The 136,757-nt window shown below is 40.4% G+C and overlaps 12 protein-coding genes and 2 long non-coding RNA genes across 25 annotated transcripts; 8 read left to right on the forward strand and 6 right to left on the reverse strand.

Annotated features, from left to right (window-relative positions):
- The first annotated feature begins 8,165 nt into the window (after nt 1–8,165).
- Nucleotides 8,166–13,994, forward strand: cyp27b1 (cytochrome P450, family 27, subfamily B, polypeptide 1). The gene is made up of 9 exons (XM_026168185.2): nt 8,166–8,517; nt 9,066–9,256; nt 9,541–9,731; nt 10,295–10,495; nt 11,210–11,373; nt 11,464–11,630; nt 11,736–11,817; nt 11,918–12,115; nt 12,789–13,994. The coding sequence occupies exons 1-9, from the start codon at nt 8,290–8,292 to the stop codon at nt 12,900–12,902; spliced, it is 1,536 nt and encodes a 511-aa protein (XP_026023970.2). The 5' UTR covers nt 8,166–8,289; the 3' UTR covers nt 12,903–13,994.
- A 1,074-nt stretch (nt 13,995–15,068) lies between these two features.
- On the forward strand, nt 15,069–23,409 carry mcrs1 (microspherule protein 1). 2 transcript variants are annotated; one of them, XM_026168187.2, is made up of 14 exons: nt 15,069–15,288; nt 15,925–16,079; nt 16,265–16,403; nt 16,524–16,688; nt 16,838–16,947; nt 17,087–17,195; nt 17,393–17,531; nt 17,874–17,949; nt 18,113–18,141; nt 19,661–19,753; nt 19,870–19,952; nt 20,113–20,200; nt 22,754–22,881; nt 22,976–23,409. In XM_026168187.2, the coding sequence occupies exons 2-14, from the start codon at nt 15,925–15,927 to the stop codon at nt 23,060–23,062; spliced, it is 1,401 nt and encodes a 466-aa protein (XP_026023972.2). In that variant the 5' UTR covers nt 15,069–15,288; the 3' UTR covers nt 23,063–23,409. The 2 variants fall into 2 exon arrangements, with proteins under 2 accessions (XP_026023972.2, XP_080158035.1); XM_080301909.1 differs by lacking the exons at nt 15,069–15,288; nt 15,925–16,079 and having other exon boundaries at nt 16,266–16,402; nt 16,522–16,688.
- Nucleotides 23,410–26,156: 2,747 nt separating this feature from the next.
- Nucleotides 26,157–39,395, forward strand: suox (sulfite oxidase). Of its 5 annotated transcripts, XM_026168188.2 has the most exons (6): nt 26,157–26,284; nt 29,001–29,133; nt 34,577–34,647; nt 35,462–35,627; nt 36,274–36,516; nt 37,283–39,395. In XM_026168188.2, exons 3-6 carry the CDS (start codon nt 34,589–34,591, stop codon nt 38,501–38,503), a joined length of 1,689 nt encoding a protein of 562 aa, XP_026023973.1. In that variant the 5' UTR covers nt 26,157–26,284; nt 29,001–29,133; nt 34,577–34,588; the 3' UTR covers nt 38,504–39,395. The 5 variants fall into 5 exon arrangements, with proteins under 5 accessions (XP_026023973.1, XP_026023974.1, XP_080157452.1 ...); XM_026168189.2 differs by lacking the exon at nt 29,001–29,133 and having other exon boundaries at nt 26,198–26,284; XM_080301326.1 differs by lacking the exon at nt 29,001–29,133 and having other exon boundaries at nt 26,244–26,263.
- A 5,029-nt stretch (nt 39,396–44,424) lies between these two features.
- LOC113022611 (uncharacterized) lies at nt 44,425–47,195 on the forward strand. The gene is made up of 4 exons (XM_080301327.1): nt 44,425–44,456; nt 44,830–44,940; nt 45,387–45,553; nt 45,886–47,195. The coding sequence occupies exons 3-4, from the start codon at nt 45,489–45,491 to the stop codon at nt 46,346–46,348; spliced, it is 528 nt and encodes a 175-aa protein (XP_080157453.1). The 5' UTR covers nt 44,425–44,456; nt 44,830–44,940; nt 45,387–45,488; the 3' UTR covers nt 46,349–47,195.
- Nucleotides 47,196–48,330: 1,135 nt separating this feature from the next.
- Nucleotides 48,331–56,396, reverse strand: LOC113022612 (uncharacterized). 3 transcript variants are annotated; one of them, XM_026168193.2, is made up of 12 exons: nt 56,180–56,396; nt 52,008–52,033; nt 51,613–51,698; nt 51,432–51,464; nt 51,246–51,335; nt 50,763–50,834; nt 50,455–50,557; nt 50,323–50,375; nt 50,137–50,215; nt 49,420–49,915; nt 49,025–49,218; nt 48,331–48,916 (listed from the first exon to the last, which is right to left on the reverse strand). In XM_026168193.2, the coding sequence occupies exons 2-10, from the start codon at nt 52,012–52,014 to the stop codon at nt 49,491–49,493; spliced, it is 948 nt and encodes a 315-aa protein (XP_026023978.2). In that variant the 5' UTR covers nt 52,015–52,033; nt 56,180–56,396; the 3' UTR covers nt 48,331–48,916; nt 49,025–49,218; nt 49,420–49,490. The 3 variants fall into 3 exon arrangements, with proteins under 3 accessions (XP_026023978.2, XP_080157456.1, XP_080157454.1); XM_080301330.1 differs by lacking the exon at nt 49,420–49,915 and having other exon boundaries at nt 56,180–56,380; XM_080301328.1 differs by lacking the exons at nt 52,008–52,033; nt 56,180–56,396 and having other exon boundaries at nt 51,613–52,000.
- LOC145428723 (uncharacterized) lies at nt 48,804–49,385 on the forward strand. Its single transcript, XR_013909033.1, has 2 exons — nt 48,804–48,943; nt 49,088–49,385. It is a non-coding gene; the product is annotated as an uncharacterized LOC145428723 (long non-coding RNA).
- A 2,030-nt stretch (nt 56,397–58,426) lies between the features above and the next one.
- Nucleotides 58,427–62,564, forward strand: mmp19 (matrix metallopeptidase 19). Its single transcript, XM_026168196.2, has 9 exons — nt 58,427–58,679; nt 58,860–58,945; nt 59,103–59,233; nt 59,717–59,929; nt 60,017–60,262; nt 60,431–60,556; nt 60,735–60,899; nt 60,994–61,121; nt 61,218–62,564. Exons 1-9 carry the CDS (start codon nt 58,572–58,574, stop codon nt 61,446–61,448), a joined length of 1,434 nt encoding a protein of 477 aa, XP_026023981.2. The 5' UTR covers nt 58,427–58,571; the 3' UTR covers nt 61,449–62,564.
- On the reverse strand, nt 62,228–75,376 carry LOC113022614 (transmembrane protein 198-like). 4 transcript variants are annotated; one of them, XM_026168198.2, is made up of 5 exons: nt 74,720–75,376; nt 64,681–64,926; nt 63,920–64,495; nt 63,522–63,599; nt 62,228–63,333 (listed from the first exon to the last, which is right to left on the reverse strand). In XM_026168198.2, exons 2-5 carry the CDS (start codon nt 64,826–64,828, stop codon nt 63,281–63,283), a joined length of 855 nt encoding a protein of 284 aa, XP_026023983.1. In that variant the 5' UTR covers nt 64,829–64,926; nt 74,720–75,376; the 3' UTR covers nt 62,228–63,280. The 4 variants fall into 4 exon arrangements, with proteins under 4 accessions (XP_026023983.1, XP_026023982.1, XP_080157457.1 ...); XM_026168197.2 differs by having other exon boundaries at nt 63,451–63,599; nt 74,720–75,360; XM_080301331.1 differs by lacking the exon at nt 74,720–75,376 and adding an exon at nt 71,336–71,419 and having other exon boundaries at nt 63,451–63,599.
- Nucleotides 75,377–75,766: 390 nt separating this feature from the next.
- On the forward strand, nt 75,767–81,660 carry LOC145428927 (uncharacterized). Its single transcript, XR_013909279.1, has 2 exons — nt 75,767–76,548; nt 80,507–81,660. It is a non-coding gene; the product is annotated as an uncharacterized LOC145428927 (long non-coding RNA).
- On the reverse strand, nt 81,043–97,145 carry timeless (timeless circadian clock). 2 transcript variants are annotated; one of them, XM_080301910.1, is made up of 31 exons: nt 96,988–97,128; nt 95,986–96,084; nt 93,512–93,653; nt 93,269–93,422; nt 92,821–92,935; nt 92,616–92,678; nt 92,400–92,501; nt 92,156–92,311; nt 91,916–92,049; nt 91,383–91,470; nt 91,110–91,286; nt 90,686–90,903; nt 90,502–90,605; nt 89,157–89,326; nt 88,778–88,903; nt 88,217–88,368; nt 87,834–87,931; nt 87,629–87,755; nt 87,304–87,505; nt 86,762–86,898; nt 86,396–86,475; nt 85,622–85,745; nt 85,452–85,534; nt 85,148–85,302; nt 84,742–84,970; nt 84,541–84,609; nt 84,253–84,371; nt 83,789–84,026; nt 81,924–81,975; nt 81,767–81,831; nt 81,043–81,659 (listed from the first exon to the last, which is right to left on the reverse strand). In XM_080301910.1, exons 3-31 carry the CDS (start codon nt 93,594–93,596, stop codon nt 81,538–81,540), a joined length of 3,744 nt encoding a protein of 1,247 aa, XP_080158036.1. In that variant the 5' UTR covers nt 93,597–93,653; nt 95,986–96,084; nt 96,988–97,128; the 3' UTR covers nt 81,043–81,537. The 2 variants fall into 2 exon arrangements, with proteins under 2 accessions (XP_080158036.1, XP_026023984.2); XM_026168199.2 differs by lacking the exon at nt 95,986–96,084 and having other exon boundaries at nt 96,988–97,145.
- A 609-nt stretch (nt 97,146–97,754) lies between these two features.
- prph (peripherin) lies at nt 97,755–103,357 on the reverse strand. The gene is made up of 9 exons (XM_026168200.2): nt 102,725–103,357; nt 101,265–101,325; nt 100,863–100,958; nt 100,012–100,176; nt 99,802–99,927; nt 99,456–99,676; nt 99,246–99,292; nt 98,647–98,720; nt 97,755–98,514 (listed from the first exon to the last, which is right to left on the reverse strand). The coding sequence occupies exons 1-9, from the start codon at nt 103,333–103,335 to the stop codon at nt 98,443–98,445; spliced, it is 1,473 nt and encodes a 490-aa protein (XP_026023985.2). The 5' UTR covers nt 103,336–103,357; the 3' UTR covers nt 97,755–98,442.
- A 5,176-nt stretch (nt 103,358–108,533) lies between these two features.
- On the reverse strand, nt 108,534–116,136 carry pmela (premelanosome protein a). Its single transcript, XM_026168201.2, has 12 exons — nt 115,979–116,136; nt 114,727–114,822; nt 114,496–114,642; nt 114,168–114,302; nt 112,649–112,810; nt 112,255–112,539; nt 111,462–112,172; nt 111,200–111,361; nt 110,790–110,892; nt 110,196–110,401; nt 110,011–110,101; nt 108,534–109,122 (listed from the first exon to the last, which is right to left on the reverse strand). The coding sequence occupies exons 1-12, from the start codon at nt 116,031–116,033 to the stop codon at nt 108,972–108,974; spliced, it is 2,304 nt and encodes a 767-aa protein (XP_026023986.2). The 5' UTR covers nt 116,034–116,136; the 3' UTR covers nt 108,534–108,971.
- Nucleotides 116,137–121,417: 5,281 nt separating this feature from the next.
- On the forward strand, nt 121,418–124,955 carry cdk2 (cyclin dependent kinase 2). Its single transcript, XM_026168205.2, has 7 exons — nt 121,418–122,099; nt 122,698–122,775; nt 122,884–123,004; nt 123,115–123,285; nt 123,460–123,561; nt 123,645–123,848; nt 124,090–124,955. The coding sequence occupies exons 1-7, from the start codon at nt 121,984–121,986 to the stop codon at nt 124,192–124,194; spliced, it is 897 nt and encodes a 298-aa protein (XP_026023990.1). The 5' UTR covers nt 121,418–121,983; the 3' UTR covers nt 124,195–124,955.
- Nucleotides 124,956–125,662: 707 nt separating this feature from the next.
- On the reverse strand, nt 125,663–132,585 carry olfml3b (olfactomedin-like 3b). Its single transcript, XM_026168204.2, has 3 exons — nt 132,390–132,585; nt 131,178–131,463; nt 125,663–128,206 (listed from the first exon to the last, which is right to left on the reverse strand). The coding sequence occupies exons 1-3, from the start codon at nt 132,486–132,488 to the stop codon at nt 127,422–127,424; spliced, it is 1,170 nt and encodes a 389-aa protein (XP_026023989.1). The 5' UTR covers nt 132,489–132,585; the 3' UTR covers nt 125,663–127,421.
- Between the last annotated feature and the right edge of the window lie 4,172 nt (nt 132,586–136,757).

Raw genomic sequence — 136,757 nt, forward strand, 5'->3', positions numbered from 1 at the left:
CTCTCTCTCTCTCCTGCTGCTACTTCAATCATGAAACTGCTTAATGATCAGTTGCTCGGCTTTTCTGTTGCGAGTCCGTCTCTCTTCTTTGTTTTTGGCCCACTTTGCACCAGAAAGAGGAAACCAGTGGCTGAATAACAGCAGCACGTTTAAGCTTGATCAGCTGTTGTTAGAATGTATTTAATATTACTTTCTACACCAGGATCCTTTTCTATGCAGCTGACGGCTGGTAACTGTGCAGGAGCGGATCTAGCAAAGTTTAGCCAGGGGGGCCGATAGGGCATTAACAGGGAAAAGGGGGCACAAAGACATACTTTTCTTTCTTATTCTCATTTAAAATGTCGAGCTTTTAATAAATAATTATCTGAATCTTACACCCAAAGTTTTAATCTGATGTAAAATGTATAGAAGTCCATTACTGTATATACACTGAAATGCCACAGATGCCACAAGCAATGAGGGAGCGTGCAATTGGCATGCTGACAGCAGGAATGTCAACCAGATCTGTCGCCCATGCATTGAATGTTCATTTCTCAACCATAAGCCGTCTCCACAGGCGTTTCAGAGAATATGGCAGCACATCCAACCGGCCTCACAACCGCAGACCTCGTGTAACCACACCAGCCCAGGACCTCCACATCCAGCAGGTTCACCTCCAAGATCGTCTGAGACCAGCCACCCAGACAGCTGCTGGAACAATTGGTTTGCACAACCAAACAATTTCTGCACAAACTGTCAGAAACCGTCTCAGGGACGCTCAACTGCATGCCCGTCGTCCTCATCGGGGTCTTGACCTGACTCCAGCTCGTCGCCGTAACAGACTTGTGTGGGCAAATGCTCACATTCGATGGCGTCTGGCACGTTGGAGAGGTGTGCGCTTCACGGATGAATCATGGTTCACATTGTTCAGGGCAGATGGCAGCTGAGAATGTCCCAGTTCTTGCATGGCCAGCATACTCACCGGACATGTCACCCATTGAGCATGTTCGGGATGTGCTTGACCGGCGTATACGACAGCGTGTACCAGTTCCCACGAATATCCAACAACCTCGCACAGCCATTGAAGTGGAGTGGACCAACATTCCAAAGGCCACAATTGACAATCTGATAGACTCCATGCGACGATGTGTTGCACTGCATGAGGCAAATGGTGGTCACACCAGATACTGACCGGTTCTGGGTCCCCAGACCCCCAATAGCGCAAAAAACTGCACATTCCAGGGTGGCCTTTTGTTGTGGGCAGTCTGAGGTACACCTGTGCACTACTCATGATGTCAGATCAGCATCCTGATGTGGCACACCTGTGAGGTGGGATGGATTATCTCAATATAGCAGATGTGCCCACTACCACACATTTGGACTGATTTGTGACCACTGTTTGGGAGGGATGGTTATATTGTGTATCTGGAATGAATTTTAGGTCTCTACGTCCATCCCATGGGGAATGGGAGCAAAAACAAAAGTGTTGCGTTTATATTTTTGTTCAGTGTAGTAACTGTTAAGTCTAATATACCCTAGTAAGCTATACTACTTTTTCCTTTGGGAAGGTACCATCTGTGAATTCTGCAATTCTGTTGAAGAAAGATGTTGAATCTATTTAATTATTCTTGAAAAATAATTTAATTCTGTGCATTTTCTTTTTACACTGCATCAAATTAAAGTTCATTCATTCCATTCCGCTTATCCTTTTCAGGGTCGCGGGGGGCACTGGAGCCTATCCCAGCTGTCATAGGATGAGAGGCAGGTTACACCCTGGACAGGTCGCCAGTCTGTCGCAGGGCCAACACACAGAGACAGACAACCATTCGCACTCACATTCACACCTAGTGGCAATTTGGATTATCCAATTCACCTATCCCCACAAGCTGCATGTCTTTGGACGGTGGGAGGAAGCCGGAATACCCGGGGAGAACAAACTCCACACGGAAAGACCCGGCCTGATGGTGGAATTGAACGCAGGACCTTCTTGCTGTGCGGCAACAGTGCTAACCACCGTGCCACCGTGCTGCCCCAAATTAAAGTTGATTATGTCAATTAAGCATCATGAGGTGGAGGGTGGTTCCCTATTTTTTTTTTTTTTTTTGCTGGGAGTTTGCAACCCTATTAGTTAGGTTGCTTAATATTTCTGCTAAGTACTCTTTAAAATACCAGAATAGGAAGGATGGAGCAGGTTTAAGTTTATTAGATTGATCAGTATTGCTGAACTATGAAATATTTTGGCTGCAGTGTATTTCTTACATACAGGTATAACAGAATAGCTTTAGTGTTATTGTTTATTTAAACTTGAGTATGAACTTATACAAAATGCAGCAAGATATTAAAAAACAGTTTTATTGATTAAAAAACACTATATCGGATTCATATCGGTATCGGCAGATATCCAAATTTATGATATCGGTATCGGACATAAAAAAAGTGGTATCGTGCCATCTCTAGTTCGTATCACTGTCAGATTTGGATGAGATAAATTCATCTACAGCTAGTTACATTGCTCTTTGATTTGTTCAGTTTAAGGTGAATTTTTTTTCTTTCATGCTTGTAGAACTGCAAGGTTGGTAATTTGGTTCAATCGGTCCATCTATTTGACACCTAGATAGGATTTTGGCGGTTTTGTTATTTGCAATATTTCAGCAAATTCCTACTCAAGAAAAATCCCTCCATCCTTCTATTCATCCATCCACCCCATTCTAAATTGGGTAGCCGGAGCCAGTCATACTTAGATCCACAGGTCAATTTAAAACGAACCATCAAACATGTATGTCTTTGGAATCTGGGAGGACTCCAGCCAACAAGCAGGTTTGAGAGCAAACCAATGTCTCTGTGCAGCAACTGTGCAAAACACAAAAAAAAAACCATTATAAACAAAAAAACATTGAGTATAATTTAGTTTCTTACTCATTTGACTTATTTGTTTTTTCTTACTTATTTTATGTATGTCAGGATGGGATCTTACAGATTTTGGAAACTTTTCATAAATAGCATAAATTCATTTTGCACACATGATTTTTATCAATTTAAGGCAGAGTGCAAATTAAATTTGTCCACCTCATTCATAAAGGGATTTCTGAGCAACCATACCTTACTTTGTAAGACAAATTTGTGTTTTAGTGCCACTCCTAAACACATGATACAAATGCAAGGGAAAAGTGATTTGAGTTTTTTCATCCATCCATTGTGCTTTCTAATATTTTATTGAAGAACGAAAAGTTATTGTGGCTCTGAAGACTGTTGCTCAATTGTGTTCAAATTGACAACCACTGATCAATGTATGACACAATAAATTCAATACATAGAGTCAAAAGAGCAAAGTAGAACAAAAAGGAGATGCACTACTCTGAAAATCTAGCAACACACACTGAAAACCTCTTTTAAACACTGCAATGCTGCATGTTGCCTGTTGGAAGCCGACCACAGAACATGTAGATCAAACCTGCAGAGATCCTGCAGATTTCTTATTATATATTATAGTTATTATAGAGAATTCGTTTTTCCCTGTGATCAGTCTTTACATGCAGCCCAGAAACATGTCATTATCCATTGCATGCATGCAGTCACTGTGGTGGACATCCCTCATAACCAGCCAGAGTGAAAAACGTTTTCTCATACCTCAAGCACACCTGGTGCCCAGATGTGCTGTTACTCTGACAGATGCCCTTTATGACACCTTAAACACCTTTTTATTATTCAAGAGTGTGTTTTTCTTAAGTCCACACAGTCTTAATCAGTTACCACGTTACCACATGTATGCCAATAAAAATCATTATTCAGTAATTTTATTGCTATATTTTTAGTCTTCATTACCACATCTTCATATCTGTTGTGCTCTCAAGCAACTGTTGGGCATTTGGCAGACACTCTGAGTCACTCCAAGCACACTTTGACTTTTTTGCAGAGTCAGAGTGTACACTGTGTTGCCCAAGCATGTCGGAAGCAGTATAAATACATACTGAATCTCACACACTGAAGACATTGAGATATGAAAACCATGTGTGAGATATAAGCACACAAATGTGAGCAGCATGTAAAACACGATAAGGTAGTAATAATAGTTTAATAATAATGATCCAGCAAAGAACGGACTAATCACACATTAAGTATGTCCCCTCTCTGTGATATAAAGATCCAAGAATAGAAAAAAACACATCTCTTAAAGTCCCACCACAGCATTTCAATCAGGTTGAGGTCTGGAGTTTGGGACATTATAACACCTTAATTTGTTTCTTTACAGCCATTCTGTTGTAGATTTGATGCCGTGTACTTGGAATCATTTTCCTTTTGTAATGGCAAGAGTTTATACAGTTTGTTAGACAGACGGCCTCGCATTTGACTCTAGAATACTTTGGTATACAGAGGAATTCATGGTCAACTCAACTGCAAGGGTCCCCAGGACCTGTGGCCCAAATCACCACCCCTCCCCCACCTTGTTTGACTGTAAAGTGTTTGTGCTGATATGCTGTATTTGGGTTGCGGCAAACATGGTGGCGTGCATTACCGTCAAACATCTCCACTTTGTAGTCTTGTGTTCTGTTCAGACGCAACTTTGCAAGCCTAACCTGTGCTGCCATGTTCATGTTCTATGGAGAAGAGGCCTTTTTTGTTACCTGATGACTATATTTGAAATAGGGATACATTCAACAAAACAATGAAACACAGCCGACAACAGGTCATGTCTGTCCATGATCATTCAAATATCGAAAGCAGTGGTTTGGTGTCCCCGGGGAGACCCATCACCATATATAAATTATACTAACAGCTTTCAGAGTGAAGAAAAACAGTGAGACACATTCTCATTCATGCACGCTTAGGCACACATACTGGTACATACTTTCAAACACACTGTGTGTGTTTGAAAGTGTGTACAAAGGCACTCTTCTGATGTCACCCAGACAGGCAGACTGCAGATGTGAACTTTGACACACTAGTCTGGGAGTATAACTACCTCCTTTCTGGGCATTTGGCCAATACAATAAGGGAAAATACCTCTGAGGGTACCCCCTCTGTGCTCTATAGCATGATCTACATTTGGGCCACGACACTTTACACCTTACGCCTTACGCCAGCACAAAGAAGCCATTCTTTCTATTAGGTTTTTCATAATCAGTATTAATCCCCTGCTTCTGAGGCGAGCACAGATTAATTGAAATTCGTTCCTTTTGTGGTCTTAAGTTACCAGCCAGCTGAACAAGAAAGGGAGGATGTGCGTCCATTTGACACCAGTGCAAAAATGTGTCCATCTTTCTTACAAAGAGTTAGAATATTTAATTCCATGCAATAAAAATGACATCAGTCTGACATCATCATAGCTTTACATAGCACCAAATGATTGCTGAGATCCAGCGTTGGTTTGGTTTATATGTTGCTGTTGTCTCTCAGGTGGCTGCCTATCCATTGGACAGGGAGCTTCAGCAGACCAGCAAAAAAAATAACACGTTTGCACTGCGTTGTGTAAGACCGAGACTTATCAAGGCACGAGTGGCCATGTCTAATAAGTTATTAGTGTTGATGAAAATTTCAGAGGTCACTCTTTATCTATCACCCTTCAAGATAGCTATGCATCTTCGATTCAGGAAGTCTGGTGTCATTGCCTCATGTCCTGCTCCATGGTGCACTTTTATCTTCGTTAGTCAAAGTTAGTTTGTTTGCAGCTTCTAATTCAGAAGTCACCTCACATGGTCTAGTCAGATGGATGTCAGATGTACGAGGATTGCTGCAATGCGTAAAAATGGTCTCCTGACAATATCCTCCACCTACCCTGAGGAGTTCTTCAATACAATTGGAGCTGTTATCAAATGCCTGCATCGATCCACCATGCAAGCACTTGATTCACTATCATCATTGTGCAATCAAATCTAACTTTATTATGTCACAGTCGTGCTGCTTTTATTTGTAATGTTCGCACTTCCGTCTCCTTGGACCAGCACTACGCTTTGGGAAAATAACTGATTCAGAAGAACTAATCTCCATGTTCAGCTTGACTATCAAGGGTGTATTTTTGATTATACTGAACAGTTTATGTAAGTGTGTGGGGGGAAGGGCCAGAAGCACAGAAAGTGATCCTCATAAGACTGAATCCTCCCCTGAGCCAAAAAAGATAAACAAACAATTAAAAAAAAAAAAATCACACCATATCTGGCCTTTGTAGAGAGATTGGACCATAAAATAAAGACAATTCATCTAAAGGGTTGGGGTGTTCTCCACATTATCCCAAACATCATCTAAGTGCTTAAAGTCTGAATATCTTGCATGATGTCAGCAGGGGTTAAGTAACCCACCAGCAGGCTCACTGGACATGTGATGTTGCAGTGGCAAGGAAAAAAAATTCTCCTAATCACAGTTTTAATCAGCAAAAAACCCCACACTGTTTGCTCATGACAGAGTCCGATCATCTGAGGGTAACAGGCTTTTAACACTGCAATAACTCTAATGAATACTTCTGCATGTATAACATTCATGTCTGTGTCACTCTGTGTTTCACTGCATGAAAAAAAATGTAATATATCATTTCTGAAAGAAGCCTTTGTAGGCAGCAGAGTTAATTTTCTGGTACCAACCCATAATTCTTCCTCCCTTAGGCAGCACATATTTATATATTAAGGTTTGTAATGCTTGGCTGGCATATTATGAGCATAATGTATGATTTAAAAAGATTAAGTCCTGGGTTTGAGGGGAGTATGCAGCTTAAAGAGGGCTTTCTTTTTGATGATCATATAGTACACACACACACACACGCACGCACACACACACACACACACACACACACACACACACACACACACACATATACATATATATATATATATATATATATATATATATATATATATATATATATATATATATATATATATATATATATATATATAACATGTTTGGAATCATGCATGATTTTCGTTCCACTTCTCACGTGTACACCACTTTGTGTTGGTCTTTCATGTGGAATTCCAATAAAATTGATTCATGTTTGTGGCTGTAATGTGACAAAATGTGGGAAAGTTCAAGGGGGCCGAATACTTTTGCAAGCCACTGTATTATTTGTAGACACAACGCAGGTTAACAGTTAAGTACCTTTTTATGCTTGAATGATTCATACATCAGTGTTAAGTGGCTTAAACAAAACTCGTGTTTCTTTGAAAATGGTCAGGTACAAGGGTACAAGGACAGGACTGGAAATGAGTGAAAAAGCAGCCAGGGCCAAACCTTTGAAAGACCTTCAGAAACCCTGGAGAACTATTGCTAAAGAGCAGTTTAATGAGGGGTGTGTGGCACAAGGGTTTTTCACAGTACTATATAATATAGCACTTAGAAATGCTTTCTTCCTGTAGCTCCCTTGGTGTGAAATAACACACTTTGTGCATTTTTCCTGCACTGCAGTGCCAAAAACATGCATGCAAAACATGTTTTCAGGCTTGCCCTGTAAACATTCAACATGTTTGAATGTGCCATAGCGAATATGAAAAACGAAGAAAGCTGCATGAGCTGAGATATTGCACCCTCATCCAACCTTTGGGTGTGTTTCTGCCTGAAAATGCCAGTCATTCCTCTGCGTTTCTGTGAAAGTGGGTGATCTAAGATGGGAGCAAATGTCAAAGCAGATTCTGAGTACAGCCCCAGGGTTGTTACTTCACAGTCCGCACACATGGTGCTTTGGACAGCTTCCAGTATGAAATCAGGTCAGGATTTTCTGCTAGAAAACCCACCAAGTCAGCAAAAGAACTGGCCATAGCTGTATAAACAAAGCTTGGGCAGGACACAGACTAGCTCTACCTATTTTCTCCCTCAGTTTTATTACAGAAATTTGTCTAGTGTTTCTAAAGGTTTTTAGTTATTGGATCAACGGGCTGCCTGTCATGTTTATTTAAGGCGAACCTAACCTTCAGCACTGTTATCACTGTTAAATAGACCTTATCCCCTTTCAGATAATTTGGATTTACCATAGCATTGGCCGTGGGTGGGCGATGGTGGTGGGGGACCAAAGTGCTTCTCGGGACTAGAACCTCAACAGTAACACAAGTATCTTGGGATTCCACGTGTGCCGCCGCTGGGATGGTCTGAGTTCAGCCTTCTGATTGGACACACCTTTTTCTTGGTACACGCCTTCCCCATTTCCATCCATGTGGGGCGGGACCTGAGCTGCCTTTGCACCCATGATTGGCCCAGACTAAGCAAATTTACAGCTTTTGCTCGCCTGGTTCGAGGAGCAGGTCATAAAGACAGTTATAAATAGGACGCTCAACCGGTAAAACAAAATGAGCGTCGACATCCGAGAGGCCCGCGTTCCGTCACCGCTCCATGATCTTAGTGAGAAGGATGTTGCAGCAAGCGCTCAGAGTATCCGGCCGGAGCTCATTCCCGCTGGTCAAATTGATGGAGAGGTGGACTGAGGGTGCAGCAGCCGGTTCGGAGGGCACCAAGATGCAGGGAGTGAAGACGCTGAACGAGATGCCCGGGCCGTCGGTCACCAGCTTCGCCTGGGACTTGTTTGCCAAACGCGGTCTGTCACGCCTGCATGAGTTACAGGTAAGAAGATAAACACGAAAAAAAAAACAAAAAACCTGTATGAGATATTTACAATTATTGCACTTTTACTAAAAATATCCAAAGTGCACGTGTCGTCATTGTAGACTAAAAACGTGAGTGTATTATTCTGTGCAGGTGGTTCTTTTTACATAGAACAATGCAAGAACTTTGACTCCCCTCTCAATGTGACATTTATAAAATATCCTCTTAAATTATTTTGCTTTGTGAGACAGCGAAGTTTCGCTGTCTCACAAAAGCACATCCAGTCTATACCTCCTGCTTCAAGCTGTCTCTCACTTCAGTTTAAAATCTCTGTATCTACTGAGAGCTTTGCACTTCACTCTAAGCTGAATGAACTGTCCTTTGTCAACGTGACAGAGCGTGCCTATGTGAAGTGAATGCATCCTTAAAACAAATAACTAATAACTAGTGCATTAAAACGCCTGCAAGGCAAATACATCTCTGCAGTGAGCTCTAAACTGGAGGGAGGAGGGTGCCTCCAAAGGTGATGATTGCAGTGCCTTTACAACCTTTGTCTCATCTCCTAGCTGGAGGGAGTCCAGCGGTATGGACCTATGTGGAAGGCAAGCTTTGGTCCCATCCTGACAGTTCATGTGGCTGATCCATCGCTCATTGAGCAGATCCTGAGGCAGGAAGGCGAGCATCCAATGCGCTCCGATCTTTCCTCCTGGAAGGACTACAGGAAGCTGAGAGGTCATCACTATGGACTTTTGACAGCGTAAGCTTGCAGGAAAATCTTTCTGCTTTACTTCCTCCTCTTTTCCATTTTGTTTCTCATCAGATGATAAAGCTGAAGTAAATGTAATATTTGGCCATGCTCATTCAGTTCAAAAACTTTATACCACTCTTCTTTCAGCTTTCCTTCACTTACAGATAGAAAGAGCCACAACTTTAGCGTATGCAATCAGTATACAATGCAATACAGCAGTTAACTGAATTGTGTGCACAGCTGGAGCCACTGTATCAGTTTTTACATTAATGTGTGTGCGCGCGTGTGTCTAGTGAGGGGGAGGAGTGGCAGACAGTGAGGAGTCTCCTGGGGAAACACATGCTGCGGCCGAAGGCAGTGGAAGCTTATGATAAAACCCTGAACAGTGTCGTCAGTGATCTCATTGCCAAACTTCGCCTCAGCAGACATCCTCAGGGCCTCGTCACCGACATCGCCAGCGAGTTCTATCGCTTCGGCCTCGAGGGTAAGGTTTCATGCCGTCTTAAGCATCTTCACAGGATGTACCATGCCACGTAAACGCTGTAATCAAATCCATCTGTATGCACAAATATTATGTCACATTGTTAACATTTTAAACACACATTCCTGTGCAGGCATGCCTTAATAACTCATGCTCATGTGCAGTTTACCATTCTGTCATCATTGTTATTGTACAGCTGGAGGGGAAAAAAGCATGTAACCATGTTTTGATGAGAAATGATGCATTGTTGATCTTACGCAATGATATAAATAGCTACACTGAAGCTCTTTTATAGTCACTTTTGCAGGAGTTAAATATAAATGCTGGATACTTGGAGCTGATGAAAGCTGCCAATATTTAAGTTTTCACTTTGCATGCAGACAGTATTATTTATTTAACTGTAACACCTTTAGTTAATAGGCATTTCTGATAAAGAGGCTAAAAACCTGGCAAATAAATGTCATGCATGGTCACCTCGGAAGCTTTCAGTAAAAAAAAAAAAGAAAAAAGCCGCTAGTCATCGTTTCTTGCCTTCGTCATGAGCTTGGTTTTATTTGCTTTGGCAGGCATTTCTTCGGTCTTGTTCGAATCCAGAATTGGTTGCCTGGATCAGGTTGTTCCCGAAGACACAGAGCGTTTCATCCAATCTATCAACACCATGTTTGTGATGACGCTTCTTACCATGGCCATGCCCAGCTGGTTGCACCAGTTGTTCCCCAAACCCTGGAATATCTTTTGCCAGTGCTGGGACTACATGTTTGAGTTTGGTAAGCTATTTCTCACAGCACAACATTTTAAGCTTGGACAGAAAAATGTTTAGAGATGATTGTAGTGGTACTTTAAAATTAAAAGTGATAACAGAAACTACAAGCAGGCTGCAGTCTCCAAAAAAGCACTCGGTAAAATATTATATAAAATGCACAAGTAAAAACTAAATATAAGTCATATACCAGAGATGAGACTACAGGATATTATAAAGATGCTTCTGGCTGTACTCAAGCTGGAGATACGTTACACAAGCTGGCACTGCAATGTGGAACCAAGACAAACATGATGTTTCCACACTTGATGTTATTATTTTCCTTCTGCTCTCCTCTCTTGTCATTGGCTGCCGCCGGTTTCCACTTAGCCCTGGGTTGACATCCCACGCTCTCTCACACAGTACATTAAGACTCATAGAAGATCTGAGACATCAGACATGTTTTGACGTAATCGCACTGGTTCGAGCTAGATCGGCAAGAGGGAGATTAAAGTCTTTAACCTTCACGCACTTCAAGATCATCTGCGCTGAAACACGTGTAAATGTTAGTCATGAAATTGATACGTGGTTCTAGGGATTTTTTTTTTTTTTTTTTTTTTAAGAAGGGGAATTTGACCTCACTTTATTGAACCTGACACTGGAAAGTTAAAGACTTAACGCCCTGTGTCATCATCGCCATCGAGGGATAAATGTGTCATGGCTTATCTCCATGTATCTGCAGCAAAAGGTCACATTGACCAGCGTCTCTCTGCCGAAGCAGATAAGGTTGCCCGAGGAGAGAAAATAGAGGGCCGTTATCTCACCTACTTCCTGTCGCAGATGGGGCTGCCCATGAAGACAGTCTACAGCAACGTCACGGAGCTGCTCCTTGCAGGAGTTGACACAGTGAGAGTGGCTCCTTTGCCGTCTTCCTTTATCAGTTCCTGATTTTAGGCCAGCAAATGGTTAAAACCATCCGTCGCTCTGTTGTTTCAGATCTCCAGCACCATGTCCTGGTCTTTGTACGAGCTGTCCCGTCATCCAGATGTACAGGCCACTCTCCGGGCGGAGGTGTTGACTGTACTTGAAGGTCGAAAGATACCAGAGGCTGCCGATGTAGCTCAAATGCCTTTCCTGAAGGCCATAGTCAAAGAAGTGCTCAGGTATAACTCAAAAGGTTTCAGATATTTGAAGATGTTTTGAGATTTGAAATCAAATTTAGCTTACACTATTGTGTTTTGTTTTGTTTTCCTTATTTTTTTTTTTAGGTTATACCCTGTTATTCCTGCTAATGCAAGGGTCATTCCAGAAAGAGACATCCAGGTTGGAGGCTACCTCATCCCAAAAAATGTGAGTTCACCATCTGACTCTAGCCAGTATCAAGTTGTAATGCTTCAGTTTTTCCATTATAGTCAAAAACCTATCTGACCAAAATAAAATTCCCTTTCAGACTTTGATTACCCTGTGCCACTTTGCAACATCGCGGGATCCAGGAGTGTTTGCAAACCCAAATCATTTCAATCCCTATCGATGGCTGAACAAAGACCAGACTTATCACCCATATGCCTCTGTGCCCTTCGGTGTGGGAAAACGCAGCTGCATAGGTCGCCGTATTGCTGAGCTGGAGCTCTACCTTGCTCTTGCCAGGGTGAGTTACAGCAATTTTTGTCTTTTTCTTGGTTTTTTTCTGTGTGTTTTTTCTTTTTTCATTTGCAATTAAACTCCGACTAAAATAAACAAACAAAAAAACCCTAAAAGCATTCTTAAAGAATATACAACCCCATTTACCCCCAAAATATTAGGAAACTGTAATAAAGACAACATGTCAAATATAGTATTGTAGTATTTCCAGTCCTTTCTGAAAACTTGTTACTTGCATCTGAATTTAAACTGAACATATTATATCACATATTTTAAAATTTTCACATTTGATATTTTGTCTTTGTACTATTTTAATTAATTATGGGGTAGAAAAGCCTTTCAAGTCTTTACTTTATTTTGTTTTTTACTTACATGTTACACTGCATCCCAACTTTTTGGGGGAAATTAGGTTGTACAGTGTATGTCAGCTTTTGGGAATGTATTTAATTAAGAAAAACACATTCTGTTACTTGGTGTTTGAACACAGTTTGTGTTGCAAGTAATTTACACAGCGTAGGATTTTGATAAATGTGTTAGAAGTTGTTCCCGCAAATCTTCTTACTCTATTATTTCTCTGAGTCATGTAAGGAATTGTAGATTTCAGGGTCACTACGCAGCACTTGATTGCTTTTCATTTCAGGCGCCCTGCGCTTAATCTGCTCTGTTTCTGATTTCATTAGATCATTTCAGAGTTCGAGGTGAAGCCGAACACAGAGGGAGCTTCTGTGAAGCCCATGACACGGACACTTCTAGTTCCTGAAAATGTCATCAGCCTGCAGTTTATTGAACGGTGACCTAATCTCCTGGAACTGATCAGTTACGTGCCTGTGAGCGGCAACAAGCAGGACAGAACAAGCAGGCGCCGTTATCGCGGTGTTATATTTCAGAGCGGGCCTTCAGCCTTCATCCCAACTAACCAAAGCCCTTCTCACCTGCAGCCTGCAGGCGGACATGTGGAGAAGGACAGATGGATGAAGGGTAAGGGCTGATGGATTATTACAGAGGCATTATCAACTGGGAGAAGGGTAACGTCCAGTTTTATCAAAAGGTGCTCATTTGTGCAAAGGCCAGACCCAAAGAAGGGATCTTCTGTCTGTCGTCTGTTCCATCTGCTGTGCGGTACAATTCATGCAAACTTTGGGCAAAATCTGGGCCGGTGTGGAAAACGGATTGAGAAAGGAGGAGTGGGGAGAGAGTTGAAAGATAGACAGTAAGGAAATGAAATCTGACATTTGCGCCTCGCCTGACGTGTGTGCCCTCGCTACTCGTCCTTCATTTGATCTTTTTAGTCATTGCCGCATTTCTTGGAATTTGACAGAAATTAGTTTCCCTGAATTTGGTAACCGTCTCTTAAATCTGATTATGAACTGTGATCGTGCACGCTCGTAGATACGTGGTATCTGCAGTTTCCTGCGTGTCCTGATTGTGCAAATATTTCAAGAGTTTCTATGTACGTCCAGAACATCATGAGTCGCAGAGAGTCTTGCACACGGAAGAAAGAAAAATCTACAGAGGTGTCCGTAAACATGATTGTCAGTATGTTGATTGAACTGTGTTTTTAAAGGTGCTTTTATGGTGCAAAAACCTCTAGTGATGGGTTCCTTAAAAAAAGGCAGCTGCTAAGATTATGCTTGTGTATGAATATATAATGCCACTAAAATCCAAAAATAGGCCACTCTGTACTGTTTTAAAATTCTTCAATACTGTCTTTAGTTCACTGGCAAAGCTTATCTATTTTTTTATTTTATTTTTTTATACATCTAAACATGAAAGATATTACATCATTTTGTAAGTAATAAGCTTCATGATCTGAACTTTGTATTTATTCTAATTTATCGCATTTGGAAACTGTCACTGTAAATGTCAATAAACGGTTTCACGATGAATCTCTGCCTACTGTTTACACCATGTGTTTCTTTATGTGATGCCTTTGTGTCTCGTTAAAGAAAATATCTCCCTCCATCATCATCCACAGCACCATCAGACTAGGGCTCAGGTCAACCAAGCATGTTTTACATGGACCAAATGTTTGCATAAAATAATGCTGGGTATCAAAGTTCCTGTGTGACATGACAGTGTAAACTGCTGTGCAGCTGCTGTGACTCAATAGCTTGGACCACATTGCTGCCAAGCACAACCTCAACCACTGCCATGTGTTTTATAGGTATGTGCTTCAGTTATTACAGTTGTGGTCACAGGTTTACTCATCATGGGCATGAGCTGTTCTTTTTCCATAATTCCACCATAATCAAAAATGAATGGGGCTGTACATGTATATTTGAGCGTGCATGTATATTTTTGACCTTGTGGGTATTAGAGAGAATCCAAAATAAATCCAAACTTGTACACAGTGTTCTTGTTTTTAAACAACATGTACGATGATGATTCCACCCAGGAAAAAGAACAATTCAAAGAAATCATTGGCCCCAAATAACCATGACATTCAAGTGTGTTCTTGACCTCAAATCTATATTTTGCTATAGATAAATGGATATGGAAGAATCTGTGTGAATACTGTGATACAGTATCTGTTCTGCCAGGCCATGCAGATGACATAAATGCTGCAACTTATACCCTGTAGTGAGTACATTTTCAAAAGTGCCAGAAATACCATAAAACTCTTCTGGAAACGTTTTAAAGTGTCTGCTGGGAAAAGGACCAATGAGGCGTGGTGTATTAGATACAAAAGTATCAAATTACAATATTAAAACTGCTGGGCTGGTCACTACATTTACCTGGTGGACAAGATGTTTTTTCATGAAGCTGCATAATTACATTCAAATGTGGATTTTATTCACTTTTACACATATGGGGATTCACTTTGCCGGTTACATCTATAATAGAGAAGAAGTTTTAAAAAAAAGTTACGTTTCAAATACTTACGACGTGCATTGTTCTGACAGATGAATATTCAGAGTTAGGCACTGTAATACAATATGTTAAAGATAACGGAGGCCACTGTTACTTTAGCCCGGATGGCGGCGGTGTTGCGAACAGCGGGTGAGCTAGACAGGAAGAAAACAACTGTCTAGCCAAACGGCTATTGCTAACGAGGCAAGCGTCAAGTAAGCGAGTTAGCCATGTAGCCGAAGCAACGAGGGATTTACAAAGAGAAATACTGGACTATAATAACTTAATCTTTTCCTTTAAAGACACAACGAAGGGGGACAGTGTGGGAAGGTGAGTGGCAAAACAGCGTAACTTGTTACTTTAACTCGTTAATAATCAAAGCTAGCAGTTAGCTTAGCTAATGTTAGCTAGCCAACACAAACCAACGGTCATTTAAATCAAATTACGCTTGTTAGCTAAACAGACCTTAGTGTGTTGCTTTCTGAGAGAGAGGTTTGTTATAGATATCAAATTGTTATTTAATATAACGTTCTGAAGGCAGCAATAGATGGCATTTGTTTACATGTCAACAAAGGCCCCTCAAAGCTAGCTAACTTGTTAGTCGTTAATTCCCCTGACTCCTATAAGCAACAACAAAAACAGCAATAATAATATTAGTCAGTTTTATACACAATTGTGAATTTAAACTATTAATAAAACATTTATCCTGTAATCTGTGTGCCCGGAGTAACTTTCGGTTTACGTCTGGAGTTATACTTTTATTGTTATTCCAGTGTTAATAAAATGCTTAATATCATGGCGTTTGAATTTTGTGAAAACCTACCAGAGGAACCCGCAGTTCATCGCAAATGTAAAGAAACCTTTACAGACAACAGCATATTTAAAGTTTAGCGACTCTGTGAAACAAAGTGTTGCTGAGAAACGTTTTAACTCTTTCTTGCTTTGTTTCCTGACGCATTTGAACAGATGCAGGCTGGTGACCCTGTGGTTGGCACCTCGATGGGAGTAGGTGGTGCTCAGAGTCGGTCAGAGGATGAAGAGTCACTTGGAGTAAAAGACCTGAAAAGGACAGCAACACAAGCATTTGGCAGTGGTGTTCCCAAACGCAGAAGTTCATCCAGGTTTGATATCTACTAATGTATATTTCATTATTTCAGTCAGGGTGGTATTCCAGCATAATTAGCAGGAAGAAATGAACCTTCGTTTTCTATGCTGATGGTGTTTCAGTACTGTGCTTTGTTTTGTTTTTTTCCCTGGTTAATCTTTAAATTTTTAAAGAACCACTTTATTATCACAATTTGTTTAGGTCAATAAAGCGAAAAAAGTTTGACGATGAGCTAGTGGAAAGCAGTCTTGTGAAGTCATCCAGTAGAGTCAAAGGTCCACCCGTAATGGAGCCTGTGCGCTGTTCGGGGAGTGAGCCTTCCTCAAGTGAGAAAAAAAAGGTAAATAAGACCAACAAATCCACAGATTATTGAGTGAATTCACATTAAAGATGATAAATATGCACATTTTTTATGATTCTCTCTTTTCTTATTCCCCCCCCCCTTATGATGCTTTTTCAGGTAACAAAATCAGGAGCAACTCTTACACCATCTCTGACAATGGTACTAAACCCTGCACCTTTAACCAAAAGAGTTAAGAAAAGCAAGCAGCCTTTACATATTACTAAAGACTTGGGCCGATGGAAACCCACAGATGATCTGCTGCTTATAAATGCAGTGTTGCAGGTGAGCTACCAAAAAGAAGATTATTGTCAAAAAGGTTGTCCTGAATTAGCTCAAAGGAGCTGCTTTGTTTAATGGCTTTGACTGTCAGTGTATGATCTAATGTGTATTGATTCATGGTATCTTGTGTGGTATTCTGTGTTTGTCTGTAGACCATTGACTTAACTTCTGTTCATCTGGGGGTCAAGTTCAGCTGTCGTTTCACTTTGCGTGAAATTAAAGAGCGGTGGTACGCTTTGCTCTACGATCCCGTCATCTCAAAGTAAGACGCCTAGCATCTGTTGTTGACTCTGACTGGGTTTTTACAGTCTCCCAGTCCTGCATATCTCCATATGCTTTATTACACTTGTGTGTTTGAGTCATCTTTTAAGCACATTCTTGGTTTTGTGTGTCTTATTTAGGCTGGCATGGCAGGCCATGCGGCAGCTTCACCCAGAAGCAATTGCAGCAATCCAAAGCAAAGCTCTCTTCAGTCAGGCTGAGGAGGCACTGCTGGCCAAGATTGGTTCAGTAAGTTATATTGAGTGGGCTATCATGTATATTCTATTATAAGTGCTCCACAGGGAAAATGCATTCCCAGTTAAGGTCACTTTTTAATGGCTCATAATTGTGAGATTTCACCTGGATTGGAATGAAACTCATTATTACTGTACATATTGGACTGTTGTATTCACACACAGTGTTGTGTTATGTTTCTCTCTAAACAGACCAGTCAGCCTAAACTGGACGTGTTTCAGGAGCTTTTAAGTAAGCACCCTAATGTCTTTCACCCATCTCGCAGTCCCAAGAGCCTACTGGTGCACTGGCAGCTGCTCAAGCAGTACTACCTACTGGACGACCAGAGTGGTGAGTTTAGTTTCCCGGAGGATCCATTCAAATTCCTCTTGACAGTTTGAGTATTGAGCAGCTGGAAAACCATACAAGTATAACTCATGTCAACATTGGATGCATTGATCATCTTTGTGGCTTTGTGAGATTTGCAATGTAAACATTTTAATAGAGGAGAGGAGGTTGTTTGGACATAAGATAGCAAGCAGTTACTCAAACAGTGTTTTGAAAGATGAATGTTATAATTTCCTCCCAATAAAACTACTGAGAATTAACTTGACATACCTGGTTGTTCTCTAAAATATGTATGAAAGAAAAAAAAACTGTTAAAAACATCTTACCTGTGACTATGTTTTGCAGTACAGCCCCTCCCGAAAGGTGACCAAGTTCTCAACTTCTCCGACGCCGAGCAGATGGTTGATGATGTAAAATTAAAGTAAGTCAGACATTCACTTCAGCGTTCAGCAAATTTTTACTGCTTGTAACATTTCCGGTCATGCTAAAGGACATTACATGCTATATTTTTCCAAATTTTTAAAAAGCATTGCATTTCCATGACTTCAGGGCACCTATAAGTTGTTCTGTTGCTTTTCACACAGGGACAGCAGAGATGAAGTGTTGGAACATGGTAAGTAATTTGCTTACGACGGAAATTCAGTTAATCTTGCACATCACACATCACCTTTATTCACATTAAAAGAAGAAGAGACAGGAGAGGTCACTGTGGATTACTGTGATTTAGGAAATAGTGGATTTTCTAATGTTCTTCTGGGTTCAAAGTGGTCCATATGTCAGTTTGTCCATGAGATGATACTGAACAGTAGACTGACCCTGATGCACCCATTGAAGTGTGAGTGTGTCTGTGATAGTTGGAAAGCACTGAAAAGCATGAGACAGCAATGTAAATGGGTGTATTTGGGTTGTAATGAAAAGTGCATTGAGTGTTCACTTCAGAAAGAAATGTACTATAAAAGCACCGGTCCATTTAGAATTTACCAACCCATTTAATCTGTGAATGTCAAAAGAAGCTCAGATCACTTATTATCAATGTGAGCTGAAGTCAAATTCCAGATCAGATGCGTTTTGTTCCAGTAGTTCTTTATTGCAGATAATTTGTTTTTCCTTGTTAATTACCTGGAATTAAAATGTCTTAATGTATCCGTCTGTAGATGACATGGACGTAAACCTCTGGTTATATTAATATTTACATGAACGTCCTTTCTCCTGAAACCTGTTAAACCTAAGCAGGTTTAGCAAACACTGATGTCTGATTTGGCAACCAAAGGTTGTGAACAACAATGTCATTGTTAAAGAGCTAGACTAAATATTTATTCAGCTGTAAATTAAGAACAGAGATGGCAATATAGATCAAACTGATAAGACAGATAGGTAATGTGCAGAGGAAAAAAACAGCATCATGTAATTAATTAATCTAAACACACTGCAGAGTTTGAATGGTGTAACTTAAATGCTCTTAAAACTAGATCAATAAAGACTCTGGTTCAAACTACATTTAGTCAAGTATTCAAATGTTCAAAAGTCTTTTTAGCTGCACTAAGCATGCACTAAAACACTAAAAACAGTCAGCCAAAGTCTGAAATATTACATAATCTGAACCATTTACATAATCTTCTTGATATCTAGGACAGGAATGTTCCATCAGTATGCCCTGCCAGAGCATGAGAAATTATCATTCATGTATTTTGCTCTTTTTCATTCAGACTTTTTAATTATTCATTGATTGTGCTGATGTGCAGCAAATGTAAAAAGTTAAGGGGAACTCATTGGCTCATTAGTCAACCTGGCTGTTCACTTAATGCGCTTGGATGCATTGGGGCATTACAAAAGCCATTGTGTAGATTTATTCTGAATCCACAATGTGTATCTTTGAATGTCAGGACATTGCTATGTTCTGACCAGGGATCCTAAAAGCTGCGTCATTACTATGAGTAGGCATTGGATAAGAAACTGATGTCTAAAAGGAACTAAAAGGAATTCTGCTGTTGACATCTGTTTGTTTTAATGTCCTCTGTATGGATGGGGAAGTTCACACTGCTGCGTCAGGGGTTGAGTTTAAGTTCACAGTGACTCACTGGAAACTGACTCAGAGTAATCTCAGTTGCTCACCACACTTTTTTTTCTTTCAGAGCTGATGATTTCAGACCGTCACCAGAAAAGAGAAATCAGACAGCTGGAGCAGGAGTTGCCTCGTTGGCAGGTTCTTGTGGACAGTATCACAGGTTACTTAAGCTTTCATTCATAAAGTGCAAATGAAAGCCTTTATATTTGTTTATGTTCTGAGGAATGCAGAACTTATTTGTGTGCATATGTTTTTATTTTGTTTTCGGGGTTTCAGGGATGAGCATGCCTGACTTTGACAACCAGACACTTGCAGCATTACGTGGAAGAATGGTACGCTACCTTATGAGATCAAGAGAGGTAAGTAATCTTTCAATAATAGAAACAAGGGCTAAAGAGAAAATATGCTTAAGGAAGATGTTTGTTAGAAAATGTCAAGTAACTGTAAAAGAAAATCTTTTTTTTTCTTTTTGTTGGAGTATGATACATTTTTTTTTTTGTTTAACCCTTATTCACACAGATTACATTAGGCAGAGCAACCAAGGACAAACAGATCGATGTAGATCTGTCGCTAGAGGGGCCTGCTTGGAAAATCTCAAGAAAACAAGGTAACTTAGCATTTTCTTGAACAACACCATGTCGTTTCATCATTTTCTTTCTTTTTTTCCTAAGTCCAGTCACGCACACATCACTGTTAGTCCCTTCATTTGGATTTTGGCCAAATGCATGCATAAAGAAAGCAATGACAAGTATAGCTTGTCTTCATGGCTTATCCAGTAACCATTTAGAGACTCTGAAATCGCACCATTCCTTCTTGTTGGAAGTTGTCATGGACAGATTAATAGATAAGGTCAGGCAGGATTTTCCATGGATTATGATGTTTACAGATAACACTGTGATCTGTAGTGGGAGCAGTTGGAAGAGAGCCTGAAAAGGTAGAGGAGAAAAGCAGAATGAAAGTCGGTAGAAACAAAACAGAAAATGTGTGTAAATGACAGGGAGAGAGTTGGAAAGGTGAAGATGCAACGAGTAGAGAGTGCGAAGGTAGATGAGTATAAATACCTGAGGTCAACCATCCAAAGCAACAGACAGTAGGGCTGCTCGATTATGGCAAAAATGATAATCACGATTATTTTCACTGAAATTGAGATCACGATTATTTGACGATATTTATTTAACCCTTTAAGACCTACTATAGAACCAAGTCCACCAGAGCTTATATTATTTTTTTACATGCTGTAGTGCCATTTGTGGGAGCATTTCAAGTTGCTATACATCAATACAACTGTTATAGCCCATATTTTAATAATATGTATGCATTAAGTCCATAGTAATTACATAAATTGCAAAAAAGTGCAATAAACTACAAAAAAAATTGAAAATCGCTTTTGTTTTGTTTACATATATTTCTACTTGGAGAAATTTAAGAGGTTTATCCCTCAAAACTTTAAATACAATAAAGTTGCAAAAAATAGTTTACAACAACAGGAAATTTATTTTGAGTGTCTTCATAGTTTTATTTTGGAGATACAGCAATTTTTATATACTGCAGGAAAAACAAAAAACAATCCTATGATGCAAATTTGCAAAGAAAACAGCATGTGCATCATTTCACTGTGGGAAGTGTTACGAACAGCTGATAGGAACGGCAAAGCGTGTTTCTGGAATATTATGTTTTTGTTCCTGCAAGCGCTTTTTATGCAATTTTTGCAAAGCTATATGTGGAACGAAACCGTGACCGAGGACAAGCTGATGGCATCAGATGTAAGTACAACTCCTCCGGTTTCATATGCAAAACAAATTATTGTGCTAGCTTACACGGTTCAGGTTCTACAGGGATTTAAAAATAGTTACGCAAAACGGAGCGTGCTGCTCTGACCGGCTTTAAAGGGTTAACAATGACTTTAAAAAAATAATATAACATAGTGTGCAACACCACTGAAGTTTTTTTTTTTAAACTCTCTTTTCAACCAACGGCAGTCACTCTCCAAATAACTTCTGCTTAGCTTTCCGAGCTTCCCTCGGGTCCTCTTAATCAGCGGTCTCCAACCTTTTTTGCGCCACGGACCGGTTTATGCCCAACAATATTTTCACGGACCGGCCTTTAAGGTGTCGCAGATAAATTAGGGAGGGGCTAATAATCGGCTCAGTCATTTTTAATGATCGTTGAAAGCCCAGATCGTAATCGTGATTAAAATTCGATTAATTGAGCAGCCCTAACAGACAGTGCAGAAGAGAGTGCAGGCAGAGTGGAATGGGTAGAAACTAGTATCAGGTTATTTGTGACAGATGGATGGCAGCAAGAGTGCAAGGGAAGATTTACATCATGGTACTGAGACCTGTTGGGATGTATGGTAACAGGAGGTCAGTTTGGAGGTGGCAGAGTTGAAGATGTTAAGATTGTTATTCGTCGTGACCATGCTGCTGCTCGGTTCCTCACAGGCACCTGAAAAAGACATCAGGTCTCACCTGTTTTAGCTGCTTGGCAGTAAGGTTCAGAATCTATTTCAGATCATCTTGTTTGCCTACAAAAGCCATAGTGATTTGACTCACTCATTAAATCTCTGACCTCTTACACCCCTGATCAGCTTCCAGGTCATTCTTGTCTGCTGATCCGATGCTTCTGACTGTCCCTTGCTCTGGAGTTAAACTCAGAGGAGACTGTTCTCTGTGCTTCTCTGTGCTGTGGAACAGCATTTCTCTCACAGTCAAATCTGCTCCTGCTCCCTTCCCTCTGTCTGATTGCTCATTGTGTCTCCTGTGCTTTTTACAGCCATGATTATTGATGTTTCTCACCCACATGTATCTATTTATTGGACATGGACATGTGCAGAGGAAGGATTATAGATGTATTGGTCAAAGGATATTGAATATGGAGCTGCCAGGTAGAAGGAAAAGAGGAGGAGCACAAAAGATTCATGGATTTAATGAACTAGGACATGCAGAGGGTTCGTGTGACAGAGAAGGATGTTAGGGAACGGGTGAGATGGAAGCAGATAATATACTTCTGTGACCCTTAAAGGGAGCAGCTGAAAACAGAAGAAGAAGAACTGAATCATTCTTTTGACAAATGGAAGCATCAGTTTGTCTGGTTAAATTTTAGTGTTTCAGCTTGCAGAGGTCGATCAGATGTACTTGATGTTTACTGTTTGTTTTGCCAGGAATTATTAAGTTGAAGAACAATGGAGACTTCTTCATTGCCAATGAGGGCAGGCGGCCTATTTACATAGATGGCAGACCGGTCCTGTCAGGCAACAAGTGGAAATTAAATAATAACTCAGTGGTGGAGGTAATGTCAGAATCTTAACCAAGTTGTTTATTATTCATATTAAACGGCTGTTTAATCTTTTATTCTTGCTTAAATAACCTGTCTGTTTCTTCAGATTGCAGGTCTTCGCTTCGTGTTTCTTATTAATCTGGATCTCATCTCTCTAATAAAAGCTGAAGCAGCCAAGATGACACAACAGTGATCGTCAGCCTTGCAGCTGCAGAATCGGCCTATGGCAGCAGAGCATGTCATATCAGGCAGTCTGCTCAACACTGGTTACAGGTGCTCTTGTGAGGCATTGTAGTGCTTCGAGGGGATAGGACTGACAATGGCCTTCTCACCCCTCAGCCTGAAATGTGATTTTCACACAGGCTTCAGCTAAATCCTGGAGCACGACAGCAACAGGTTTTTACTTGGTGTGTGGATATTTTATGTTGTATGTAATGTAGACATTCTCACAGAGCCTCGCTTTTTCCAGCTTTTCACAATATTGTATTTAAATTCTGTAGTAAAACTTTTTCAAATTAATAAACTTGTATACACAATGAATGTCTGGCTGTTTGAATATTAAATTTTGCATGTTCCCAAAAAAGAAAAAAACTGTTTTGGACGAAACAAACTTGCAAAGAAATCTGTTTGTAAATAAGAAGTTAATAGAAAAACATCTGAAAACACTGAATATTGACTTTACACAAGATGACTCGAGGTATAAGTCCACTATATCTTTTGACTGAGACTCTTTATATGCTTATTTAGCATGCATGCATGCATGATGAAGCATACTGACGGAAAATGAACTCCCTGTTTAACTTAGACACTTTAAGTGCTGAACACCACTAAAGTGTCTGAGAGCACCAGTGATCGCTAGTTCGGCTTTTCAAATTAAAAAGGTAATGCATGTGAGCAAAACTGAGTGTATTACGTTGTTCCTCTTGGGCTGAGTGCCTTTAACTTAAATTTAATCAGTTTTATTCCATCATCTCAACAGTAAGAAAGATTTTACTAAACTATAACAGTGAGGTCAATGCACGGATTGGGAGAATTTGAGGGGAAAATTATTTATGGCCTTTGCTTTTCCTGTGTGATATTAGTCTGTTAGTCTGCAACAGCTTTATTTGTTGTATAAGAGGCGCCCTGCAGGCCTTTGCCCTGTTCTTCTGTTTAACTAAGCTTAATATGCCTTAATTAGGCTAAAATATTGTTTGCTCACAAAACTAATTTCATTCTCTATTATTAATTTATTAATCCTAGAGGAAGTTATCTTGCCTAACATTCAGTTACTGTAGGATGGAGTAGAGTCATTAACTTTTACATTAAACTTTATTTTCACCATAGAGCTTTGTTGAATGACAACGAGTAATGAGGCATGAATAGTCAATGGTCTTCCCAAAATACATACCAAGTGCATTTAAAGGACTGACAAAATAACACATTTCATTAAACTGACAGCATGTCAGTACAGGTTTAACCATCCTGCTCTGATTTGTTCGAGATGAATTTTAAAGAACCAGAAAATCCAGATTCCTCTCAAGTGTCACCCTTTTTGTTACCAAAGTGCTGAAGTATTAAGACACGAGGAGTACATTTGACCAGTAGATGGCACTAGAAAGCCAACCAGTTAACAAAACAACAGGATCACTATTCTAGGTGTTATTATGCACATATGTGACAGAATTTTCCTACAGAGACATAAAAACACTTACACACTCTTCCCACCTCTTTCACTGCTCAGAGAATAAATTCTATAAGCTGTTGAAAATCTATATGAACTCCACAGCAATAAGAACATAATCCATTCAATTTTTTCACCTGAACTGAACCCTACAGGGATCTTTACAACTCTTGTAAATTAGTACATTCCACCGAATTGCAACAACCTACACACCACTGGCAGACTGTTAGTATTACATAAGTAACTCTTAAATATTTATATAAGGTGTGTGTAAAGTTTGAATGTAACCTGGTGGCTCTCTTTCCATGTGGAATCTGTCATTAACCAGGTTTTGTCTGTGAAATGTTAAAATACACAACATGAGTACCTGTTTCACAGGCTACCTAGCAACAACATGAAGAAACAAAAGAAAAGGCAATGTATCACTACTTGGATACGAAAATATATATTTTGATTTACAAGAAGACTATGTGTGCAAATGTAAATGGCCTGTATTTGTATAGCGCTTTACTTAGTCCCTATGGACCCCAAAGCGCTTTACACTATATTCAGTCATCCACCCAATCACACACACATTCACAAATGGACCAGGAGATTGCCAAAATAAAGATAGGGCAGTCCACTAAATCTGCTGTTGACATAGCAACCCTGTCCTCAGACCAGTTTTGACTGGATTACTCAAACATGGCAAAGCTCACATATTGGCCAAGTTTAAACAAAGGAAAGGGGCAACACTCTGACACATCAAACACAAGAGTGGACCAATGTGGGCACACTGCTAAGTTCTTCCAAAATGTGAGTCACTGCAGGGTTTTCCATTTGAATGTGTAAAGGAAAGTGAAACTGCGGGCGTGACCTCAAAATGAAACTGAAAAGATGGGATTAAAAGAGAAAACAGGTTGCCATGCCATCATAAAAAAGGCATTTTGTCTTCATTTTGCAGTTTCATTCACCTCTTCCTGCTGAGATGCACAGAATAAAAACGTTTCTGAGTTCAATTCCATTTCCATTGCACGTTCTCCCTGTGTTTGTGTGGGTTCCCTCCAGGTACTCTGGCTTCCTCCCACCGTCCAAAGACATGCAGTTTGTGGGAATAGGTTAACTGATTAATCCAAATTGCCCAATGGTTGTCTGTCTCTGTGTGTCAGGGCGTATCTCGCCCTGAAAAGGATAAGTGGAAGCGAATGGATAAGGATCTATGTGTCTGGGAGCAATAATGCTCAATCATAATAATATCTGCACTAATTTGAGAAGGTATTGTAACCGTGTTGCCAACCTGTCAGAGCTATCACAACCTCTACAAATATGAATGCAGATGGATAAATGTCATGCTACTGGTCCAAATTTTGGGATTCACTTCAAATTCCTTGCATTTGAAAAGAAAGTACAAGGTCTTTTGTGCTCTCTTCCTCCCCTCACCCCCTCCCTGTGCCCGCTTCTATTAAATGTTTGTTCCTGTTAAAAAGGAGTTTTTCCTTTCCACTGTGATGATTAATCAAACGACCAGATATAAATTTTTAGCAGAACATCTGCAAAAGTGTAGAGTAAGGCGGCAGCCACCATTTCTGCAAGTTTACCATGCATAAAGACTAGTGAGTGTAACAAGTGTCACCTGGCAGTTTGTTGCCTTCTGCCAGGTGATTGGCTGAAGAGCTGAGAAAAGGTAGTGGGTGTGTGGGGTGAAGTCAGCGCTCTTCTGTGGAAAAAACCAGAGGCAATTAATTCACTCAGGTGCGAGTGGGTATACTGTCGGTAAGAGACTTTTGCCATCTTTGTTTGGATCATTTGCTATTGCATGTGTCTATTTTTAATGTGTCATTGGACTTTTTTAGTGTGACCCAGGGGCGGAGCGTGGGGGTGGCTTACTGGGCTTAAGCCCGGGTCTTTTTGTCAGAAGCCCGGGGTCTTTTGGAGTGTAATTTTTTCATAGTTGGATGCCTGGCTGACAACTGTATAAAACAAAAAGTACACACAATATTCGAAGCACATAGTGCACACTGTGGGAATTTACGACTGTGCGTGAATCCCCCCTGATATTGGTATGATTCAAGACACTTCACCCGCTGCCTACTGGTGGTGGTCAGGGGGCCCGGTGGCGCCAGTGTCCGGCAGCCTCGCCTCTGTCAGTGCGCCCCAGGGTGGCTGTGGCTACAATGTAGCTTGCCATCACCAGTGTGTGAATGTGTGTGTGAATGGGTGGATGACTGGATATGTAAAGTGCTTTGGGGTCCTTAGGGACTAGTAAAGCGCAATACAAATACAGGCCATTTATGATCCAAGCTCAGGCACTAAGCGACTGAGCGAGGGGGCAGGGCAGCTGCCGCCTGTGAGTGCGCTGTTGGAGAAACGGAGCCAGCCATACTAGGAGAGCTTAAGTTTGACCAGGTACCAAAGCAAATCATTCGTACCGTACAAATAATGTAAATATGACTGTGCATCACGAAAGATTGATATCAAACTGATCACTTGACCAATATTACATTACTCGCTCTTCAAGTGAATCAACAAATGGCGAAATGAAAAGCCGAACAAATGCTTTTTTTTTTTTTTTTTTTTTTTTTTTAGAGAGTCTTAGCTTACGCGTGTTTATTTCATATTTTCAGTTCTTACCCTCCCCGACTAAATCGGTTTCAGTAATGCACTGAAATATAAGAATGGACATTAGAGGGTTCTTTCAAAGAAAAAACTCAGGTAAATGTTATTTTATATATTATGCTTTGTATGGTGTTCAGTATATTTCTATGCAAAACAAGAGGGATTTCAGTACACAGCAGGATATTCACATTTGTAACCAGATATTTACATACACTTTAGGGAGAAAACGTAAAACATTTTTACTGTACAACATCAATTTAGAGTAAATTTTTGTTTTAGATAAATATTGAAATATATTTTGAATTAGTTAAATGTCAGAATAAAAAGAGACAGAGCTTCTATTTTTATCACTTTCATCAAATTTAGGAGTACATATACACTAAGTTTATTGTTAATTAATAAGAAAACTCCAGACGATTCCATTCTGAGCTGAAGAAGCTTCTGATTGGTTAGTAGAGTCCATGTGAGTAAATTGGTGGCACACCTGTGGATGCATATAAGGCAAAACACAGAGCCTGTTTCTTTGAAATGGGAAAATCAAGAGATGTCAACCAAAACACCAGGAAAAGAATCGTGGAGCTCCATAAGTGTGGCTCAAGTTTGAATACAATTTGGTGCCATTTACAATTAAGAAATACAGATAGTTTCTCTCTTTACTCTTAAAGTTAACAAATATGTTTTTTATATTTATCAATCTAAAAAAATAAACATTTAGTCTGATTTGATGTTACAATTAAAAAAAGTGTTTTGATCTGAAGAGTTCGTAAATATCTGGTTTCAACTGTAGATTTGATGATTGTCAGCACAAAGAGGGAGAGAGAGGAACAGAGAGAGAGAGAGAGAGGGAGAGGAGAAAGGGAACAGAACAGAGATGAACAAGAGCAGGTGAGACACACATGTTAGTCAAATGGTCGTTTACCACAAGTATCACCGTATCATAGGTACTCATGTATCTCGTACCTAGTGTTTCTTTTTAGGTTTGTTATTTTTCAAATTCTGTATTTATTAAGTTATGCAGCTTGTTTGCACAACAAGGCTAAATAATTATATAAACTTTTCTCAATCTAAATATTGTACTTTGGTAGAATTAAAAAAATAAGTGTAGTGCAGGTCTATGATGATTTTTAGTGCTACTATCATCTAGTTCTGATTCTGTCTTGGTTAAGTCCCAAGTAGCCCTGATTTTGAACTGTTGTAGTCCTGTTTTAATTCAGGATCAGTTCTGGGTCTGGTTGAATTGGGGTTTAGTCCTCGTGTCTTGATACAGCCAGACTCTGTTCTGCCTTGCTGCTTAATTAAAAAACTAGTTTAAGGTGTCCTGCACATGTGATATATATTTTTCCCTATATGAAGTCATTCTTTTTTGAACAAAACTCAAAACAAAGCCAATTAATCTTTCAGTCATTTCTAACCCCCCCCCCCCCCCCCAAAAAAAAAAAAAAAAAAATCCCACATGCATACTACCCTTTAGGGCTAAGCCCCGGGTGTTTCAAATGTCTGGCTCCGCCTCTGGTGTGACCACGAATTTTAATAGAAGAATTGATCAAGCCCTAGATCGACTGCGCGCAGGGAAACTGATCAATATTGTAGGTATGTTGAGTGTTTGTTTTAGCTTCATGATTTTGAATGGTTTCATAAAATTTATATTTTATTGGGTAATATTTTAATTGATAATGTTGTTTGTTTTTCAGCTGTGCTGTCTCTGCTGTCCTTTTTTCGTCCTTTTTTCGTTCTTTTGATTGATTTGTAATTTTGTTTTGGTTAGTCCGTCCAGCCGTAAAGGCGGTTATTGATTGAGAGTAAGTTGTGTAAGGGCGGACTAATCCCCCTTTTTGTTTTTTAATTGTTTGTGCCACTTCCCTTTATCTCCCAGATCGCAGGCCATGCATAGCACTGATTCCCAGCTGCGCTGAGACCCGAATTGTTTGCGGTGTGTGCCACGATTGCAGTGTCGCTAAGCGGGGTGTGACGGGTTGCAGTGTTGTTATTTTCGCACAGTTTGTGTGGTAAGTCTCATGTGCTCTGGGATATCAGCAGGATGTGTTGTAAGTCCTGTCTGGAAATGACTGGGAATTTGTATGTCTAACTCATGTAATAAATAAATGATCTATTTATTTCTTTGCCCCGTTTACTCATCCCTTGTCCTCGGTTACATGAGCAAAGCGGAAAACTGCTGTGCTGATTGAAGAAACAATACATTCAGTTAGTCTTGTGTCTGGAACATTAGCAGCTCCTTCAGAGCTTTCTTGTCTCTGTGAAAGTGAGGCTGTTCCCATTCATTATATTTGCTCGTTTTAGCAGCGCATGAAGGCTTTTCGTGGCTTCTACATTTGTGCATTTGTTCAGGGTGTGGTCTCTGTGTTTTCTGTTCTCTTGCTCTATCTCAATTTTTGGTGTGGAGGACAAGCTGTATTCTGCATACCAGTTAGTATTTAACCTGTCAATCAGGTGCGTTCAGGATTATCTGGTCATTTAACTAGAGCTGAGCGTGTTAAAGTCACTGCTGGCACAGTCAATTTAGCAAATTGTTTATAATGCCTGTTATGTAAAATTCTGCCATAGATGTTGATATCACATTAATAACTATATGATAATACGCTAATAAATGTTTTATATTTTGCAGCAAAAAAAATAATAACGAGGTGTACATGGTTAATTAAAGGTATAAAAAGGTGTTTTATTTGTTAGACAGTTAGTAGTGAAGTTGTTTTATTTTTAAGACAGAATATTCAAAATTTAGTTTTATTATTAATTATTTCGGCGGATGAAGCGTGCCCTGTGCTGTCATTACGTGGATGAAGTAGTAGCTTTCTTGAACGTTCCTCGTTCACTGTGTGTGTGTGTGTGTGTGTGGGTAAGTTCAGAGATCCACAGGGTAGCTGTCCTTCGGGCATCTTGAGCAACACAGAACACTGCACACAGAAACACAAGAGAGGTGAGTGCGCTGCGGTTTGGACCAAAAAGCGGGAGAAAACTGATTTCTTCTGTTCATGAAGACTTATTTACAAGTTGGGTGAGGAAGGGCTACAAGAAGCATGCTTGCTAACTGAAATGTTAGCTAGGTTAGCCGTGAGGATGGTGATGAAGCGCAACGCCGGCATGTTTGTTACGTAGACATTGAAGTGCTGCCATTTTTAAAAAAATAAAATAAAATTTAAATTAAAACTGTGCTTGTGTTGAATTCGTTAGGATTATTGCCGCCTTGGTTCGCTGTGGTTAATATAAAATAGTCAGTGAAGATTTTTAATAGATTTTTCCCTCGCTTGTCATCAGAAGCCTCTAACCGGTTTAGCTAATGTGTACTCAGCGTGAACCAGCAGGGACCTGGAGCTTCTGTGCCCTCATACTCCTTTTTTGGTATTATTATTATGATGATGTTGTCCATGCTGGTTGTTTTGCCAGGTTTGACCAAAGTAAAAAGGACATTCCTCTGTATTTTATTTCTGTCTTGGTTGTTTTGAAAGTACATATTGTCCTTTTAGTTTACTTTTTCTGAAATGCAGGATTTTATATTGTTTTCATTTTAGTTTCATACATTTTATATAAGTCTGCTAATACATGTAATTTACTTTATGAAGTGTAACATATGAAGTGTAAGTATGTCCTGTCCATAGTGTTAGTTTTGAGGAACACCATGCAGATACTAGCAGATACTACAGAAACAAGGTGATTTAGCACTTTACAAAAAATGTTGAACCCGACCAAATATGGGATTTTGCAGATTTTGTTGATTTGTAAATTCAGTATTCCAATATATTGGCCAATATTTTTTATTTTTTTTTCTTCGAGGCACATATTTACATAACATTTGTGTGTTGTTATTTACTCCTTTATGCTCTGCCCGACCTTGCTGGGATCAGTTGTTGTTGTTGTTGCTTTCCAAAGATTTTACCAAAGATGGTAAAATCCAAGCCAAGGCTGGACAAATTACGCAATGTTAACACTCATAACATGGGTGATTGGCGTTTATCCTATCCCTTTCTTTTTAAAATTCCATCTACTGGATGATATAAATGCTGATGGTGACTGATTAGATCAGTTGGTAAGGCTGTAACATACATTTATTCATTCGTCCTTTCACCATTCAGAGCTGCGACTGAGCTCTGCCCTTGCAGGCTGTGCTGGGGGAAGTTGTGTCTGTGGTTGTGGTTACTGATTGTGGTTGAATTTCAGAGGTGGGTCGAGTATCCAAAAATTGTACTCAAGCAAGAGTAGCATTACTTTAAAATATTATTACTCAAGTAAAAGTGAAAAGTAGTCTTCAAAAAAGTTACTCGAGTAAGAGTAAAAAAGTACTTGGTGAAAAGACTACGCAAGTAGCGAGTAACTGTTTGAAATGTCTGATTTTTATAAATAAATGCTATCAGACAAACAATAAATAAATATACAAATTTTAGTATTTTCAAAAGGAATATATGTAAAAATCAACAAAATAAGGCACAACAATTCTAATTTCAAGATTTCAGATTTTCACAACATTTTTCAAACAAGCTTTTTTCACCAATACCTACAGTAAATAATATAAATATATAAACAGTGCAAACAATTTCCAGTGACAAGATATGCTGTAAACTTTATATTCATTTTTGCTCCAAATGGCACAGCAGCCTCGGAGAAAACATTAGAACGAGGTATCTTCATCATATGTACATACAAGGCAGCTCAGTTTACCATAAGTTGTATGGGTGTGCATCTATTTCTGCATATTTAGCAAAAATGTGCCATTTCTTCACTCAGTGAGGTGATGGTAAGCTTCAGCAGCAGTTTGCTCTCAAGGTTCTTGCTGTGAAGCTGTCACTGTTTATCAGTGAACAGGAGTCCTGCATGACTGAGAAGTCCTTCACAAGCTCCAGATGCAGGAAGAGCTGTATTGATTTTGATCAACAGCTTCTTGATGTGAGGAACACCATGCAATAGAGCCACACCTCCAGTGAATGGACATGAAAGGTACCTCTCCAGCCCTGCTTCTGGCTTTCCTGACCCCATGGATCCATCATCTTAGTCGGTTAGGCTGCTTTTTGCGCTGGCCTCATCCAGCTCTGTCTAGGCGATGTCTGATGAAGTTGAGACCTGTGGAAAGATGTAAGGTTTTCAAAAGAATTAGCTCTGGTCATTATAGTGCTGTATTCACTGCAAAGCTGTGGATGTTTGGCAAGAAGATTCGATCACACTGGAGATGTTTTTTTACTAACTCTTGTAGAAAAACAAAATCTTGTCATTCATATCCCGCACAAACAGTTTGCAATGAATTCCAGATTAACCCATATGGAAAAGATATATATAAATCTTATAAAGTTTGTATCTGTCTTGTGTGAAACTTGTATGAAAAGCATATAAGAGTGAAAATGGATATAAGATCCCTTGAAAAATTATATAATGAAACTTATATGTTTTGGATACTTACTAAAATGTATGAAAGTAATGAGAAAATGGCCACTTTCATGAGTAAATCATGTAAGCCTTATATAATTTACTCATGAAAGTGGCCACTTTCATGAGTAATCGCATAGGTTTTTACTATTTCTTTTCCATATGGGTTAAGTTTAAAATAAGAATGCGTGCAAGGCTAAGCAGTGCTAGCCAATAGATCCTCCTGTTTGGCTGTTACTCTGGGAAAAGACGAGAAAGACATTGATGGAAGCGTGACTGGAGCTGCGATGTAGCCTATATAATATTTATATTGTACGAACGTGATAATTCTGTATATTGTAATAACGTGATATTATATTGATACGCTTCCGTATCCGAGGCTTTTCAATGTGGCCTCACAAAATTATCACAACTACAACAACCATGAAAAGAGCTGGATGGACATTGCTGCTCAATCACAGCTGCCTGGTCAATGTTTTTCATTAGTAATTTAGCAAAGTTGACGGTGGTGGTGTGTGTGCCTGTGTGAGTGAGTGAAAGACAGAGAGAGGGAGAGCGAGAGACAGATTTTGTATGATAAGCTTCATGTTATGAATGCACAGTTTGAGCACTCAGGTCGTATCAGGCCGTATAGTGTGAGACCCTGCATCGTGGCCTATGAACTTCTACCCAGAAATTCATATGGATATTTCACCATCTATCACCATTCAGACACAAAGAGTCTGTGATACCTTATTTAACAGGATTTTATGCATTTTCTTGTTATTTCAAGCCTTTTGATGAACAAAAATCTGTTTTTCAAGTTGGAGTAAATCAACCCCCGCTTGAACAGGTTTTATGTATTTATTTTCTATATCTATTTATCTTTTTCTTATCGCTGTGGGTGCCAACAAAAACCGCATCATTGTGCTTTTGTCACATGTTAGCATACTTGTAACAATACTGCTGCATGTCGCTCGTCTTACACCCATTCATAAAGTAATATGTTGCCAAGAATCATGATTGCTAGTATACATCCACATTTAAAACCAGAACCACTGTAAAAGCTGTGTCATCTTTTAAATACAGTCTGTCCAAATCAGGTTTGTAGTTGAAATCAACAGTGCAGAATCGTGCAGAGCGTTGTACCAAGTTTGGTCCCAATACTTTATATGATAAAATATAAGGTAAGCTTAACTCTACAGGTTAGACACACACACAGATGTTTTTCTGTAGCACTGTTGTTATTTTACACCAATACAGTTGTGTTTATGGTGATATGCTCAGTTGTAACATCTCCGAAAGGTTAGATTTGGTGATGTTTCTGCTAAAAAGTGAAATTTTCAGTTGTCATTCTGAGTGAGACAGACTGAGGTCATGGCATTACTTCTGTTCAGCTTTGTGAACACATGACTCGGTGGTTGCACAACGCTTTCTGTTAAAAAAAAAAAGAAAGTGGTTAGATTGTAACTGTGCTGCTTCTTTAAAAGCTGTCAGATAAGTCAAAGTAATGTTTATGGCTGTTGTGATAAGATATGTGTAATCACCTGATAAAGCACAGCTATGTCATGTGATATCTTCTGGTTTATCAGTGGTCTGTAAATGCGTTTTTGGTTGGTAGTTCTAGTTTGGTATGGTATTGTTCTCGATTCTCGGGTTAGTCAATCTTCTATTCCTCAGTTTTTATTGTTTGCTGGACAACATACAAGAGTGAATTGAACCCTTGGCCTCCTCGTTCCCCTCCTCCCTGCTCACTCCCCCTCAGCTGGTTGGCTATTTTTTTTTTTGAAGGATGAAGTAACAGCTTGTTGGTCAGTTGATTAGAAATGGAAACATTTTAAAGTTCTGTTTGTCATTTACTCAAAACCCATTGGCTGTAAGTGTACACACAGTTTGGAGTTTCTCGAGGAGTGCAACAACATTGAATTATACAAGTAAAAATTGGGAACTCTGTTGAAATGTTTCACATTACTGACATTTTCAGAAGTACATTTATCTGCTAACAAAGTGTGGATGGAAAAATAATGATCAGCTACCAGATGATGCTCATGTGCTTTTTTTATTTTTATTTTTATTTTTTTATTTCTCTTTCTTTGTCAGAACGTCAATGCAATGCTGCTCCTCAGACGCTGCCACAGGCTGAATCCAATTGGCCCGCTCAGCATTGACAGGTACATTATTATAACAACGTATTTCTAATGTTTATTTCATATAATTTACTTCATTTTTACTTGTGATGTAGCTCAGTAGCTGAGCTCCACTAAGACAACTTTTTCTGGTTAACAGACTGTGTACCTGCAAATTAATTTAGTGTTACGAGTTTTTAGGTTACGTTTTTAGTGTACAATAAATCTAAAAGCTTGCACTTTATTTTGGTGCTACAGTAGCAATTAGCAACATATATTCCAGGTTTTTCCTGGTGAACATTTAAAACTGACAGAAAGCTGACAACTACAGGATGTCTTAGTTTTTTGTTTTTTTTTGTCTTGCATTGTGCACTTCTTCTTTCTGTCACAGGCATAATCTGTAAACAAATGATGGCTGTAGCTTCCAGTGAATAAAAAGTAAAGAAAATGCAGAAGTGCCTTAAACCTGGAAAGTGTCTGATTGACAAGAACATTTTTCAGCTTAACCCAAACACATTGCCAGTGCAGTAAAAGCATGCATCAGTCATGGATTGGCCATCCTGGAGCTCAGACCTCAACTTTACTGACCCAGTGTGGGATCATTATGACAGAGAACCGAACAAAGAGCAGCCATCTTCCAAAGAAGCGCTTTAAATGTCCTTCAAGAAGCCTAGCCTTCTGAAGACTAGTTAATGAAATGACAAGAAAGCTGCCTAAGAGAGTCAGACTGTGTTTAAGAATGAAGGTGGTCATACCAAACATTCACTTTCATTCTCATTAGAATTTTACTAGTAGGTTTTGCTGTGTGTGTGTGTATATATATGTCAAAGTTATATTTCCATTTTTAAAATGTTCTCAGAAATCAGGTGGCACCTGTAGTTGCATCGTGTGCAGTTCGTCTCTGCAGCAGCAGCAATGACCAGAGGTTTCACCAATATGGCTTCAGTGCCAGCTGGAGACACGTCCTGGCAGGACTGCTGGCTGGCACAGGGGCTGTACTAGCATATGGTCTACACCGTCACAAGGTTACAAACGGACAATATCTGTCCATTTTTACTTTCTTTTTAAAGTTTAATGCACTTTTTTTTTTTGCCATAATTTGCTAAATTATGCTAACTACATATGTTTTTAACCACAGCAGCAAATGAAAATTTAAAATTGCACCGTCTCAGCAAAAATCTTTATCAGCAGATTTTGTACCTTCAGAGTTTGTCAAGCAAAAACAGAGCACTGCCCTGCAAAGTCCACGGTCGTTACAGAAACCCTTTCTCAGCAGTACAACCAGATTAACAGCACCGACAGCATAATTTTCTCAAACTGCCAAGTCTGACATTTTCTAACTTTAACAGTTAAATGTCAACTGATGTCTTTCCAGGAATTAGGCTGTACCTAATGAGGCTCGTATGCAAGCAGTCAGTGCTAACTCTCAAGGAGCTGCTTACTGGTTGTTTATCTAGTCAAATAAAAAAGGCCACACGGTTTTATGTTAAGGTAGTAAGCAGCAGTAGCGCTTCAAATTTGAAAAGTTGAAAGCTCATATATTTTCTTCTTTTGACATCCCAGGGAACTTTTTGGTGTTTTTAATATAAGTAGGGAGTATATAGGTCTGTGCATGACCATTAGTTTATTGCTATTTTGATAGAAACTGATGCCTGATGCCTTTCTGTGCAGGCTATAGAGAAGAGCTCCCCGCTTCCTATCATCAGCCAGGAGGAAGTTACAAGGCATCGCTCCCTGAAAGATGGCGTTTGGGTCACCTACCAAGGCGGTGTCTATGACATTACCGAGTTTGTTTCCATACACCCTGGTGGGGAGAAAATCATGATGGCAGCAGGTGGTGCCATTGAGCCCTTCTGGTCGCTTTATGCGGTACACAATCAGGAGCATGTGCTGGAAATCCTCTCTGAGTATAAGGTGAGAAACCCGCTTGTTTCTGTTGATTTAACTAAAGCGCTGTTACATACTAAGGAGTTAAAATGTACTGCACTGGGGTTTGTTATTCAGTATTAAAAGATCAGGTGTAACCACTGAGCTTGGTTAGAGTTTAACATAATCACCCCTGTAGTAAGTTAGCTAAAGGGGAGCGTGGGTGTAAAAGCTTTAGCAACACTGCTATTCATAGAAATTTACCAGGAAAAAAAACTTTCTTATGGGTGGAAATAGTTGTGTCAAACGGGATATTACAAAGTATAGCTGTGTGGAAATTTGCACTTAAACCAAACTGCAGACCTCAACACATGTGTGAGCCTTTCATTTGACATCAACACAGACATACCCACTGCTAAGCTTGCAGAGCTCTTTCTTTTAATAAGGTTCTCACTCAAAAGAAAAGCTGACATAATAATAAAACAGTAGATGCTGTTCATTAGATATTTTTGAAAAATTGCAACAGAGGTTGATGAGCTTTCGCAGCACATCGCTTGAATTTATCCTTAAATTAACTTTTTAAATGTATGCTGTTCATCTTGCCCTTCTGTTCAATGCAGACACATATGAAAAGGTCTGCTACACACTATATACTGAGGAAAACCTCATGGCTGTAAGCTGAATGCTGGCACTCCCTCAAGTGGTCACTGAGGAAAAAATGTGTGGCTGATGTTTTTATTAGCTTCTTGAGCTGAAGAGAAGTTCAGTTGCAGTTTTGGTCTAATAAAATCTTTGTGTTTGTGGTTGATGCAAGATTGGTGAGCTGAAAGCGGAAGACCTGAAGAAGCAATCTACTTTTAAATCATCAGACCCCTACTCTTCTGACCCTGAGCGTCACCCTGCCCTGCGCACCAACAGCCTCAAGCCCTTCAATGCTGAACCTCCGCCTGAAATCCTCGCTGACAGCTACATCACGCCCACTGCTTTCTTCTTCAAAAGAAACCACCTCCCGGTTCCTCAGGTGGACCCCGATTTATATCGCCTACATGTGGAGGGGCTACCCAGAGGAGTGCTCACACTGTCTTTAGAAGAGTTGAAGACTCGATTCCCCAAACACACCATCACAGCTACCCTGCAGTGTGCAGGAAACCGCCGTAGTGAGATGAATAAGACCCGGCAGGTTAAGGGACTGAACTGGGGCTTTGGTGCCATTGGTAATGCGACATGGAGCGGCGCCAAGCTCAGGGATGTCCTGCTGGCTGCAGGTTACGGGCCAGATGTAGCCCAGTGGGCTCGCCACGTTCAGTTTGAAGGACTGGATAAAGAAATAACAGGGAGTGCGTACGGTGCTTCAATCCCTATAAATAAGGCAGTTAGCGAGGAGGGTGATGTGCTGCTGGCCTATGAAATGAACGGCAAGGATATTCCAGCCGACCATGGCTTCCCCATTCGTGTGGTTGTACCAGGTGTAGTGGGCACACGCAACGTGAAGTGGCTGGGTAAAATAGTAGTCAGTGCACAGGAGAGCAGCAGCCACTGGCAGCAGAAAGATTACAAAGGTTTTGCCCCTGGAATAGACTGGGACACAGTGGACTACAAATCTGCTCCAGCCATCCAAGAGCTGCCTGTTCAATCTGCCATTACCACACCTGCAGAAGGCTCCGTGATCGATCGCAGCGAAGAAATGCTGACTGTGAAGGGCTACGCTTGGAGCGGCGGGGGCAGAGAGGTGATACGCGTCGATGTTTCTGTGGACGGAGGGAAGACGTGGAAGGAGGCCAAGTTGAAGAGCAGCGACAAGGAAGGAGATCAAACTTCTCCCCCACTAGGACGAGCTTGGGCATGGAAGCTGTGGGAGATAACGGTTCCTCTTCCTCCAGAGGCCCAAGAGCTGGAGCTCATTTGCAAGGCAGTGGACAACAGTTACAACACGCAGCCGGACACATTCGGTCCGATCTGGAATGTGAGGGGCTTGCTGAGTAACGCCTGGCACAGAGTGAAGGTGAAGATCAGCGAGGATGACGACGAAGAATAGGCTCAGCGGTTGAAGTACAGAAATCAAAAGACTTAGAGCTTAAACAGAGTCATCTCAGAGTGGGCTCTTTTTGTCTTTTTTAATTACATTTGTGTCATGGACTCAGCAAATGTAGGATCAACCAGGAGTAGCACTACATTTTGAAATATTTTTGACAAACAGCCTTAAAAATGTATTCATTTTGTTGCCTGGGAGATTTGCAGTGGTACACACATGGGATGAAGCTCAAGGCTGTGAACAGCCAAATTAAATTGTCTGGTTATCTCCATTTATTAGTCACTGTCTTTTATTCTTAAGCAAAACTGTGGTTCAGTTTGACTCTGAAGCTCTGTGGTTTATAATGATGAAGCATTTATTTTTTATAATCCATATTTATAACACTGAAGATGAACTTAGAGCTATTCAAAGAAAATCTACCTGTAGTAACCATCTCGTTGAAGTAATCGATGTTTGGCTTAGGTTAGCGCATCAGTGGTGGACTGTGGCCTCTGACTAATCATGCTGCTCTTTCAGAGGAGATATGAAATACAAAACTATAGTGTGAAGTTCCAGCTGAAGTCCAGCTGTGTACAGGACAACGCTACAGCGCAGCAGAGGTCCCTGTGTGGTAAGGAGAGGCCAGAAAAAATATACTGTTGAGAAGTGAGTGCTGACTCCTTACACTCAGAGAGAGGACGGGAGAATAATATGTAGGACCAGTAAAATGTAACGGTTAGTCATTTTAGCATTTGTTTGAAGAACTGGAGAAACTGCAGGTTTTATTTTTTTACAACATTATGAAAATATGCCGATGCACTGCTCTTAAGTCTTATTAACAGGTGGATTATATTTGAAAGTGTGAGAATCATGAAATGTATTTAACTGCTTACAATGAATAAAGACTTGGACTTTACACTACTCTCAAATTAATGTACAAGGAATAATTACACCATGATGACAGATGGCTGTTGTTACAGATGGATTTCAGCAACTTTCAGTCCAGCTGGTACACACAACTCCTCCTGTCAGTCACGTAGCTCTGCTCTGTTTGCTTTAGATACTTACGTGTGTGTGTGTGTGTGTGTGTGTGTGTGTGTGTGTGTGTGTGTGTGTGTGTGTGTGTGTGTGTGTGTGTGTGTGTGTGTGTTGTCTTATGATTTCAAAAGCAGCCCGATCCCAAAAAAAGAACACTTTGTACATACTAGTCTTACTCTTCCCTCCTTTTGTTCCTTTTTCCCTTTTAATTACATAACTAACTTTCACAACAATGACAAATGCAAATGGCAGGAAGCACAAAGCTGACGCCTGAGGTTTACTGCAAGGTCAGCAAACACGCAGAACTGTCACATTGATGGTAAATGGTAATATTTTGCCAGTATGAGACATATTAAGAAAAGATGTTTCACCTCTCATTGAAGATGCTTCTTCATTTCTAAAAACAAATAGTGGAGAAAGAACAACGTATTTAAACCCTAGTGGGGTTTTGGAAGTAATCCTGAGGGTCCTCATATGAGCCAAGTTGTGGAAAAAAGGCGTGGGTCATTACCATCACCAGGGGTTAAGGGTGAAACCCCCTGTGAGACCTTGCCCCACTCTGCCATGTGAGGTCACCTAAGGAATAGTGTGAGTGTTCATTGAAGATCCTGGGAAGAGATCTCAAGACTGCATTTTAGGTGGCTAAAGCTGGTGTAAGTCACCGCCTCTGTTCAATGATGGTTGTTCACATTGGACATTGATAACCTCTTTCACTCCTGTTTCACACCATCTGTCTTCTCGGTCATTGATATGATGAGAAAGAGGTTTTTTTTTTTAAGAACTAAAAGAACTGAAGAAGTCCTGTTAACTTTTCAGGCTCTCGCGCCTACCATGAACCTGGACAGCTGAGACATAAGTCATTCTTCTTAGCTTAGTACTACTATGTAAATCAGTGCTAGAACTGAATAATTATGAGCAAAGACACATCACGTTATAAAAGTTATTACTATAACCTAATAAAAAAATGTGGATTCAGACTCCTCTGCTGGTGTAACAGACTGCCTGTGTGGTACCTGTGAGGCTATACGATGCCAACCATGCACTCACATCTTGAGACCAGCTGTTTTACTGCCTTTAATGCTCCTGTACATTTATGCCACTTCAGTACACAGCGCTCTATTCCAATCATATCGCAGACATTTTCAAGAATACACATCAAAATACAATCTCAGCCTTCCATCATCTGCAATTTTTTCATTAGATGCCAAAGCAGGGTTGAACGAAATCAGGAAATCTTCAAAATGAGCTAAGCTCGTCAAAAGGTATGACTTGCTGGACTGGCCATCTGGCATACCGGTTTTGTGCCAAAAAAGTGATTGTCTGCCAAAAACTGATGTTTCTGTGTATTTTTTATGTGTAATATCTTTACGTATGTTCGTAAATAGACTTCGGTGAACAGGGGATACAAAGGGGTTACATAAAGAATTAAAAAATTTTCTTTTTTTTAAGTATCTTTACAACTTGTACTTACATTATAACCAATCCGGTCCTTTATCCTCACTTAAAATATTTTTACAGAACTATTGTAATATTTGCTGCCATTTCTGCTGTCCTGTTGGGCAACTTACTCTTACAAAATCCATTTTTAATGTTAATGAGATTTTTTTTACTGCATAAATAAAGGTTATATAAAAGTCACTGCCAAAAACTGATTGCGGCTTCTATCTTGTTACACGAATGTTGTTTGTGGCTCAAGATGACTTTATGTCATCCATAAGGGATGCATTTGACATATGTTTAACATATTATAGCCCAACAAGTTACTTATAGGGACGATCTGATTTCCTCGTGTCAGCATTGTTCCCACATCATCATAATTAATGTTGTTCCAGGTTCAACATTGCAAGTGACCAATCACCTTCTTGTGACGTCATTCCTTTGCGACTTCGAAATACCCGCCTTCGAGTATTTCGAAATACAAGTGAAGAAGCGAAAAACCGCCGCCTGTCCGCCGAATTTGAAGTCAATTTAGGATACTTTCCTTTAATAAACGGTAAGCATTATACATATGTTCCTCACTTGGCTTGCTGTTTGTTTACTAGCGATAGGCTACTTGACAACAGCATTAGCTAACCAGTGTTCTCTAGACCAGCGTTCCCCAACTTTTTGGGTGTTTCGTGGCCCGGGGGTTGGGTCAGGCAAAATTGCAGTAGCTTCCCTGATCATTTTACAAACATAAGTGAAGAGAATCTGGACTAAAAGGCCTAGACTTATGGTTGTGTGCTGAATCTATGAATCAAACTATCACCTGGAAACATAATTAACTGGTCCATAGCTGTGAAACTGGACATGAGTTCTTGATTCTATGGAGATTAACAGTAATCCAGAAATTTACAAATTTGTCCTGGTACATCGCGTAGATGTTGTCCCTGGGACATCGCGTAGATGTTGTCCCTGGGACATCGCGTAAATGTTGTCCCTGGGACATCGCGTAAATGTTGTCCCTGGGACATCGCGTAAATGTTGTCCCTGGGACATCATGTAGAAGTTGCCCTGGGACATCGTGTAGATGTTGTCCCTGGGACATCATGTTAAAGTTGCCAGAGACATACCATATGAAAGTTTAGCTTCTTTTAGCCCCTGTTTGTTTTATATTATTTTATATATATATATATTTAATATTATATTTAATATTTACATTGTATTGCAAAAAACCCCAAAACAAGTTAAAATGAATTAATGAATATTGACTAATTAAACCTTCGTTATTTTTCCACCAGAAATGGACGACATAATTAGAAGAAGTGTTCTGAATGACGAAAAAAAAAAGAACTGGAAAAGACACACAACTTTGTGTGCATGTGTCACAATGCCAGGAGGACCCATTCAGTGTTGTGTTAGAAAAATTGAACTCATTAACCCTTCATGGACATTATAAATGTTGCCTCAGGTAAAGACAGGAAAAGAGACTATTACAAATTCAACTGCATCAGAGCTGGGGAAAAAAGTCGAAACAGCTACAGAGTAGGGCTGGGCGATATATCGAGTTTTTTAAAAATATACGAGATATAAGATGTGACAATATCGTTTATATCGATATAGTCTATGTTACGTTATAATTATACTTGTGGAGCCGCAGGTTTGCCTCTCTTTCGTCCACTTTTGTCTCTACGCAACGTTACTCGGCCTCGCCTCTCCTGCACTGAACACAACTCCGCCTCCCCCATAGCTTCACCTGCAGGCAATGACAAGATGAAAGCGGAAAATCTCCGTTAGCGAGTTACCGTGCGTGGGGCTGGATGGCGTCAACGTATTAGCGAGCTAACCACGCTAACGACATGCAGCCCAGAGGGGCTGCACGGCCTAAAATCCTTTCCTTTTCTCAAAAATCGACAGTGCGCCTTATGTATGAATTCTGGTTGTGCTTACTGACCGCGAACCGATTTTATGTGGTACACAGCGCTCAGCAATCTGTCAAAAAATGTTTTAATATGACTTTGCTAAGCTACGGAGCTGCACCGCTTGATGGATTGTCGGAGAATTACGGCTACAGAGGAGGAGCCTCGCGGAGTGATACGTACTGTGTGTGTATAAGGACCACAAATGGCACCTGTTCAGAGACGTGGAGCAGCTGTGAAATCTGTCTCTTTGTTATTATGCTCAGCGTCTTTTAGTTTACATTTTGACTGCACAATTGTGAGCTTTTTGTTATGCACAAAAACAACATTATTTTCTTTTATTTATGGACCATGATTATTTAATATATGCTGATAATTTATTTTTGAGTAATATCTACGCTGTATGTAAATAAAAGTGCCCGTGTGACATCTGGGACACAGTGTGACTAAGAACTCTCTTTTTGTTCTTAACTTATGGCTTTAAAAAGAAAAATCGAGATATATATCTTATATCGCCATCCAGCTAAAAAATATCGAGATATGAATTTTGGGTCATATCGCCCAGCCCTACTACAGAGCAGTGGGCTGTAAGGCCTATGTTTCATTTAAAGTACTCAAATGTTGGAAAGACCACACAGTCATCATGCAGCGTACATATGATAAGCATGATGGGCATGATCCTTCGGACCCAAAAGACGCACATTTCAACAATATTTCCAGTGATTTGAGGAGGAAGATTGAGGAACTGCTTTCCCTTGGAACTAAGCCAGCCATCATACTAACCGAATGTCATAAATGGGCCAAAGAACATGGACACAGAGATCTTCACAACAGAGAGCATTTTGTCACACCACGTGACATTGACAGTGTTAGAACCTGCATGATGAGGAAGAAGCACTTTAACTGTGGAGACAGTCAAAGTGTACATACCTTACTTAATGGAAAACATCAAGAACATGTTCTCTTCTATCAACCATACACATCTGACCAAGAACTAATGATTGTTTTGCAGACACCTGTAATGAAATCAAACATGGAGAACTATGCAAAACAGTTAGTATTTGTTGACACCACGCACTGCGTTAACCAGTATTCATTTCCCTTATTCACACTTGTTGTAAGAGATGATCATGGGCATGGAGTCCCTGTGGCCTGTGCTATTGTCAGCAACGAAAGTCAGAAAACCCTGGAAACTGTTCTTGGAATAGTTTGTGAGCATTTCCCAACTTCCCCGAGGTAAATAATACATTGACAGCTATTAATTTTGAAATAATTCCTTTTCAAAAAAGTTATAACATGCCAGAATCTAATGCTATAGCTGCAGCATGGGCTGCAAAAAACTTTCCTTTCCAGTTGTTAAAGTTATTCCTATAGGCTGTATGCAGTATTTTATATATCTACTTGTGAGTTGAAATGTTTAATTTGGCATTGAAGTGGTGCTTTGAGATAGCAAAAACATTTTCATACTGTTTAATCTCATTTAGTGTTTTCTTTTTTTCTGTAGAGCATTTATGGTTGACAAAGACTTTGCGGAAATAAATGCTTTGCAGAAGGTTTTTCCATAGTCAGCTATCCTTCTATGCTGGTACCGTGTCTTGCAGGTAAACCACATTGTTTTCTTTTCACGTTGTCTAAGATGCACCTGAAACACATTTTTACAACAGGGTCCTGTTGTTATGATTTGCCTCATTGTGATATTCACCTACTCAGGTTAATGAATATAAAGGGATAAAATGTTGAGTGACTATGTCCATCCATTTAAGACCACAGTGCACTCATCTTCTGGTGGCTGCTTCCCAAAGCTCTTTTTGACATTTAAAAATATGTTTGCCTGGTTGATTTCTGTAATGCACAGGTCCTCTTGTCCAGTGAGTGACAAAGTTATTTTTGGACGTCAGCTTTCTTTTATGCTTTTTGTACAGCTGCTCCTCTGTCTCTCTCTCCAGATTAACTTTTTTTCTCTTACATTCACAGGCTGTTAATCGATGGCTTTCAAAATCAGAGTCCGGGGTCCATGGGCTTTCTAACACCCAAAAGAGAAATGAAATCATTTCTTTCTTTTGTAAGCTGAAAGCTTGCACATCTGTAAGTGTAATTTGTCTATTTCACATTTTGATTTCTTGATTACACTAAGAGCATAATAACTTTCAGTTGCTAAAAAAAGTTACAGAGATACAAAATAGATTTTTGAAACAATTTCTAAAACTGGCTTCTTATCTTGCTTATCAAAACAAGTACTTAAGCTGTGCAGAACATCATTGTGTCACCCACTGTGCAGGAGAACTTGTGAGTGGGATTCTTTCACAGACAGATGCTGAAACCAAATATGCTTATAGGTTTAGTGTTCCTTCTTAGCCATTGTAAGGGAAGAAATAATTGCTTCTTAATACAAAAACACGACATATTATTAATAACTTAAAATTCTTAATGTTATTCAATAAAAGGAAAAGGGCTTCAATACATAATATTAAAGATTTCAATAGGTCTGTTAAATGGATTGAAATATATTCTGTTGCATCCAATTCTCTTAGGAGGACGACTTTAAAGCCACATCAGCAGAGTTCTGCCAGACATTTAAGCAATACCCTTTGGTGTGCCAGTGTTTTCAGAAGCACTGGGAAGGCATTGGCCACATGTGGTGTGACTACGGCCGTCGCTTCAGTCACGCTCGTTCTGAAACAAACAATGTGATTGAAAGGTATGATTTATTATTTTGACCTCATTCAATTGTATTGCTGAAAAAAAGATATTATGCTTTAATCCAAGAGGCTAAACTGAGTAGGTTCGTCATGTCATTGCCAGAACAGGTTTTAGGCAAATCCTTTAAATTCTAGCAGCGTTTTTTATGTTATCACAACAAAAAACAGAGTAGGTGGATTTGCCTAAATCAGCTAAACCGGCACAGAGCATTCCTTTATAAAAGACGTGTGCAATAGGTATTCCAATTTTTTAAAAAATAATACAGTCTTGATTAAAACTTTAAATTCCTTCAATTACAGTTACTAATCATTTCAAATAACTGTTTTTCAGATTTTTCCACCGCCTGAAATACCAGTTTTTATCTGGCTACAAGAATAGGCGTTTGGATGATCTGATTGAAGTGCTCCTAGGGAAGGCCGACGACTACTTCTCAGTCATAAAAACCCTGCAAGATGTGGGCCGCATGAAAAACAGGTTTGCTGACACCTTGTCTCAAGTTTCAGACTCTGCTTCAAGACTGATGGAAAGTGGTTGGGCTCTTAAAATTACAGTCAAGAACAGCCATGGAGTTAATGCATATCAAGTCCCATCTGAGTCAAGAGAAGACATGGTGTATGATGTCTGCCCTGTTGAGTCCTACTGCAACTGTACATATGGCTTACGAGGACTTCTTTGCAAGCATCTAGCGTTACTTGCAAAATTAGCAGAGGCTGACAATGACATCTATCCAAACATGGAAACAGACCTTGGCAAGAATTGCAGTGAAAGAAAGGCATTACTTTGTACACTGTGAGGACTTGAAAGTGATAAAAATGCCAAGTTTGTTTGGAAATCTGTGTTTTTTTGCATCGGCTGAAACACTTCAGTGCACTTGTTGTACGTTCTCTCACTATAACACATGTGCTTGCCTGAAGGTGGCTTGTAGCCATTTTAAACAAATGAAAAACTCTCTGAAAAGTCCTCTATCAACTTTGAATGACACTCCTGTAGTTGAAAGCACAGACAAAAAATGCACAGAAGATGCAGTTGGAAAACTAAATGCTGTTTTAGACACAGTTAAACAGTGGGCATTCATTCCAGAGGGTATTACTGCAATGATAGATGAACTGCATACAAATGTCTTAAAAACAAAACAAGTAGGCAAAAGTATATGCCAGTACGAAATAAAGACGACAGATAATGCACGCAAAATTAGGCCATTGTATTCTAGCAAGAAACGTTCGGCCAGCATCGACATTCCAACAGTCTGAAAATGAATGTGAACAGTCGATAACCACTGAAAGAGAGACATCCTCTGGAGAAAATGAAAACCTTTTGGAATACAAAACAAAAAAGAGAAGAGTTAAAGCTAAGTATATGTACAAGTAGACTTTTGTGTGACATTTCAAAGGGACTGCATCCATTACTTGTTTATTGAAACCTAAAGCTGAATAGCTGTCTTAACTTTCTGCCAAGGAACAGATGAAAAGAAATTGTTTGGTCTCTCAAGCAGTTGTTATTTATGTGTGTTATTCATTACTTTGGCTTGGTTGCTGTTTTTGATACAAATTCATCTGTGCCCATTGTAATATTTTCATATGTTACTATTTTTATATTGCTATGCATTATAAATAAAGGATTACTTATTACTATTAAAGGTCTGCATTTGTAATTGTTGGTATTATTTATAAAATATGCGCTCTTAAGTTTTTTGCTCCATAAAACGATACCTGTCACTTTTTGGACATAGAGTATCAGCTGTTGAGAATCCTGGCTCATACAAAATAGAAGTAAAAGGTTTCAACATCCAGCCTTTTTATGATTAAATACAAAGTGTAATAACAGAGTTATTGGGGTGTGATTTTGTTAATAGTTAGTCTTAAGTATAAGTTTAATAGTAATGAGTAAGAAAATATAGCCAGAATAATGGAATGAGACTAACACCTGACCTCACACTGAGATTTGGTATGAAGTGGCATGTTTGTGCTAATGCTGACATTGGGGCTCAGAGTTCCTGTGTGTATATATTTGTGAACGTTAACTTGGCTAATGTCCAAGGGTTTGACTGCTTTCCTGTTGGATTGTATCACAAAGAACAGGGATAAGAGCACCAGTGGCCATGCACACCCTCATCTCTCTCCTTCACCCGATCATTAGTGTTGGAAACCGGCATTAGCTCAGAGTAGATTAGACTTCAGTATAGTGCAAGTGATTTGATTTCATGATTATTTGATTCAGTTTTTTCTGTGTTCAAGCTCAATTACTTTAATAAAATATGTTGAATTCAAACAAATAAATAAACAAATAAACTGTGGACATTACCCTTTTAAACCTTTCTGAAACAAGACAGGTAAAAACCAGTGTATAAAAGTTTACATAGGTATAAATAGCTCTAACACTTTACTCCAGCCTGGCGTCCACACATGTGGACATCACATTTTGGGTTATTTAGACCAAAATACTAAATCTTGATCAACAAGTGCCTGATATACAGTTATGAGGACATTATACTGCAACTGTTCTATCGAAATTTCAAATTAATGTCCTCATATGTGGCTCTCATTTTTCTCAGAAACAAAAATTAGGTAAAAAAAACAAAACCTGGTAATTCTTTCTTTTTACATTCATCGGGTTCCAATCGGCCCAAATATCAAAGAGAAATTAAAAATGCATGCCATGGAAGATTTCGGGTCTTAGGGGGTTAAAATGACCAGACCCCTCCGGCCTGTTTTCCAGGCCACTAAATTAAACCCAGTCAATTACCAATTGAACAGAATAAAAACCTACGAGGTCCACTAATAGTCCAAAAGTCCAAATCTTTAATAGAAAAGACAGGCAGAACTCAAACAAACAATAATCCAAACGAGGAGCATATATACACACTGGAAAGTAAATAATTATAAGTTATTAAATCAGACTAATTAAATACAGTAAAACTAATAAGGGAAGACGAACACACGGGAAATAAAAATAACAGTGTAAACATACCAAAACTCAAAATAAAACAGGAAAGCTACTACAAACAGAGTGTGACACAATTACATTCATATTGAAACATATGTGATAATTTTCTTTCTTTGTAGCATTTTTAAGATATGTGTTAGAACAGTCATTATGCTGTTTGGATTAGGAACCAATCATTTTTGCCAAATAGTTAACACAAACTTAGAACAACAATGAACAATTTTCAAGATTCTGATTTACAGAACAAACAAAAGTCACAAAAGGTTTCATTATTTAAGAGACAAGATCAAGTTTTTCACACAGGAATGAAATGACAGAATCCAGTGCAGCGGGGCCAAAGGTGTGTGTCAGCAAACTGAAGGTTGAGGAATCAGTCAGCTCATGTTTAAGATTGTGTTGGATTTTGAGAAGAGTCTGTCTGTTATTAGAAAGTAAGATTAACAATGTTACACCAATAACCCAAATACGGGGAAATGACAAATAATACCAAAAAAGATACAACTTTCATATTGTTTTACTAACTTACTTTGTCATATCAGCACTTGAATGGTCGATGCCTTTACAGACCATGTCTGTTGTGACATCGCAGGCCAATCTTCCGGCAAACCCGAGGGCTAGCTCCCCAGCCTCCTCTTCACTCAGAACACTAAACACTGTTACTTTAGTTTTGGCCTTCTTAGGCCTGTCAAGAATCATTGCGGGCAGTTTGGCTTTACGGCCCTAAAAAAGAAAAAGTGCAAACACCAAAAGAGCAGAGAGAGACACACACACACGCGCACAAAGTTAAATGCTTTTGTTTACATGGTGTAATTGTGTATATGTTGCAGCAAATGCACAATTTCCAGCCACATTGTCACTTCATTGATACGAGTAACCCGGATTTATTTCAGGTGACATCAAAATCACGAAATGTATACCTACCCCAATCAAACCTCTGAAAACATGAACTGACATGTTCTCTGCGTTGATTCTGCGCTTGATCTCGTCTTCTGTTATTGTGTAGGTTTTCTTTTTTGAGCTTGGTACAGATAAGCGACCATGCACTCTGTAAACTGTACTAGTTCCTTCTGAATCAGTTTGGAATTCTGTATCTGCATCGATCCTACAACATCAGCAGCAGCAGCATTATCTGTACTCAGACTTGTGCCGTATACTTCTGCTTCTTTTTCGTTGTCTTCAGTCTGTGTACCTTCATCTCTTTCAGTCTGTGTACCTTCATCTCTGACTGTCAGTCTTCCTATCTCACTGTTACTTGTCGATTTGCTGCAGATGTTCTCTCCCTTAGGAACTTTTCCTTTGTCATTCGCTGCCTGATGCTTTCCCTGATGACATTCTTCACTGGCTACTTCTATTGCTCCTCCTGTATAGCCACCCACTATGCTGCACAACTCCTTTCCCTCTGCTGTGCTGCACTGTGCTGTTACATAAAGAAGAATGATATAAACAGCACTATATCAATTTAATTGTGAAGAGAAATCCCCACAATACGACACAGTTATGTCTAAAATATTTTTGTGTAAAAACTGGATCTTGAAACGTCCACTTTAATTACACAGTCCTGGTGTGCAAAGGCAAAATTACGAAAAAAAATTTCACTTTAAACATTTTTGGACATTGTTTAGTTATATTGTGACTTACTCTCACAGAAGATACAGATGCCACAAACAGACTTTGAACAACGCATGTGCTTGTATGCACCACATTTCTGGCACTGCACCTGTGAATTAAAAAAAAAAAAAGAAGAAGAAATAAACAAACAAAAAACAAATGAACAAAGTCCATTAAATAAACAATCTATATGGCTAAGGACATGTCATAGTGTACCCGGTCTTTGGCTGCAATCACACACCAGCACTGACTGCACTTCCTAGTTCGATCTGCAAAATATAATTTGTTTAAGTACAAGTTACATTTTCCAATGTTAGAGAAAAAGAAGGCAGCTAATTTTATCTTTACCTATTGAGGAAAATAAGTAGTGGCAAAGTCGGGACCTGAGCTTTGTGATTTCAGTGTTGTACTCCTCCACTTGTGTTTTACCGTCAATGAGAGATTGGGCAAACTAATAATTGACGAAGAAGAAAAAAAAAAAGAACAAAAAGAATTAGATTAACAAAGAAATGTTTGTTTGTTTTGGTCCTCTTGGGTATGTCACAAAACTGTTTTGTAAAAAGATGGATATGGTAGGCTTGGGCCTTGAGCTTTCCTAATGAGGGACACTGAAAAGTATCATGCACTAGAGAGAGTGCAAAATCTGTGCAACTTACAAACAAGGTCCAGTGGCTGCCGTTTTCCAGACAGGCTCCAATCAATTTCTCATACATCTGAAAGATGTTTTTCTGGAAATAAAAATAATGTGACAAGTATGTTTTTCTGTCAAGAATGACACTGCAAAACTGCAAAAGCTTGTCAGGTGAGACTTGTAATTAATTCTGCAGATACACAAACATATAGAAAGTGTCATTTTTGGTTTACATTAATTAATTTCTATAGTGTGTACAAAACAAATCAAGACCACAGACTCAACACGCACCACTCAATTTTTGGTGTTCTTTATCAGTTGGCCAAGACAGAAATGTTTTAATCTGTGTGCATTGCTTTTGAGCAAGTCTTTACACAGAAAAGGTTTCAGAAAGGTATTTTTCAGGTTCTTCTGACAAGGCTTCAATTTTGGAAAATGCTGTTTGTTTATAGTGGCAACTTATAAACCCTTTGTGATAAGAACATAGTTACCACAGTCCAAGTCATACCTTCAAAAAGTATGCACTTTGTGCTCTTGTGGACCCATCCAAAATTTTTCCAGTGATTTGGCTTGGTATTGGATAAATGTGAGGGAAATTCTATAAAAATAACATAAATACACCTATGTTTTCAAATACATTACAAAAAACGTAAACATGCTATGTCATTATGATCAAACAAGCTTTTCAACATACCTCACACTGCAAATAGATTAGGCCATCTATTACCTTATAAAACAAATAAATAAATACATATAAATAAAAACAGAACTAAGGAATACGATTCATTAAGTAAATTGTACAATAAAGTGTATTTAAAGCAGAATTTAACATTAGTTTTATGACAACATAAAAGGATTTTTATGTCAAGAGGTACCTCATCTGAAATGTTAGTCTGGTCAAACAGGGATTTCAAACTTGAAATACCAATAGAGTTTGGTCCAGCTACTCCCACAAGGTAATCTGTGAGAAAGCATATGCTGTAGTCAACAGATATCATTTTCTTTTTGCATGCTGCAACCATCATCCATTTCAGTCTTCTAGGAGCTTTGTCTGGTTGTAGTTCTTTTTTCTCCTCCTCTCCCCTCATCTATTAATTAAATTGTTTTCTGACCTTCCTAACTGTTTCCGACCTGTCTTCCCAATGTGATGTTTAAGCAATATATGTATGGTCAGAAGGGGGTGAAATTTTCATTGCAGTTGTACGTGTAACATTGCATGTGATAATAAAAGGCTTGATTGGTTGATTATTCAACATGAGTTGACATTTACCTGACATTGTGAAGGAGTCACAGTTTCTGTAAGGGTGTAAGAACATAACATGTGGATTTGTTACACTTCTTTTTCACAAGTTAATAACAATCAATAATTTTCATTCCATTATTTACAAGCTATCACACGATGTCCCAGGGACAACATTTACACGATGTCCCAGGGACAACATCTACACGATGTCCCAGGGACAACAATTACACGATGTCCCAGGGACAACATTTACGCGATGTCCCTGGGACAACATTTACGCGATGTACCAGGACAAATTTGTAAATTTCTGGATTACTGTTAATCTCCATAGAATCAAGAACTCATGTCCAGTTTCACAGCTATGGACCAGTTAATTATGTTTCCAGGTGATAGTTTGATTCATAGATTCAGCACACAACCATAAGTCTAGGCCTTTTAGTCCAGATTCTCTTCACTTATGTTTGTAAAATGATCAGGGAAGCTACTGCAATTTTGCCTGACCCAACCCCCGGGCCACGAAACACCCAAAAAGTTGGGGAACGCTGGTCTAGAGAACACTGGTTAGCTAATGCTGTCGTCAAGTAGCCTATCGCTAGCAAACAAACAGCAAGCCAAGTGAGGAACATATGTGTATAATGCACTGCGGTCAAGTGAGCCCTCACTTACGAAGTCGCAGTCAAGCTAGCCGCCCCGCCAGCCGCACCGAAAATGTGGTTGCACTACTCTTACGTATATTACGGTATGGGTGAAGACCGGCTTAGAAACGCAGTGTTTTGTGTCCTGACACTATTTTACTTCACAATCCACTCCCATTTTTAGTGTATCTCCACTTTCCCCCCTGTGATCCACAGCCCAAATTACTGTATGATTCAGAGAAAATTAACAATAAAATTTACCCAATTTACTCAACTATACTTTTAATGTCCTCATCTTTGACCTCAGATTACAGGAAAACTGTAAGAGGTGACGCAGATATTTCACTGGATTATGACTCTGGGTGACCCCCACTCTGCACCCTGTGATCCACAGCCAAAATTACTGTACGGATTTTGAGAAAATTCATAGCAAAATCTTCCCATTGTGCTTTACTGTACTCCACATATTAACATCTTTGAGCTCCGATTACAGGAAAATTGTAAGAGGTGACGCAGATATTTCACTGGATTCTGACTCTAGGCTGTCGCCACTCTTCACCCTGTGATCCACAGCCAAAATTACTGTACGGTTTTTGAGAAAATTGATAGTAAACTTTGCACAATTTACTCTACTGTACTTTTAATATCCTCATCTTTAACCTCAGATTACAGGAAAACTGTAAGAGGTGACGCAGATATTTCACTGGATTATGACTCTGGGTGACCCCCACTCTGCACCCTGTGATCCACAGCAAAAATTACTGTACGGATTTTGAGAAAATTGATAGTAAACTTTGCACAATTTACTGTACTATACTCTATATATTCTCATTTTTGAGCTCAGATTACAGGAAAACCATAAGAGGTGACGCAGATATTTCACTGGATTCTGAATCTAGGCTGTCGCCACTCTTCACCCTGTCATCCACAGCCAAAATTACTGTACAGTTTTTGAGAAAATTCATGGTAAAATCTTCCCATTTTGCTTTACTGTACTCTACATATTGACATCTTTGATCTCCGATTACAGGGAAACTGTAAGAGGTGACGCAGATATTTCACTGGATTATGAATCTAGGCCATCTCCACTCTTCACCCTGTGATCCACAGCCAAAATTACTGTACGGATTTTGAGAAAATTGATAGTAAACTTTGCACAATTTACTCTACTGTACTCTATATATTCTCATCTTTGAGCTTAGATTACAGGAAAACTGTAAGAGGTGACACAGATATCTCACTGGATTATGACTCTGGGTGACCCCCACTCTGCACCCTGTGATCCACAGCCAAAATTACTGTACAGTTTTTGAGAAAATTCATGGTAAAATCTTCCCATTTTGCTTTACTGTACTCTACATATTGACATCTTTGAGCTCCGATTACAGGAAAACCATAAGGGGTGACGCAGATATTTCACTGGATTCTGAATCTAGGCTGTCGCCACTCTTCACCCTGTCATCCACAGCCAAAATTACTGTACGGTTTTTGAGAAAATTGATAGTAAAATCTTCCCATTTTGCTTTACTGTACTCTACATATTGACATCTTTGAGCTCAGATTACAGGAAAACTGTAAGAGGTGACGCAGATATCTCACTGGATTATGACTCTGGGTGACCCCCACTCTGCACCCTGTGATCCACAGCCAAAATTACTGTACGGATTTCTGATAAAATTAAATCCTATTCCATTACCAAACAAAATGAGTTCATTGAAGTATTTACTTAACTACAAGAAATGTCTTTCCACACACAATTTAAATTTTTCAAAATGTCATTCACACACCACCTCAAGTATCAACTTCAGTTTTAGACATTATTTATTCAGTGCTTAATCACAACAATAGTCAACTTAAGGCACTTACATAATAAGTTAAACCTTACAATAATACATACAGAGAAAAACCCAACAATCATATGACCCCCTATGAGCAACAGTGGGAAGGAAAAACTCCCTTTTAACAGGAAGAAACCTCCGGCAGAACCAGGCTCAGGGAGGGGCGGCCATCTGCCTCAACCGGTCAGGGTGAGAAATTACATTTCTCAGATTACTGATTTCTCATATTACTACTACACAGTTTAGATACACTCAACAAAAATATAAACGCAACACCTTTGTTACTGCTCCCATTCCCCATGGGATGGACGTAGAGACCGAAAATTCATTCCAGATACACAATATAACCATCCCTCCCAAACAGTGGTCACAAATCAGTCCAAATGTGTGGTAGTGGGCACATCTGCCATATTGAGATAATCCATCCCACCTCACAGGTGTGCCACATCAGGATGCTGATCTGACATCATGAGTAGTGCACAGGTGTACCTCAGACTGCCCACAACAAACAGCGTTTATATTTTTGTTGAGTGTATCTAAACTGTGTAGTAGTAATATGAGAAATCAGTAATCTGAGAAATGTAATTTCTCACCCTGACCGGTTGAGGCAGATGGCCGCCCCTCCCTGAGCCTGGTTCTGCCGGAGGTTTCTTCCTGTTAAAAGGGAGTTTTTCCTTCCCACTGTTGCTCATAGGGGGTCATATGATTGTTGGGTTTTTCTCTGTATGTATTATTGTAACTTATTATGTAAGTGCCTTAAGTTGACTATTGTTGTGATTAAGCACTGAATAAATAATGTCTAAAACTGAAGTTGATACTTGAGGTGGTGTGTGAATGACATTTTGAAAAATTTAAATTGTGTGTGGAAAGACATTTCTTGTAGTTAAGCAAATACTTCAATGAACTCATTTTGTTTGGTAATGGAATAGGATTTAATTTTATCAGAAATCCGTACAGTAATTTTGGCTGTGGATCACAGGGTGCAGAGTGGGGGTCACCCAGAGTCATAATCCAGTGAGATATCTGCGTCACCTCTTACAGTTTTCCTGTAATCTAAGCTCAAAGATGAGAATATATAGAGTACAGTAGAGTAAATTGTGCAAAGTTTACTATCAATTTTCTCAAAATCCGTACAGTAATTTTGGCTGTGGATCACAGGGTGAAGAGTGGAGATGGCCTAGATTCATAATCCAGTGAAATATCTGCGTCACCCCTTACAGTTTTCCTGTAATCGGAGCTCAAAGATGTCAATATGTAGAGTACAGTAAAGCAAAATGGGAAGATTTTACCATGAATTTTCTCAAAAACTGTACAGTAATTTTGGCTGTGGATGACAGGGTGAAGAGTGGCGACAGCCTAGATTCAGAATCCAGTGAAATATCTGCGTCACCTCTTATAGTTTTCCTGTAATCTGAGCTCAAAGATGAGGACATTAAAAGTATAGTTGAGTAAATTGGGTAAATTTTATTGTTAATTTTCTCTGAATCATACAGTAATTTGGGCTGTGGATCACAGGGGTGAAAGTGGAGATTAACCAAAACTGGGAGTGGATTGTGAAGTAAAATAGTGTCAGGACAGAAAACACTGCGTTTCTAAGCCAGTCGGCACCTATACCGTAATATGCGTAAGAGTAGTGCAACAACATTTTAGGTGCGGCTGGCGGGGCGGCTAGCTTGACTGCGACTTCGTAAGTGAGGGCTCACTTGACCGCAGTTATAATGCTTACCGTTTATTAAAGGAAAGTATCCTAAATTGACTTCAAATTCGGCGGACAGGCGGCGGTTTTTCGCTTCTTCACTTGTATTTCGAAATAATCGAAGGCGGGTATTTCGAAGTCGCAAAGGAATGACGTCACAAGAAGGTGATTGGTCACTTGCAATGTTGAACCTGGAACAACATTAATTATGATGATGTGGGAACAATGCTGACACGAGGAAATCAGATCGTCCTACTTATAGCACTTTAAATATGAGCAATCGCTTTTTGGCAAATACCGGAAATCAGTTTTTGGCAGACAATCACTTTTTGGCACAACACCGGCTTCCCGACTTTTGGGAGAGAAATGTTGTCCCATTCACACAGCTGATTTGAATTTTAGCTGCTCGACAGTTCTGAGTCTTCTTGGTCATGGTTTTCATTTCATGGTGCTCCAGATGTTTGCAGTTGATGAAAGGTTTGCACTGCATGCAGGCCAGCACCCAGACTCTACTATTATGAAGCCATACTGTTTTAATAGTAATGCAGTATGTTGTTTAGCATTAGCTTCCTGAAAAAGACATCATATGAATAAATGAGCACATGTTGCTCTAAATCCTGTACATGGCTTTCAGCATTGACGGTGTCTTTCCAGATTTCCAGATGTAATCTGTCAATTCCAAAGGAACTAATGGACCCTTTTACCATCAGAGATGTAGGCTTTTGATGGAGGTCAAGAACCTTGTTATCAGCTAGACAGTCCCTCTTTTTTGAGATGTGTGTCTGCCATCAAATTAAAAATGAGCTCACGTTTTCTTGAAATCATAAATGTCTTATTTTAACCGTTTGATTTGTTTTCTAAGTTCTATTGTAGGTAAAATATGGATTTCTGAGATTTCCAAATCATTGCAATATGTTTTTATTTACATTTTATACACAATCTCAAGTTCTGTAGTTTGAAGTGGAGTTGTACAAAAAAACCTGAAAAAGATACACATGCAGCAGAAGAAATCGAAACCAAAGGCAAAACTAAACATGAGGACTTGATCATGAGGACTGGTTTTTATATCGCACCTTTCTGCCTTACTTGAACACTCAGAGCATTTTATTGTAAATGTCATGGTGCTGAGTCTGTGGACTCAGTGGTTTTGATTATTATCTTATGTTTCAGGTTAATTCTTGTTAGGATTTTCTTGTTCTGACGTTTGATATTTGTTTTGTATTTTTGAGCTCCTTTTGTTCTGTGTCTCTGTGCCTTTGCTGCTCCCACGTCTCTGTGTTCCCTCCCTGTTGCCATGTCTGATGTCTTGTGTTAAGCTCGTGTTTGTTCATACCTGTTGTATTTGCTGTTTTACTTTGATGGTCCCTGTCCTGTGTGTAGTGTGTCTGGTTTTGCTTCCCCTTGTCTTGTCAGTTCTGATTTCTCCCGGCTTTGTTTCCTTCCTGTCTCCCATTCCCTGATTGCTCCTGTGTGTATACAAGCCCTGTGTTTTCTTCTGCTTGTTACTGGTCCGTCTGTTTCCTCCGTGTTTCTTCCTGTGTCGTGTCATCCCGTGTTCCACCCTGTATGTTTTCCTGTCAGTTACGGATTCAGATTTGTTTGTTAGATTGTCCCAGTTTAGGTTTGTTCTTAGTTCCCGTCTGTCCCATCTCTGCTCTGTCTGTATTATCACCTCATGTAAATAAAGCTCACTCATTGCATCGTCAGTGCCCCCGATTGGGTCCCTTTCCCTTCAACCCCACACGACTGCCGCCGCAGCTGTGACAGTATATTTTTTCTTATTTGTGAAATTAAAGACAATAAGGAGAATCGCAAAACAACATTTTTAAAAAATGGGGAAAAAAATAAAATAAAATGCAGGTCCACTAAGAATACTGTTCCACAAATGGAAATACTAAAGCTTTTATCTGTTTGTGTATTAAAGATATCTGTTCCAGGTAATACAGGTGTGGGGGTGACAGGAATGTGAAAACAGAGGGCAGGGCAAATCCTGTGGTTTAGGCCCATACCTGAACTCCAGTCATGTGTTAAGGAATGAACAACTCTGCTGTAATCCTGGATAGTGATATATCAGTGTTGCTATGTTCAGGAAGAAGGCCCTCTCTCCACCAGCTCATAAAAAGACCAAACTAAACCCACACTACTGTAACATTTACTACATCTTATGTGTAGAGCATGCAGGCAGGGGGGGGCTTTCGGTCTTCCCTGACAGCTGTACAATTTAACAGCAGACATGTTGATAGTAGGTCAACTGGCTGCTCTTGTAATCCTCATTCTTCAGAGGTGGATCATCACAGCTGCGGGGCTGACTCATGCGCCGGACGAGTTAAAAACCGCTGGAGCGCCAAGAGAACAAAGAGTCTGCTGTGGGACTCCGCTGAGCACGTCTCCGGAGCACCGGCTGTGAAATCTAAATCTGAGGATGATTATGGAGCACAAAGGACTGCTGCTGGTGCTGCTGCTGCCGGTGTTCAGCCTCAAAGGAGTATTTTGCGCAGTGGTACCATGGACGGAGTTCAGTGAAGCAACGGTAAGATGGCAGGTCGTTTTGTGACTTGTTTGAAAACTTCTCTAAAAGCAGACCTTTTTACTTTATCTAATCAGAGAGTCCTTATGATGTGTTTATAGATGTCTCTTTATTTTCCTGCCAAATTAGTTGATTTATCGTGGTCGCACATGACAGCTTTGTTGTTTTCTCACACATGCACAGGCTTATTTGAGGCAGTACGGCTACCTGAATGAGCCCATCGATACATTGGACCCTCGTTACCTAGAGGAGGTCATTGAAGGCCTCAGGTAAAGTAGATTATTGCTATTTCTACAGAGAACACACTTCCAGTAACATCTGCTGTTAGATCAGGATCTGTTAGAGCGATACTCCCTACACAGGATGTGGGGTGGAGTGTTTTTTTTCCATTACTTTACAGATATTTGATTTCCTTGTATTCATCAGTGTCTTCCAGAGAGTGAATGATCTGCCACCTACTGGAGAGTTAGATGAAGCCACACTGGAAGTGATGAACCAGCCCCGCTGTGGTTTGGAGGATCCTTTCAACAAGAAATTTCACAAGTACAGAGTGATGGGTGAGAAGCAAATTGTGTACATTGGTGGTTTTAACATTTACTTGCAACTGTTATACAAAATACCCAGCCAGTGTCACAATTTCCTGATTATTTTGGTTTGTTTAGTTTTTTTAGTTTCATAAAACCACGAGCAGCAAGACATCAGTGTTTCTAGTATCCTGAGGCTTTACAGTTAAGAATATATGTATATTACACAAGACAAGCTGTCATGACCGGGTATAGTATGATTTAGTACTCGTTTGTTAACTTGTTACAGCTGCAGATTAGCATTAAAAAGCTGGATCTTTAAAGGCAACAGCTATGACGTTAGTTTAAACACACTCCTGAAACAGGCTTTTCCATGCAGTTTCAAATTCATCCACTCTACTTGAGGAGCTGACAAAATGCATTTTCAACCACCCAACTCTCCACGCATAAAGTACATAAAGTCTTGATTTCGGTTTCATTATGATGACTTAGAAACAAAATGTTCTTCTCTTTTAGGCCGCTGGAGGAAAAGGAGCTTAACCTATCGCATCTACAACTACACTCCTGACATGATCAAGTCAGACGTCAGGAACGCCGTCCGTTCTGCCTTCAAGTACTGGAGCGATGTGGCGGCTTTGACCTTCAGAGAGGTCGATTATGGCAGAGCCGACATAAAGATCTCCTTCCATAAGAAAGATGGATTCTGCTCTGTCCCATTTGATGGCCGTGGTAAGTCTTGTTTATAAATGCATGTGTCACTAGGTCGTCTGTGACTGGGTTGCTGGGACTGTGACTGTTTATTTGCTCTGGGTGCAGGTCATGTACTGGCCCATGCTGAGTCACCAGAATCGGGTATTGTCCACTTTGATGAGGATGAGTTCTGGACTGAGGGAACATATTATGGCACTAATCTGCGTATTGTAGCTGCTCATGAAATTGGCCATGCTCTCGGCCTGGGTCACTCTCAGTTCAGAAGCGCTCTGATGGCACCGATCTACTCTGGTTACCGTGTCAACTTCAGGCTGCACTCAGATGACGTGAATGGCATCCAGGCACTATACGGTGAGTGTGTCGAGGGGGTCCTGCAACATGATTGGTGCTGTTACTGGACCTGGGCTGTCGATGTTGCACATATACAACATTTGTCAGTTTAAGGGTGATGATTCTGGGCTCTGATTGCATATAAGAAAACATGCAATCGTCCTAAAATGTTTAACTTATCTGTTTAAGGCAAACGCATCATAAGCACGTTAGCCAGTCCCACAACTCCAGACAGTCTGGTTCCCACAGTGAGCAGCCAGGGGACTGAGAACATCCCTGATCCCTGCACAGCAACACTGGATGCGATTATATTAGGTAAGTTATCGATCAGTGTTTGCTAGACCAGCTAACTTTACATTAGGCCATCGAAATTAGTTTAAAGAATGAAACTTCAATATACCAAGATTACAAAGTCACCATGAGTTAAAAGGGTTAATAGATCTTGTTATTCAGATCGTTTCTCATGAATGGCTGTTATTATTTGTTCAATCAGGTCCCTGGGAGAAAACCTTTGCTTTTAGTGGTGATTATGTGTGGACTATCTCTGACCTGGGACACAACCCACCTATAAGAATTGACAGACTGTGGAGAGGCCTCCCAGGAAACCTAAATGCTGCTGTGTACTCTCAGCGAACCAACAAGACATATTTCTTAAAAGGTAATTTTAGTCCAGTCAAGCTACACTTCAGTTACCCACCGCTCTCTGGGTCGGAATAGTCAGCGTAAAAGGTTTGTGCTCTTTCTGGTCACAGGCAATAAAGTGTGGAGGTATACCAGTTTTGTTCTGGACTACGGCTACCCCAAAGAGCTGAAAAGGATTCCCCCTAATATCGATGCAGCCCTGTATCTGAAGAAGAACAAAAAGCTTGTCTTCATTAAGGTAGCTATGAAGAGAAGCACTTAAACATGCATCTACATCCACACCTTCTATTCCTCATTGCCTCATTTGTTTTTTTATTTCCGTCACCCTGTGTAGGGATCAGAGCACTGGCAGTGGGATGAGCTGAAATACAACGACCTAACTTTCTACCCCAAGCCGCTCAGCATGCTCTTCACTGGAGTGCCACCCGCTCCTCATGCAGCCTTCACCTGGACCAATGGCAAAATATACATATTCAAGGGAGACGACTACTGGCGAGTGAATGAGCAGCTGAAAGCAGAGAGAGGCTATCCACTGAGCAAGAAGAAACGCTGGATGCGATGCTAGTGCTCCACCATCAGGGGGCAGCAGGTACCAAAAGGTGTGAAGCACAGGGCATTTACAAGCCACCCTAACCTCAAGAGCAGCAATTCATCGTAAGTAATCACTGACCACATTAATGGAAAAGCTAGTGTGGGAACCTGTACCCTCGAGAGCAGGTTTGTGTTTGTGTGTCTCTGAATGCAGGATTGTGCAAACTTTTGTATTATATGATCCTTGAGAAAAATCAAAGCTGTTTTGTTTTTTGTTTTTTCCATTTAACATGTGTGTTGGATTAGCTGTCACTATACACTCAGTAAGACGTAATACGATGACGGGAACGTGCACTTTCTGGTCAGTTGTGTTTATGGACTTCATTGCGTTCAATGAGTAACACTGGTCTGCGAGAAAAGCACGAGACACTCACTCGTTCCCTTGTTTAAAGTGAAAATGTATCATTTTCTACGAATAAACAAGACATAACATCAACAATAAAACTGCGTCTCGGATTGCTCACAGCATCTTCACAACAGTTGCTCACACAGCCACATTGAAAGGACAGAAAAAAAATATTTACTGTGATGAAAGGGCGGTCTGTCTCACATTGTGTCTGCAAAGAAAAAAAATCAGAAAACTGTGCGAGCGCCATGGCAACTCCAACCAATTGCAGAGTAGGAAATCCTCCCCATGACCTCTTTATTGCCTATGAGAAATCTGGTGAGTAATGCCGGCAGTGTTGCTAAGAGCCCGGAGAGACAAACAGTCTCAATAACTCCCCCCTGACTCAAGAGACGACTAAAAACTGCTTATTATTAAACACATTTATTAATCTTTGACACTTCTATCAACAGGTATTTACAGATTCGGGCAACACGTGTGTAGTCACTGCAAAAAAAGATCCCAACAACATCTGGATAATTATTTAAAAATCTACAGATCAACAACAAACATGCTTTGTTTTTGTTTAGTTTTTTCTTCTTTTTTTACTTAGCGCTACTAAGGTACTTGAACTTTATATAAATTAAATTATAAAAAGTGGACTCTAAATCACCGCCCATTTTATTCTGATGGGAGCTACATTGCAAAAACAGAAAGATCACAGAATTTGTTAGAGTTCTGCTAGAAGATCCCGCTAAAGGTCCCAGCAAAAGGTTTTTTCCTCTCTCACATCATTTAGTTTTCACTTCACTTTGTCTTACTCCACACAGCCAGGTCCTATACTTCACTTTTTCATCATACTCCATCTGAAGAAATACACAAAATAAAATTTACTGTGATGACAAGACCTCCCCCCCCCCCCCAAAAAAAAATCCTACGACCGGACGGGAAAAGGGTAAAACAGGTAATAACACGACACTTGATTGCGATGACTAACTTCTGAAGTACAGTACATGTAATGTCAAGCATTGCTTTGTGATGTTCACTATCAGAACAGAAACACATCTGTCTTCGAGGCTCATTGGGCTGTTATGTGCTCAGTGAAGAGTGGAAATGGTCGACCTTTATTTTTGTTCGTGTCTGGGGTTTTTCTTGTGTTTCTCTGTGAAACACAGAAGTTGCAGTGGTTTTAGCCTCATCCTCTTACATTCTCCAGCAGCGCTGTGTTTTGCTGAACACCTGCGACCCACTGAGGAGAAAATCAGTTCAAGGGCGACAAACACCCCATGGATAGAAGAGCAGTTATTAACTTCTACTCTACATTAGGAAGACACAGTTGGAGAACCAGAGTGCATTAAGTAGTCCCTTCTTATGTTTGTGCTGCTCAGACCCTGACGACTGGCGTTGTGGCTGTGAGGGGCACCGTGGAGCCAGTGTCGTAGTCCAAGTCGATCGTGGTGTGGTTGGCGGTTCCCACGCTGCTAAGGGAAGTGCCGGTGCCCATCTGTCTGTCCCGCAGACTTTGCAGGTAGCTCTGAGGAGAAGAAGAAGAAGAAAAACAGAGAGATTAGCGAAGCGAACAAAGAGCTAGAAAAAAGTCCAGCGTCTAACGTCTAATCGCTACCGCACGCGGCATGTTTGTCACACTGACCGGTGCCAGTAGATCCCCAGCGTAACGTTTCACTGGGGTGGGTTTACGGCGGTAAGTGCCTTCCTGCCCACCTGCCTGCTGTCGCTTCTTGGCGTCTTTCTCTCGGATCCGCATCAGCTGGACTCTCTTCTGTCTCCGACTGATGACAACTATGAGGTGAAGGGAAAGTTCGAGAGCAACTTTTATCAATTGTGAATCGTGCTTGAAAAATGTGAGTCTATATTTATGAAAGTAATATGAGAAAAAAAATGTTAATTTTGTGAAAGTAAAAGTTTGCTATTTTCACTTCATGCGGGAAACCTAAGCTTGAAAAATTCCAGCAGTTCAGATTTAAATGATTTCACACAAAAAGGTCAGAAGATGTGATGTGATCGCCAGACTTTGCTTTCATACGGAGAGAATACTTTGATGCTAAGTTTAAGCCTTGGCTTGATTTGATTCATCGGAGGAATGAAAGCGCCACGCTTACCCTCTGTGTGTGAGAAGCTGTTGTCCGTCAGTTTCCACTGGACCAGCACTCCTATGAGGCTGAGAGCAGGCCAGATGCCCAGAATGACCCAGCTGTACCAGCAGAGCGCCTGTCCGGGTGTGAGGCGCAGGCATTCATACACGTACATTCCCAAAACCAGCATCTCCACAAAGTAATCGGCACACACTGTCATGATGGCCGCCCCAAACACAGCGGTGGACAGCATGGTGAACATCTTCTGCCACTGCAGTGTCAGCACGGCAAACAGCATGCCCGATCCCAGAAGAGCGCCCAGCGGCACCCACAGTGTGGTAGGTGTGTAGAACTGCTGAGTGACCAGCAGGGCGGCGAGAGCCAGGAGGAAGCCGAGCAGCAGGCCCGTCATGAAGAGGCCGACGCTTCGCACGAGCATAGTGACGAGGCCGCACAGGAGGCCTATACCGAGGCCGATGCCCGCGCTGGCCTCGACGCTCAGCTGCGTGTCCAGCACGTGCTCCTTGTGGCACAGCAAGAAAATGATGACCGAGCCAAACATCAGGCCAGACAGGAACATGACAGCTTTGAAACACCGGTAACCTGGCGGAGGAGGGCACACAGGAGAGACGTGTAGTGAGGAAATTAGAGAATGAAGAACTGGAAGGAAACTAAAAATGAAGTTAGGCCAATATATGACCAGAAGATAAAAACAGCAGACTGCACGTGCGCCTGCAGTCTCATGTTGCCCCAAGTTTCAAATTCTGTAAGCCAGCAGAGATCCTCACCAAAGAAGCAGTAGATGATTCCAAACAGGCAACACATGGAGCAGATGACAGTAGGGATGACATCATACTTCCTCTCTATCTCCAAACTACAGGCATCTGCCATGGCTGACCCTGCCCCCTCAGAGCTCAGTCCAGTGGGATCCGTCATCGTGTTGAACTTTGAGGCTCTGGGACAGGCTGAAAGTCAGGATAAGGAAGGCGGGGACCGCTGTGGGCGTTATCTGAAGTCCATCAGAGCAGGTGTGACTGCAAGAGAAGAGAAAAGTGCCGATAAAACAAGGAAACCTAAGAAAGGGTGACCGTATCCTAGTCAGTGAAGCGTTTTTAATGCTGATTAACACTGAAAATAAAGTAATTCAAAAGTAGGGTGTTAAATCTGTATGTTGCTCTGTATGTGCAACTCTCACTGCAACTCAATAAAACCCTAAATGTTGCAGTCAAACATCTCATTCACTCGCTCTGCTCATATGCAAGCTCAGATCTTCCTGAAAAGGAATTTTTATATGTCAACAAACTCTGGTTTCATGGTAAAGGAATTATGTTTCTTCACCACGTTTTACCGTCTCATGAAAACCACTCTTCTACACCCAATTTTTTTAACACTAACAGATTGTGTTTTTAATTTTCTCTCCCCTGAGTAATTCACCCTTTCCTTAAAATAAATAAATAAATCACCAATCGTTTCGTGGAAAACAAAGGCACAGATTTATCTATGGGCTAAATTGGCCTGAAGTCCACTTTTGTAACTGCAGGCGACTGTTAATATTTCCCCACCACCTTCTCTTCTACTCTGTTATAATCTCTTTTCAGAGGAAGGGCACCAACAAGCACTCTTAAAAGATTATATATGCTATTTAAGCTGGCAGGCCTGCAGATCGCCACAGAGGGCTGCAGTGGGGCTAAAGACTTATGGGTGGACTGCTCTTTCTGAGGCTGCTGGCAGGACTCCTGTATGAGCTCACCGCAGCTGAGATCCGATTACAACTAACTCACGTTTCTACTTGAGACACTCAGGAACATTCGGTGCTGCCTTTTCTCCTTAATAACCAGCTCCTCTCTTTCTGTCCATCTTTACCTCACCGTGTTTCACATCGAAGTTCCCCCACCTTGCAGCTGTTTTCTCTTTAACTCTACACACTTCTTCTATCTGTTCCTCAGACAGAAGAATGACTAATTTGGATGTCCTGCCTAAGAATGACTTTACATGGAAAAAATGAACTGGCCACTGGAAATTTCTCTTTTCTTTTGCAGTCTCTCACAGTTCTTCTGCCTTTTTCCCTCTCTGCCCCTCTTCTTTCTGTCACTGAAACTGCAAAGTCCCAATTGTGGGTCACAGAAGAAAAAATACATGATCAGTGCAAGTCTGCTGGGCTTCCCCTGCATTTTAAAACTGATTAATGACTTAAAGATATGCATATCTTACTTTTCTCATAATAAAAAACCTCATTCTCAGACTATAATGACTCCTATTTGTCAGTTTCTTCATTGGAACAGTAAACCAAAAGGAATAAGCTGTTGTGCAAATAGAAAGATTGCAAAAAAAATGTTTGTTTGTTTTTAAAAAGTAATGAAACCAAGCTGTGCTCTCTGTTGACTACAGCAGGACAAATAATAAAAAGGAGAAAAAAAACTTTTCTAACAAGAATGACTGCTGCGGGCCAGATCTCTGTTTACAATCATGACTATAATCTTCACATCAGCCCTTGCCAGCTTACAATGAAGGCCCATACTCAGCTCTGGGACGCAGCTATGCACAGAGGTCCGGGCAGCATTGGTGGATCAGTGCAAATATGACAGCTGGTGTCTTTCTTCGACATTTTTGCATTCTTTGTATGATTAAGGGTTAATGCTACCTCCTAAAATTCAGAGTAAGCACTAAATTTCGAGCAGATGTTCGCGTCAGTGTGTTGTGAAAGAGGTTTAGAAGGGGAAAAAATCCCTTACTGTTAGAGGCTTTTGTTTACCTCCGGCTGGGGAAGTACTACGGTCACCCTCCTCGTGTTACCAAAGGTGCAGTCATGTGAGAGAAGGGGAAGGTTTTGTATATGCGTGACTCTCTTTAGGTGTCAAATGAATTTGAATGAAGAAAGTTGGCTGATGCACTTTATTTATGAATAGAGCTGACTTTTAGTGTACACTCAACTCAATGTTAAACCCAGCTGGTTTGTGTCAAAGACTCTTTGCATTAGCTGGTGTTATTATGACACCTGGTCAGTGTTGATATGAAACAGCTGCTTCAATTTTGTCTTCTTTTTTTTTAACAGTTTTTACAAGTTTGATGGCTTCTTCATATTCCAGGCATCGTTACTCCTTTAAATTAGTAGAAGACTAAAGTCCTGGGTAGGTAACTGGCTCTAAACAACTACAGCAACACCAACCTGAATAATGTTTACCACGAAGATTTGTGGGCCGTTATTAAATATTATTACTTTTATAGTAATTCCTGTTATTCCACATTAACAATATTCCACATTTACACTCACAGGCCCGACTCTGAATGAACACTTTGTCGTCTTCTAATTAGGTTTAGTTAAACAGCAGGAGGACGGCGGCGGCGCTAACACGAAATAACAACCCAGGCCTCTTCCTTTCTCTCACATATCTGGTTACTGTTGGATCTCATATCTTAACTGCTAAGATAATGACTTAATTCACTCTTAAACTAGAGATCAGCTCATATTTCAGCAGGATTTTAACAGTAATCTGCCTCAGCTTCACACACATATACACCCATGTTTTACTCCCATGCCTCTGCCTCATGCTCCCTTTTCGTCACAATGGTGTCTTATGTGTAGCAGCCTTGGGAGTCATTGCCGCTGTGGGAGAATAGAGCCATTATGGGGCAAAACAAAGACTCTGAGGCCCATGCTGTGACCTCTAGTGGCACTCGGAGGAAACCATGCGAATGAAAAACGAGACCGCATAAAGATGACTGAGCGCAGCAGCAAGGACGCTGCTACATCCCAAGTCGTTTGCTTTAAGAGGGGAGCCAAGTATTTGCCTTCAGACGGCTGGTAAGTGATGAAGGGTGGTCCTAAACTGGAAGACAGAGCTATCAGTCTTAACGCTTGAACTCCCTGGAGCCCCCCCGCCAAAAAAAAAAAACCTTACAATGCAGAATTTTCAACAAGCTGCCTGGCAACAGATTCATTAGAAGTCAACTAGACTTTGAGTCTGCAGCCACACAGGCAGCTCTCCGAGGCTGCACTTTGGCCTGGCAGCGCTTTGAGTCAGAAGGTAGCATCACTGGTTTTCCCCCATGCAGCAAAGTACTGCAAAAAGGTTAATGAATTCAATTCTGACGACTCAGTGGAAATTAAAGTGAAATTCGTTAGTTTTACAGCAGCTATTTGGGAAATTTTCAAAATATGACACCTAGATAAGCTAATAATAGACACCAACACATACACAGGACCACCAGCCAGGGGGAGCTTGGGTGTAGTTGGACAAAAATGGGCCTTTCTAAAAACCTTTCATAAGAAAAGCCTCTTTTTAAATTTTCCTTATTTTATTTATATAAAGACATAAAGAGGTCAAATAAAATTTTACCTTGTCTTCCTATAATGCAAAAAAAACAAACAAATCACCCGTAACCTTAAATCTACATTTAAGGTGAAGTATAACACCTACCCTTCCTCATGGAGGGTCTAACAACAGAGAAACGCATCAGGATTTTAGGGCATTCGTGCCCGTAGCCTGAGCAGAATAAGAATGAGTGAGGACGAGCTATTTACTATCCCCCCGCATGACAGGAAGAGCAAGCGGTGAATGGAAATTATTGCTGTGCTTACACGGTGGAAAACAAGGGCTTTAAGCAACAGGTTAAAAAGCTTGACGTCAGAGGTAGACAACAATTTTCAGTGTAATCATGCGACCGTGGTGTGCAGCGCTACAAGGTTAAGTTACTTTAGTAAGTGTTAAGTACATATTTTATAAGTTTACTTTACTAGATTTTCTGGGGGGGAAAACTACCCAAAGCTACTTCTGTGCTTACATTTGATATTCGCTGTATCACTGGATATAATGCTGCTGCTGCAGCTGCTGCTGGCACCTTGTTTACATACTTTGAATTAGGCCATGCGTCATCAATGAAAGTAACTCATTAGAAAACAAGGCCGGAAAATGCCCTTCATATAAGTATTCTTATAAATGCTTACCATGTGTCTCAAACTGCCACTCAAAAATAGGCCCATGCATCTGTTGCTTCTTAGATAAAACATCCCAAAAACTGCCAGAAGCTCCGCTGTGACAAACCATCAGCTAATCCAAAGTGTTGCAGTGTGAGTACAATGAGGAATTAGCAACACGAATCAGATTTCTGTAGCTTCCCTTCATTAGTTCACACAGTAAAGTCCACAATAGCTTTTAACCCTTTAAAGCACCTCAGAGTGCAGGTTTGTGGTTCCTTCAGTTTTAAAAAGTCTTACTGAGGCAGACAGTGTAGCTCCTTTTATGAACAGGGCTGAAAGTTTCTGTACTGATCACACTTACAGTTATTGCTCAATCAATTTAGTTTTTACTGGAGAATCTCATATCATGAATGCCCTGAGCTTTGCTTCTCTCTGGCTCCATAAATTTCTGCGCCTCTGCTGCATGTCATTATGTCGTCCCTCCCATAATTTTATCTTTTTCCTCTTTGTCTTCTCTCTCTGTTGTAGTCTCTATTGTATTTTCTCTAGTCTCTTCTGTTTTGTCTCCATTGAGCTGGATCGGCCGCTCCCAAGTCTGCTTTTGCTGCAGATTTCTTCCAGCTGAAAACAGAAAATAGTTCCATTTCTCTTTGGGATATTGCACCATTGGAAGGTTTATACTTTACAACATAAAGTGCCCTGAAATTACTGTGAAATGCAGCTTGTACAGTTTAATAACTCTTTTGCACTTCATTTCCCTCCCTTCTTTGTGTCCTGTCTACCTCTGCACTGTTAAAACACAATGAACAAGTAATAATTCAGATCCCTTCTACAAAGCTCACTGAGCTCACACTCAGTATCAGCTGCAGCGCTATTGGAATAACGTGTTGTCCTTGGGTATCCTCCCCTTGAACACACCCAGCGGGGTGCTGTCCTGAACAGCACAGATTTGAGTGCTCAGCTGCTGGAACAGACAAGGCTGACTAAAAGTTCCCCACATAGCTAATGCGGGTGTGTTTAATCAAGGGGGTGGGCGTGCGCGAGCACAGCCAAAGATTCTGGGAGCGTTTCTCCGACTTGACGGCCGGGGCCAGCTGAGAACTGAAAAACCTGCAGAGCTATGGCCTGGCCGTCTGACAGCTTCACTTGGAAGACCCTACCAAGAATGCGAGATGCACTGGGGTCTCAACAGTTGTTGGTATAAATTATGTCTCCTCAAGGTGAAGACCCCAACCAGCTGGAAGACTGAGTCAAGAAAATAAAAATGTGAATAAAGCGAACTAATGTCACAGCTGGGGTCTTTAAATATGATAATACATATTGTGCTAAGCACAAAACTTATCAAAATAACATCTGCTTTAACTCTAAAGCAGACAGAGCAAGACTTCAAATGACCCACTGCTGAGCTTCCTGCCTCGCCGTAGCAGGAAACTGAGGACCACATGAGGAAGTGGAACATCAGGTTTCAGCAGGAACTGACCCCCTGTGTTTGTGACATGGACCAAAAAGGCTATCAAAGAGCTGGATTATCAACACACAAAGCTGAGGAAAAACAACTACCTGGAAGTCAAAAAACTAGCAGTGTCTTTAGAAACCATTTCACCTGAGAAATTTGACCATTAGGAAGTTGCAGGATAGGCAACCTTATGATGCAGCGTTAATAAGCTGGTAATCTGTCTGGCTCATGGGCTAAGCTACACATAACACTTTCAATTATGTCATAATGCCCCAGCTTACGTGATTGTGGCTACTTTCAGAAGGGTTTTTTGCATAGCTACTGCCATGTTTGTATGCTAAGAACTTACATAACGAACAAAGCACCACATGACAGTCAGTTTTCACTTTGACCAGACTTTGAGTCCCTGCGGGCTTTGCATTTCTTCTTCATATGCATCCGTGTATGAAAACAGATTAGTAGCTGTCACAAACTCTTGGCTGTGGTCCTTTTATTTATTCATTCTGATTACTAAGTGCCAAAAAACTAAACACACAATACACACAGAGATTTATAAACTGAGCTATAAAACTAGGGGCAAGCTATTTGGTTCAAAACCTTTAAAAAGCAGCATTTTTCAAAGCTGTTGAGGCGTAGGTAACTCAGGTCTCTCTGTGTTTTTTCACTCCATTGTACATGAATTAACAACAACTTGTTTTTAACAACTTTCCACATATCAATCCAAACTTTCAAGAGCCGTTTTAGGGCCGCATGTGAACTACGACATCAACATAAACCTAATTTTTCACTGCACAAATCTGACCTGCAACTCCCCCCCTCACTTTAAAGTTCTTCATGTGTTCTCTGCCTCGTGGTCCTGATCTATACTAAAGAGATACCTACACACGCAGGGATCCGTACATCTGTCTATAAAGAAATGTCACAAAACTCAGTGCAATCGATGCCTTTAACCAAACAGTTCAGAGGGGATAATAAACTGCCTTGTGACCACAGTCTCTTAAATGCTGAGTTCAAGTTAAACAATTTCTTCTATTTGCCTCCCAAAACTGACCCAGGTCAAAAAACCAACCTCATTTTCCACAGTGGGAGGTCCCTGAATTAGGTCATCACCCTGAGGTATGGAAATGCACATTGGCAGTATTTTCGTGTACTCTGCAAGACAATAAGAGAGCCACTAGTTGAATTTCTAATTCAGTCAAGTTTATATTTTCACTGCAAAATCATTTCCCCTGTAGTCCTGGGTCCCAATTACATCCACTTATGGCTCCCTTTTTTTTATATGAGCAGCAATCTAACTTTTTTCCTGCTCTTTAATCTCTCCATTTCATGCTTGCCTGATTTTCACCTCAATAAAAGAGATCCTTAGAGAGCTATTCATAAAGAGGCATAAAAAAATCTGATATACAATGAGCAGCCTTTTGAAGAGAGTCACATGTCAGTGGTGCATGAGTGTATACTGTACCTCAGAGAAAAAGGTCATTAACACAGTGAAAATATACTAACGTGTAATGTACATTCATCAACTCTGCTGTGGTAAGTTACCACTGTGAGTGCACCGTATGTGCTGTAAGGAGGGGCGGGTTCACAAACGCTCTATTAACGTCTGTGGTGGGGGAGCAGCGTTTAGCAGGCTGTGTGGTGGAGTCTGATGTCCATATGTTAGCGCCAGCGTGGCAGTGTATGAGATAATATAAGCGGCTGATGAACAATGACATCCAGGCCGGAGTCTAAATATAACCTCCAATCATGAAACTTTGAAAAAAGGCCACTCACTGAAATGTAAAGAAAGCCCAGTACAGAGGAAGGGACGTCAGAGCGTAACACAGCAGTGGTTCGGACCTCTAGTGCTGTGTCTATATACAGTACGTCTGCAGCACTTCCAATGCAGCTCTGTCATTTAGAGCAGGCCTTTAACCCTCTCTGTATAATTCCAGCCTGCAATAATTGTACCCCCTACAGCGCCGTCACAAGCCGAAAATATCACACGTCCTTCATTTCCCCCCCAACCCAGCACCACCCTCATGTCACAGCTATAGCACAGAGTACTTTAAATAGTTTTTGGATGTTAGAGAATTCAGTTCAATTCAATTCAAACTATACAGCTCCGAGTTACAATAATGGCTGCCTCAAGGCACTTTATATTAAAAGATAGAGACCCTACGATACGATAATACAGGGAAAACCCCAACCATCCAATGAGCACCTATGAGCAAGCACTTGAAGACTGTGGGAAAGAAAATCTCCTTTTTAACAGGAAGAAGAACCCCCTTCAAAATTATGGTCTTTACTTCTTTAAAATCTACATGTAACACTCAGTTTAGCTTCGTATCAGTACAAAGGACAACGGTTAGAGTGAAAGAAAATTGATGAAAACGTGATGAAATGCAGTTTTTTTTTCTGCACTGTAGCAAAGACAATATATACCGAGCCCTGGGTTGCCCCTCATTCATCGGAGTGTAAGTGTGTGTGTGTGTGTGAATGTTAGATAAGGCGCCTAGCCATAGAATAAAAAGCTTGGTGAATGTGTATGTGAATGGGTGAATGAGGCTTGTAGCTTCAAGTGCTCATTCTTTGCCCTCGTAAATGTAAAGCAATAATTTTGAATAAAATCTAACTGAAATATATAAAATCGAGGGTTTATTTTCTCATATAATTAATCATTTAGGAAAACATGACTGACATAAACTAAATGTATACCAATCAGGTACATTTTATTTGAGCTGATTCCATTGCATTTGATGTTTTACGTTGTCGTTATGTAACACAGTTGCATGGGAAAATGTACATGTTGTCAAATGATTTAAATCAGCATTTTGGCCATAAATATTTGTGTGCATGTAAAGGTCCATTTAGCCCACATCTATTTAAATTGCACTCTGCATTTTTGCCTTACTTTAGTACTGAAGTTTTCAGAAATACACCTTTGCTGTAGTTTCCTAGCAGCTGAGGGAGTCACGGGTACAGAGTACTGGGGTCAAGCATGTGGCCTGACACACTAACACATATGTCTTGAAAATTTCAGAGGTGAACTTTTCTAAATAATCATCATCCAACAGCATTTTGGATGTACAAGTGTATTTGTGTTTCTTGTTGCTTAAATGTTACTTGGCAATGTGCTGTAAGACATTGCATTTGGACATTTAACTTAGATATTCCATCTTTAGCAAAAACATGTCTCATATAGGTTTGAAACTGCAGATAAATAAAGACGGGCAGCAAGTCAATGCTTTAGTCAGAAGAATAAAAACCAGCCTGTGGTCACTTTGAGAGAAAAAATGTAACAACACAGACTGTAATCTACGTCCTACCGAGATGTCAAGTTAAAGATTTAAATGTGCATACACTCACTCCAAAGAGTGTTTGACATTTTTCTGAAATGTCACCTTGTGTTTCAGTGATTTTAGATGAGCAAGCATATTTTACTAACATCAAAAAGACAAAAACCGAGACCCATGCATCCACGCTGACATCTGCAGACTGACTTTCATCAGCCCCTGCGCTTCGCGCTTCCTTCTACTCCTTCCCCAAAGCAGGGAAGGGCTTCCTCTCAGCCTGTTCAAAGGAGTTTTTAAAACCATCTGGTGCAGGCTGAGGGAGAAGGTCGTGTAGATGGCGGGGGGTGCACGGAGGGGCTGTAACTGCAGACTGTGGTCCCCCAGTAAAGACGGGACCTGAAGGTTGTCATCATACTGCCCAGAAAAACCAAGAGGCACTCCTACCCTGGATCACACAGCAGAACCACAGGGCAGGGCTCTTTGCACGCCATCCACAGACATAAAAAGATGTAACTATATAGTTATCCTTGAATGCACGCTGGGTGGATACAAAAGAAGGTAGGGTGTTGTTACAAACCACCTGTGGCTCTCACATAAAACCCGGATTAAAAGCACAAATCAGCAGCGGTTGATAACTTCAACTAAGATCTTGACTTTTATTTCTCCCCCCACACACAACTTCAGCATAACTAACATTGAGTTGTTAGCCTCCACTGATTAAAGCACATTACTGTGGGACTTTGGTGTAAGTGTCCGGTTCAGTGCGCACACAAAAAGCCTGCATTATCCCGGATCATTACGTCTTTGCGCCCAAAGGCTCCGGGATAAGTTGCATTACGTGCCTCAAGTTTAAAAAACTTTAAAAGAGGAGCAGCTGTAGAGCTTGGCATCGATCAGTCAGGATCTGGATTCAACTATAATCAGCCATCAACAGCTCTATCAGTGGAATATATGCGGCTATTGTCTCCATACGGCTGTTAACTGAATTCAGATATCCACTGACACACTTAACACCGCAGATGACATCCAGAGTAGGCTGGCATTGTGGACGACACACACACACACACACACACACACACACACACACACACACACACACACACACACACACACACACACACACACACACACACACAAATATGTTTTAAGTTAGCCTAAAGTTAAAGTTACAAACTTACCGACGCGCCCGTGAGCTGCTGAAGCCTCAAACTTTTCTGTGACACTCGGCCCTGTCAGGCAGGAAAGGCAGCCAACCATTCAAAAACACAAAAGCAGCGGCGGTAGGATTCAAGGGAAAACCGGTTTTCTCTCCTCAGGCTCTTCCTTTTTTCTTCCCCTAACTCACAAGCTCCACTAACCCGACAGCAGCGGCTGCATGGTCTTGCTCCCCGTCCCTGCCTTTCCTTATGCAAATCTCTTAAAAAAAAGAAAGAAAGAAAGAAAAAGAAAAAGAAAGAAAAAGAAAGGCTCCGACTGCAGATGTGCGGACCTTCAGCTCGCTTCCATTCTCCGGGTAGAGCCTCGGTCACTCCGACCCAACTTTCAAACTAAAATGTTCAGTTTCCGTCTCAGTCCACCTCTCTGGAAAATCTTACCAGTCCTCCCTCTCTTTCACACACACAAACACACACACACCTCCCCTCTCCTTTTCTTCACACTGAAATAAACGACACTTAAAAAAACACAAAAGAGGGAAAAAAGTTCTCCCTCTATCCCCCACCCTGAGCTAATCCCCTCTCTATCTGCATCCAGCCTCGGCAGTTTGGCCGTTGAAAAGCGGGAGGGAGGGGGAAAGAGAGTGGGAGGGTAGTGGGGCCCAGCTCAACGTTTTACTGTGGCTGCACCTGAGGGGGGGTTCATGTGAATGTAAGAGAGACAACAGCGTACACGTACTGCATATAGATTACAGAGTAGTGGGTTTTAAAGGACACGCTAAACGGGAGTTCATATTTAGACAACCTTTGCAAAGGGTTTATAAGTGACAAAGAATGCCTAATAAATCATTTACTATGGATTTATGGGGCATTTAAACCAACTAACTAAACCAACTTAGCAGGACTATTTGTTTGAATTAGTTACAATTACAGGGGCGTATCCAGGATTTTTTCTTAATGAGATGACAGGGTGTGTGTGTGTGTGTGTGGGGGGGGGGGGGGGGGCAGAAAACAAGACTAGGGGGGAGGGGTTTACTCTGAAATAACCTCAGTTTGGCCAGCACAGTGGTTGTTAGCACTGTCAGTGCACACTAGGTACTGAGTTCCAGTACAGCCTGGGGGCCTTGTGACTTTGCATGTTCTGCCCATTTGTGGTAGAGATGGGTGGAACGATCCAGATGTCGATAGTATCGGACTGATACTAGTGCTATAAGATCGATACTTGGTTTCTGTCCTCTAAGTCAGTGGTCCCCAACCTGTTTTGCGCCACGGCCCGACAATATTTTCACGGACCGGCCTTTAAGGTGTCGTGGATAAAGACAACAAAATAAAACTAGTACCGGTACCGAAAAAAAGAAGATTTATTCATAACACACGTGAAAAGACCCAGGAAAACCGAGTTAACGAAAAAAAACGATACCAACCCTGAAAACCATACATTTCACACCAAAGTCTCAACTCTCGCGGCCCGGTACCAAATGACTCACAGACCAGTAGCCGTCCGTGGCCCAGGGGTTGGGGACTGCTGCTCTAAGTTCAGCATGCAGCCCACTAAATGAAATGAAATGGGGTTTTTTTATGAAAAATATCAAAATATACTTCTGTACCAAATGCAAAAAACCCCCCAAAAAACGGCTGTGTATAAAAATATGTGGACAGCCATGTCTATTTTGTATAACCGATAGCAAATTTCAATTGCAAAAGCTGACCCAAAGCCTGGAGACCGTCTGAGTTTGCATGTTCTCCATGTGTCTGTATGAGTTCTCTCCAGGTACGCCGGCTTCTTTCCACAGTCCAAAGAAAAGTGTGGGATCAGGCTAATCGGTGATTCTACATTGCCTGTAGGTGTGAATGTAAGTGTCAGTGTTTGTCTGCCTTTCTGTGTTAGGGCCCAATAATAATATCCTGGTCAAAAACAATTCCAAGATTTCTCACACTATTACTGTACACATAGTTGAGATGACTGTGTCTACATGTTGAAGTCCAAAGTGAGCATCAGAATGATGAAGAAAGTTGATATAAGTCATTTTGAATCTGTCACAGTGGTTGATGACAGACGGGTTGGTCTGAGTGTTTCAGAAACTGCTGAACTACTGGGATTGTCCCACACAACCATCTCTAGGGTTTACAGAGAATGGTCTGAAGAGAAAAAACCCCAGTGAGCAGCAGTTCTCTGGGTGAAAATGCCTTCTTGAGAAGTCAGAGGAGAATAGCTAGACTGCACCAAGCTGATAGGAAGGCAACAATAACTCAAACAACCATTTGTTATAACCAAGCAATGAGGAAGAGAATCCTGAATGCACAAGACGTTGAACCTTGAAGCCGATGAGCTACAGCAGCAGAAGACCACACTGGGTGCCACTCCTAATAGCTAAAAACAGGAAACTGAAGCTACAATCCACACAGGCTCATCAAAATGAGACAATAGAAGATTGGAAAAGGGTTCACTGGTCTGATGAGTGTTTGAGCTACTGTGACATGCTGTAAGCAACCAGCATGTCACAGTTCAACCAGACTGCTGATTTCTGCTGCAGCATTCAGACAGTCGGATCAGAATTAGATGAAAACAACATAAAAGTGTAGATTCAATCTGCCTTGTTACAATGGCTCTGACTGTTGATGGTGTGATGGTGAGTGGGATATTTTCTTGCCACACGTTGGGTCCCTTAGTACCAAATGAGCATTGTTTAAATACCACAGTCTATTGTTGCTGATGATATCCATCCTTTTATCACCACAGTGTACCAGTGTACCCATCTTCTGATGGTTGCTTACCATCAGTAGCTCAAATCATCTCAAACACTTTTCTGTAACATGACAGTGAGTTCACTGTACTCAAATGGCCTCCAGATTTCAAGAGCACCGTTGGGATGTGGTGGAACTGGAGATTCACATCATGGATTAGCAGTTCAAAACCTGCAGCAACTGTGTGACGCTGTCATGTCAGCATGGCCCAAAATGTCAGAGGAATGCTTCCAACACCTTGTTGAATTTATGCCACATAGAAATAATGCAGTCCTGAAGACAACCCAGTGTTAGCAAAGTGACTGATCAGTGCATATCTCTTTAGTATTACAGCTGCTGCTGATTTGAATTTCTTATATATTTGCTGGAAAGCTTGATCTGTGGGAATGCATTTTGTCAGCAATAAAATAAGTATGGATACTTTCAGCTGCTCCCTTATTTCCAGTGTGGTTGCCACAGCAGATGGATCCTCATGCTTGAGTTGGCACAGATTTGACACTGGATGTCCTTCCTGAAGGAACCCTCCCATTTATCTAGGCTTGGGACTGGCACTAGGAATACAATAGTTTGCGATCCACTGACGCTGAGTTTTGTGTCTATTTCCAGCCTCGAAATGCAGATCTTTTGCATATAAGGTGAATGTGTTAACCATTAAAGCTTTACAAAAATGGTACGGAATACAAACTACAATATTTGCATCCAAAATTTAGTAGAGTAAAAGCAGAAAGCAAAACACAGAAATACTTAAATAAAATACAAGTACATTAAACCTGTCCTTCAGTAAAGTAATAATTTTTTTTTACTTAGTTACAATCTTACTGGTTCTATCCATGCTCTAATCCAGTGGTTAGATTAATGGAACTGTAGTACAATGATATTGTTTGGAGGAGGGGCCCTGCAGGGGCCAATCATATCGGGGAGGTATGCGATACTGCAAATTTCACTAACAATCCAATACCAAGTAATCCAGGTCCAGTATTGCTGATACAAATACTGATACTTTTAAAATGTAAAGGTAGCTTATGGAGGGCAGAGCAGCGTGTCATGAGTTATGAAACGACCACATACCCCCTCTTCAGACATGCCATTGCTGCACCATATTTATTAACAATTCATCAACACAATTCATCCTGGGTCTGCCCCGGGGTCTCCTCCCAGTGGGACATACCCAGGAGGCATCCTTGTCAGATGCCCAAACCACCTCAACTGGCTCCTTTTGATGTGGAGGAGCAAGGGCTCTATTCTGTGTCCCTCCTGGATGGCTAAACTTCTCACCCTATCTCTAAGGGAGAGGCCAGGTACCCTTCAGAGGAAGCTCATTATCGCCGCTTGTATCCCGTTCCCTCCGCGAATCGCTACCTTATCGTGGTGGAGGGGTTTGTGTGTCCCAGGGGCTATGTTGTCCAGGGAATCTTCTGGGATGATCTGATATCTTCTGTAGGGTCTCCCATGGTAAATTGGTCCTGGGTGAGGGACCAGACAAGAGTCATTCAGAAGACCCCTATGAGTAGAACATCAAAGGGACAGTTCACCCTGCCCGGGATAGGGGTACCAGGCCCCCGCCTTGGAGCCAGGCCCGGGGAGGGTGCCCAAGGGTGAGCGTCTGGTGGCCGGGCCTTAGTCCATGGGGCCCGGCCGGGCACAGCCTGAAAAAGGGACATGGGCCCATCCTCCTGCAGGCCCACCACCCACAGGAGGCGCCGTAAGGGTCTGGTGCATTCTGTGTCGGGCGGCGTCCAGGAGCGGAGGCCCTGGCTGACCGATCACCGGCCACCAAGACTACAACCACTGTTGCTGTTAATATTTCTATTAATTTGCTGGTTACCTTTGTTACTTAATTAACTTATTTGCAATAACTGAGAGGAGACTTTTCATAAATATCCCATCCTTTAAAAATGGGAAAACATAAAAAAATATGACTAATACATATATATATGAGGCCTGTCGAGCTCTGCGTGTTAAAACAGAGACAAGTGTTTAGATGTGTAGGTCAATTTGTTTACAGGCCAACTCATTTGTTTCTACTTCAGTGCTCACACAGGGAGTGACTTGGGTACAGAGAGTAACAACTGGTGACACAGGACCTCGAGGATTGCGCTGGTACATTCAGAAATGAGCTGCAGCTGTGAGCGCTGCTTGTAGGAGCACTTTTTTTCTTTCACAGTCAGATGAGTTGGTTGTGCATGAGTGTTGTTGAGCAATAGCCCCAGCCACGGCCCTGTCGGTTGAAACCAACACCCACACGTGTTGTTTACCACTCTCTCTGTGTCCCCCCCCATCCACATTTGCGTATGGAAATCATTGTTGGATGTGCTCAGTCACGCTTGAATCATGTATTGTAAATCATTGGTCTGACAAACCTTGTGCATTTTCTTATCATGCTGTGGCATGAAACTCAATTACACATGTATTCTGAGATAAACTGCAGTACGACAAAAATATCAGGAAGTGGTGTTTTTTCCCCCAGTCCTTACAATGGAATAGGCAGGTACATTTTCCAGAGAATCTACCCACAAACGCACAGCGCCCCAAGGCAATCTAAAGAAGGAGAATGACTAATTGCCTTATGCCCGATGTATGATTTAATAGTTTTCATGGATTTGAAATTGAATGGGTGCTGTCAGTGGGTTCAGTTTTGTAAGGCATTAAATCCTTAGAGGACCTGTTTGTTGCTGAACTACTTTTAAAAATTACAGCTTTCTTTAAACTACAAAAAGTCCCGAGAAATACAGGAAATAAAAAGCAACAGTTTCATATCTGCTGAGAAAAAGTGCCACAGTCACCTTGGGGCAACAACTAAACAACTGTTTATTAAAGGAAACAGTTGAGTACAAACATACACACTTTAAAAATCAAATGTCCTTTAATTTTTTTAATGAAAAGTCAACTTCCATTTGAGTTACCATTTGTTAGACTTCTAAATATTTAATCAATTGGGCAACACGATGCCTCATTCACATCAGACGAATGCTTCTGGTCACAAATCCTGGTCACAAATCCTGAGTCACTGCTAACAACTAAAGTGTCTGACCCTTAAATTCATGTAGACCATTTTACTGTTCACAGGAAGTGATGTACCTTTAACCTCTCAGCTTTAAGGACTCCACCCACACATGCTTAACTCACAGCAGTGTCTGTAGATTGTCAGCTCTGCTTCTGGCTCTGTGGGATGGGGGCAGAGCAGATGCTGTGACAGGAAGTTACAAACGTGGTCCAGATGTGAGGACAAAGACCACCTCCAACCCAGCTGGAAAACGTGGACGACTAGAGGCGGTGACTGCAGACTAGATGCAAGATCCACACGTGGAAGGAAACCGAATCACACATTTATTCTTGGGATCTTTTTTTTTTGCGTTTTTCACAAGTATGACTGAACCAAAGAAGAATTTTTATTTGTTCCGGCTGTCTTGTACATCTCTGTAACTGTAAAGCCATTTTTTTCAAAAACTGAAAGCCACATTTGAAAGCAATAAAGAGAAAAAAAAATGAGTCTGTGTTACTAATTCTATACTTAATTCTTAGTTAATAACATGTATACGCCCCCTAGTGGTGCAACACAGGCCAACGTACAACAACAACAAAAAAATCCTGCCAGGAAGCCATTTTTGTATTCTGTCAACAGTGTGGTTTTATTAATCAGTACACTTGAATAGAATTATCAAGTCCCAAGTCAACACTGACAAGAACTTGAAAATATACATAAGACTTGTATGCATGGAACAGCATTCAGATAAAAAGTTTAATCTTAGAGTAAACATGATGCACAACCTTCCCAGCATTGATGGATATCTATTTGGGAACCTTTTAAGAACATATGTAGACTAACAAAATTAAAGACCAGCAGAACTTCTTTAGCAGGAAATGCCAATAAATTGTCCACTTGGAGAACAAAAAGAAGAAGATTTGTTTCTTCTTCTTTTTTTTTTTTTTTTTTTACACAGGCTAATTTTCCATATGTTCTTTTGGGTTACTTTTTTTTAGTAATCCATTAATAGTTTATCCTGTCTGGACTTCAGGTCTCCAGCGGGCTGCGTGCAACATGCGGGACTTTTAATGCATCTCCCATCTGAAGTTTTACAGCCCATTAAAGGCCGTCTCTAATCCTCCTCTTCTTCAATTAAGACCACGCGTCTTCTCTTCACAGGAGCAGAGATGTCCTCCTTGTCTGAATCTTCATCGCCATTTGTATCCATAGCCGCTGCAGTAGCAGAGTCTTTGTCTGCAAAGACAGCAACGTGTGAGCAAAATGATGAAATGAAATGAATGAATCAAGCTCTGTCATAATCAAACACCAGTGAACCCTTCAAACAAGCAGGAGCACAATACCGTTCTCCTCGTCATCGTCCAAAACTCTGCTTCTGTTTCTTTTAGTTGAGGTGCTGTCCTGGGAACTGATGTAAACATGGATATTTAAAGAGTTAATCCTCTGAGGATTTTCGCCTTATGTTTACTAGTTAATAAAAATCATAGGATGAGACCTCACCTTTCATTTACATCATGTGTGTCATCGACAGGAGCGGCATCTGACTCAGGAGCTTAAAAAACCCCCCACAACAACAAAAAGCCCAGTATGAACACAAGTCACATCAGTGTAATTACTGCTCCATCCCCGATTAACGGTACACATGCAACTTCTTAATTTTACCAGCATTGCAGCCATTTCCCATCCTGATTCTAACGCAGCTGTACTGCTTTGCCCAAACTGGCACAGCAGAGGACTCTCATCATAACATGTGCTTTCTGACTTTATATTATGTGCACCCTGCTTTTTTCTAGCAATTTCAGATGCAACTACAACAAAAACATGTTTGGCATAACTTGCATAAATAAAATACAAGGCATAGCCAAAATATACCCAATACAACATAGCAGTGCTTCACAGACAGATGATAAAACTGCTAAATAGTATAGGAAGCACATTCAACATTAAAAATTAAACTGAGTTTTATATAGAGAGTAGAAAAGAAGTCCTCATCAGTGAAGCTCTGAGACCAGGATTCACCATGGCAACAGGTAAATAAAGAGCAAAGCCTCCATTTAAAATCTGGTGGATTTATCTTAAAAAAAAAACAACAACAAAAAAACCAAAAGAAAAACGAGGAAAGAAAAGTGTAATTTTAGTCAGTAATACCTGTTAAGTTGAATTTGTACTAGATGAAGCTGGAATCCTAATTTTACATTTATTTTGTTTTTGTAAATCAAATTATTCAAACATAACTTGACAGGGACAAAGTGTAGGCGACTCAAACTGAGGATACAAATCTGGAGAAACAGCTAAGACAACGTTTACCGTTTGATCTTTGACATTAGTTACCAAGAGAGCAACAGATAGATCCGCCCTCAAGTCCCTTGACCTTGAGATTCGGGGGTCACTGAAATGCAAACTTGTCTGAGATTTTTAGCAGATACAGGATCAAAATCTTTTCAGCCTCATCTTCACTCAAGTATTCACATTAAGTCTGAGATGCAGCTCTTTGACCGATTATAGTACGACACATTATAACCGACGATTGATCGGTTATAAACTTATGGTACAGTAAAAGTGTCCAGTGCAGGGAAACTGGCTGACAGTCTGACAGCTGCATTAATGTCCACAGTCACAAAGATGGAGACTATTTTATTCTGAGCTGATAATAAATCACTGTCTCCTTCTTTTTAGGTATTCTAACAACTAAACGATTAAAAAGCGCTCATGTGAGGGAGTCAGGGAAACTCCGTTTGTTGAAATAAACCTGCCAACAACCAGGTTTAGTTCACAGAGTCTGCTAAGTGACTCAGGGATGAACATAAAAGCCAAAATTTCCCTCATCTCACGGTTAATAAACTCAGAGTCGTTGGCCAAACCTGCTTCCTGGCATAAGGCCCAGCTTCCACTTCTTTGGTTTGTTTTATATTCAGTTAAGTTTCCACTGTCTAGACTGCAGACCTCCAGAGGGCTGAATTCACCCCCCAAACCACTTTAGGGAGCTTTTGTTTTTCTCAGCTCCTGTCTATAGCTTTTACAGTATACTAAAGATGGCAGCTAATCCTAATCCTCAAACCATCTTCTGTCTTTGCTTCACAGGAGCAAAATGACCCTCGATTTAATCTACAACATCTGCATTAGGCAGCTGAATTCTTTTTTTCAAACTTAAAGCTTTGTTACTTTTTTCCTAAACTACAGATGCAAACAAACAGTGGTCAGTTCTTCACAACCTATGAGAACAATGCTATTGTAACAGATTAAACTACTACATTAATTATTACTCAAGGTTACTGCTACATTGTTGGCTATGTGACAAGCCAAAGTGCTGTAAGCTGTAATTAAATGGTTTCATCCTAGACAGAAAATAAATCTGCCACATATACCTGCATCCTCAGCGGTGTATCGTTTCCTCTTGCGTGCAAGCAGCAGAGCTCTCAGGGCCTGAGCTCTCTGTTCATGAGACGCGTCCTCCTCTTCCTCCCCACGGGGTTCCTCTGCTGGGCTCCTGGTCCCATCTTGCTCATCATCATTTTTAGGTTTGTCCTCCTCAGGGCTGAGAGCTGCAGCTGCACTCCGGAGCTGAGATACACTGATCTTTGCAGGGATTCTCCAGAAGGACTCCTAGTTACCAAAAAACAACAACAACAACAAAAACCCTTTTCAACAACACTCACCTCAAGTTTTTTCTTTTGTATTTAATGTAGTTCTGTGTCATTTCTAAATATAGATTTCTCTAATTCAGCCCAAACTACAGTCGCACAAAACAGATTAGGAGTAGGACTACAGCACAGAATAATGTCACATGACTCATTTGACAGTGAAATATCACTCGCATACAAGCACACACCTGTTCATTTGCAGGTGCTCGCATTCCCAATTTGCGCAACAGTCGTTGGAAGCTCTTGTTTTCCATGGCTTCTTCATTTGACTCTGTGAACGGGGCCAGTGGAACAGGCTGAGACAAACCTGGGAAACGGACCACAATCATTTCAATATCGCGCCAAATAAAAGTAATTACAACATGCTTTAAACGCACTGTGCAGCATGCATCCATATCTTCCTAAAATCACCAACAGCAGAAAAAAAAACAATGTCTGGAAAATGTTTGTTTTTTTTTGTTGACAGATGCACTCACCGTCATTTTCACGATCATCTGCAGTTTTGTTCAGACAATTCTGTAGCCACAACAAAGGTCCAGACATGCCTATGGGGGGAAAAAAAAATCCAGATTTTAATATCTTACTACAAACATTAAATCCACATCATCGCATTACATGTTATCCATTCATCCTCTCTGATCAGTGAGAACACAGGGGCAATCTGGCCTTTGTCTCACCTTCCTGTTTCAGAGCATACACCATTTTCTCTACATCAGGTCTCCTTCCTCCTGTAGAGTGCATGCCTTGGCTCCTCCTGCCACCATTTAGTGGTCTTTCACTTTCCTGCTCTTCAAGGTCCTCTGCCTCACTCTCCTCAGACTCATCCTCTTGCTCATATTCATCATCTCTGTCCACAGGATCATCCTGGGTGCCTTGTGTGAGTTCAGCCAAGAACTCTTCTTCAGTCTGCATCAAAAAATGAGTTTAAATTTATTAAGAAATTGACATTTCTTCAAATATAATTCACTTCAATTCAATTCAATAAAACTTTATTGATCCTGAAGGTTGACCCCGAAACAAATCTTATTTGTTCTGAAGTTTTTAATCTCTTATATTTTAAGTATAAAAGACTAAAGTAGCTACCATTCCTTTTCCAGTGCTCTTCCCGTGAGCACTCCGACTTCTCTTCTTATACAGTTCTCGTCTCTCAGACACCAGGCCCATGCTGAGCAGCTTGTCCACCACACGTGCTCGGGAGCGCTTAGCAGTGAGCTTCTTCATGATGCTACCCAGCACATCTGTGAAAGCAGAGGTTTTATCAGTCAAAACTGGACACACATACTGTGAAGCATTCATGCTTAATTTACTGAGATTGGAACAGAGGACAGATGAAAGGTAAAATTTAATTTTTCTGTCATGCGTTTAAAAATAAGAGAATATCTGTTACCATCAGAGTCTCTGTACTCCTCAAACAGCATCTGCAACTCCAGCTCTTGCTCTTCAGTCCACAGAACAATTCCAGTACCTTTCCTTTGAATATGACAAAAATTCTTTAACGGCAGCCTTGTATTATTAGTTTGCATTACATCCTTCATTGAAAATAAATCAAGTACATACTTGGGTTTCTTCAGTTCTTTAGCATTGCCCACCAGGCGCATATGTACCAGCTGCGTCACTACCTGACGCCGAGTGCGGTTGCTGTTGCTTAGTAATGGCAGGAGAGTCTCCACTATGTCTGGCACTATGCACAAGAGTCAGCAGTCAGAAGCTTCATGTACAAGTATATTTAGTAACTTATAACAAGTTTTGGGTGTAATATACTCTGAAGTAACACATTAATGTGGTCACATTACTTTTTCAGTAACACATCACTTACTTAACTCAGTAATCATGTCACAGTTAGAATTATGTTGTTATGGTGCTCCAATGGTTCAATTATTAATAAGCTGGTTTGACAGTCAAAAATGAATTAAAAAGCTATTTCTATGTGTACATATTTCTACAGTAGAACTGCAGTAACAACTGCTCTAAAGTTACTTTGGGTGATTTCTAAATTTGCTTTGATTTCAAGCAATAAAAGGTTTCATGCGTGTTATTATTAGGATGTTGATTTATGTGTGTGGGACTACAGAATAAGATTTATTTTAACTGGCAATTATTTAACTGTGTATTTCAGGCCAAGTTATAGAGTAACACAAAAGGATGTAACAAATACTGTAACAACTTAATTTCTACAGTCATTAAGTAACTCAATGCATTACCTAAAACAAAACAAAAGAAAAGCCCCAAAAGGAATTAGTAATATTTAACATTTTCCATTTTTTTGAGTAATGACCCCAACACTCCTTATAAGAGACAAGAAAAGATGTGCAAACAGCAAACAAAGCCAACCGTCAGAGTCACGGTGCTCCTCGTAGAGTCTGCGCAATTCCTCTTCCTCCTCTTCAGTCCATGCTGGTCTCTTTTCCTCTCTAACAGATTCACAACAATGACATGCAATACTTCAAATTATGGACATAAATACATATGCATGCTTTACATTGTTACACATATGATATGACACATGAACCGTTTTCACACATGAGCGACGAGAAAGTAATTGGGCACACAAGGGGCGCTGCCTAGAAACATGAGATTATTCTCTGTATTATAATGTCTATAATAGTTCAGGGCTGCAGTGCACATGTGAAAATGACTTTACATGAACACATGTATTAAGTCTATGTAAACAGAACCTGAAAAAAGAAAAGCACCCACTCTTTGGTGTAGCCTTCTGTCATCTCACGCACAGCTCCCACATTTTTCCAGAACAGCAGCTCCACATACGCTTTATTGTTCTGTGCTGCCAGTGAAACGAACCGCTTCACTAAATATTTGCCAAGAGTCACTAGTTCCTGTGATGGAGAAGAGGAAAAAAAACATGTAAGCGATTGTGTAATATCTAAGCTTTATATCAACAGCTTGCAGAAGAAAGTGTTCTTTTTAATTGCTAGATATCTGACATGCCAGGTGCCCTCCGGTGTTATCAGTCACAGAAGCTTCCCTCACCTGAATGTAACAGCGTCCCCTCCCTTTAGTGCATGTTCTGGCTGCACACCAGGCAACCTTATTTTCTTCTACAAAGAGCGCTTCAGACATAACTGATTTATTATCCACCATCAGGGTAGTCCCTGAATGTGGATATTCTGGTATCAGAATTTAGCATCGGTAGGAACCTCCCATAGTGAGCTATCTCACACAGATGTCAGAGAAACTTAACTAGGATTACCAAACGCCTTCCTCCAGTGTTGTTACCCTACCTGGTAAGCAGCTGCAGCAGGGTCATTTAAGATTTTGTTGAAAATGTGGAAAACTGACAACTGGAAGAGCAGGGCGTCCATTTTAAGGTCAACAGCCAGGCGGTGCAGCATTCGAGCAATGCAGTGGTTTGTGTGTGGGGTGTTTTTTGAATAGGATTTCAGCAGGAGAAGGTACGGATGAACAATACCGGGGTTGGCAAATCTGTAAAGACCAAGAGAAGGGGCAAACTTCCCATTAGGAAAGTCACAGAACTGTATGCAAACAGACTCTAAGGCAACATTTAGCATGGATTACAGCACAGATTTGCCACAAGTTACTTCTCACCTCTTGATGAAGTCTAGAAATTTGAACTCTGTTTCAGAAACCTGGACAGACTCCAGCTCTTCCTCTTCCATCTCTGGCCCATCCTCCTCCTCTTCCTCCTCCTCCACCACAGCAGTCTGAGATGACCCTGAAGTCAAAAGCAAAGGTTTGAATCCTGCATGGAGGTTTTTGCACAAGAATGATAAATATACATTTCAATACTTACTTGGCAGTTTGGCATGGAGGATCTGCTTAAGGAGTTCCAGTTCCTCTTCAGGTTCCACATCAGCTGAACCAAACACATCTCCCTCTGGCCACACCTCTCTGAGCATGACAAGAAAGGAAAAAAACACAAACATTTTCCTAACTACACATGCCTGCTTAGAAACTTAGGACAACTGAAAGAAAAGTCTAATTTAATAATTGAATAAACAAAGTAATTTTTAACCTTTAAAAACTTCTTCTAGAAAAGGCATTTTTCGTATCCACATGATTTCAAATTGAGTCTCTATTGTGGTTAACTTCAGAAACTGTAAATTTTAAACATTTTGCAGTGGCCACTATAAGATTTAAATAAAAAAATAAAAAATAATACTGAGTTTTACTGACCTGGCAGCACGCAGCAGCCCCAGAGCTTCTGGGCCCATTCGAGCCAGCAGAGCATCCTGCACTCTCACCATAGCCTCAGTACGCTGATCCTCAAGGGGAGTCTCAGATGTGGCATCAAACGGCACTAAGCTTTGAGTTAAAGATTCAGACAACTGCAAACAGAGGACAAGAGGAGACACTGAGCGTGAGCAAGTTTGTCACATCGATATGTTTTTGACATTTTTAAGACCTCTTGTCTAAAATCAGCTCTGAAACAAAGCTTTCTCTCTGCTACTCCTGATAATAATATTATAATATACTTACAATGCAACAATATTGGAGTGTGAGTGTGTGTGTGAATATAAAGCACGTAGACATAGATAAAACAGCTATATGGATGTGAGTGAGATCAGGTGCCTGAGAGCAGAAAGGACTCTGAATGCTCACATGGTGTAGAAAGGTGCTTTTTAACTACCAGTCAGGTCTATAAGTTTCTAGATAATGGTAAATTATTTTGTAACTTTCCAATTTCATGTTTCTACATAACCAAACAAACATCTCGAGGCTGAGCTTCACACCAACCTTAAACCCTGCACCCTTCAGCTCTTCCTCTACAATCTTCCAGGTCTCCTCCAGGGCCTCTGGACTAGTTTCTGGAGCTGCCTCCTTTTTCTTACCATGAGACTTTCTCTGCTTCACCCTCTTCCTCTGAAGAGTTAACAGAGCAAATGTTAACATTAAAAAAAACAAAAAACAAAAGCAAGTGAAAATAAAATAAAATAAACAATAAAAACAAAGGTGAATCAAATAGACCAATACGGCAAGGCCGGGACGGTTCATTTGGTAAAGTAAATCCGTTGTGCATCTTTCTTGGCCTTTAGACAATAATTCTGATGGCAAAAGAACCAAATGGGACAGGCGGAAAAAAAACAAACATTGCAAATTAAGCACAAGAACTTACCTGCACCATCAAGTTTCTGCGGCCTTTGCAGAAGCGCTCTAACATTCGCAAGAAGAGGTGAGTTGACTCTACCAGGTCTTTGAGGTAGGATTGAGGTTGCTTGGTTTCATCATACTTTCTCAGCAAGGTCAGGAAAATCTCTCTGTACTCCATCAGGTAGAATATGTTACCTAGAAAGTAAAAGTAAACAGATGAGACAAACTCAAACACTGGGGATTGTCTTAGTGGTATACACGGTTGTGGACAGAAGTTTACATCGGCTCATGATGGGCATGAATGTTGTGGTTATTTTTGGATTTTAACAATTTCTGTGAGTTGTTCTTGTTCCAGGTTGGAATAATTCTACAGTATGTCTTGGGTGAATAAGTATGAATTTATATTTCAAACATATACCACTAATATCTGGCTCATATTAGTAACGATCCTCTAGCTGCTGATTTGAGGGGAAGGTGAAAAATTTGGAGGTAGTCCTCCTTGTTAATTATTCCATCCACTTTGTGCAATGTACCAGTACCACTGGCAGCAAATTAAGTCAAGTTTGAAGACCTTACCTTCCCTCCTCCATACATACCTCTTGACAGCTCAATCTCTGTCTCATCTGACCCTAAAACTTTTATCCAGAAGGCATTTGGCTTGTCTCTCAATTGATGGTGATGTAAAATCCACTTCACTGTGGACAGTGATGCTGGTCTTTCAGCAGTTTCCAGTTTATGGCAGGCTTGAGCCTTGAGGTTCCTGGGTTGTTCCTGGGTTGTTCCTGACCAATTTCCTCTCATCTGAGGGTGACAGTTTGGGTCTTGTTCCAGACTTTGGCAAAGTCTGAATTACTGATCTTAGAATCTGCAGTTGTTTAGAAATGGCTCCAAGAAATCTTCCCAATTTGTGCAAATCTACAATTCTCCTTAGCACGTCTGTGAAGTTCTTGGGCTTCCCCATTGTACTTAACAATTGTCAATCCAATGAGTGCTATCAAGCAAATCCTTTTCATGCCAGTTGTACTCAATCATGACCATGAGCGAGAAATTAATAGGCCTTGGCGAGTTGAAAGTCACTGTAAAACCTTCAGCACCACTTGTTAAAAGAGTGTATTAGTGGTACATATTTGAGACTGTTTGTATACTTTGACCCTGCGTGGTTCAGAGAAAATCCAAAATAAATTAAAACTTGTGAACTAAAGTCTTCTTTTTTAAAATCATTTAAGATTTATGTTGTACAAAAGCCCAAATTTACCTTGACATTCATGCCCAAATGTCTGATCATAACTATACATATGCTAGAAGACCATGTGAAAAACTGTTCACCTTGAACAAAAGTTATATATAAACTTTTAAACCTACAATCTTACTTTTAATGACGCTGGAACTCTGCCGGATGCTTTCATCCTGCGATCTGTCCATCTCATTCACAGTTAGCAGCAGTTCTTGATATGCCTTTAGTGCCAAGTGCATCCTAAAAGGAACAAATCGCAGCAGTGTTGGGCCGACTCAAGTATTCGATTCCATTAACCAGCTTCTAAACGATCGCCTTACCTGCGGGACCAAGAAGTGGCCTCTTTCCGGTCTGTGAGCAGCATCTCATAGTAGTTGGTAATGTTGCGCTCAATAAAATGAAACGCCCGGATTGACATGGTCTCAGAAACTAGGTCGGCACGGAAACAACTGCCTCTGTTGAAAGCCATGAAAAAGCTGAGTGCCCACAGGTAATAGGTCTCATCATGTTGCTGAGTCTGCTCACGAATGAGGCTTTCCTGTTGAGAAGACAAAGACAAAAATCTGGTGAAAACAAAAAACCTTAGATGCCCTTTTTGGATGTTTTCGATGGTTTTAGATGTCGAGGTAAGAAGCATCTTCCTGTTCACAAAAAACCATTTTAATAATTTAGCTGAGAAAAACTTGTGTTCAGCATGTCACTGTGCATCTATACAAAAAAATAAGACACATAACAGCGGCCGACCTTAACGAGGTACATGAGTCGATTGTAGCAGTTCTCCAAGAAGTCCACACAAAACTCTCGCAGGAAAAGTCGAACATTTAAGGCCGAACGTCGTTTCTCCCCACTTTCTTGGGCCTTTCGATGCCTCTTGGGAACACGTCTCACTGCTTTGCCAATGTCGTGAGTGTAATTTTTGAACTTAAAAAAATAAATAAATAAAACAGACAATAAATTATTTTCTCTTAACACGATCTCTTAATGGAAAGATTTCATAACGGAAATTGAACAGCTCACATTCTGAAGGTTCCTGTGATAGATCACATCTTTGTCCCCTATTGCCTTCAGTCCTTGAACAACAAAAGACCCTCCGAAGCGAGAGTGTCTAAGAGGAAAACAACAGCATATACATTGTGTCTCAGTACTCAGGATGCTATAGTGTTTTTGGGAACATTTTTGCAAGCATATAATGACATTTATCCATCCATCTGCGCTCATTCTAAACCAACTTGTTGCAACTCCACCATGTGTCTTAATGCTATGCTGACTTTTGCCATGAAACTATTTTTTTACTGCAACTCTTCTGTAGCTGCACCTCACCCAGAAGTATTCCTAGTTCACAGATACTTCTAATGTAATACACATTATTGTAAACAGTTCCGAATTGCAGCAAGGAAGTGATTTTGACTGAGAAGATCAGAGGTTCAAGTTGGAACCCTTGTTTACCCAGGACCTCTGGCCCATCACCACTTGAAAATCTATGTGCATTTAAACTCTTCTGTAATTGGCAACGGTAAACTTGGCACTAAAGAACATCTGTGTGTCTGCACCTGGTCCCTCTCTGTAAAGTGCGGGAATGTTTCTCTGCATGCTCCTTCTGCCTCAGTGCCTCCAGCTCATTAGAGTCCTTCTTCTTCTCTTCTGCTGAACGAGCATGGCCGGCACTCACCAAAGCTTCTGGAGTCTGTAAAGAAAGAAAACAACAACAACAAAAATAACAAAACCCACTGAAACAGAGAACAGCTAGAACATTTAGATGTGCACTCCCAAAATGGATCTTTCTGTCTAACCTGGTCTCTGAACATAAGGGAGATGATTTCCAACACATGCATACTCCACTGCTGCTCACTCTGTGCTGAGGCCAGGAACTTGATCAGGTCATCAAAGCCGCTCATGTGAATGGCCCACAGCACTTGATCATGGACACTGGCATCATCATCCACTTTCTGCAAATAAAGGATAAAAAGAGAGAGATTAGGGATGGGAAGAACTTGCACTTATATGGAATCAGCATAATTCTTTTTTAAGTCAAACCTTCTCTTCACTGGGGTTTGCAGGTACATGAAGCACATTTCTAACCAGCAGCAAAATCCTCTCTATCAGCAGGTTATCTTCTTCCTGTCTCTGCTCCCAGTCCTGAGTGACCAAAGGTGAGGATGCAGACAGAAAGGCATGAAGAATCAGAAGCATTTTTACTCTGAGTGGAAACTGCTCAATGAAAACAAAAATCTGAACAAGTGAAATACTCACAAGTTGTAGAAGGTTGTACAATGTCTCACTCAAGATACAAAACACATTCTCACTGGCAAATGCCTGAAAATTAAAGATAATGATAAAGTGGCAACAGTGATACTTTTATTGTGTGCTTTATAAAAACATTGTCTGCAAATATTTTGTTTGTAATTACATAAAAACCACTTTTTATAAAATCCTTGCTTTATTGCTCTTCAAATACCTCCTTATAAGCCTGCAAATGAGATGTCACTTGCAAAAAGTGATGCCTGAACACCGGGTCATCTGGGACTTTACCAAAACAGAGCATGGCAGGCTGCGTGAGGTTGACCATGAGTCTAGAAAAAAAAGAAAGAGAGATTTTAAGTAACAGATTGTTTTTTAAACCAACTGGTATTGACAGAGAATCAAATTTATTAATTTTCTAACAATAATGTGTCACCATAGTAACACATGTTACACGAATTGTATTAAAGGACAATATTACTATTTTTATTTGTCACTGTCACTTACCTATCAATCAATCTTTACTCCAGATTCACAAAACATATCACATAACACAAAAATAAGATAAAAAAATATACCCAAACAACCTTCGCTAAAATACAGATGAGCATATTTATATATATATACACATATATTTTATAGATGAGACTTCTCAGGATTGGTACCTGATGCAGGCATCAAATAAGGCTTTGTCCTGTCTGTGCTGAATGATAATAGGCAGAAGGTCATTCTGTACAATCTGGCTTTCACCCAACTGCTGCCGGACATCACGGGCGTCATCTTCATGGCGTAAATAGCGAATCAAGTCTTTCACGCTCTCTGTAACATAGAGACACGGCAGCTGTGAGAGGACTGTTCTGGATCAAAACAACAACTACATATATATTTACACTTCAAATAGGACTCACCTAAGCAATCAGCCTCCTTGTGATAGGCGTCTCCCTCCAGATAACCTAGAGCACTGCACGTTGCCAAAAGTTCACAGTTCATCATGAATAAGTCCACACACCATCAGGGTGCCTTGAGGTCCAGGGGATCAGCGTAAGTGACCTAAAATTGTCAGAATAATCACAAAAGCTCAAGCTGAAATAATTACTCCTTACAAACAAGGTTAGCAAAAGAGCGTCTCAAACGTGTCCTTGAAGTAGATGGCCTACAGCAGCAGAGAACCACACTGGGTGCCACTCCTGTCAACTAGGAAAAGGAAACTGGAGCTACAATTACCACAAGCTCACCAAAATTGGGCAAAAGAAGACCTGAAAATGGTACCTGGTCTGACGAGCCTCAATTTCTGCTGCGACATTCAGACAGTAGAGTCATAATTTGGTGAAAACGTGGTTCAGGCTGCTGCTGCTTGTGTAATAGTGTAGAGGATATTTCCTTGGTATGCTTTGGACCCTTTAGTACAAACTGAGCATTGTTTAAACAACACATCCTACGGAGTTATTGCTACTGACCATACCTACAGTGAACCCACCTTCTGATGGATGATTACAAGCAGGATAACATCATGTCATAAAGCTCAATTATCTCTAACTAGTTTCTTAAACATGACACTGAGTTCACTTTCCTGAATCTAACACAGCATCTTTAGGTTGCGGTGAAACAGGAGATTCTCATCGTGGATGTAGTGCCACCAAATCTGCAGCAAATGTATGCAGTGGCGTGTCTAGAAAATCTTTGTTGGGGGGGCCAGGTAGGGGCACAGATTTGGAGAAGGGTGGCAGATGTAATTGGCAGATAATGTTAAAAACAATTCTACCAACCGTTAACCATAATTCAATAACCCTGTAAACCTAATAACCGAATGCGCTTTTAACTCTTATTAGAATGAGATTTTAACCACTACGGTGCAAAGTTTTTAGATACTGCGTTGATAAAGTACAAGAGATACAATCAGTCAGTGTTTATTCAGCATTCAAGGACATCAATATTTGCATAGTATTTTTACTGACATGTAGTGCACATATGTTTTGGGCAAAAACATTTTTGAATATTAAAATACGAACATTTTTAACATACAATTGGCAAATTAGCCAATGCCAATGCAAAACCAATGCCTGTTAAAAAAAAAGAAGATAATCTTCTCACAAACTGGTGTTTGATTTTGAAACAGGAAAAAAGTGGGGAAACAAATGAAAAGACTAATATTTGAATAAAACCTGAAAGCAAGTAAATACTTTCTATGCTGCCTTATGGTCAACTTTGGTAATATTGATCAAGAACAACACTGGCTGATGATGAAATACAGTCAGCTGGCATGGTGACACTGCCAGTATTAACCTGCAGGGCTGGACTGGGACAGAAAATCGGGCATTTTCACTACAGATTGGCCCACCAGGTATTAAAGCCATAAAGCCTTTGAATGAAAACAAATGCTGTTGTGACAGTGATGTACACTGTCTTGTTGGTATATGTATGATTTCTATACATTTTACGTCAGATAAAAACTTTGTTCGCAAGATTCAGATAATTATTTAATAAAAGCTAAATATTTTAAATGAGAATAAAAAAAGAAAAGTATTTCTTTGTGCCCCACCTTTCCCTGTTAATGCCCTACATGGACCCCCTGGCAACACTTTGCTAGACCCGTCCCTGCACAGTTACCAGCTGTCAGCTACACAGAAAAGGATCCTGGTGTTATTTGTCTCTCAGAAACAGTTCATAACTTCCCTTCAACTCATTCCTGTCACCTAAAAGGTAAACCTGTTTCTCCATCACCTGTTCAGCTCTGATGATTCAGTAAGGACATCTCCTGGTTTCATCCTTGTGTTTCCCTCTCACCACATATCCAAACCGACATCATGACCAGCAGCTTTACAGCTGTGGCTCCAGCAAACATCAGCTGATAGTAGAAAGCAATATTAAATAAATTCTAACAACAGCTGATCAAGCTTAAACGTGCTGCTGTTGTTTAGCGCGACATCTGCTGGTTTCCTGTTTCTGGCGCAAAGTGGGTGATAAACAAACAAGAGAGATGATCAGCTGATCATTGATCAGTTTCATGATTGAAGTAGCAATAGAAGAGGCAGCTGTAAAGACAGAATAACTCCAGCTTTGTGTCTTTTTCCATCCTAGCTGAAGTACGGGACAAACTGTGTCTCTTCTCAGCTCAATACGAAACGCATAATATTTTCTCTGAATGAGGGACCATTCCATTTTTTAAGGAGCTGTTGGCAACTCTACTAACTAACCTTATGAATAAAATAAAGTTCACTATCAGTAACATCATAGCAACCGAACAGCTGTATAAACTCGTCATGCTAGCTCACGCAGTATGAGGTATTGTAACTGACTGTAAAAAGTCAGCACAACGAAAATAAACTGCACCTAAACTTGGTTTATATCTGACCCAGATAGACTGCAGGTCATAACTTCTTACCTGAAGTTCAGTTCACCTGACACTCGGACCGGCGGCCGCCTCGGGTCTCTCCTCCTCCTGCCTCACCTTTCCCTCATCCACCTGTTGCCTCTGTGAAAGCTCCGCCATAGCCACCACCAAACAACTGAGTTATTTTTACACATCGGCCAGCATCTGGCCAATCCACCACTTCTCATTGTTCATGCCGTTACAAAAATAAATAAATAAATGAGTCATCAGCCCACCATGCAAACGTCCGATGGCTAGTCCAGCTATGTTAACTTGTTAATCTTTCTATGTTAACTTGTTAATCTTTCGCCAAAAAAATGTTTTCTGCGGTGCCGTCTTTCCTCTCCTACCTTTGCTAACATGATGCGCATAGTGCAGAAGCCGGTGCTGCATTCACTTACCCTCGGATATCTGAGCTTCACTGTGAAACCATAATGGTATATTTGATATTTCATTAAATTTTATTATTTTAGCTTCGGGGTGGCACCTGGAGTGGCCAGTCTGGTTGGGGGGGTGGCCTGTGCCCCCCGAGGCCACCCCGCTGGACACGCCATTGAATGTATGATGCTGTCATGTCAATAAAGACCAAAATCTCATAGGAATTTTTCCAGCAGCTTGTTGAATACTATGAATTAAGGCTGTTCTGAAGGCAAACGAAACTCCAACCAGGTACCAGCAATGAGTACCTAATAAATAAAGCGACACATTTTTCCATATACCTACTCAGCTGTGTTTGACTTGATGACCAACCTTGTTAAGTGTGTGTCGGTACAAACTGAGTGCAATCTAGCTTTACTACAATTACTACTACTTATTTACAGGACCTGCTGAAGAAAACTGACTTATGTTATTGGTGGCATATTTAGAGCTGTATACTATATACTTATAATACTACTATGCTACTATTTCTGCTAAGACTGCGGTCTTCCTTCAGATCGGTAACCTTGTGTCAGAGCAGCTACCTTAGGTTTTACGTTTCATACAGTATAAAGAAAGTAGAAACAACGTACTTACCTTCCAGGTCGTCCAAATGTTGTTTCAGTCTCTCCTTTTAAACAACCACCAGCGTATTTGGCGCTGTCTTTTCTAACAATATACGGCTGTTTTCCACCTGCAGTCACACAACTGCGACAAACCGGACAAGTCTCGCGCCAAGACCGCGAGCGAAAACTCTGGAGGCGGATGTAGAATGTCGTCACGACGTAAAGTAGCTATGCCCTGATTTTTGCCTTTCAGGTAGCGCCTTTTTAAGTTGGGGACTGAAAAAATAATGTACACCGCTGACATGGCTGTGTTAAGTTTAAGTGAAGAAGCTTAATACAGAGATTTGAGGCAGCAGGAGTCAAGTATGGCGGAAGCAAAGTTCGCGAAATGTGTGGAAAACAGCTGCAGTCTGCGATGAAGGTTCGCCTGGGAGGTGTCACTCAGGGAAAAGGAAATATAACAAAGGGTCCTGTGTGATGGATATGACCGTGTGCAAAAATGCTAAGAGTTGCATAAACTAAACTATTAGAATTTATTTTAAGCTGTCATTGACTAATACCTTTGTGGTCTTGCTCCCAACTACACCTCAGCTCTCTTACTACCCGATTCACGTACATACTAAAAGTAGCCAGATCGATCCACATATCGATATCATGGATGCTAAATATTGGTATCGGAACTAGTAGCGTAATAGGATCGATAGTTTGCATCTATCCTCTAATTTTATTATGCAACCCACTTCACACATGAAAATTGCAAAATGCAGGTTATGGAGAGACACACAACAACAACACTGATTTGCATGGATGGCGTTTATTTTCACGGATGACTTTTATTCTCACATACATATTTTTTCCTCAGTGCCAGATACACACGGCATTGCAAAGCAAAATTCATATTTTCACTGTCAGAATTTCCTATTGTATTTACTAATAATCCATGTATTTGGTCAATGGTGATTTGCACAGTAAGAGGACAGCAAAGCTTCTAAAACAAATGCAGACATCTTGATTTGTTCTCAGTCGGTTTTTAAGGTTTGTTGGCCAAAGGGCAGTGTCAAGCAGTTTGTTAGTAAGGCATTCATATATATAGAGAGAGATTTATACAACACAAACAACTAAAATGCTGTACATAAATGATGTAGTTTAGGGTGTGGTTTAATACTCTGCTACAAATGTGAGATCATCTTAGGATTGCACTGTAAACCAAGGCCTCTGCGGTTTGTTTATAAAGGGGTTTTACTGCTACAGAAAGCAAAAGTGTTTAGCAAAAATTTGGGTGGTTTAAATAGCACCAGATTGACACTGTCTAAAGGAATTCATCCATGGTTGCACCTATGCTGAGAGACAATTTGCTAAACAGTGAAACTCGTAACTAGTGAGAACGAGAACTACAGATCGGAGTTTGTTTTTCTATTTTTCATCAACATTTTCAGTTTTGTTTCTATCATGGCACTGGCCTTCATATTATGTAATGAGTTTCTGTCTACTCATCCCTGTCATCCTTGTCAATTGCACCAGAATCTCTATCTTTCTCCCTCCTGGATTCCTTCAGCACCTAAAGAGGAACATAATATCCAGGTTAGTATAACTTTTCTATGCGATGCATACTAATATTGTCGTTGTGTTACTTGCCAGTGATCAGTGTTGTGATCTTTGGTAAGCAACATTTTTCTATAAATTGCCTTACCTCTCCATCTCTAGTCTCCACTGTCTTTATCACGACAGTCCTCTTGCCCATGCTATCCGGAGCTTTTTCATAGTCTGCAAAAAGGTTCCATTAAAATGCTGCTTAGATTTCAACATTTAGATATATGTGCACTCACGAAAAGATGAGTTTTACTTTTGAGAGATTTATTAGAAAAGTTGAATCATCTTGATGAATGACTAAAAGAGTTTATTACTGGACAGTGATAAGAGGCAAAGTTCTGGGATTCTAGGCCCCCTTAATCCTAGAAGTAAAAGAACCCATTGTTTTAAATGAGAATCCTAGATTATTTTTACATCTGCACCCGGCATGAGCCTCTCCTGTTAGAATAATCAGTAAAAAGATGAGCTTTTCTTTTGGAAAATGTTTTCTGTGATAAAAGAAGTCACAACACATTTTTATTTCATTACAATTTGTGCCAGTGACTAAGCCAAAGAGAGCAGGTCAGAAACAAAATGGGAATTCTTACAATGCTGAAGAAAGTGAAGAGTAATCAAATGGTTACAGCTTTAATGGAAAGATGTGAGAGAATTTAATCTAATATTTGACTGTGAAAAAATCCCCCAACAACTGTAGCTTACCTCCAAGGTGATTGCTCATGCCAATATTGAGGATGGGAACAGAAATCCTAAACAGAAAAATAACATGATGGTGTTACAACGTGTAATAAAAAGCTAATTGTTTTGTTGCACTTGAGTTGTACCATTATCTGGGGCTAAGCTTTGAAGAAACAGATGATACTGACCATGTTGTTACTAATGAAGACATGGACGCAGCATGTTCTCGCTCACCTGCTCTCCTCCCCCTCCAGCAGTTTGCGGTAAGTGGCAATCTCAATGTCCAGAGCCATCTTGACATTGAGGAGATCCTGGTACTCGCGAAGGTGGCGAGCCATTTCTTCCTTCAGGTGGCGGATCTCATCCTCCAGCCTGCCTATATTATCTTGGTAGTTGGCTGCCTCATTGCCAAATTGATCCTCCATTTCACGCATCTGCCTCAGCAGAGCTTCATTCTGAGAAAACAAAAAACCCACATTTGGACATCATACTTTAGACGTCCATCCAAAAACATCTCGACTGCTGATACTTGTGTATAGTACATTATGATAGATTAATGCCATCTGGTACTCCAGCTTACCGTGTTCTTCAGTGCATCAATTTCACAGTTAAGAGACTGAATCTGCCTCCTGGACTCGTTAGCCTCCTGCTTGGCCTGCCTCAGTGCATCATTGTTGCGCTTTGCAGACTCAGTCAGATCAACAAACTGAAAAAAGCAAAAGATGAAGTACACACACAAAAAAATACTTATATACTTGTGTATGGCCCATGTGTCTTTCTCTCTGCCTACCTTGGACTTGTACCATTCCTCAGATTCTTGCATATTCTTTAAGGCAATGGTTTCATATTGGGCTCTGATTTCCCTCAGAGCACCAGTTAGATCAGGCCTGGAGCTGCTGTCCACCTCCATCTTCAGCTGCTGGGTTTGGACGCTCACTTGTACATCCTGGATTTCCTGATGACGAATAGAAGCACATAAAAATTGTGAAAACAGTTTTCCTTCTGCAAAGATGCTTTTCAAATTCTTTTCCTCAGTGAGAAACATCTGTGTAACCCTCCATTAATACCACACCGGAGGCCGGGTCTCACCGATAATGGCTAACTCTTAACTCTCAACACTAACAGGAACGTCTCTCACAAATCCTTGCATATCCAATCCTGGAGTGTATTTGCCGGTCATAGCATATGGCTGCCCCTCATTGAATCTGCTTCTTTCAGAGGTTTCTTTCCTGTAAAAAGGGAGTTTTTCCTCCCTACTGTCGCCAAGCGCTTGCTCAAAGGGGGTCGTTTGATTGTTGGGTTTTCTCTGTATTATTATAGGGTCTCTACCTTCAAATGCCTTGAGGCATCTAATGTTGTGAGTTGGAGCTATAGAAATAAAATTGAATTGAATTGTTTAGTGTTATATTCACTTAAGTCATTTAATCTGATTATGATGATTTAAATGCAAATTAAATCATCATAATCAGATTAAATGATTTAAATGACATTCAATCACAGAGGAATTACTTATTTGGAAAGAATGTTACAATTTTAGATCTCCAGAAAATATTCTGTACTTTGATAAGTGAACCCTGAAAGAAAGAGGGTTCACATTTTTACAAATAGAGAGAAGTGGGGTGCTGTGATAGGACCCCATACCTCATCGTGGATTTTCTTTAGGAATTCAATCTCATCCATCAGAGACTCAATCTTCCTCTCCAACTCCAGACGAGACAGTGTGGCATCATCCACATCCTATAAAACAATGGCAATGACAGACATAAATAAAATGCAATAGAAAACATTCAGTGTATGTGTGTTTCAATTGTACAAACATCTGCACCCTGAGAGGATACAATTTTTATATAAAAACATGCATTAACTAAAAAATGTACACAGGCTCCTGTGTGCACTGGTGTGGATCAATGCCATTTTAGGAATCTGCCCTGTAATGTTACTGTGGCAGTATTACATAAGTATGGGAGGTGGAACAAAGCTTGTCCATTGTGACCTGAAAGGGGACACTATAATCAGTCACAGTCCACTGAGCCTGTTGTTTACCTTGCGGAAGGCAGTTAGGTTATTCTCAGCATCTGCCCTCTTCTGGGCTTCTTCATCCAACCTAAGAACAAAATGCAATATTTTCAGTAATGATCGATGACAGGTGGACAATTCCCCCCCCCCCCCAAGAATACTGTCTGAGTCAAAGGTTGCAGGAGGGCATCAGCTGGCAAAAAGCGTTCTGGATCAATTTGTTAATTTGTTGTGTTGTAAAAAGGATTTTTGGGAGTGCGCCCACTGGGATCAGCTGCTCTTCCTCTTGGCTAATGTGGCATCTCTGCAGTTCAATAAGGTCATGCACTCAGAAGGGTTATGCACACACACACTTATAATTTTTTAACATATTTTTTAAATCATTACACTAGTGAAGCTAGTTTACTGTGATAAAACATTAAAGAGTAGAATTTGCGTGATATCAGAAAACATTTAAATGAATTATAGGTTTCTGCTTATTCATTGGATTTCTTGTCGAACGTATGTTAAAGTTCTATAGTCCTTGACCTAAATGCAGAACATCTAAGTTTGCTTCTGCTAAGTTCTTCTGGGCTGTTAGTGTCTGGAAGTGCAGGTGAAGGCAGGCCCATCTATTATGTCAGACAGAGGTCTTACCCGGGCTGGACATAAAGTAGATTAGTGGGTCCTGCTCCCTCATCTTTAATTCATGTCGTGTTACACAGGGTCTTTTGTCCTAATGGGGTCTCTGGCACCGTCCCCTCAGCACACAGAGGGACACTGAAAATACACCTAATGGAGTCATTGAGTCACATTGATTTTTCCTGACGCTATCCTCACCACGCCTGACACCCAGCCTCTCTTCCTCTGGTCCCATTTCCCCTCTCTCTTTCCTCGCTGGTCCTCACCAGCCCCTCCCTGTGTCCGATTTCTCCATCCTTCTCCTCCCTCTTCTTGTCTCCCTGTCTGCATGAATTCTAATGTGCATTTGTAAAGCACTGTACAGATTTGGCATTCAAGAAAACTTGACATTATTTGGCATCAATCACAGTGTCACAGATTTTTTTTTCCTTTGATCTCTTTGCTTTTGTTAATAGACATTTTCACCTTACTTTTAGTTACTCAGTCTTTCAAGACATTTATATATAACCAGATATGAATTGCAGATATGATACGATGCAGCCTCCTGTGTCCTCTGTGTCATGCTGCTGCTTTTGTGCCACGCCCAACCTCACCCTTTACACGAGTCAAGTAGCAGCACAGCAGATTCTCTGTCTCCTTTTCGCTTAAAATGGGAGGAAAGAAAACTAGATAATCCTATCTATCTATCTATCTATCTATCTATCTATCTATCTATCTATCTATCTATCTATCTATCTATCTATCTATCTATCTATCTATCTATCTATCTATCTATCTATCTATCTATCTATCTATCTATCTATCTATCTATCTATCTAGCTATCTAGCTATCTATCTGTCTGTCTGTCTGTCACCTTGGTACCAACCTTTGCTTGAGTAGGGCCAAGTCTTCTGCCAGGTTATCCCTCTCCAGCTGGTATTGGTCCCTCTCTTTACCAATAGCATCCATCTGGCGCCGCAGCTCCCTCAGCTCCTCCTGGAAGAGCTCAGATGCACGGTTGGGCTGCCCGTGCTGCTGCTGGCCCTTGAACTGGTTGAGCTCCTGCTGCAATGCACCATTCTGCTGTTCCAGGTATCGCACCTTCTCAATGAAGCTGGCAAAGCGGTCGTTGAGCTCCTGCAGCTCGGCCTTCTCATTGCTGCGGGTGGTGAGGAACTCCTGGTTGATGGCTTCAGCCAGAGTGAAGTCCACCTTGTCATAGGAGAGGCGAGGGGGCTGGGGGCTAGGGCGCTGTTGGTGGAAGGTGGTGGATCGGGATGTCACCACAGGTGACATCGAACGCATGTAGCGTCCCGCAGAAACAGGCATTCGAGAGGACACGGGGGTGTAAGAGGACATGGAGTGTGGGCTTCCAAAGGTGCGCCTGTAGGAGGTATGCACTGAAGAGTGGCTCATGGTTGGGCTGGTTCTGCTCTCTGCCGCTGAGGATAGATGGAGTGATGTAGGCTTCAAGAAGCTTGTAAAGCAACAGGACATCAGACTGAAGAGATCTGAGGGTTTTTATGCACTCAGGCTAGTTGCCCTATGAGCATCACACCTCCCCCCTCACTCATTTTCCTCACCCCACCCACATGAAGCCTTCCTTACTCAATCAGTTATCAGCACACCAGCTTTGACCACTCCCTACCCTTCAGAGCCCAGCACAGAAAGACTGCCTCTTTCTGTGCTGTCACCAATCCTCTGCCTTGCTCTCTGTTTCGACGGTACCATCCTTTTAACCAGAGCATTTGGCAGAGAGCCACAGCAGCTTCCACAACACTACTTTAAAAACTAAGGTCTCCTCACTCCTGCCCTCCTCCCCTCTCTGATTTTTGCACTCGCTGACATCTTGAACTCGTGTTTTCTCTGTCAGTTTTAATTTCTTATATCTTGCCAGTAACAGTGCCAGCTGAGGATTTTGTTACCTGGTTCTCAGTATAAGAAAATGTGAAATTCTATTCTTAATTGAATCACATAGGTACATTGATCTGATTCTTTCCTTTCCATTTGTCTCCCTGCCTCTCTCCTCTTTGTCTCTCTCTCCTTTTATAGTAATGGGATACTTTATTGATATTCTGGGCGTCTGGGACAGAGCCATGACTCTGCAGTTATGCTATCCATTTGAAATGCACTAAACCCAGTAATCCCTGTTTGAGTATGTCAGAAAAATCTGGATTTTTGTATCTCTGGATTGTAAGTTCATGGAAACACTGGTCTTGCAGATGGAACAGGTGACATACAGTGACTTTTGTTACAGCAAGCTCACAGAGTCTGTGATTTACCAAGAACAAATGATTTCTATTATACTCTAATGCACCAAGCCAATAAAGTGCAGCTTCCCAGAATTCTTCTCTTTACATTTGCTGTTTTTCCTCCAGGTGCAGACACAAAAATAAGCTACAATAGAACAAATATGTGTTGCAAGTATAAAGTGTAATTGCAAGGTTGCAAACTAAAAAGTCATGATATCCCACTGTGCCATTTAAGAATATTAGCTCAAACTGTGAAATCTAAGTTATAATTGAGGATTACATGATAAGCACATGGCACTGCAACAACTATAAAAAGTATGACTCAGTCTGGCGTAAATATTAAGCATTAAAAGAAGATTTGAGGTAATGCCTTCAGATCTCTCAGCAGTCTCTGTATGTGCCTGTTTGTGTAAAGCAATTTTAAGCGAGTTCTGCAGACAGTCCAGCATAAAGTTGATGTAATACAGAGCATGCTCTGTGTCGACTGGGTGTGGCACTCTTTGTGTCTCCGGTGATGCTCAATACCTCTGATAGAATCATAGCCATTCAAGTGATTACATATGTTACAACACACATGTGACACAGTCTATCATGTTATTTCCTCCTTCTAACCCATATACCCACACGCCGTTACAAATAAGTCAACAGCCTTTATTCAAACTCAGTATTTTCTGATTAGATTTAAATTTGGGTTTCCTCTTCCTGAAGGATCATCTGCAGCACCCTGTAGTGTAATTAGTCTAATCTCTTTTTTTTTACATCTTTCATTCACACTCACACAAACGCACTCAGTTTTGCTCTGCACTTCAGATCTGCAGCTACTGCCGAGGCCTGGCTCTCTGTGTAACAAATGGCCTGTTATCCTTGGCTCTGTAATCTAATCAACCTGCTGTATGATCAGTAATGCTTTCTTCTTTCCCTCCCCCTATTTGCACAGAGCTCATCTCACTTTCTATTGTTTCCAGATTCTGCTCCAACCAGCCAGAATGGCTTCTGTCAAAGTTTCTTATCCATCCTGAGACTACCTGCATTTTTACACTAGCTTTAACTGTGTTTATGTGGGGCACATGCACTTATGCCCACATTTAAAAAAACATCATAGTCAGTGATTTTTGAGGGCGACTGTATCAATAATACTAACCACCAGCCAGATGCTGCCATTAGTATTGATCCTTCTGGTTCTCTGAGTATTCCCGAGGGGGCATGCCCTCAATGCTTCTTCTTTGACACTGTCAGGATAGAATATCTTTTCCCATTTCAACCTGCTGAACTCAGTGTGTGCATCGTGTTTCAAATGAAAGCAGATATCACACTCATGTGGAAAAATAGGGAGTAAATATACTGTGCTGAGATTTCATTATCGGGGTGAAGGGAGTTCATGTATTGGGTGTGGTCTGGGATTAGATATCAGATCAAAGTTGAACAGCAGTGATCAGTGATAGCAGCACAGAGCACTACAGCATAAAAACCTAACTTATAGAAACATTTACAAATACGCATTTTTTTTGTCATTTTGTCATTTTAATTTCACTTTTAACTTTTATATTTTGCACAGGAAAAAGTCAGAATTTCTGGATGATTCTGTTGAGCTCATTCTCCCTCAGAGTGGTCGTGTTACAAGCAATATCTGACTTAGAAATGTCCCAAATCAAATATGGTAACACTTTTGGAAGTTTCAGGGTGGCAAAAATCAAAATGTGAAGAACTTTCATACAAATCGAGATACATGTGTAGGTTTAAGAAGTGAAAAATGTAGTTGTGTGAAGAATCTGATAATATCAAATGCCTTCACAACTGGTTAGTCAGTAGTTAAAGGTTTAGTTCATTTTTTAGGTTATTAAACAGAAAGTTGTTGTTGTACTCATACATATACGTTGATCGGAGTGATGCATTCTTATGAACCGATCCATTAAAAATACATAGGAACAGGTGTTGGTTTCTGGAAACATTAATCTGTTAATGTTATGCCAGCCAGTGTTTGGGTCGAGTGTCCCTGATTGCTCAATTCTAAATACAGTATGATTACATTTTGATATTATGTGAGAATTTATTTGCTAAGTCCAACAATGTTAGCTCTACTTCATAGAAAGTTTAGCTAACAATGGCTAACATTAACAAGTTAACAGCAGGAAAAGTAGCGCTTAATGACAGAAACTTTACGCACATCCTAAACAACTCACTTCACTATTACTGTCATCACATGGAAGTGAACTACACTGACTCCTTTCACAATGTTTTGCAGCCTCTTCCAAAAATATAGAATTCAGTTGACTGCAATCTGCAGTCTACTGACATCTAGTGGTTCAATTTCACACACTGTAACTTTAAAGCAGGCATGAATGTTTGGACTGTTAAAAGGTACAAAAAAGCATTAGAAAAGGTTCAAGCAGTTCTGAATAAAATAAGATGTTGTAATACTGTATTGTTTAGGATAACATAATGGATGCTGAACATGTTGTTATGAATGCAAAACAGTGTGAAAAATATTTTCCATTAATATTTCCCATTAAACTGCTGGATGTGGTGGGCTGCAGCAGTGCTTATCATCATGTCCTTCTTGTAGAAGATTTTGCTGTGCTGAGGATGGATGAAGGAAACTACATCCATTTCTAGATCTGTTGCTAGGGAGTGGTGAGCAATAAAGAGTGTGTTAAATTAATCAGAGCCGTTTGGCTGCCTGGGTGGCGTCACCTCACTGACTCATCTCTGGTTTCACTGTCCGGAATAAAAGTTTGAGGCCATTAATCTAACAAAGAAAAAATGATATTGGACCTCCTGAATCTTTCAGTGGAGCTGGGTGACAGCACCAAATGTATCTTGCTTTGGGACAAGTGGTGAGATTGTAGTAACAGCTACAATGCTGTGAGGGCTGCGATATATATCATCAGTGAAAAACAATGGCCTCCCAGAAGGGCTATTGGGTCGTGTCTTGGCTGAGTAGCATGTCAGGAATGAATGGGAGTGATTGAACAGGACTGAGAACATGTGACCAGGAGACATGTTAATGGCTGAGCATGATTAATGGCTGCATTTGGTCATTAGTGTAATGGAGCAGCACAGTCGTGAGCAAGCTGTAGGAAGGATATTCATTTGGAATCTTGTTTATGCAATTTAAGTGAGACAGTTAAAGGACATGTGGAGCAGTGCACATATGCACATGCTGCATATGCATATTAACTCTTCCCCTTGGCTTCCCTTTCACGCCATGTCTTTCTTCTATATAAAGCCTCTTCCATTGAAGATTGCAGCCATGACGTCAGCCTTTTCTCCTTTACTGCAGCGTGTCATACATGAACCTTACTATCACCCTTGCTTTGTTCCTTCGGTGCCTGAGTGTAGCCTGCTGTGTTATAGTAAATCATTTTACTCCAGTGGAGAATGATATTGATAGTAATCATTTTTTCAGTGCACTCAGCTACAGCGTTATTACAACCACAGTACTTCCTGACCACACATTTCATAATGTTGTAGTCCAAACAAGGCATCCTGCGTATTTTGTCATAGATTTTTGAGTGCCATGTATTAGTTTCTACTTAAGAAAACTGCTGTTTGGTGTTGGGGAAAGTACTTTGAGTTGATTTTGCATTGTTCCAGGTACTTTACATGCGAGTACCATTTTCAATCAGGGCTTTTTCTTTCAAGCTTAACAGGATGTTTTTTTAATTGTGTGGATTGTAGATCTGCAAATTTAAGAAGCTTCTTATCTTTACACATGCAGCACGTATTCCAGCTCTTGAGCTATCGTCACTGTAGCTTTCCTGACCTACAGATTAATGTTATCACTTGAATTTTGTAAACTCACCTGCCACAACACACCTGTTCAGCTGCTTTTTACTGCAAATATCATTCAGTCATGTGGTAGCAACTCAGTGCACTTTGCCATGTAGACATGGTCAAGCAAATGACCTGTAAAGTTCAAACTGAGCACCTGGATGAGGAAGAAAGTTGATTTAAGTGACTTTGAACTTGGCCTGGTTGTTGGTACCAGGTGTCTGAGTATTTCAGAAACTGCTGATCTACTTGGATTTTCAACACAGCCATCTGGTCTGAAAAAGAAAAATATCCAGTGAGCGGCAGGTCTCTGGGTGAAAATGCCTTGTTGATGTCAGAGGTCAGAGGAGAATGGCTATGCTGTTTTGAACCACAATAGTAACCTAATTACAACCAAGATATACAGAAGAGCATCTGTGAATACACAAAATATCAAATCAGCGCCAGAGGATCAGACGGGTGCCACTGCTGTCAGCCAAGGACAGGAAACTGAAGTTATAATTCTCAAGGACTTAATAAAATTAGATAATAGAAGATTAGAAAAACCGTATTTGGTCCGAGTCCCAAATTCTGCTCATTATTCAGATGGTAAGGTCAAAAGTGGGTATAAACAATCTAAAAGCATCAAGCATCAGTTTCAGAATGACTGAAAAAAATCAGGCAAACAAACAATGGTGATAAAGTTCCATTTTATTAGTTTCAGGGTATCAAATGATGTTCAGTTATACATTTTTTCTCATTTATATTGTAAAGACATTGAATGGAAATGTGCTAGTATTGATTTTCCAATAGGTTTAGTATATGCAGGCCACAAATAAGAGAATATGTTATGACTTCTCTAAACTATCAGGTCCAATTAATACAAATATTATGGATCAAAATAAATATCAGTTTCCACTTCAAATGCTTGAACACCTTAAACACACTTTTACAGTTCCACAGGTACTCCTGGTTCCTACATATCTTGTACATGGGGCTTCTTTTCACCTCATTGGTTCTGGTTTAATGGCAGGGAGTTACAGTGTCAGAGACAGTACAGACAGTATTCTGTTTATAGGCGATATGTTAGCAAATATTGTTGATGTTGAGTGAATTTATTAACGACAGTATTCACACAATCCTTCCCTGAAGCAGTGGACGGCTCTCTCCTGGTGACTGTCTACTCAGCAAGTTCCACAAGAGCAAAGGCACTGATGTTACTGCAGAGATGCCTCCATTATTAGCACGGTCTTCTCTCAGTGGCTGGTACTGCTTGAAACGCCTGTTTAGAAAAATTGCACTTACAGCAATATCACTTAGACAATCAAAATCAACATCAATCAGGAGCAAGCTGACAACTGTCTTTTTACACTGTCGCTAACTTGGTTTACCCCCTCCAAAACAAAACAGGTGGTGGGTCTGACTGTTAAACTGATTGCTAATTGGCTAACAACTTGTAAACCAGACAGATATTCCTCGTTTTTGGAACATAGTGTAACTAAGATTTACAATTACAGATAATAATTTTATTAAATATGGCATGAGCAAAGAAGCCCATAAACTTGGCAAGAAAGTGTTTGCAGAGGTCAGAACAGGAAACTGTTTTCCCATAGACTTCTATAGGACTGGAAGTCTTTGTGTAACCACAGCTATCGCCATCTGGTGGCCTTCAGAGAGAATGCAGGTTTAAGGCACTTAAGCTTAAACCTGCTGTGGTTTCATTTTTCTGGTTTTATAATGCCTGTGGGCTGCTCTCAGTCTTTGTGTCAAACTCAGCTAACACACCAGGCTGGCTAAGACACTTAATGTAGGAGACAGAGGCCTAAAGTGGGTCGAATCAGTTTTCTTATCTAATTCTTGCAAAGAGAAACTGTAACTTATTGTATGATTCCACTGATGAAGGTAAAATTTATACTGGATGTCATAATATATGATTTATAATGCAATAAGCAGCCACTTGTGATGTTCCAAAGGAATCTATCCTTGGCCCTTTACTCCACCTATAACTGTTTATGCAATATTTAAAATGTAATATGAATATTCAGTTTTCCTGGTCAGCTTGACGTGGCTTTTTAAATTAGGAATGCGTGGTCATTGCATGCACATTGATCTATGATTCCTGCGTAACATGCAAAGAATTGTTGACTGTAAGAATGTTTCCTAAGTTTACCTGTACATCAAACCAATACAGCAGACGACACAGGCGAGAACCATAACACCGAGCACCGTAGCAGCAGTTCCAGCTGGTGAACCACCGGAGGCTGAAAATGAAGCATGTAATGAGAAGAAATGAGAAAAAAACCTCTGTAAATTAGCTCATTTTAGTTTCTGGTTGTTGTTTTTCCTTTTACTCACCTACTGACACACTGACTCTTGCACTTGCCATGGCAAGACTGACATCATTAGTCAGAGAGACATTAAGGCAGAATACTCCAGAGTCATTGAAGAACTGACGAAGGATCATCTGACAGTCTGGAGAGGGTGAGGCTGCATTACAGATGGTTTGCACCGGCGTGATACAGTCAGCGTCAGAGATAACAGTGCAGACCTCACTTGGCAGACTACAGGAAGGAGAGATTGAGGATGCAGAGATGTTGTTTCAAGGAAAAAAAAGATGACTTGATGTATTAACTCGATGTAGATAAACAAAAAAAATAACACATAACAGTATATTATGATAGTTTATGTTTGTTGGACTGTGTTGATACTATAATGTTGTTGTCTGTAAATTTGTACATTGATTCATTAAAGTGGTCGGTTCGAGTTCGACAGGTGTTTGGATCGCATGTGTCTCAAGTTTTAATGAGAAGTCACAATGATTAGAAACTTACCTCACTGAATGTTTTTGGATTGAGTGCAGTGTGAATAGAGATAGTCTTTAAAACTCCAGACTAAACTAAACTTCTATTGATTTAGCTTGTGCAGAGTCTTGATGAATGTTTTACTCACCTTCCCTGACAGGAAATAGTGACGTCCACAGCATTTTGATCCAACGCCGTCTCCAGTGACACAACGTTGGCCACTTGTACAATCTCGACACTTTCGATACCCTCTGCAGGTTTGAAACAGGATGAAAGAGAGATTTTAATATTACTAAAACTCTTTCTGTTAAAGCATTAGTGTCCTGTATATTATAGTATATATATCTGGACATGTGCAGAGGAGGGAAAGTGGACATACTGGGAAAAAGGTGTGGAATATGAGGCTACCAGGCAGAAGGAAAAGAGGAAGACCAAAGAGGAGGATCATGGATATAGTGATGGAGGACAAGCAGAGTGTTAGTATGACAAAGGAGGACGCTAAGGATAGGGACCCACTGTAAAGGGTGCAGGCTAAAGAAGAAGACTGTTGTGACTTACGAACAACATCGACAGATGTAGCGAGGGAGCCGTAGCGGTAGACCATACAGTCAGCTGTCAGCTCTGGTGCTTGTCGTTTAGCCACAACGAGGGCAACCTGAGCTGGATCTGCTTCCATTTCAATCTGAACTTCACCTTCGGCTGGCGCAGCCTCGTCTTCAACTGCTCGTGGAAAAAAAACAGAGGATTGTGTTAACAGTTCTGGTAGAAGAGGAATTGTTTCCTTTCTTTATGGGTGTTTGAATTTACAGTATGTGCTCACCTGCTGCAGTAGCTGCAACTTCATTCTCAGTTTCTACTGCTTCCACTTCTGCATTAACTACAGCTTCTTCTACAGCTGTGGGTTCAGTGGCAGCAGGCGCAACAACATTATCAGCAGGGGCTTGTGTTTCAGCTAGCGCAACTTCTGCAGCAGCAGTAGCCTCTACAGCTTCAACACCATCTGCAGCTTCTTCCTCTGTAGCTCCGTCTGTGATGGGAGCAACAGTGATGATGTCAGCCACCTCGACTTCTCCTTCTGCAACAGGGGCAACTGAGGCAGCAGCAGCATCAATCACAGCTACATCTTCAGTGGCAACTGTAACCCCTGCAGTATCATCTGCAGCAGCCGTATCAGCATCTGCTGGCTCTTCGGCTCCTGGTGCAACGGTGGCAGCAGGCACCTCTGCATCAGCTGCCTCCTGCTCTACCTCTGCGGCAGGAGCAGCAGTGTTGGCGGCAACAACGGCTGTATCTATTGCTGCAGGGGCCACCGAGGCAACTACCACGACCTCTGTGTCGGCATCAGCAGCCGCTTCTCCATCGTCTGTGTTTGCGTCTGCGGGCTGCACAGAAGCAGCCGCTGGAGTGGCGTCTGTGGCGACAACATCCACAGCTATTGTATCTCCTCCTTCAACTGGGACAGCAGGGACAGCTGCCTGGCTGGAGGCCATAACAACTACTGCTGGGGCAGCAGAGGCATCAACAGGACCGGCTGAAAGAAAGCACAAAGCTACTGAGCGAAACAGCATACATGTAGAAGGTAAAGAGTAGACTGATGAGTTTTGAGATCTCACCAGCAGTGGGGTTTCCACAGTTATTGGGGATGCTCGCCATCAGAACCACCTGAGGCCTAAAGGTCCCGGCTTCAATGTATGTGTGTGTGACCATGTGCTCCCTGGAGATCAGAGTTCCACTGTTGTCACCAAAGTCCCAAGTGAAGCTGATCTCTGCATTGTTAAGGTACTGGCTGGGATCGTGGATGTTGACGGTGAAGCCAATAGCCTGGTTCTGGATGAAGTTCTGGTCGTTCTGATTTACATCATTGATTTGGGCCAGAGATATGGTAAATGGAACCTGGTCTAATGACGGAGCAAAAAACAAAGAGCTGTCATGATGAGAGCTCTGAAAAGAAAGAAATACAGGATCATTTCCCTCAAATCGGAGCTTAGAGACTGTTTCAGTGGTCACCTGTGATGGTGAAGACTGTAGAGGCATATCCGAGGGGGATAAACCTGTTTCTGCCACGGCAGTGATAGATGACGACTTCCATGTTGTAGGAGCCCAGGGGAATGTTGTCTGTACCAATGGTGAGTGAAGAGGACGGTCCATCTGCCACCTGCCAGTAACGCCCTAAAACACAGTCACATTAGGGTGATTTAGAGGACAGTAGCACAATAATCAGTGAAGCCTGACATACAGGGTGGGGTCGAGGTGATGCTCGCCACATAATCTGCACATGATGAACATGGAAAAATGGGAAGCACTTGGTCCGAAATATCTCTTGTTTCAAATAGTGTTAATATCACAACATCAATTTTGTTTTAATGAAAACATTTAAGCAACTTATTTTTCATGACCTGACTGATACAGATGAGATAAAGAATAGTCCCATACAGTGAAGATTTAATTTTTTACATCTATTAGTAATCATTTATACTTTCTAGCCATCACCTTCATCCCAAAGTTGTGAAAATCTTTGTTTACAACAGTTAAAAAATAAAGTTAAGCACAACAAACATTTAAGTAGCTCAAACAAGCAGGTATTATATGAGGTATATGACTGAATATGGTTTCACAACTCCATACACAGTTCCGTGTATGGAGTTGTGAAATCATGCAATGGTTGTGTAGCAGGCAGAGAGAGGACTCAAATGTAGGACTCTGCAGACAGACGTCAACTCACTGGCAAATGGCAGATATAACTAAAAGTAAAAATGTAAAGTTGGAGCAAGCCGACTGAAAAAAGCTAGGATGAAACAGTATAGTACTAGAACATAAATCACTTCATAAACCAGCGAAACCCCAAACACTGGTTCATCAACCCAGGAACCATGACACAGTTTCTTGAAAATTGCTTAAAACTTTCTGTTTTCATAGTAAAAGTTGCTGCATCTGTTCTTACTCTAACCATATGGAATCACATTATGCCATTTTTTTGTTTATTAAATTTTTCTCCCAAGTTTTGCTAATCAGAAAAAAAAGATAATAAAGATTCTGGGATACTGCAGCCTCGTCATTATGGACGGGCCTCGGGGGTCTGATAAAGTCCCTGTGCCCCCTCAGCAGAGTTCTGCTGATAGACTTCGACTGTAAGTTAAGTTAGCAAAAAAAAACCCCAAAACATATTGCTATAAGTTATTGCAGTGCAAGGAGGACACTGAGCAGATGGATGGAGGTCAGACTTTGGGATGCACCCCTTATGTTTCTTTGAAACTTCAAGCATGACCGTACTCAAAATTTCCAAAACGAGTCAATGCGTTGACGTTACTCCACGCTTACACTCAACAGTTCAACTGTGTGATGAATTCACTGAAGCGCTCTGGCACCCGAGGACCTAAGAAGTATATTTATGCACTTTTATAGCTGTGGCTACATCTCCTTATGAGTCTACTGTGCGTATTTGGTTGATCCCTGTGCCCCTCTGTCAGAGTTGGTAGCCCGGCCAGTTCATTCAGTCTTTTGCAGAGGCTGTGTAGTTGTAACTTACCCCATGTTTTCCACACAAACACATAGTGGGGCTTCCCGTTCTGGCTCCTGTTGAAAGGTGTGCCATCGGGGAAAACTCCAGTCCAATCAGTGTCCCGGTCTGGATACACAGCCTGACCCTCCTCATACTGTTTACCTGACACAGACAGTAACCATTAATCAAACATGCAGCAGGAAGACATATCTGGTACATTACAACTATAAGACTTTAGTTTAACTATTGAAAAAACTACAAAATTGGTTCTGCAAAAGTTAAGTTGCTAATATTACATCTCTGGTACTGGCTAATGCCTCTACTTTAAACCCCCCTTGGTAAGAAGGTTTCCTACCATCGACGGTGCAGTTATTTGCCCAGACCACCTCTCCTCCTGGGAGCACCGTCTGGTTTGGTGGGAAATTCAGATTAATAGTGAAGCCTGCTTTTGCTCCAGTCAGGGTGGGGGCATCATTCTTGAGAGCGAAGGTTACGTTACCACCTGAAAAATAACATGTCTTGTGAGTTAGCATCTTATGATCTTAGTTTTTTTTTCTTTAATGAAAAGAAAAATCAGTGAGCTCACCCAACCAGCAGTTTCTGAATCTTGGGTCTCCATCACTCCACACCGGGTACATGCGGGAGTTCCATGATCGATAACGAGTGAAGTGACTTCTCTGCCCTGTAAGAATTCATTGAAACTCTTTAGAAAAAAAATAGCACCATGCACCAAGTGTTATTCTGCCAGCTCCCACAACTTTAATTATGCCCATTAAATGCAGATACACATTCAGCTCAACATTGTAATCAAGTTAAACTTTTACATTGTAGACATAATTCTAAGTATGTGTATATTTGTCAAGATAAGGTGCAGTCTGCTCATGTTTCTTGGTATTGTTAAGGTGGAGGGGTGTCAGGGTTCTTGGCAGTGTGAGTCACAGGACCTGCAATCCCCCTCAATCCCTTTCATGTGACTATCAGCTGAGCAGCAACATCAGTAATCCCAGTGAGAGGAATGAGGGCTCCCAGACACTGACTCACTGCCCTTTTCTCCCAGATAGTGATGTGTTAGTGAATATGAAAAAGACACTCTGATATCTTTTTTAGATATCAAAGCCTAAAATATACCCACTGTGACATGATTAATGATTTTCAGAACTTAGAAGATAAAAATACCATTTTAGACTTTATAAATCACCTTTGAAATCCTAGAAGTCTAAAGTCATTAATCAAAATTGGCATAAAACATAGTGTAATGGTATGAAATTGGACTGTGAAAATGTGTTTCGGGCACCTCCTTTTAACAGAGTGGAGAGTGTGCTGGCATGAAACAAGCGTTAAATAGCTATCCAAAGAAAAGCTAAGCTTAAACAAGCTTGTAATCGGTGGGCATGAAGAAATGCGTTGATTTACTTCAGTCACAGTAATCCAGAGTAATCACTTTGCCTCTGCTGGTACAAAGTTCATGCATCACACATAGCAAATCACCCTGTCTTAACACGAATTCATATTTAGCTCCCCAAATACTGTATTTTTTATCCCATCAGGTGAATAATATTTTTTTAATTTATTTGTAGTTTTCCTATTTTTCTCTTTCATAAAAGTGGGCAATGAAATCAGTATAATCCTGCAGGCTAAAAAAAACAACAACATTAAAAAGGTGCTTTTAAAAGCCATTACCCTTTTTACCTCCTTATATGATCTTTTCTAAGAGTAAATATCAACGAAGTTACTTTTTTCTTGTTCAGAGGTATACCTTTAGAAGAAAGAGTTATAAAACACACATTAAACAACAATTTGGTGTTCGTTCTTGTCTGTAATTTTGGATGTATACTCACTGGTTGCAGATATTGTAGTAGCAAATGCTAAAACAAGCAGCACCAAAGTTTTCATCGTGTGTTTGGTTTTCTCTCCTCTCTGAGCCCTGATCCTCGCCCTGCAGTCCTGATCCCCAACTCAACTCCCAGAGACTTAACAAAAGTCTCCTTACCCTCTTTAAGAAGGGCCTGGACCTCAATTACCATAAAGTTTCTTCTACCCTCTGACATCACTCTGCAAATTGGCACCTCCCCCTCTTTAGGAAGAGTAAGTTGAGTTTTATTAGCTTCAGTTGTATTTGGCAAAACTGTGACTTTTATTCATAACTTTTGCTATTGATAAAGTTGTATTATTACATTTTTAATCTTACCTGAGCTAGCTGGTTTATTTCCTTTGAACTGTTGTCATTGGAGAACTTCATGTTAGCCATATTTCATCAGCCTTTTTTCAGATTCTGCTTGTTAGTGTCTGAAATCTCCAGAACTCAAGAAACTGTACAGAGAACATATTTGTGGATAAAGTGCATGTTAATAATTCACATCCTTAATAAGTGCATACTGGAAAAATCAATGGATCCTGTCTGGACATTGTAAATACAAATGTTTGCAATACTTGTTTCATGATGGAGTGTGGAGAGCTGTGTGCAAAGCTCGATGCATGTCTGTGTTTGACATATGACCTTACAGTTATGTGGGTATGGGCATCACAAGATGAGTGTGTGGACTGCAGATCAATAGCATCCTTTTATTTCCTCTGTATCCCGGTGTTCACCTCGGGCTGCTGCAGCTCAGAGAATATGCAGCATAGATGACACACCCAAGCTCAGATCTCAGACGGTGCAGAGTTTCATGCAGCAGAGGATCGCAAATACTTTGGCAGAAATGGCGTTATTCTGGAAATAATAATTTTCTCAGCAAAAATAAGTCAAACATTAAAAGTTCATTCTGAAGGACATCTTACTGTAATACCTAGCTCCAACACTGGGAGCTGTTGTGTGAAAATGCTGTTAAGTACACCAAATTATAAGTTCAGCTTTGCCTGTGATCATTTCCAGGAAGACTCTTGTATGGAGACTGGGCTGCTCAGCTGCTGCTGATTTGTTTGGATCTGTGTGTTGTGGCCACTTGAGCTGTTGAAGTGATGCAGTGGTTTCCTCCCACAGTTAAAAGATAGAAACTAATATCTCACAGGCATGTTGTTTGCAATTTTGAAATCAGAAGATATTAAAGTAATTAATAAGGCTATGGTGGATTTCATTTGGGCAGGAAGAAAACCCAAAATTAAATTGGAGACACAACAGTTACCGAAAGATCTGGGCGGGTGGGGAGTGCCAAACAGGAAATTACGTTCTCTCAATACAAGCGAGGATTCTCTCTTCCTGGATACATGAACATTCTGATCTGCCATGGCTAAATATTGAGGAAGTATTATGTAAACCATCCTCGCCTGTTAACTTTCCAGGGAAACGCCTTAATGACTTACCTCACGTAATAAAGCATAACCCACTGATATATAATGCTATGTGGACGTGGGGAAAACTGAGAACACTTTTTAGCAGTAGTCTTCCGTTTAATATTTTGTCAACGCTTATAAATAATCCAGACCTTCTGCCGCAAAACAAAGGATCGAGTTTTGTGGGATGGCATAAAGTAGGTGTAAAGAGGTTTTATGACCTCTTTAAACATGGTGAGTTTAAATCCTTTGAATCCCTGAAGTCCCAGTATTCTAGGTCAAATACTGAGTTTTATAAGTGTTTGCAATTGAGAAATTATATGTTAAAAAATGCTAAATCATTACAAATCTCAACAGCCTCTTTTCGGTTGGAGAAATTTATACTGGTTAATAGGGAGCATAAACATTTTGTATCAAAGTTTTGTCATCATTGATGTTATGACTCTGATCAGGCTGGGACATTATATTGATGCTCCCGAATTTTTGTGGACAAATGGAGGAAACCACTGGATGTAAAGCATAAGGCCCGAGGGACAGAATCGACCTGTCAAACACTCCAATCCGTCTCACCTGATGGCTTAGGATATTGTGAAGGAAGGCATAACTTTTGGACTTTTAACTATATTTTCACAAGTTTTACAGCTTTTCCTACTGATAAAGAATTTGATGGCAAGACTTAAAACAGTTGGGACATGGGGGAAAAAAGGCTGGAAAAGTAAGTGTTACTAAAAAGAAACAGCTGGAGGAAAATTTTGCAGCTAATTAGTTTAACTGCCAACAAATCAGTTACATGATTGGGTATAAAAAGAGCATCTTGGAGTTGCAGAAGGGAAGAGGAAAAAAGTAAGCTTGAGGCCAAAAATCAGCACCACTGCATTAACAACATGATTCTGTCATGGAAATGACTGCAGGAGCTCAGGAACACTTCCAGAACTCATTATCTGTGAAGACATGGTCCACAAATGCTGCCGTCGTCTCTGGGATAAAGATCACTTAAAATTTACTGACGCAAAATTTCAAACTGTTCTGCAGTCAGAGGAATCAAGATTTGGAAAATCTCTGGACTAAAGAGGAGAAAGGGTTTTTTTTTTCACTTTAAACAATTTAATGTTTTCAGTTTTAATTGAAAATAAAACGTGAGTTTATTAGATCTGCAAATTTTCTAAATTTGTTTTTATTTTCATTTTTTACAGCTTCCCGACTGAGGTTGTGTTTCAGAAAACTGTTAAAGAGGAGGAAAAACACTTTTCAGACTAATTTTTTACTTATTACACACGAAATTCCTTCAGGTATAACAAGTAACATGTTAAATCAGTAAGAAGGTAAAGTGTTTTTATTATCCCCCACTTTCAAATTTTCTATTTTCAGTTGTTTTATTAATTGTTTGTTTGGCTTTTTTGTTTTCTTATTTCCACTTTGTGTAGATAAATTCTTATACATTATACAGAGTCATACGGAGTCATTTTGACAGTGACTGGTGGCTTTCCCAGTAATGTTCTCTCATGCCCGTGAGACTATTCAGGCTGCACTACATGTGACCCCTCATGCGCTACTCAACAGAGTTCAGGAGGAGAAAACGGCCTCACAAGGAGCACCTGACTTAACATACCACATACCACAAATAGGCTTATTTAGCCTCCACTTTTTATTATCTTAATAAATTTGTTCCTGGGTTTCGGGGAATTTATGGAATTAACACAGAACCTTGTTTTGTGAAATCTGATCATTTTCTGCACAAATTATTTGACATTATAAATATTTCTCATTTGCACTTAATAACAAGGCCAGTAAAGCCTGGAATCCTCAAAAACTATTTCAGCACAATCAATATAGAGCGTGTCAACAAAACTGAAGTCAAACAGTCACACAGGCTTCTCTTTTCACGCACTATTAGAAACCGAGGGATGTGATTTAGAACTGACCCCCAACCAGATCAATAAAGCCATCTGGTATATGAAAAGTACCAGACTAGACAGTCAAATCAGTTCATGACCACAGCAGCCATCAGTAGTCATTCGGTGTGTTCAAATGGCTTAAAACAAACTCTCCTCATTTTTTTTTTCATCGTTTGTTTTTCTACTAGACACAAAAAGAAGATTTGCCTAAAGAGAAACCACAAACCAAGGTAAACACGTACAGCACAACTACTTCTACAAACACGAAGCTTCCACTGATACATGATAGAGCAGAACAATCAGCAGGCTAATCTGCTGTACGCAGGACCTGCGCCAAGGCTGCTTATGATTCACCATCAGATTATTCAGGCTGTGGGAGATCTCCTGACAGGAAACTTGCTTCCTAATTACCTCTGTCCACACAGATTATGAAACCAACTCCCCTAAACTGCAGGGAGAACAGGGAAAATCTGAATCCTCCTCCTGACAGATAAATATTCAGACAAGTTACATGCGTCACTTTCTGTGGATCAGTCGTAATTTTACTGATCAGTGATCATCTACAGGAGAAACTTAGTACAGCCGACACAATGAAATGAGAACTAACATCTTTGTGGTGCTCAAAGACGTCACTTCACATATAAATATGCAACGTGGAGACGTGTTGGGCCTGCGGGCTTCGATCATGTGCAGTACTGGAATGAATGCTTTCTGTGTCTCTTAGCACCAAATGAGGGTGTTTCTTCATGCTGCAGGGGGAACCTACTGACTTAAACACAATTGCGGTTAAAATTTCAGATCAATATTGACCTTCTTTAAAGCGGACATCTGGCATACCAGAGAAAAACACGGGTGTTAGCGATAACATTAACAATGAATGTGTGTCTTTAAACAACTGCAGCATAATCATATAACACCAGATTAGATCTACTCATAATTTTGCTAATGTGATAAGTCAAAAATACTCTTACCATCACTAAATCCTTACAGATTTAAAGGTTTGTGACATTGGTACTGTGAAATAATCAGTACCAACAACCATGCCACATTTAAATTCACCTTACCCACCTGTTTCTCTCATTCTGATGTCTAGTTTGAATTTCCGCAGGTCGCTTTGAACATGTATATGTGCCCAAATGCACTGGGTTGCTGTTATGTGATTGGCTGATATTTATTTGCATTAATGAGCAGTTCAACCTGTTTGCCAAATTAGGATGATGGTGAGTGTATAACTCTATATAACAAAGTGTTGTATTTGACAGATACTTTATCATAGCCAACAAGTCTGATTTAAAAAAATGGTACAGCTTATCCCCTGGTTAGAGGCTAGCTCAGGGTTCCTGTTCACAAACCACAAGCGAGCTTTAACTGGTACCCAGCAGGTCATTTTGGTCCCTGAGGTGAAGAAAGTGTTAAATCCAGTTGCCCCTTTGAAAGAACACAAAGGATCTGCAGGTGGACACACATTACCAGACCTTTTTCAAAGGTATTATTTGAGTACAGATGTGTCCTATTACACTATATCAGATCCATCACTATGTCTGTTAATTAGTTTAGTTTTTCAATCAAAACAGAGAGCAAGAGAAAAACAGTTAAAAAACAGAACTTGGAAAGCATTGCTCCATAATCTAGTGGGTCATTACAAACACTTCCTGCCACTGAAGAGATCAAATTGTTCTCTTTTATTTATTTATTTATTTTTGATCTCACCATGTTTGAATAACTATAGAAAGTAAAAGTTCTTAGGATTAGGAAAACAGCTTTCTAACTTTTAAAACTGCTGTATATATAAGATGCAGAAGATATATCATAGATGTGAAGACAACTAATGTTTTTATTATGCTATACACAATGTTGCTCATGCTTTTTATTTTGCATTTATATTTTGCATTAGATTGTGTATGTGTTTAAATAATTGTTCATATTTGTGCAGTACACATCTATAAAACTGTGAATTGTGGCTACATTCATAGATAGAAAGACAGCAAATAGTATGCGTTCTGTACACTTTATAATCTGTTCGTGTCTTTCCGACGTAGTTTACGTATAGCGACGTCGCCGTTCAACCATGTGACCTGTGAGGGTGTTTGTTAACTGTTTCCTTGTTATCCCGATACAACACCGCTCTATATCACGACTTGCACCCTTTTGTTAAACAGAAGCTAAGAATTTAAAATTAGCCGATAAAAAATGTTTTAAATTTATTTCTTTAATCGATAAGAGCAGTACCATGCACAACAATTTTTCAAATAGGACCCAAGTGGAAGAGAAAAGCATTTAGACTACCGCCCACCTACAACTATCGGTGTGTCTGGAACACAAAAACGAACTCCTCCAGTCTAACGCGGGAAACGCTGTTGTGTTGCTTCTGATTTTTTTCAAACGAGCCGCCACCGCCGCGCAAAACCAAACATTTTACGGATATTGTTATGAACAGGGTCTGCAAATGACTCTTTCTTTTGTTTTTAGCTACTTCGCGCTGACCTGAGATAGTTTATCCTCAGTCAGAATTAAGTCTTAAACCTGTGGCGCGTGCAGACCGGATGAAGAAGCCTTGAGCAGCAGTTACTTACATGGTTATATGTGAGGTTTCCCTCAGTAGCTACCCAGCTTTCGTTAGCTTCGACACAAAGAGCTAAAAGGCTAATTGCCGCTTAAAGACCTGCGCTTGGTACGAGATGGACTCGTTTCAGAAAGTTGAGAAAATTGGAGAGGGCACGTATGGGGTTGTTTACAAAGCCAAGAACAAAGTGACGGGAGAAACTGTCGCTCTGAAGAAAATCAGGCTGGACACGTAAGTAAACAAACTATTGTTGTTTATCCTCGGGTTACCAGGCTAACGTTAGTTTTCAAGTTTTACTGTGCCGAAGAGTTGATGTAATCAGTTTACTCACCTCGTGGCTCCATCAGGGCATGACTGTTTCATCAGTTAACTTCCTACAACCACACTGGACATAAGAGCAAAGTCTTCATGGCCACAGAAGGAGCAGTTCTTACATAGGACACCTACATAACCTTACAGCTCATATGAGCTTGTTGTGTTGTATTAACGTGTAACTTGTTATAATATAAAAACACAATCCGTAAATAACAGTAAAGTGTCCCAGATCTAAATCGCCATCATTTTCCTCAGGCTGCATCAGAAAACCTTACTGAAAATTCAGATGTGCCGTTAGTCAAAGTTGCTTGCTTTGTGACCTTTGTTTCAAACCAGAGAAAACTAAATCATTAGCGTGTCTAATCTGTGCTAATTTATAAGGTGCGCTGCTTAAAGGTGTAGTGTTGTTTCTTTCAGCTTTCAGGACTTGGATCAGCTGTCAGACTGCCAGGATACTAAAGTACATGCTTGGCTTAGATAAAAACCTGTTTCTTTTACCGTTTGTTCATTTCAGGGAAACAGAGGGCGTACCGAGCACAGCTATCCGGGAGATATCGCTTCTCAAAGAACTCAGTCACCCAAATATTGTCAAGTAAGTGCTTATGTTACAGCTATGTCTAAACCATGCTTGCAGTATTCTTGTTTTACTTGTTTGATGTTGCTTTTTTTTCAAGCCAACTTACCTGTCAACATGTTGCAGATTACGCGATGTTATCCACACCGAGAACAAGCTCTATCTTGTTTTTGAGTTTCTTCACCAGGATTTAAAAAAGTTTATGGACTCCTCCTCAGTCACTGGTATCCCGCTGCCTCTAGTAAAGGTAACCACCACAGCAGATTTGAATTCATACTTTCAGCAGTTAATACTGCTAAGAATTGTACTCTGGAAGTCAGGCTTGACTCAACTGAGCATATTTTGCTGTGTTTGCAGAGCTATCTTTTTCAGCTGCTGCAAGGCCTGGCTTTCTGCCACTCTCACAGGGTTCTCCATCGAGACCTGAAGCCCCAGAACCTCCTCATCAACGCCCAGGGTGAGATCAAGCTGGCTGACTTTGGCCTGGCAAGAGCCTTCGGAGTACCCGTCCGCGCATATACACATGAAGTAAGGCGTTGACAACCTACCTAAGTAAATGTTAGAGTTATAAGATTATAAACGGCTAGAACTTCAGATGTGCTTGCTCTGCTTTCATGTGGTCTCTACTATGTAGGTTAATGGCACCTACAATTTCTTAGCTCAGTGCATGCAACAACTGTTTACTCCTGTGATATTTTTCAGGTGGTAACACTTTGGTACAGAGCCCCAGAAATTCTCCTGGGCTGCAAGTACTACTCCACAGCTGTTGACATCTGGAGTCTTGGATGTATTTTTGCTGAAATGGTAACATACTTTAATTATTAACAGCAAAAAAGAAAAAGCTCCAAAATGAACAAAAGACACCAACCATGTCTCCCTGCCCACAGGTCACCAGGAGGGCTTTGTTTCCCGGTGACTCGGAGATAGATCAGTTATTCCGAATCTTTCGTACTCTGGGGACGCCTGACGAGACCGTCTGGCCCGGAGTCACATCCATGCCTGACTACAAACCAACCTTCCCCAAGTGGGCTCGGCAGGATTTATCAAAAGTGGTGCCTCTTCTTGACGAAGATGGAAGAGAACTGCTCGGGGTGAGAACATTTCTGATTTATTGGCACTTTCATTATATATTCATGGCCAAAGAAGTTGGTCTTCTTTCTGCTTTGCCTATCTGAATATTTTCTCCTGTGAAAGTGTCCCTTTCAGACTAGAGAGTTGACCACTGTGCACCCTGAACAGTGTCATGAACTCCACGACTTGTGTTAGTTTTTGACTGAAGCACGTGGCTGTATTCATTGACTGCTTTTCTTTTTTTTTTTCTCGATCTTACAGGAAATGCTGAACTACGATCCAAACAAAAGGCTGTCTGCCAAAAATGCTCTTGTGCATCGATTTTTCCGTGATGTCTCCATGCCACTTCCCCACCTCAGACTCTGAGTCGTGCAAAATAACAGGCTCTTTTAATGCCAGCTATATCTAAGCAATAAAGACTCGCCATGCTTCAGGTTCATGACTCAAATGGACGGGAAAAAGTGGACACTACAGAATACATTGGATTCTTCAGTAACTAAAACCAGCCCTCGAGAAGCAACTTGTCGTGAGAGTTTCACTGTTTCAATGTTTATCATAGTTTTGAGGATTTAACTGTAATTTTCAATATAATTATTTTGCATATTTATATGCAACTTGTCATATTTGATGTATTTATGATGGGCTTTGAGTCAGTGCAGGTTGGGTAGACCCATTCTATTTGTATAACATTATATTTCCAAATTTTAATGGTATGTTGTCTTTAGCATGTCCATCTTGAAGTAATAGGTTAGTTAGAATTAAACGTGATCAAACAAGTTTGTGGGGTAGTGCAAATAACGGTGGGTGAGCAGCAGCTGATTACGATGGGCTGAAGTGAATCGGTCACAACTCCAATGAGAGAGTTGAGATGAAAGCAGTGGTTTTCTAGCTTGGTTTGAATCCCAGTTATCGTTAATTGGTTTTAAAAGTGCACCTTCATTTAATTACTGGTGGGATTCAGGTTTAATGGCAGGATTACTCAGCAAACTCAGTCGGGTATAAAAATGTTCCAAATGTATTGTAATTCAGATTTTATGTAACTGTTGCCTCTTTTCTTACTGTCAATTTTAAGCCATTTTTACAAATGTTTATTTACAGTTAGGAAAAAATAAACTTGTTTAAACTTCTTTACTGGTTTTATTGATACATTATAAACTTGACCAATTTTTATTTTGGACGGGTGAGCGAAATCTTACACTTTGAGACAGATGTAGAAGTTTTACCAAGCGCTTTATAAAACTCAAATACCAGAGTCTCACAGACCGTCTGGTTGTGAAATTATTTTCATGCTTCATTAAGCTTTGGCCAATCAAGCATACAAGACCATGTCTGCAGCCTGCAGATGGACTGAAGTACTTATGATGAATGTGGTTTTTAAAAAGCTTGATTCTGTAATTTTATCATTCTTGGAAATGTCAGGCAATCATTAATGATAAAATTATATGAGAAATTATAGCTCCAAAGACTTTTGGACTGGTTAGGAAAGCAGTCTTACAAATTACATTCGATGTGAAGCAAAACGGAAGTTTAAATATTTCACTGGCCACTCTGTTAGATCCACCTGTTCAGCTGCTGAATCAACCAGTCAAATGACGACAGCTCAGTGCATTTAAACATGGTCAAGATGGTCAAATTGTGCTGCCTGTTTTGTTGTGTTGTTGTCAACACGACAAAATTGGTTGACTTCACATTTTAAACATTCAAAATCAGAGATGTGTTGGAAAGCAGTATGGCGTGACAATTTGTCCCTATTGCACCACTTTGTCCTGTGCGGTCTTCTTAACCCCAGAGGACAACACACGTTACTAAAATCAATAAAGCACTCATAATTCAATTAAATTTCTTCAGATTTATTATAATCATGAATAACATAATATTCAACAACCACTATTATTTTCACACCATTTGATATCTGTGTCTGTGGTCCATCTCATTATGACCACAGTGTACCCAGCTTCTGATGGCTGTTTCCAGCAGGATAACGCTCCACATCGCTCAATGCGGCAACTGTGTAGCAGAGTCAAATCTTACATGGATGCTTAAATATTTCTATATCAATCTTTATATACTGTACATAGAAAAACACTGACAGCCTTGTTTAAAATGGTTAGTCTGCCAGTTATTTTTATAATGAACAGTTATTAGGAAAAAATATGATAGCGGGGGGGAAAAGGAGATATAAGTGTAGAAGAAATGGCAGTAAGAAAGTTATGTTCAGATATAAATTAATAAACATCAAAGAATAGTAATCGCAATAGTGGTGCTGTTTGCTCATTTTTTGGGTGGTATTTAGCAAAAATGCACATGTGCTCAACATGTGGGAAGAGTGCAGATAATGCACAGGGTGCTAGCCTGCTAGCGGTTTCTTGCACATACAGTATCCTAATGTCGGAGTTACATTTTTCAGCTCACCTTACACAGTGGTTGTATTTTATGTTAACAGTGCTTATGATATAAATCTGAACACTAAAAAATATTAAATTAACAAGCTACAAAAGATAACATTTCCTAGGGTGTAATTAATGTTGTGTATTTACTAGCACGGACAAGATTACTGTGAATGCTACACAAAACTGTCATGTTAAAATCCAATGGAGTCAGTACAAATGAGCTGAGAAGGAAGATTCAAGAAGCTGGATTCAGTTGATAAGCACTTGGGGTATAAAGATTCATGTTGATATGACAAATATCAGGTATAGAAGTGGCAGGTTTGACAGAGGTTTTATGCTATTAAAAGGATGTGTTGAATATTTGCCTCATATCTGTGAACACACAAAAGTGCCTGGAGCCACTGCAGAAACTTAGACAGCAGCTAATCATGGGTAAGTACAGTATATCTGTTTCGGTCCACTCAACAGCAGATGGAGAAACAACTCTAAAGATGGAAGCACGGTGTAGTCTCGTTAGAAGTGGGGTTAAGGTAGCCACAAAACACCAGATATCACAAAATAAATCTGAGCATTTTGAAATTAGTTCTGAATTTGTGAAAAGAAAATTATGATGCATAATTACAGTCTCACACTCCTGAATCTTGGCTGTTTTCGTCCTCTTTTTTCATCCTGATCATCTCACAAGCAGTATTTTTGTACCATCTATGTATTGTCGACAATAAAGGTTGAGTATTTTCTTCACTTCATATCCTCAGATTTATTTTTCTTGTATTTCCTTTTAACATTTTTTTTTTTTGTAAATATCATATTGTGGCCCACCAACAGTACCTTAACTGCCCACCAGGGTGCGATGGCCAACACTTGGGGAACCACTCACGTTTCCTTTTTGTTGTAATGAAGCTTTGTCACTTCCTAATAACGTCTATGTAGCATGAAAGAATCATCACAGACTCTTGTTCATTTCTTAGGTTTGTCTCCTGCCTCACAGTCCCTACAGTAAATGTTGTGTTATTGCAGCTTCCAGGTTTTATGAGAAGTGGATTACAATGTTAGAGTCCAAGATTTTATATTTAAGCTGTTCTGAAACTCCCTGAAAGGTGAGAAATGATCTTAAATTCTACAAAATCGTTAGTTTTGAGACCTCATCTGTAGTTTAGAAGCTAAAACCTCTCAGAATACAGCGTTAGGGCTGTTTAGAGAAGCTCAGATCTCTAGTTTCTTCTTCATGGTAAGCTTGTACAGGATCTGGTAGCCATCATCCCAGGCGTAGAGCAGCTTCTCGTGGGGATTGTACTTCAGACTTGAGTGAGATCCGTAGCGTTTTGGAAAGTAAACCAGCGGTGCATCTTCACTGGTCACCATGTCGTTGACGTCGAACACACATTGTACTCGTGAGCGTCCAGCCTGCTTGGTGTTGTACACAACATACAGAGTGCCACAGATGACAAAGGCCGCCTCTGCATTCTCTCTGGGACAATTTGTGTCCCACATCTGCTCAATATCCAGTGAGGTGGTGTCCATTTTAGCCAGAGAGATGTACCTTTCATTCTGCTGTGTGGCGTAAATGGCCCACAGGCCTTCCTCATCCACAGCCAGGTCAATCACCGTCTCTGGGGTCAGACCATACACGGGGACGTGGTCCTGCACAGGAAACACTGCACTGTCAGTCAGAGAGTTATTCTGCAGGTCATGTTTAACCACCTTTAACTCGTCAGCCTGACTCATGTAATACACGTAGTTGTTGTAGACCACGTGGCCTGTTCCCCTCCAGGCTGACGGCAGCTTCACTGTACTGGACAGAGACATGCCCGACGAGCGGGTGAAGTCTTGCACAGAGGCAAACGCGTGGATGATGTCGTCTTCCGTCCCATTAAAAATGTAGACCTTCCCAGAGGCCCTGTTGGTGTCTTTAGTCCAGGTGCCCTTTTGCCCTCCGACTCTCTTCAATATCTTCATGGCTTTTATGCTGGAGATCATGTCGCTGCAGTCTGAAACAGAGAGCAGGACAGGCTTTACTCGACACAGCTGGCAGTTTTCAAATATTCTAGTCACGTCTGTACTATTTATAGCTGTGGTTCAGAAAGAACACCTCGTTTTATTTCCATTAGATGTGGCATACACATTCATGGTTCCCATGAAAAACTAATAACATTCCCACCAGTCATCAGCGTCAGCTCTGCTTTCAGTTGAGTGTTAATTAGATGAAACAGCCAGTAGCTAAATTGGCTATAAAGCATCATTTTCCTTTTGTGTGATTAATAAGTTTGTCTACTGTCCATGAAAGAAAAACCAATAAAGAGAGAAATGTTCCTGTGCCCATAGATTAAACTACTCATTTATTAGAAAATTAAAGTAAATTTAGCTCATATGCATTATAAATATGGCTGTCCTCATATTGTGGAAGGACGGGTACTTCCATGAGAAAGCCCATTCAGGGATCAATTTATCCCACAAACAAGTTTCTGTGTTCTCAATTATTTATCATTTGAGGGCCGAAGCATGGCCAAAACTGAAGTTTTTGGCTTTTTTGCTTGAAGAGCTTTTCATAGAGGAGTTTGTTTATTACAGCATGTCAAAATCAATCCTTTGACACAAAACAAAACAAAAAAAATTTGTTAGATCTCAAATATGCACTGTCCAATCTGTCCCAAACTTCATGTGCAGAATCCGAGCTACGTGTCAGTATTAGGTCACACTCATAATGCCACCGTGGTATCTGGAAATCAGCTGTAGGTGATAATCATCATTAAATGTAAATTATCATCAGGTTTTCATTGTGGGTTCCACACATGGTAAACAGCAGCATGACATATAATTAGTGGGTGTTCTCAAACACCAACTAATGGACACAGGACGTGTTAGGTAACTTGTTTATGCAAAACCAGTTACAATCCAGGAAACGTGGCATCCAAATTCGTGCAGGAAACATCTTGACTCCAGTAAAACTCGACATGTATGAAAGTGCAGGAGCACAATCATTGCTGCTTGTATTTTTAATTCTGCATTGTTTTTACATCAGCCAGACACCCTTGCACTGGTGACACATTCCTTTAGTTAACTGTAATTAATTGCTTTAATTTTATTTTCCTGGCTTGTAAATGAATTCTGCATGCAGTCCTGGTGCCATAAAAACGCACAAGCTTACCAAATGTGAGTCTGTCTGACATTAAAGAGAGTTTGCACCATTTCCTCCAGCTTTACACAGATTGCTAAAAACGACAGTGCCAAGCTATTTTTAGAACATTCCTTAAAAACTAAAAGGCACTGCCTCTCAAAACACTTAACACTTAAGTGACACTTGGGATCACTAAATGTAATTTTAAGAATAAAAGAACTTTCATTTAATGCAGCATTACATTCATCTGAAATGATGCAAATTGCAGTAATGATTACTGGAGTTATCAAAAATCGTTTATGATTTTTAATAATAGAATATCTACTCAGTTGGACAGGAAATAAAGAATCTCTTTCTCTGTCATCTCAAACTGGCTATTTAACATTATTATTGTTATTTTTTTAAAACAACCCAATTCCCAGTGGTAATCGGAGCACTTGGGGCAGTGAACCGTGAACTGGCCGAGTGGCTCCATCAGATCCCAGGAACAACATCTGAGACCTCTGTCCAAAAGAGCACAGTCCTGGGACAGCAAAGATACTGGAGAGGACCCTCAAGCTCCCAGGCCTCTGGCAAAGGACCCAAGCTTTAAGGATAAAGCTCGGGTCCTTGCAGGGCGAGTTGGGAATTTTTTAAATATATATGTGAGTTGGCTCTCATAGACAATGTAATAAATATGCAATTACTGGCAACCAGGTACATGTGTCTAACAGCTTGTTAACCCAGATATCTAATCAGCCAATTACATGGCAGCAATAGCATTTAGACATGTGGACGTGTTTAAGGCAGCCTCTTTAAAAACAGCATCAGGATGGGGAGGAAAGGTCATTTCAGTGACTTTGAACGTGGCAAGGTTGTTGGTGCCAGATGGGCTGAGTGCTTTCTGAGTATTTCAGAACGTGCTGATCTGCTGGGATTTTCCCACACAGTCATCTGTAGAGTTTACAGAGAGGTCAGAGGAGAATAGCCAAACTGCTTTGAAATGATAGGAAGGCGACAACAAATGTACAACATGCGGAACTTCAAAGAAGATGGATTACAGCAGAAAAAGACCACATCAAGCACCACTCCTGACAGGTAAGCAACTGGCAACTGAGGCCTGATTCTACAATTCACACGGGCTCAGCAAAATAGAACAACAGACGAATAGAAAACTGTTGCCTGGTCTGATGAGTCTTGATTGATGTCAGGGTCTGAATTTGCTGTAAACAACATGAAAGCATGGCTGCATCTAGCCTTGTGTCAACAGTTCAGGCTGCAGGTTGATGGTGGTTTAATGGTTTATAGGATGCTTTGTTGTCACACTTTGGGTTCCTTAGTACCAACAAAGGATTGTTTAAACACCACAGCCTACCCCAGTTTTGTTGTTGACCCTACATGACCACAGTGTGCACATCTTCTAATGGCTGCTTCAGCAGTGCAATCATCATGTCACAAAGCTCAAACCACCACAAAATGGTTTCTAGACGATGACAATGATTTCAGTGTACTCAAATAACCTCATCAGTCACCAGATCTCAATGCTGTAGAGCAAGATTTGGTGGAACCAGAGATGCACATCATGGATGTCCAGCTGAGAAATCTGCAGTAACTGTGTGATGTTGTCACGATAATATGGACCAGAATGTCTGAGGAATGTTTTTAGCACCTTGTTGAATTTCTGCCACCAATATTAAAGCAGTTCTGAAGGCAAAAGGAGGTCTCACCTGGTCCTAGTAAGGTATACCTAATAAACTGTCAGCTGACTTGAACTGTTGGTCACATTATTCATGCATTGCTCAAGCATGTCATGTTCATCCCCAATAAAAAAAATCAGGGTATTTAGTAAAGATTTCATTTCTCACCTGAGAGTTGTGAGTATTTGGACTTCTGTTTCTCCTTCACCACAGTCACCTGCTGCTCTATTAGCTTGTCGTCCACATCCACACACGGCTGAGCCCCATTCTGTGTCTCCAGATAGTCTAATTCCCGCTCGACCCGGTCCACCCTGGTCCCCACGCTGTCTATATTCATCCTCAGTGCCTCTTTTTCTTTGTCCAGGTTCTCCAGCTGGGAAACCATCTGCTGCTTCAGCTCCCGCAGCTCGGAGGCATAGCGGGTGGTCTGCTCGTGCCACAGAGAGATCCTGTCCTGTTTTAACAAAGGTGGTTAGTCATAACTGAGATATGATCAGACATGTATTCCCTGTTTGTATAGCACTCAGAATAATAAATAGGATGTGTGTTATACAGTGAGCTTGAGTGGATTTCTAGAGAGCACTGACTGCAATGAAAACACCATAATTTGATGTCCTTTTCAGGCTCAGTAAACACTGTGGTAGAAAGCCATAATAATAAGAATAAAACCCATCTATCAAACAACCGGCTTCAGCCCACACGTGGCAAGTTTCCACCCAGCTCGAGTGTCTATGAGCTGAATGCAGAATACAGCTGGGTGCTTTGTGGTCGAGCCTGACCCATGACCCCGCTGTGGAAGAAGGAAATGAAAAGAGATCCTTCCCACAGGTAATCATTCAACATGACATGAGCTGAGACTGTTAGATGTGGGTAAATAGCATTTTTGGGAGTTCAGTTTAATAAAGTGTGTTAAAAAGGTTCGTGCTTCTCATTTAAATTAAATTACAGACATGACTGACAATCAGTCAGTCTGTTCTTGTGTTTTAGTTTTGTCCAATTAAGCCAAATACATTTGTGTCCATCATAGAAAAAAAGGTTAGCCCTGGCCCTTTTTGTTTTTTAGAATATCTCTTTGTGATGCCAGAAAACTACTTGCCCTCAAAAAAAGTTTTTTCACTGATGCAATTTTGCATAAACTCTTTTTTTTTGTTGGTAACATACGTGCACGTATACCTTGACTAAGGAAACTTCAGAGGCCCATTTCTAACTCACAACTCAGACAAAAATGCCACAGTCCCCGTACCCTTAAAGGAGCTGTATTTTCCAGTAATTTCTCCAGGATTTGGCCACATCTGCATTCCATTGCCTCTGTCCCTAGAAGTTTCCTTTCAGAGGGACTCTGGAGCGCAGGGCTCGGCAGGGAGGTAAAGAGAGTCTTACCTCAATAGCAAGCAGCCTCCGCTCCAAGTAGTCAATCAGTGCTTGGTGCTGAGCTGTGGCAAAGCACGCCAAAGTTACCAAGACAACAAGTCCTCTCATTTTGTGTCAGCTCAGTCTCTTTTAACTCCTGTAAAGTCCTGACTGAAGTTCAGTTAGAGTGTGCCGAGGAGCCAGCAGATTCCCAGAGGTGGGCTGGAATGTTTTACTAAGCTGTCTGGGAGGAGCCAATAACATCTGTGAAGATGGAGGCGCACAGTCTGTGCTTCTTATTTCTACCTTCGACATCCACACCTGACAAACAAACTGAAAAGCTAAACTATACATATCATAATGCTTAAATACATGTTTAGGTTTCAGGAAGTTGGAACATCAGCAGCAACACAAGGAACTAAAATGTGAATTACAGTGATGAGTCAAGGAGGTACAACTTCAGCATGAAGGGCAAGAAACCAGTAGTTGTTTTTGATCTCTGTCACAAAGTCTCTGCAGCATTTACTCTGAAAAATTAAAAGTTTTTTATACTTAGACTCTTTTTTAATGAGACTTTTATTGGGCGTGACCAGGATTAGAAATGTGTACATCAGAGGGACAGCTCAGGTTCAGCAGTTTGGAGACAAAGTTAGAGTGTTAGAAAGTTAGAGATGGATTGAGCAAGTGTAGAGGTGGGATAGTGGATATTCTGGACAAAGGAGGTTGAGTATGGAGCTGCTAGACTGGAGAAAAAGAGGAAGACCACAGAGGAGGTACACGGATGTAGTGAAGGAGGGGTGAAGTTAGATGGAGGCAGAGTATCTGCTATAGCGACCCCTATAGGACGTAGCTGTGATACAAATAAGATTTTTATTGCATGTCTTTAAAAATGCTTACATGCCCAAATGATGCTAAAAGTGCATTTTGTTGATTTAGTCTACTCTCCTGTGCACACTGGTTGTAAAGCAATATGATCCCATTGTCAACTCAACACTGTGATGGACTGACAGTGTGCCCCGCACTCGCTCTGTGACGAATGGGATAGGCTTCAGCTCTGTCTTCAGATGGATGGATGTCCACAAAATTGCATTTTAATAAATAACTATAGTGTGATTCATTTAACTTTACACATCCCCCACATGTGCACTATCTCTGTTATAGATCAATAAGCATAGTTGTGCAGGGTTTATTCGATTGGCCTGCTGTTTATATAGCACTTTCCTGGCCTTACTGATCACTCAAAGGACTAAAAGAGTACTACCCACATAGGCACAGGGAGACATGTATTGCACATTGCTGCAAGTGCAAGTACCATGGTTATACCATCTGTCTCGAGAGGACAGATGCTGTGATTAGGAACTAAGATATTTCAGCTGCAAAAGATCCAGCTTCACTAAGTGTGACATACACATTCAAACTACAGCTTCATTAGCTTATTATCAAGCGTTAGTATTTTGGTTTCCTTTTCTTTTTCTTTTTCTTTGGTGTTCATGTATTTATATATTTATTTATGTATGTCTGAGTCACCTATGTCTGATACCGCAGTACTCCTTCCTGGTTTATATGAAAGCAGTGGCTGAGGGTGGAGCCTGATTCAATACAAAGTTTAAAGAAAAGCTAGACTTTTTCTCCACTGTTTAAAATGGTCTGATCGGTCCGTATATGTGCTTTCCTTTTCTTAACTCAGATTGTTGAGTTAAAATGTGAATATTACAAGTGTGTCTGCAGTGTTTTCCAGCTGTATTAGCTCTCACAGCAATAAGATGTCGCCTGGATAACAGAAACCATAGTTAGAGCAGTGAATTACAGGGAAAGAGAAGCAGATAATGTGTCTGGTCTCCTCTCTAATGATATGGCATACAAACATATTTCTAAAATGTGTATTTATTTTGTTTTTCCAGCTTGCTCTAAAACTATATCTATGTATGTTGTTTTACCCCTGTCATTTAAAAATACAACTATAGTGCAGTGAAGAGGGGGAAGAGTCAAACACTGGGTCGCTGCATTTAACACTGTGGTATATCGTCGCCTGTTAAACCTGTGAGCACCCGTAATTATGAATGTTATAATATATTCTTCCAGTTTTACAGGTGTATACTTCATGAATTTTGAGGGGGGGTTATTCTTTCTTTGTTTGATTTTGTAGGTTACATAAAGCCATGTGTGAAAAGTTGTGGGATTCAAAATATTTTATCCCTTTTTACACTGATGGCTCATGGATATGATGAATATAATGGGTATAATGACACGATTGTGTGTCATGTGGCAATTAATGAAACCAGTAGATCCAGTATACCCAGTATATATGAAATTGTAAATAGATTTTGCTAATCAAAACAGTAACATTTTCATACTTTATGGACCGCAATGGGATCGATTTGCATGTTCATATTTACAGACCTACTGCAGTATGCTGTATGGCTCGCACCCAGCCCACTGATAATATCATCTACTGATGATAGTGAAGGCGTAACATTGATCCCATCAGGATCTCATTTGGATCATTTGGATTGAGAATCCCTTTCTGAGGGGGCAAGTGGACACAAACCATGGCAGCAAAATGTCACTGGATCTCCCCACTGTAATGGTTAGGCAGCTCAGGGTTTTCATACATACAGATAAATAAAATATATACTCTACATGTATGGCTTTCATTTAAATGTGTTTAAATTCTGCACATCAAACTTTACTTTTAACAAATCATGTTACCCTGCAAAGGCGATGTATGTGGGTGTACTAAGAACTGAGCAGGCTGTGTGGAAACTTCCTCTGTGACCTGTTTAAATCCAAAGATTTTTCCTTTCCTGTATCTGAACAGGTAAAATCTGCTGGTAGCACGCTCATCAAACTACTTCATTTTGTAAACAATTTGCTCCTGCTGCTGCCACTCTGTTGTGCAGGGTTGGACTCTTAGGCTTTCACATCCAAATGCAGAATTATGTATATGATTCAGGTCACACCACTAATGCTTCAGCTGCCGCTCTGCATGACTACAACTAAAGGTCTGTTGTGTTTACAGTGCTCAAGGCTTGTTTATGACTTTGCTTTGCTCCACTTTGCACTGTTACCGGTTGAGGTTTGTTTGTGCGGGTTGATTTATTTGAGTCTTTTTTTATGACTGACAAAACAGAACAGGACATTCAAGTCAGAACAATCAGTGGAGATATGTCTATGAAAAAGGTTAGGGGTATATCATTATTAAATGATGTGGTGTTGTGAGTTTGTGAAAAAGCGGCACGTGTACCTGTGCTTGTGCTGATATGAAAATGTTTCCCTGTAGTCCTTCGTGTTAAATGAGGAAAAGTGGGCGGGCTCATGAATGCTCATCACTGAAATTCAAGCAAGAAGCATTCACTTTTTTCACTACTTTTCATTCTTATCCTGTGATTTCACATGAATTCGATTCTCTTTCTGTCCCTGTTACATGATCAGAGCCAAATTTGGTGGGTATCTTCTACCATTAATGACATGAGGGACACTAAAGTGAAAAAAGTGACTTTTAATGAGCCACTCCTGCTTCTGCAGAACTGCTGGTATCACACAAAGGAAAACCACTTTACATGAACCAGCAATGGTAGGTGTGTCTATACTGGCAATCACACTCTCACATGTCTTTTGGAAACAATGTAGATCAAGCAGACTAAATGTGGTGCTGCTGAATAACGTGTACAGCGTTAGCGCCGAGGAAGGCTGGATTTCGGATGGCAGCATGCAGTCTCTTAAATATTTAAATATTTAATTCTCTGAACACCATCAGACTCTCAGAGGACAGTTTAGTTAAAAGAAAAAGTCCTGACGTTGGCAGGTCCCGACTAACTCAGGAGGATGGGTCCACAGTACCAAACAGCAGTCATGACCTCCTGAAACAAAGCACAGAAAATAAAGTTACAATAATCATATTTATTTGTGAGTATTTAAGTTACAATTCCTATTGTAGCTATTACTGCTAATAATATAAATAAATAATTGATGTTAAGGTTATGAGCAACTACAGCAAGTCCTTTACAATCTGAAGTTTTGTCAAACTTCTTTGTTGCACTGTGTGATCCAAGTTTCCCCACTGATGTCATCCCAGTGTGAACTCATCACTGTGAATAAAATTGTCATAAATCTGCTATTAAAAGTTAAAACTTGTTTTATCAGCTGCACTGTATATATTTATTTTTCATTTGTAATGTTATTCTACAGTATTTTTGTACAAGATAGAAACTATACATTATTATATAATGATATGATATAGAAAGCTAATTATTATTATTACCAGTAGCAGTAATTAGCAGTAACATATCATTATCAGATACTACAACACAATTTGTAGTACTACAATATTATTCTGTCCGCTGCACAGTTACAGAATATCATACTTTTCCTCCTGTAAGCTCATTATCACGTGTTTTA

Source organism: Astatotilapia calliptera, chromosome 5, assembly GCF_964374335.1.
Source record: "Astatotilapia calliptera chromosome 5, fAstCal68.1, whole genome shotgun sequence".
NCBI classification, from domain to species: Eukaryota; Metazoa; Chordata; class Actinopteri; order Cichliformes; family Cichlidae; genus Astatotilapia; species Astatotilapia calliptera.

What these genes read in the sequence shown, in the direction of transcription:
- cyp27b1 (XM_026168185.2), top strand. Translation starts at nt 8,290, where the DNA reads ATGATCTTAGTGAGAAGGATGTTGCAGCAAGCGCTCAGAGTATCCGGC. An exon ending in CTATCGCTTCGGCCTCGAGG is followed by an intron (nt 9,732 to 10,294) that starts GTAAGGTTTCAT and finishes TTGCTTTGGCAG; the next exon opens with GCATTTCTTCGGTCTTGTTC. An exon ending in TCCTTGCAGGAGTTGACACA is followed by an intron (nt 11,374 to 11,463) that starts GTGAGAGTGGCT and finishes CTGTTGTTTCAG; the next exon opens with ATCTCCAGCACCATGTCCTG.
- mcrs1 (XM_026168187.2), top strand. Translation starts at nt 15,925, where the DNA reads ATGCAGGCTGGTGACCCTGTGGTTGGCACCTCGATGGGAGTAGGTGGT. An exon ending in AGATGAAGTGTTGGAACATG is followed by an intron (nt 18,142 to 19,660) that starts GTAAGTAATTTG and finishes TTTTTCTTTCAG; the next exon opens with AGCTGATGATTTCAGACCGT. An exon ending in GAAAATCTCAAGAAAACAAG is followed by an intron (nt 20,201 to 22,753) that starts GTAACTTAGCAT and finishes TTGTTTTGCCAG; the next exon opens with GAATTATTAAGTTGAAGAAC.
- suox (XM_026168188.2), top strand. Translation starts at nt 34,589, where the DNA reads ATGCTGCTCCTCAGACGCTGCCACAGGCTGAATCCAATTGGCCCGCTC. An exon ending in ATGGTCTACACCGTCACAAG is followed by an intron (nt 35,628 to 36,273) that starts GTTACAAACGGA and finishes CTTTCTGTGCAG; the next exon opens with GCTATAGAGAAGAGCTCCCC. An exon ending in AAATCCTCTCTGAGTATAAG is followed by an intron (nt 36,517 to 37,282) that starts GTGAGAAACCCG and finishes GGTTGATGCAAG; the next exon opens with ATTGGTGAGCTGAAAGCGGA.
- LOC113022611 (XM_080301327.1), top strand. Translation starts at nt 45,489, where the DNA reads ATGTGGTGTGACTACGGCCGTCGCTTCAGTCACGCTCGTTCTGAAACA. An exon ending in ACAAACAATGTGATTGAAAG is followed by an intron (nt 45,554 to 45,885) that starts GTATGATTTATT and finishes ACTGTTTTTCAG; the next exon opens with ATTTTTCCACCGCCTGAAAT.
- LOC113022612 (XM_080301328.1), bottom strand. Translation starts at nt 51,825, where the DNA reads ATGAGGGGAGAGGAGGAGAAAAAAGAACTACAACCAGACAAAGCTCCT. An exon ending in TGATTGCAGCCAAAGACCGG is followed by an intron (nt 50,216 to 50,322) that starts GTACACTATGAC and finishes TTTAATTCACAG; the next exon opens with GTGCAGTGCCAGAAATGTGG. An exon ending in CATCTGTATCTTCTGTGAGA is followed by an intron (nt 49,916 to 50,136) that starts GTAAGTCACAAT and finishes TTTATGTAACAG; the next exon opens with CACAGTGCAGCACAGCAGAG.
- mmp19 (XM_026168196.2), top strand. Translation starts at nt 58,572, where the DNA reads ATGATTATGGAGCACAAAGGACTGCTGCTGGTGCTGCTGCTGCCGGTG. An exon ending in TGTCCCATTTGATGGCCGTG is followed by an intron (nt 59,930 to 60,016) that starts GTAAGTCTTGTT and finishes CTCTGGGTGCAG; the next exon opens with GTCATGTACTGGCCCATGCT. An exon ending in AAAAGCTTGTCTTCATTAAG is followed by an intron (nt 61,122 to 61,217) that starts GTAGCTATGAAG and finishes CACCCTGTGTAG; the next exon opens with GGATCAGAGCACTGGCAGTG.
- LOC113022614 (XM_026168197.2), bottom strand. Translation starts at nt 64,828, where the DNA reads ATGACGGATCCCACTGGACTGAGCTCTGAGGGGGCAGGGTCAGCCATG. An exon ending in CAGCTTCTCACACACAGAGG is followed by an intron (nt 63,600 to 63,919) that starts GTAAGCGTGGCG and finishes TTCACCTCATAG; the next exon opens with TTGTCATCAGTCGGAGACAG. An exon ending in CTGGGGATCTACTGGCACCG is followed by an intron (nt 63,334 to 63,450) that starts GTCAGTGTGACA and finishes TCTTCTCCTCAG; the next exon opens with AGCTACCTGCAAAGTCTGCG.
- timeless (XM_026168199.2), bottom strand. Translation starts at nt 93,596, where the DNA reads ATGATGAACTGTGAACTTTTGGCAACGTGCAGTGCTCTAGGTTATCTG. An exon ending in GCAGAAACTTGATGGTGCAG is followed by an intron (nt 88,904 to 89,156) that starts GTAAGTTCTTGT and finishes TTAACTCTTCAG; the next exon opens with AGGAAGAGGGTGAAGCAGAG. An exon ending in ATACACCGCTGAGGATGCAG is followed by an intron (nt 81,976 to 83,788) that starts GTATATGTGGCA and finishes GGGTTTTTTAAG; the next exon opens with CTCCTGAGTCAGATGCCGCT.
- prph (XM_026168200.2), bottom strand. Translation starts at nt 103,335, where the DNA reads ATGTCCTGTTGCTTTACAAGCTTCTTGAAGCCTACATCACTCCATCTA. An exon ending in AGGAATGGTACAAGTCCAAG is followed by an intron (nt 99,928 to 100,011) that starts GTAGGCAGAGAG and finishes TGCTTTTTTCAG; the next exon opens with TTTGTTGATCTGACTGAGTC. An exon ending in CATGAGCAATCACCTTGGAG is followed by an intron (nt 98,721 to 99,245) that starts GTAAGCTACAGT and finishes ACCTTTTTGCAG; the next exon opens with ACTATGAAAAAGCTCCGGAT.
- pmela (XM_026168201.2), bottom strand. Translation starts at nt 116,033, where the DNA reads ATGAAAACTTTGGTGCTGCTTGTTTTAGCATTTGCTACTACAATATCT. An exon ending in GTTTGTGTGGAAAACATGGG is followed by an intron (nt 112,811 to 114,167) that starts GTAAGTTACAAC and finishes ACTGTGTTTTAG; the next exon opens with GGCGTTACTGGCAGGTGGCA. An exon ending in CTGTGGAAACCCCACTGCTG is followed by an intron (nt 112,173 to 112,254) that starts GTGAGATCTCAA and finishes GCTTTCTTTCAG; the next exon opens with CCGGTCCTGTTGATGCCTCT.
- cdk2 (XM_026168205.2), top strand. Translation starts at nt 121,984, where the DNA reads ATGGACTCGTTTCAGAAAGTTGAGAAAATTGGAGAGGGCACGTATGGG. An exon ending in AAGAAAATCAGGCTGGACAC is followed by an intron (nt 122,100 to 122,697) that starts GTAAGTAAACAA and finishes TGTTCATTTCAG; the next exon opens with GGAAACAGAGGGCGTACCGA. An exon ending in ATGGAAGAGAACTGCTCGGG is followed by an intron (nt 123,849 to 124,089) that starts GTGAGAACATTT and finishes TCGATCTTACAG; the next exon opens with GAAATGCTGAACTACGATCC.
- olfml3b (XM_026168204.2), bottom strand. Translation starts at nt 132,488, where the DNA reads ATGAGAGGACTTGTTGTCTTGGTAACTTTGGCGTGCTTTGCCACAGCT. An exon ending in GGAGGCTGCTTGCTATTGAG is followed by an intron (nt 131,464 to 132,389) that starts GTAAGACTCTCT and finishes TTGTTAAAACAG; the next exon opens with GACAGGATCTCTCTGTGGCA. An exon ending in CAAATACTCACAACTCTCAG is followed by an intron (nt 128,207 to 131,177) that starts GTGAGAAATGAA and finishes TCTCTGTTTCAG; the next exon opens with ACTGCAGCGACATGATCTCC.